Below are 144,179 nucleotides of genomic sequence, written 5' to 3'. Positions count from 1 at the left end.
AAGCCAGCCAAGCGTCCCAAGATTCATACTTTTGAGAGTAACTATGATATTCTGCCTTGCCAAAATAATCAGGAAATCATCAAAGATATCCAAACTGAACTCTGACAATCCAATTAAGAATTTTTCATTTCGTATGGTTGCATGAATAGAAGGGGTAGGGAGCAGCTTATCAAGGTGCTTCTGCTTTTCAAAAAGAGCTTTCTTAAATCATATTATTTATGCCAGCTACATCTAGAGAGTTATGAGAGAATTTAAAGAAATGGTCATAAAGATACTCAATGGACTTGAAAAGAGTGGAGGATCTCGGTGTGACCCTCAACAGAGAAAGAAAATATAAAAAGAACCAATCAGAGATGAAGAAATCACTAACTGAAATTAAGAATACATTAGAGGGAATAAATAGTAGACCAAAGGAAGCAAAAGAATGAATCAGCAATCTGCAAGACAGAACAACGGAAAACAACCAAGCTGAGTAACAGAAAGAAAAGAAAGAATAATAAAAAATGAGAAGAGGTTAAGGAAACTCAGTGACATCAATAAGCATAATAATGTTCACATTATAGGGATCCCAGAAGGAGAAGAGAAAGAAAAGGGGACAGAAAATTTACTTGAAGAAATAATAGCTGAAAACTTACCTTATCTAAAGAAGGAAACAGAAATCAAGATCCAGGAGGCACAGAGAGCCCCCAACAAAATCAACCCAAGAAGGTTCACACCAAGACACATAATAATTAAACTGGCAAAAAAATAGTGTTAAAGAGAGAACTTTAAAAGCAGAAAGAGAAAAGAAAACAGTTACATACCAGGGAAACCCCATAAAACTATCAGTGGCTTTTCCAGCAGAAACTTTGCAGGCCAGAGGGGAATGGCGTGAAACATTCAGAGTGATGAAAGGAAAAAACAAAACAAAACAAAACAAAACAAAACAAAACTACAACCATGAATACTTGAACCAGCAAGGATAGCATTCAGAAGAGACAGAGAGATAGTTTCCTGACAACAGTTAATGGAATTCATCACTACCAGATCAGCCTTAAGAGAAATGTTAAGGGATTCTTTGAGTGGAAAGAAAAGACCATAAGCAAACGTAAGAAAAGTAGGAACAGAGGGGCGCCTGGGTGGCTCAGTCGGTTAAGCATCCGACTTCGGCCCAGGTCACGATCTCACAGTTTGTGAGTTCGAGCCCTGCATCAGGCTCTGTGCTGATAGCTCGGAGCCTGGAGCCTGCTTCGGAGTCTGTGTCTCCCTCTCTCTCTCTGCCCCTCCCCAGCTCATGCTCGCTCTCTGTCCCTGTTAAAAATAAATAAACTTAAAAAAAATTTTTTTTTAAATAAAAAAAAAAAAAGAAAAGTAGGAATAGAAAAACTTTCACAGGTACATATAAAAATAATAATAGTAGTAAATTAATCACGTGTCAAACCAGTAGAGAGCTTAAAGTACAAAAGCAGTGAAATTGAGTATAAACATAAAAATTAGTCAAAAATCAGTCAAATAATTCAAAAAAGATTAAAGAGTAGAAGGGGTGGGGGCGGGGAGTAAAACGTCAGTGCTTTGAAAATGGGTTCAACCTTAAATAACCATCATTTTAGACTGCTATATGCCTAGGACACTATATATAAACTAAAGGATTACCACAAATCAAAAACCTATAATAGTTATGCAAAACATAAAGAGAAAGGAGTCCAAGTGTATCACTAAAGAAAGCCAACAAGCCACAAGAAAATAGATCGAGAGAACAAAGGAACAGAGAAGACCCACAAAAGCACGCATAAAACATCTAACAAAATGGCAGTAAGTACATACCTATAAATAATTACTTTGAATGTGAATGGACTAAATGCCCTGATGAAAAGACATAGGGGTGACTGAATGCATAAAAAAGCAAGGCTCACCTATGCACTGCCTACAACAGACTCATTTCAGACCTAAAGACACATTCACATTGAAAATGAGGGGGTGCAAAAACATTTATTGTGTAAGTGGAATTGAAAAGAAAGCTGGGGTAACAATACTTATATTGGACAAAGCAGACTTTACTTTTTTAATGTGTATTTATTAATTTTGAGACAGAGAGAGGGGCAGAGAAAGAATCCATACAGTCTCTGTGCAGTCGGCACATAACCCAACACGGGGCCCGGTCCCAAGAACTGCGAGATTGTGACCTGAGCCGAAATCAAGAGCCAGACGCTTAACAGACTGAGCCACCCAGGTGCCCTGATAAAACAGACTATAAAACAAAGACCATAACAAGAGACAAAGAAGGATACCACATAATCATACTGGGGACAATCCAACAAGAAGATATAAAAATTGTAAATGTTTATGCACCCAATATACAACCCCCAAATACAAAAGCAACTATTAACACACATAAAGGAAAAACTGGATAGTGATATATACAGCAATGAGATAAAAAAAAAAGGCATCAAAATAAGTAAAGAAGAAATAAAACAGATGACATGATACCACATAGAGAAAACCCTAAAGATTCCATCAAAAGACTACCGGAATTAAGAAATGAATTCAGTAAAGTTACAGGATACAAAATCAATATACAGAAATCTGCTGCATTTCTCTACATCAATAATGAAGCAGCTGAAAAAGCAATTAAGAAAATATTCCCATTTACGATTGCACCAAAAATAATAGGATACCTAGAAATAAATTTAACTAAAAAGGTAAAATACCAGTACCCTGAAAACAATGAAACACTGATGAAAGAAAATTCAAGACACAGCAAAGAAACGGAAAGACATTCCATGCTCATGGGTTGGAGGAACAAACATTTTTAAAACGTCTATGCTACCCAAAGCAATTCAGAGATTTAATGTAATCCCTATCAAGATACCGATGGCCTTTTGCACAAGGCTAGAAAAAAACAATACTAAAATTTATACGGAAACTCAAAGGACTCTGAATAGCCAACGTAATCTTGACCAAGAAAAACAAAATGAGGTATCACAATTCAAGAGTGAAAGTGGTATTACAAAGCTATGGTAATCAAAACAGCACGTTACTGGCATACAAATAGACACATAGAACAACAGAATAGAATAGGAGATCCAGAAATAAACCCGCTATTCTATGGTCAATTAAGCTTTGAGAAAAGAGGCAAGCATATACAATGGGAAAAGGACAGTCTCTTCAACAAATGGTGCCGGGAAAACCGTGGACAACAGCATGCAAAAGAATGAAACTGGACCACTTTCTACACCATATACAAAAATAAACTCAAAATGGATTAAAGACCTACACGTGAGACCTGAAACCGTAAAAATCCTAGCGGAGAACAAAGGCAGTACCTTCTTTAACATCAGCCGTAGCAGCTTTTTTCTAGATATGTCCCCTGAGGCACGGGAACAAAAGCGAAAATAAACTATTGGGACTTACCAAAATTAAAAGCTTCTGGGGTGCCCCCTCCCTCTCTGCCCTTGCCCTGTTCACACTTTCTCTCTCTCAACATAAATAAACATTAAAAAAAATTAAAAGCTTCTTCACAGTGAAGGAAACAATCAACAAAACTAAAAGACAACCTTTGGAATGCGAGAAGATATTTGCAAATGACATATCCGATAAAGGCTTAATATTCAAAATATGTAAAGAATTGAGGCACCCGGTGGCTCAGTCGGTTGAGCAACTGACTTAGGCTCAGGGCATGATCTCACGGTTCATGGGTTCGAGCCCCGCGTCGGGCTCTGTGCTGACAGCTCGGAGCCTGGAGCCTGCTTCGGATTCTGTGTCTCCCTCTCTCTCTAGTCTTCCCCTGCTCATGCTCTGTCTCTCTCTATCTCTCAAAAATAAATAAACGTTAAAAAAATTTCTCCAAAGAAAACATACAAATGGCCAACAGACACATGAAAAGATATTATTCATCACTTAACATCAGGAAAATGCAAATCAAAACTGCAATGAGATATCACCTGACACATGTCAGAATGACTAAACACAAAAACAAAAGAAACAACAGGTGTTAGAGAGGATGTGGAGAAAAAGGAACCCTGTTGTACCGTTAGTGGAAATGCAAACTGGTACAGCCACTCTGGAAAACAGCATCGAGGTTCCTTAAAAGGTTAAAAATGGAGAGCGCTTGAGTGAAAAATAGAGAGCGCTTGAGTGGCTCAGTTGGTTAAGCGTCCGACTTCAGCTCAGGTCACGATCTCGCGGTTCGTGAGTTCGAGCCCCGCGTCGGGCTCTGTGATGACAGCTTGGAGCCTGGAGCCTGCTTTGGATTCTGTGTCTCCCTCTCTCTCTGCCCCTCCCCCAGTCACGCTCTGTCTCTCTCTCTCTCTCTCTCTCTCTCTCTCTCTCTCTCTCTCTCAAAAATAAACATTAAAAAGAAGTTAAAAATAGAGCTACCCTATGACCCATTAAACACACTACTGGGTTTTACCCCAAATCTACAAAAACACTAATTCAAAGGGATACATGCACCCCTATATTTATCTCAGGATTATTTACAGTAGCCAAACTATGAAATGGTCTATCAACAGATGAATGGATAAGGAACAAGTGGTATATGCGCGTGCCATAAAAAATAATGAAATCTTGCCATTTGCAATGACATGGATGGATCTAGAGAGTACTATGCTAAGTGTAACGTCAGTCAGAGAATGACAAATAGCGTATGATTCGCTAATATATGGAATTTAAGGAACAAAACAAATGAACAACGAACAAAAGACACACACCAAAAAACACTTTTTTTTTTTAATGGGTGAGCAGGACCTGAGTTACTGATGCAAACTTGAACTAGATATTTGAATCATTTGGGGGAATTTATTTCTTTTTAACATTTTATTTACCTTGAGAGAGATAGAGCATGTAACTCAGGAAGGGGTAGAGAGAGAGAGAGAGAGAGGGAGAGAGAATCCCAAACAGCTCCACACTGTCATTGCAGAGCCAGACGCAGGGCTCGATCCTGTGACTGTGAGATCGTGAACTGAGCTGAAATCAAGAGTCAGACGCTCAACTGACTGAGCCATCCAGGTGCCCCAAAACAGACTCTCAACTACAGAGAACATAGTGATAGCTACCACAGGTGACAGCTACCCCACAGGTTGGGGGGAGAAGGGGATGTGTGAAATAGGTTAAAGAGATTAGGTACACTTATGATGAGCACTGAGTAAGGCACAGAATCGTTGAATCACTACATTGTGCACCTGAAATCAGAATACTATGTTAGCTATCCTGAAAATTAATTAATTAGAGAAACAGAGGCAGGAGGCATTTTTAAGAGAAAGGGAGAAAAACAGGTGAATGAAAAGAAAATGGAAGCCTTTTTTCGCATCCGTGTAAATGCTCTAGGCTCTCAAACGACAAGCTTATTGCAAAGTGAATTTTTATTTTTTTTTTTGTTTCATTAAAGTTTATTTATTTACTTTGAGAGAGGGAGAGAGAGAGAGAGAGCAGGGAAGGGGCAAAGAGACACAGAAAGAGAATCCCAAGCAGGCTCCACACTGCCAGCACTGAGCCCCATGCATGGCTCGAACCCACAACCGTGAGATCATGACCTGAACCAAGATGAAGAGTTGGATGCTTAACTGAATGAGCCACCAGACACACCCAAAACAATTTTTAAGGGATGAAATCATTTCCACGTTTTAGGCAAGAAAAAGACTCTCCTTGATTTATACCCAAGAATTTCTGCAATCCCAAATTCTGCCAACTGGGCTGGTACTCAGCTACTACAGAGGGTCCATTCAACCTGTCTCTCTACCTAGCTCAATTTTTAACTATCTAATGTAATTATTGTTTAGCAATGTAACATTATAGAGCAAGTGTGTTAAATTTAGGAAAGTGTGTTTTCCTCAAAAGACTCACCAAAACAGTTTGCTTGTTTAAGCATTTTAGGGAAAGAGCATTTGGCTTCAATGTGGACCCACAAGCAGAGGAAGAGAAGTGACTGGGGGGATGAGGTTTTGTACTGCAGGGTATCCTCTCTGATCTCTAGAGAAGCCTTTCTCACCAAGGGTGTGTGGTCCCTACTAATGTCCCCAAATCGGCCAGCAAAGGCCTCCATAGATGCCAGGGCTTTGGAGGGGGGTGGGGTCTGTGATGTGGGCACACAATGGGACTATGAGGGATCCGCCCCAGGGAGGGGACCTACATACATTCTCACCTACTGAAACCTGCTCTTCAGACACTCTAGTTACAGCGGTGACCCCAGCGGGGGATGGGTCGCTGGGATCTGGAAACGACAGTGGGTTGGCTTGGGGCCACCTGGAGTGTTTCAGGAGAAGCACGAAGGGCCAGGCGCATCTCGCTGGTGTGTCAAAGAGCTATAAGCCTGAAGCCACGAGGCGGCACTGTCCTCCACTGGGAGGGTCACTCCGGACACCGCCAAGAGGCCAGGGAGCGTCCAATGCCTCAGAGGACTAAAGTCCTGCCCACTCCCAGAGATCAGGGTGGAAGGGTGAGGCGCGAGTCCATACTCCCCCCACTCCCACTCCACCCAGAGCCAACCCATGGGGAGGTAAGGCCAGGGGCTGCATTAGAGCCGGAAGAGTCATCTAATCTGCCATCAATGTCTGTCCCTTGTGTGACATTTGAGCAGAATGGCAGATTTGGACTAACTATTCCTTAATCTCAAATTTTATTTATTTAGTGAGTTAGTTTGTTTATTTTGAGAGGGGGGAAGGGGCAGAGAGTGAGGGAGAGTGAGCCAATCTCAAGCAGACTCTGTTGTCAATATGATCTCCCCAACCCTGAGATCGTGACCTGAGCCAAGATCAAAGAGTTGGGTGCTTAACCCACAGAGCCCCCCGGGAGCCCCAATTTTATTTGCCTTTAAAGTTACTTTCTAGTAATTTTTAAAATTTATTTTACCTCTCTGAAATACCCAGTGCACCAGAAATCTGACAAGGAAAATAATCTGATAGAATCTACAGAAACCTTTGGTTCTATGCTGGTTTAAGGCAAGCTGCTAGACAGAACCAGCTTGTCTTTAGGGCCTTCCCATGTACTTTAATTTGCCCGTCTTGTACATTTGAAAGCTACTAAGAGAGTAGATCTTAAAAGTTCTCATCGCAAGAAAAAACACTTCAATTATGTGTGGTGATAGATGTTAACCAGACTGATTGTGGCGATCATTTCCCAGTATATACAAAATATCAAATCACTACGTTGTACAGTGAAATTAATCTAATGTTATAGGTCAATTATATCTCAATAAAAAATAAAACAAAATAATATGTATTTCTTCATAACATTCCTTGAAGATATCAAAAGTCAAAGTTTGATTTAGAAATAAGAAAGCAGATTTGGAGTCATCAAAGCCAGTAAAGTAAAACTTAGATTGAAAAAGTTTAAGAAACTTCATTCAGAAGCACTCAAAAATTTAGGCAATTCCCACAATAAGCCAACCCAAAATCCAATTATTAGATTTGAAATGTTCTCCTGGAGCTACCCATCTAATTAAAAGAAAAAAAAAACATTTTTTGATAATAGGTGTATCAAAAACTCAGTACAATGGCTACAAACTAATTTCACATTATTTTAACGAGTCGGAGCTAAAGAGAGATAGATGAATGTCCATTTGAGTTTTCCTTCTCTGTAAAGGAATATCTTTCCTTGAATGAACAATTTTAGGAAGAAACATTTTATCAGAAAGAAAAAAAGTTGGGGAAGGGAGGAAGATTCTGCTTTCGTGATACTACTTCATCTGTAAATTACCAAATTTATGTTAGGAAAAAGAAAGCCAGTGCAATTCAAACATGAGACTTAACGCTCAGTATAGGTGAACTGCGTGGGCCGGTTAACAAACATGACAGAATTGGTGACTCTAATAACAGACCTTAATTTAAATCAGTACATGTTTTGGTGTTTTTGTCTAATCTCTGCCAAATCCTGCTTTCAGCCTGATTAGCCGCTTTCATCAACAGCTTTTAAACTATTGTACCTGGAATTCAAAGCTTTTTATAATCTGAAACCACTCTAACTACCCGACTTTAATGTTGTCTACTCCAGCATCCATTATTTTCCCTGACTGTCCCACTAACACGCCAGACGATGCCTGGCTCTGTCTTTGATTAGAGTGTTTACTTCATACAAATTCTACTCGTCTTTCAAACTCTAGTTCAAGACCCACCTCCCCCATAAAACTCCTTAATGATGTCAGTCTTCATGGATTACGGTTTTTAAAATTCTTATAGCGCTTCATAGACAGTCTATAAGGCAGTCTTTAATTATATTATATATCAGCTGGTATTGGGTTAATGATTTCATGTGTATTCATGCAATGAATATTACCTGAATATGCCACTCAAATGTCTGGCACTATGGGAGGCACTCAAGATAGGAAAATGCATACGATGTGGCCCCCTTCCCCAAGCTCACAGTTTACCAGGGGAGGAAGCAGACGAACAGAATGCGAGACATAATGTGAAAGGGTTATAAGAAAAGTTCTGTGATAACCCAGGCAATCGATTACATTTGCTTTAGGAAAAAGCATACGGTGTGACAGAAAAGGTTTTATAGGAGATTAAACATGAGCTGGGCTCTGAAGGCTGAGTAAGCTTTCTGGGCTGGTAAGGGGGACAAAAAGGCATTTCAGGGTCTCCGTTTCCAGGAAAGAACTACCAGATGAGTCCCCCTCACCCCACGCAGAAACAAAACCAAAAACAAAACAGCAAAATACGGTCATTTAGGAAACTGCGAATAAACCCTGTGACAGAGCAGCGTTTCCCTCAAACACGTTCCATGAGAGAACTTTATGCAGGGCAGGGTGCTAAGAAGTAGTCTTCAGAAGTTGGTTCCACAGTCAAATAAATTGGGAAGCAATTGATTGATGTTGAATAGACCTCTTGATGACAGTATTTTTTCAGCGTTTTTAACATACTACATTGCATACATTTCTAAGAAGGCAATATAGTATACAGCACTGCCCAAACTTATATGGCCATGAAACCTTCCTTCCCAGAGCTGATGGAATTAAGGTTCTGTGGATAATTCTTTGGGGAAAAAAAATTAGACTGTGACATAATCGGCATTGGGAAAGTTAAGGGTGATGAATGATATAGCTAGAAACAGGTGCGTCAAATTTTGAAGTACCTCAAATAATTCTCGAAGGATATTAGATTTCTTTTTCTATAGGCAATAGAGAAACCTTAAATATTTTATAAAAGTGAGTCATATAATCAGACATATAGAAAGATACATCAGGCAGTGAAATAAAGGATGGATTCAAGGGTCTGGAGCCAGGGATATCAGTTGAGATATTACTGCAATGGGAAGTAATAGGAGGACGTGCCCTAGATTAACAGTAATGACAGACACGGTGGTATTGTCTCAACTGAATGAATGACTTATTTGCAAGCTAACACTATGCTAAATGTTACAGTTCGTATACTCTTCTCCCCCAACCAGAGGATCTAGCACAATGCTGAGTCAGAAGTGTCTATTGTCTATTGTGCACATTCACGAAATGTCTTCTGAGAAAGAACTGAGTGCGACAACTCTGGGCTCCTGGGGAACACTGGGCAGAAAAGAAATTATTCAGCCTCAGCCCCAATGACCCCCCACCCTCCTAGTATTTCGCACTCATGTATAGTCTCAAATTATGTCAGGATTCATCTGGGTGACCAAGATGACAGTAGCAGAAAAAGACTTAAATACAGAGAACAAAATGGTGGTTGCCAGAGGAGAGGTGGGCAGGGGGGGTGGGAGGGGATGGAAGGGCTAAACAGATGAAGGAGATTAAAAGGTACAAACGTCCAGTTATAAGGTAAGTCACAGAGAGGCAAGTGTTGTGTGATGACAGATGGTGACGACACTTATCATGACGAGCACGGAGTAAGGTATAGAATTGTCAAATCACTATATTGTACACCTGAAACAAATAGAACATTGTATGATGACTATACTTCAACGATAAAATCAAATGAAAAACAAAACAAAACATAGCAGAAATGATGGCTATGTCACTCCTGAGATTCGGTTTGAAAATCTATCTTGGTCTTTCATGCTTTCTTTCTTGGATCACTCACTCTGGGGGAAGCCAGCTGGCATGTCATGAACAGCCTTATAGAGAGGACCACGTGGTGAGGAACCAAAGCCTCAGCCAACAGCCCTGTGATTAAGCTTAGAAGGGACATCCATGCACAGAGTGAGCACAAGCCTAGAGTACCTATAAAAATAGTCAACCAAACTCATTTTAAAAGAAAATGTATAACCAGAGATGATAATCAAAAAAACATCCATTGAATAGGACATAACAATCATAAGTGCATTCACCCAATAAAAGGCTTCAAAATTGGTGAAGCAAAAATCATAAAATTAAAGGGGAAAACAGACAATTCTTCAATCATAGTTGGGGATATTAACAGCCCTCTCTTAGAAACTGACAAACAACCAGACCAAAAAAATATCAGCAAAAACTTAGACATGAACAAAAGTATCAGTCACTTCAATTTACTCCATATTTATAAGAACACATATGAAAATGGAAGAATACACATTCTTTTCAAGAATACATAGTACTTTTCTATACTTATATAGTCAATTGATATTTGATAAATGTGTCAAGGTAATTTCATAAAGAAAAGATGGTCTTTTCAACAAAGGATGTTGGAACAACTACACAGCTGTACAGAAAAAACATGAACCTTGACTTGTATTGCACAGCAGACATAAAGATTAACTCAAAATGGATCATATATCTAAATGTAAGAGTTAAAACAGTTAAACTCCTAGAAGAAAACAGAGGAAAATTTTTGTGACATTTAGATACAGTTTCTTTTTAAAAAAATCTTTAAGTTTGTTTGTTTGTTTGTTTAGAAAGAGAGAGCAAGCAGGGGAGGGGCAGAGAGAGAGCTGGGAGAGAGAGAATCCCAAGCAGGCTCTGCACTGCCAGCACAGAACCCAATGTGGGGCTTGAACTCATGAACCACGAGATCATGACCTGAGCCGAAATCAAGAGTCAGATGCTTAACCAACTGAGCCACCCAGGCTCCCTGGTTAGAAAAAGTTTCTTAAACAGAACACTGAAGACACAAAGTGTAAAAAAAAAAATGATGAAATGGACTCACCAAGATTAAGAAAGTTTTCTCCTTGAAAAACATAATTAAGAAAAACAATAAAAAAATAAAAAATAAGCCACAGCCCGGGAGTATTGGCAAAACATTTATCTGACAAAGGGCCCTTGCATCAATAATATATAAAGAACTCTTGCAACTCAACCCGAAATGACAACCCAATTTAAATGTAGGCAAATGTAGGCAAAATAAACATTCCTCCAAAGATATACAGATGACCCATAAGGACATGAAAAATGCTCAGCATTATTAGTCATTAGGGAAATGCAAATCATAACTGCAGCGAGATACCACAATGCACCCATAAGGATGGCTATACTCAAAGTGATGAACAATAACAACTGTTGTTGTAGATGTGGAACATGGTGGGAATGTAAAATGGTGCATCCACTTTCTTTTTTTTTTTAATGTTTATCTGTTTTTGAAGGAGGAAGAGACAGAGTGTGAGCAGGAGAGGGGCAGAGTCAGAGGGAGACACAGAATCCTAAGCGGGCTCCAGGCTCCGAGCTGTCAGCACAGTGGCCGACGTGGGCCTCGAACTGAAGAACCGTGAGACCACGGCCTGAGCCAAAGTCAGACACTTAACTAAGTGAGCCACCCAGGCACCCCAAGGTGCATCCACTTTAGAAAACAGTCTGGCATTTCCTTGAAAGGCTAGGTACAGAGTTACCATATGATCTAGCAATTCCTCTCATAGGTATTTACCCAAGAAAAAGGGAAACATATATCCACACAAAAATAGATATGTGGAAGTTCATAGTAGCTTTATTTGTAATATTCCCGAACTGGAAATAACCCAATGTCCGTCCGCATATGACTAAAGAAATAAACTGTTATATCCATAGATTGGAATACTAGTCATCAATAAAAGAGTGAATGATTCATAGACACAACATGGATACATCTCAAAAACATGATGGCAAATCTGTAGTTCTCAACCAGGAATGATTTTGCCCCCCCCTCCCCCCCCCCCCCCCCCAGGGAATAGCTCGCAATACCCGGAGACGTTTTTGATGGCCACAGCTGGGGAGTGATACTGGCACCTCATAGGTTGAGGTCAGAAATTCTGCTCAACGTCCTAAAAATGTACAGGACAGATGCCCACAACAGAGAACGATGCAGCCCAACAATAGTGTTGAAGCTGAGACACCTTGCACTAAGCGAAAAAGATCAAACACAAAATAGTACGTTGTGTATGATTCCATTTATATGAAATTCTAGAAACTATAGTGACATAAAACTATAGCGACATAAAATAGATACATGATTGACTGGGGTCAGGGATGGGGAGAGGGAATCAAGTTAATGGGACATGAGGGAACTTTTTGCGGTGGTGGAACGTTATATACCTTGATTGTGGTGGTGTTTGCACAGTTGTATGCAATTACCAAAATTCATTAAAACGTGCACTTGAAATTGGTTGTAAAATACTGCACGCATATCAGTCACACTTTAACCATAAAAGTATCACAATGGGTGTGGGACCCATGGAATGTAACAAAAATCCCCTACCCCTGGGCAAGCAGAGCAAGACTAACTCCATTTTGTGCTACACCCACCATCTCATGTATAACCCCCACATGACCTACTTATTGCTTAAGACACTCCCCCACCCTAGTCAAGCCGCTGAGCACACCCTTACTGGAAACCGGCTCATACAGGAATGCGGAACCCCTAACCGCCAAAGAATGTAAACCCCGCCTTTTGCCCGCCAAACTCGCGCGCCAATTCTCACCAGAGTGATAGGCTAGTTCAAACAGTTACTATAGGGTAAATTGTAATTCAATTGGCCACCTGCGTGTGGACTGACATGACTATGCAACTTGTTGTGTGTGTGTTACAATCTCATTGGCCACTGGCCCCTATAAAACTGCTACACCTTTTAACCTAGGGGTCCAAGTCCCTGCTCCGCTGTGTCGGGTATACTTGGGCCGAAGCTCGAGCTTGCAAATAAACCCTTATGCGTTTGCATCGGTATCAGCTCCTTGGTGGTCTCTCAGATTCGAAATCGGGGGCATTACACGGGGACAAAAGCACCGGAAGAGAAGGTAAGGGGATTCGAAAGATGAGCTTTACCAACCTCACCTTTGTGCTTGCAGAGAACTGACCTTAAGTTCTATGGACACTTCCTGGTCACCAAACTGTCCCTCAGTAGAATATCATACCAGGGTACCCTGGTATCTTGAAAAGAAAGAATTAGATCAGTTTCCTACTGGGTTCTGGGAGGGACAGTGAATAATAAAGAGGTTTTATACTCTTCTAGCTTTTTTGAATTCTTCAAAGAATATTCCCATTAATAGCAACTCTGGGTCAAGATTATTCCACTAAGTGAGCATTTGTAAGAGATTATTCACTATAGTAGGTAGAGTGCTACACGCAGTACTTTGATAAATTTTTATAACCTTTCCTGGAGAGTTTCCTTGATAAATGAATGAAACCTTTCCTGGAGCTCCTGAGATGAACTTAGTCCTTTGAAATTATGGGAACACTGTTGCTCTCTTTATACCAGAGGCTTCCATTTGCTCAATGGCCACAAAAGAAACACCTATTACACTTCCTTAACAAATGCTTCTTTGTCCAAAGAAAAGAAGGTAAAATTACAGTGGATGAAATCTGATCAACAAGAGATGAGAGTTATTTCTCCTACCGGTGTTAAAATCAGAACTCCCATTTTGAGTCTTATTGAGACATTTATATAGGTGTAGCCTGTTCCTCTGAAAAAAAGTTATTTCTCCCACATGTGTCATTAAATCCTTGGAAAAAAATCATCTTAGAAGTAATAAAAAAAAATCGTTACATCCAGCTCTGTGTGGAAGATTTCTTACGAAAGCAGAGAAATACATAGCTAGCTTGCCTCCAGAGTTCCTGGAGACTCCAGAGTTCTGTGTGAATCCTGGCAATCCTACTACAATTATTAAGAAAAAAAAAAAAAAACAAGAAGATGCAGAAAGCTCTTTCCAGTGTTTAAAGTGAGAAGCAAACAGGGGCACCTGGGTGGCACAGTCGGTTAAGCGTCCGACTTCAGCCAGGTCACGATCTCGCGGTCTGTGGGTTCGAGCCCCGCGTCGGGCTCTGGGCTGATGGCTCGGAGCCTGGAGCCTGTTTCCGATTCTGTGTCTCCCTCTCTCTCTGCCCCTCCCCCGTGCATGCTCTGTCTCTCTCTGTCCCCCAAAAAATAAAATAAACGTTGAAAAAAAATTAAAAAAAAAATTAAGTGAGAAACAAACATTTTTACTGCTGGCTTAGAATATTACTTACATCTACCACATTCATCCAAGTAAAAGCCTTTCAATGCTAACAGACTACCCTGGCACATCCTTCAAATGCCTTGCATGATCTTTTAGGTCGCATTTCTGTCGACGTGATTCTAAGGATTTTTAATTTGGGAATTCCAAATAACCACCCTGGGATGATGCTACAGCTAGAAATGCCGTCAGGTAGGGCAAGATGCCCAGTCTAATGGTAGGGAGGCAGCTTTTAAAAATTGACTTATAGTCATAGGTTAGCACCAGTTTGGGTCAACTCAATAGTAAAATAATTAGTTGTTTATACCAAATAGGGAAATACTAGTATATCTTGGCTTTTGCGTCGAGTTTCTAGAAATCCATACAAATTAACCAGGACCTTTCCAGTAAGGCTTTCCCCGGGTGCCAAGACTGCCTCCTGCCTCTCCATGTCTGCTTGGTAAACAAAGCTTGGTTGGAGGAAGCAGAAAAAGAGCTTATTAGGGGCCCTGCTTTGGAACAGTAGAAAATGAGAGTTTGGAGGAAGAGGATTCAGGATTATTTGAAAATAGAATACTTTCAGGGGTACCTGGCTGGCTCACTCGGTTGAGCGTCCGACTTCAGCTCAGGTCATGATCTCACAGTGTGTGAGTTCGAGCCCCACATCAGGCTCACAGCTGTCAGCCTGTCAGTGCAGAGCCCGCTTCAGATCCTCTGTCCCCACCTCCCGGCCCTCCCTCACTTGCGCTCTTCCCCAAAAACATAAAAGAGAAAAAAAATTAGAATACTTCCAAAATATTACTGAGTAATGACTCAGTAGCTAGGTTATATATAAATGTGTATTTATACACATGATACATAGTTGCCTAATTACCTTTAAAAGTCTCTTGCTATAGCAAAAGTATAGGGATTGCCTACACCATCATATATAATATGCCTACATCACCATATATAATACAGTTACTGAGCAATACATTTTCAAAAACACTCAATTGCTTTTGAATTACACTGTTTTAATACTTTAAGTAGCTGCAAACACCTCAGCTGCAAAGACCAAGAGTAAACCTAGCCCTGGAACATCCTCCCTTCATGTGATTTCTTTTTGTTTATTTGTTTGTTTTAGGTTTATTTATGTATTTTGAGAGAGAGAGAAAGGGAAAAAGAGAGAGAGAGAGAGGGAGAGAAAGAGAAGGCAAGGGGCAGCAAGACAGGGAGAGAAAAAAATCTCCCAGCGCAGAACCCATCGTGGGGCTTGAACTCACCAACTGTGAGACATGACCTGAGCCGAACCCAACACTCTGGTGCTTCACAGACTGAGCCACCAGGCACCCCTCCCTTCATGTGATTTCAATGCGCTCTACATGCTAGACATGGAAAAGGAGTAAAGGTCTTTGAAAAATCAAGCAAGCACTATTTTAGATGTCCAGATGAGTCATTTTTTGTCATCTACGTCCTCTCCTCATACTCTTGTTTTTTTTTTTTTTTATCTTTTAGTGTTTATTGATTTTTTTGAGAGAGAGAGAGAAACAGAGTGTGAGCAGGGGAGGGGAAGAAAGAGAGAGGGAGATACAGAATCCGAAGTAGGCTCCAGGCTCTGAGCTGTCAGCACAGAGCCTGACACAGGGCTCGAACTCACCAACTGCAAGATTATGACCTGAGCCATAGTCAGATGCTTAACCGACTGAGCCACCCCCTACTCTCTGCCTTTTGAACAATCATTCTCCTGATATACCATGAATATGTTGCTCTATTGCCTTGTCAATGGTCTAAGCCCAAGTATGTGCAACTCTCTCCCATTCAATTTCTCATTTATTAATATTGCCCTTCCCACCTTCCTCCCTTCTCCTCTGCATCCCTCCTGCTCTCTTTTCCTCTCTCTTTCCCCCATCTCTCTCTCTCCCTCCCTCTCTCCTTTTCTCTTCTTTGCTTTCCCATCATCCTCTAGATCTGCTTCCCTCAGGCCCTTGCTCTCAATCAGGCAGCACACACAAAATACACAGACCGATCTTAAGCAGTACTTATGGGTTGATTGGCCAAGTAACCCAATGCTCCTCCTTGTATCCCTTCCTTGTTAGAATGATTCCAGAGCATAGTTTCCCTTTAGAGAGCTACTCCAATTAATCCCACCCCTTCTCAAACCTGCCAACAAAAACTCAGCATCCTCAAAATATTTCTACGAGCAGAGGCACGTTCTTATTGGCACAAAAAGCAAACTTCATCTCCAAATGTGACTGCAGCACCGTGAGATATTCCAATTCTTCCTCATCAATCTACAGATGGAGTAAACATAGTAACTTCATGCATCACCCTACAGCCCACTCTTGAAACCAAAGTAAGATCTTTGCATATACACACTCAGATAAATTTTTTTTTCCAGTGAGAAACGGATCCCCTTAGTTGTAAGAGAGAAAATGGTACTCAATGAAAGGATAACTCAGCTACTTGGAAAGGATGCCGTAAAGGCAAAACCCCAAACCAAGAAGAAAACGTCCATCTGGAAATGATGTTCTGATATTGGGTCAATTAGCTGTCAGTTCTCATCTCTGCCCATACCAGATCTGAGAAACGTATAGCGGACATACATAAAATTGATTCAATGTCTGTAGCATGCATCCGATGCAGGGCTTCAAGTTTTCTTTTTTAATGTCAAGTAATTGTTGCAGTCAGTTCATACGGTTGTCTGTGCCACTTATTTTAACACCTAATCATATGCATCTCATGCTGCTATTTAACTGTTCAAAGTGGTTTGTTTCTTTTTTGTGCTTATATGTCTACGTTATATGGAGAAGACTTTGTTCCTATATAGCCCATAAATCCCTGATGAGTGTGCTCAATACATAATCGTTGAGCTGACCTGAATTGAATTGGATGGGGGGGGGGGGCAATAACATCGATGATCTCCAGCTCCTCCCTATTTGGCATTTTGATGTGTGTTTGTATTTCCATTTCAATGGGGATCCGTCTGGGTTATTAGGACTTTGTATAATTTCAAATAATGAAGTCACACTGGGAAGAGGTGATTTTGAAGAAAATGGAAAGTCCTCAGCATGGGTATAAACAAAGCTGTTTTAAAAGAACTCCCCCGACCATCGAGCATGGATGGTAGGGGGGAGATGGTAGGGGAAACATTCACATACCCTGAACATTCCCTCCTTTCCAACTCCCCGGAGCAGCATGCTAAATTAGAAAAGGAGAATTAGAGTAAATATAATAATGTCAACAATTTAATTGGAAAGGGGAAAAAACAGCATGGCTTTGTTCCCTATTCCAATCACTTAGAGAAGAATTTAAAGATTTGCTTCTGATAAGCCTTAATGCAATAACTGAGAGTTAACTCTGTCACTGATCCCACACCTAGCAATCACTTGCCACACGCAGACAAGCAAATCCTTCCTGAAAACCACTGCTAGATTAATCTTAAGGAACCACTTTCGGCATGTCCCTCCCCTACCAGGGCATTCATCTGCCCGTAGGATAAGGTCACAACTAATCAAGCTGGCATTCCGGGTCTTCCATCAACTGACTCCACCCTACCTATTCATCCTAACCTCCCACTAATCCCCGACATGATCCCTGGCCCCAATTCTGTCAGACTGGCCCCCTTAAAATCACATACCACATTCTTGCCCCCATACCTTCACTCACTCCACTTCCTTATATCTAAAATGCTCTCATTCCTCTCTCTCCACCATTCAAAACACCACATTTCCTTCTTTCAAAGCTCTGAGTTCAAGACTCGTCTTTTCCATAAGAGCTATCCAGTTTAACTCGGTCCTTCAGTGACCATTCCCTTGCTTGAAATGCCTACCCCATAAATTTGTATGTCTGTACCAAACACTCACATACCTTAATGTCCTCAAGTATAGGAGCTGCTTCCATAATTAGATTCTAAGCAATTGACAAAAGATCTTCTTGTCATCATCACAGTACTTAAGACAGTACTCAAGATACATCTGTATCTTCACATCCATAACAAATAGAAGCCTGTTTTTAAGTGAATTTAGGGTTAATGTGACATGCAGCAGTAGGCTTGCTAGAACGTTTCTTTCCTCTGTATAATTATATAGCATTTTTAAATGCCCAGATGCCTTTACTTGCTTCACTTTTCTAAATTGAACTCATTTCCATTTTACTTTCTTTTTAAAAAGAACACGTTCCTTAAGTTCGGTTTTTAGAGCTCTGGTTTCTTAGCACAGCACCGAGGGCATGAACAACCATCAGGCCTTAAATGTTCCGACTGAGGTGTTGCAATTTAACCTTTGCACGTATCTGTCGTTCAGTAACCTAGGACTGATGAAAGAGGACGATCTATCCCACCAGGAGGCCTCAAGGAAGAGATGCCGTTCTTTAGAATTGAGTTTCGCAGAGAGAATCACTTTCTCTTCCACTTGACTATAAGCTCTCCTTGGAGCCTGAAGGATGATTTCATGACTCAAAACAGATGGCTTTTTTTCCCCCTTTATGTACTATTCTTAACTTAGGTAAAGAACAGCTGCTTCAATTCCTTTTTTTTTTTTTTTCCTAACCAAGTATTTTCTAAATCACTATTTCTTTTTATCTCTTCTGGGTATTTGAACTCCAATCAGGGGGAATAATTATTTTACATTCTCAAAAACTAAATTCATTCATTTTCTTGTCCATTTTAGACAGAGTACTGCAGGAAAATTGAAAATCTGCTCAGGCACTGAGTTGACGTGGCAGACAGAAATTTTAAAGGGCAGGAGAACTTACTGGAAACTCCTCGGCTTAAGTCTGATCTACTTGTCCATGCCAGAATTCTACTAGGTAATGTGTTGTCCTCTCTGGGCATCCTCCTGTAAAATTTAAGTGTCACTGAGAGAAATAACAAATGAGTCATTATACTACAGTTTAGACTCGTTTATCAAATTTCCTTCTTAACTGATAACTAGCCGTGCACAGTGGTTATGGAGTTTGTAATGGTGTATTCTGCTAATTAGCCACTCTGGAAATCTCAGAATCACCTTGGATTGGCTTCATTATCTTATCTTCCATATCCCCCAATACCCTTACGTTATTTGCAATCGTTCAAACAACGAATTTTTTTTTTAAATCATGAGACTTGGTGCCTTTGCCCATGCCATTTACTCCTCCATAGATTCCCTTATGTACCATACCTTTTTCATGGCCAAGTTCATGCACCACATCCTTCAAAGAAACAGTCTCTGCATGTTTTGCCCGGTAACATGCCTCATCCAGGCAGCCATAGGTACTCTTTTCTTCTAGGTTCCTACACTGTGTCTTGAATTTCACCCTGGGAAGTCATTAATGAAAGTACCATATGTGTGCCTATCCCCAGAGGACTGAGTTCTTCAATGGCATGGACTAGACTTCATTCATCTTTATTTCCCAGCCTATTTCCACACCGCCCCCCCCACAATATTCAATATTTGCTGAATAAAAAAAAAAATATCAAAGGATTAGCCTGAAGAGAAAATTTAACAGGATCTGAATTCACTTCCAGAGATATCAGAGCTGCTTTATCGTAAACCATGAAGACTACCTAACCACAAACATGTATTTTCTTGGGGTAAACGAACAGAACAGTTAGCTGTGTGAGGAAACATCAAAATAAAAAAGTTGTTATTCGGCTATACTGAAAATGAGTTCCTAACTACATTTCTCATGACTGAATTTGAAAGGCACTCCAGGCCATCCTTTCCTCACCTCAACTTTCAGAGTTAAACAGAAGAGCCAGATGGACAGCAGTGATTGTGAGATCAAACTCATTCATTTTGTCACTGCAGATTCATCAAATACCTACCATGTACAAATCTACAACAGTGAGTGAGACAGACATAATTCTTCCCTGCCCTCAAGAAACTTACCATCTGGTGGGAGAGAAGATGATAAATTAGAGATAGATAATATCATCTAGTGATAAATTTATAAACAGAAATTTATCAGGCAGGAGGATAAAAAGTAATGGATAAAGACAAGGCTATTTTAGCGAGGCATCTTTGAGATGATATTTGAAAAAAAAATCTAAAGGTAGAAAGTGAGCAATGCCCATATCGGGAGAAACAGGGGCAGGATAAGCAAGTGCAAAAGCCCAGGCTTGAGGAAAAACTTGTGATAACCTAGCAACAGTTAAGAAGGTAGAGTGGCTGGACTATCACGAGGCAGGAGGATCCTGGTTAAGAGATGAGATCAAACAAGTAGCAGGTGTCTAGATCATATAGAATCTTGTAGGTCATAGGAAGGTCCTTGGACTTGACTCCAGGAATGATAGAAAGTCATCTGAAAGTTTGGAGCAGGAAAATTACATGGCATAATTTACATATTTTTAGGAAGTGTCTTAGCTCAGGCTGCTGTAACAAAATACCAAAGATTGGGTGGCTTAAACAACACAAATTTATTTCTCACGGTTCTGTGGACTGGAAATCCAAAATCAAGGAGCCAGTAGGGTAGATGTCTACTCAGAGCTCTCTTCTTAGATTTCAGACAGCTGCCTTCTTGCTGTGTCCTTGCATAGTCTTTCCTCGATACATGTGGATAGAGACAGCCAGAGGAAGCAAGGTCTCTGGTGTCTCTCCTTATCAGGGCACTAATCCCATCATATGGGCTCCATGATTGTGATTTCTTCTAAGCCAAATTACCTCCAAAATTCCTCATCTCCAAATACCATCACATTGGGGATTATGACCTCAACGTGAATTTTAGAGGGACACAATTCAGTTAACAGCTGAAAGATTAGTCTGAATGTTGTATGGAAAACAGACTATCAGGAGACAAGAGTAGAAACAAGAGAACTAGCCAGAAATCTGTTGTAACAATGTTAAGTGAGAGATGACGGCGGCTAAGGACATGGGTAGAAGTGTTGTCAGTGGTAAAAGGTGGTGACATTTTAGACACATCATGGAGAAGAGCTCACAGGACTTGATAATAAACTGTATGTGGGTTACGGAGAGAAAATAGTCAAGAATGACTCCAAAGCTTCTGGCCTAGACAACCAGGAGAATGTTAGTTCCATATATTATAACGAGAAATACTGGGAAAAGACAGTTTGAGTGGAAGAGGGTAAAATGAGGAGCTCAATTTTGAGAATGCTAAATTTAAGCTGCCGAGTAATCAGTGGAATATATCATTCAGGAGCTCATGGAATGGGTCTGTGATGAAGCTATAAATTCGGGAGCCTTAAGTGTGGAGATTATATTTAAGGCCAAGAAATGACATCACTGATAGAACAAATGTAGTTAGAGAAGAAAAGAGGACTAAGGATTGAGTCCAGCAGTGCTCCAACATTTTAGAAGGTGCGAATAAAGGAGAATCTAGAAAATAATACAGTTGAAACAGCTAGTGATGCAACAGAAACATAAAAAAAAAAAACAGAATAATGTAGTTTTCTGGAAGCCAAGTGAATAAATAATATCAGCTTGGAAGGAGTGATTCATCTCTGCCAACGCTGCTGAGAGGTCAGGTAAATGACAGCTGAAAATTGACATCGGAGTTGAAAACATAAGCCTCATGCCCTTTATTAATAACAGTTGTCAGAATGTAAATGAACTTGATGAACAGTAGCCACTTTCAGAGAGAATTTAAATGGAAATAAGAAAAAAACCGCAGGTTAGAAAAGAGGATTTTATCCTGACAATAGTTTATGGAACATTAAACATTAGCACTGCAAGATTGTCTCAAAAGCCTTCTCTAGGGGCGCCTGGTGGCGCAGTCGGTTAAGCATCCGACTTCGGCCAGGTCACGATCTTGCGGTCTGTGAGTTCGAGCCCCGCGTCAGGCTCTGGGCTGATGGCTCGGAGCCTGGAGCCTGTTTCCGATTCTGTGTCTCCCTCTCTCTCTGCCCCTCCCCCGTTCATGCTCTGTCTCTCTCTGTCCCAAAAATAAATAAACGTTGAAAAAAAAATAAAAAAAAAAAAAGCCTTCTCTGGAAATCTATAAAACATGATGGATAATGAGTTAGGGCTGCTGGTGGGAGAATTATTCAAAGGTAATCCTGCAGGGAGGTGTAGGCTCGATTGTCTACAGATCATTTTCAGCTTTCGGGAACTTTTACTATCTTTAATGCAAACCAATGGTTTTTACAGAGGTGCTAATTAAGACTGTAGTTCACTTTTCTAGATCTCTTTGTGCATGGAAATGTTCATGAGGCTTACCTCACATTTAACAAAAAGAGGAGGTTCAGTGTTAGAAGCAAATGAAAGATTAGGGAGTGGTGTGCAGAGAAAGAAATTTATGTAAATACTGAGGAGTATATTCCTGATAATTGTTCATAATGAGAAGATGCCAGGTGTGGAGTGACTATTTTGACTCCTACCTATAGTAAATGCATTGTAATTTTTTTGGTCCAGGGATGATAACGAAGTTAATAAAATTTTGTAGTGAAAACCAAACATCTCTGTTATACTTGACTGAATGTTAGTCAAATCTATTGTTTGGGGTCAATACAACACAGTTGGGGTTAGACATAGACCAGAATCCTTTGTTCATATACAAAGGATGAAAGAAACGTGAGGTCTTAGAGTCATAGAATGTGTTTATAGTTGTATGTCGTCTTACTAAAAGACAAAATACCAGAGGAATTACTCACTAAAACTTGTTTATATAAATGCCCATCATTTTCTGAAAATTCGGTACTTTTGCTGGTGAAATGTGTTTCCCTCCATAGCAAATTTTCTGTGCAGATCATGGGTTTCACCCAAGCGTGAATTCTGTCCAGAAAAAAAAATACCCTGTCATATTCACCTGTTTTTGTTAACAAAATGAAACCTTATTAAGGAGTTTTACTTAATGTAAAGCATCTAGGTCTTATGTGTGTCTCTTACAAAATCTTAAGTTCTGGCTAGACAATTCATCTAACAACAAATGTAAATGACTAACAAAGATATGTAAAAAAAAAAAAATTAAACATTACTACAGACCTATTGTAATGGCTAAGATCCAAAAATCTGACAATACCAAATGCTGGTAAGGATGCAGAGCAACAGGGACTCTCATTTATTACCAGTGGGAATGCAAAAATGATACAGCCACTTTGGAAGACAGTTTGGTAGTTTCTCACAAATCTAAACACAGGCTTGTCAAATGATCCAGCCATTCTGTTCCTTGATATTTACTCAAATGAATTGAAAACATGTCCACATAAAACTTGCACATAAATGTTTACCACAGCTCCAGTCATAATTGCCCAAACTTGGAAACAACCGAGACGTCCTTCAGTAGGTGAATGGATAAACTGTTGTACATCCATACAAAGGAATAATATACAGGGATGAAAAGAAATTGGCTATCAAGCCACAAAAAGATATGGAGGAATTTTAAATGCATATCCCTAAGGTAATGATTCCAACTTCAGGGCATTCTGAAAAAGGCAAAACTATGGAGAGAATAAAAAGATCAGTGGTATTGCGGAGGGGGATAGCGGAAGGGGAGATTAAAAAGATCAGGGAGAGCGGAGGGGGAGATTAAATAGATCAGGGATAGCAGAGGGGAGATTAAATAGGGGAGCCCATAGGATGCTTAGGGCAGCACAAATATTCTATATAATACTGTAATCATAGATACACATAATTATACATTTGTCAAAGCTCAGAAAATGTACAACACCAACAGTGAACCATAACATAAAATATGGTATTTAGTTAATAATAATTTATCAATACTGGTAACATATATGCCACATGAATGCAAGATGTTGATAATAGGAAAAACTATGAAGGAGGAGAGCATGGGGGTTTATGGAAAATCTGTACGAGTCAATGTTTCTATAAACCTAACACTGTTCTAAAACATAAAACATATTAATATTTTAAATATCCCACAAACTTCTGAAACTGACTCAGTAAGGCATAGACAATCCGAATAGACCTATAATAAAGGCATGAAATTATTAAATAAAAAACCTTCAGACCAAGAAAAGTCCAGGTTCAATGGCTGTACTAAATTCCACCAAATATTTAAAAACTTAACACCAATCCTTCACAAAATCTTCCAAAAATAGAAGGCTTCCCATACCATTCTATAAGACTCTGATACCAAAACTGACAAAATAATGCCAAGAAAATTAACTACTGATCAATATTACATAAATGTAGACACAAAAGTCCTCAACAAAATATATGCAAAGCAAACCAGGTAATACATAAGTTGTGTTGAGTTTTTAACTGCTGCAATATAGGAAAGCAATTTGTTATACTACAGTCTTGCTATAACTGCATATAAGTTCCAGGAGTTTTGTTAATTCTTTGGGATATCCTACATAGACAAGCATTTCATCTGCAAACAAAAGCAGTTTTTTTTCTTTCCCAATCTATAAACCTTTTACTTGCTTTTCTTGTCTTATTCCATTAGCTAGGATTTCCAGGGCAATGTTGACTGAGAGTGGTGAGAATTGACAACATTGCCTTGCTTCTAATATTAGCAGGAAAGAATCTAGTTTCTCATAGTTAAATGTGATATTAGCTGAAAGCTTTTTGTAAATGTTCTTTATCAAGTTAAGGAAGATTCCCTCTATTTCTAGCTGGTTTCATCATGAATAGCTGTGAAGTTTGCCAGTGCTTTCTCTGTATCTATTGATATCATATGATTTTTCTTCTTTACTCTGCTGATGTAATCGACTGCATTAATTGATTTTCAAATGCTGAACCAGCCTGCATATTTGGAATAAATTTCACTTATTCACAGTGTGCAATTTTTTATATGTTGTTGGGTTTCGTTTCCTAATATTTTTGCATCTGTGTTCACGAAAGACAATGGTGCCGGCTTTCCTTTCTTGTAACGACTTTGTCTGATTTTTGTATTACTGGTCTCATAGAATGGGTTAGGAGGTATTCTCTCTCTTGCCCTCTAGTAGATATTTCTTCTCTAATATTTGTTATTTCTTTTCTTCTGCTTAGATTTAATTTGCTCTTCTTTTTACAGTTTCCTAAGGTAGAAGCTTATTGATTTTAGATATTTCCTTTACTATATGCATTCAATGCTACAAATTACCCTCTAAGCATTGCTTGTCCTGCATCCCACAAATTTGATAAGTTGTATTTTCATTTATCTCAAAACTATTTTTAAATTTCTCTTGAGACTTCCTTGACCCGCATGTTATTTTGAAGTGTTTTGTTTATCTCCTAGACTTGGTGTTTTCCAACTATCTTTCTGCTATTGATTTTTTGTTTAATTTCTTTGTGGTCAGAGAACATATTTTGTGTGATTCATAATCTTTAAATGTGCTGTGTTTTGTGCCCGAGACCGTGGTTTATCTTTGTGAATGCTCTGTGAGCTTGAAAAGAACATTTATTCTGATGCAGTTGGATGAAGCATTCCATAAATGTCAATTACATCCAGTTGACTGATGGTGTTGTTCAGTTCAACCATGTCCTTACTGATTTTCTGCTGGCTGAGTCTGTCAAGTACTAGTAGACAGGTGTTGAGGTCTCCAACTACAACAGTGGATTCATTTATTTGTCCTTTCAGTTCTATTAGGTTTTGCCTCCACAACATAATAGAACATAATTTGGCCAAGTGGCCAAGTTCTTTGTCACTGTATAACATGGTTTGCCTTTCTTCTAGCTTTCAACAACATGTACCTCATTTCCCTTTGAGATTTCACCAGAATCACCATTAATGTCCATATGTCTACCAGCAGTCTCTTCAAGGCAACCCAGCCTTTTCCTAGCATGCACCTCAAAACTCTTCCAGCCTCTACCCGTTACCCTCTTCCAAAGCCATGTCGACATTTTTAGGGACTTGTTACAGCAGCACCTCACTTCACAGTACCCAAACTTGTTTTAGTCGGGTAGGGCTACAACAAAATAATACCACTGACTGGGTGGCTGAAACAATAGAAATTCATTATTTCACAGTTCTAGAGGCTGCAAGTTCAAGATGTGAGAGGCTACAAGGAGGGCTCTCTCATTGGCTTACGGCTGGCCACTTTCTTCCTGTGTGTTCAATGGCCTTTTGTCTGTTTTTCAACGTCTCTGAGATCTCTTCCACTTCCAGCCACATTGGATTGGAGTCACATTGGATTAGGGCTTCATCCTTATGACTCAGTGAAATTATTTCTTTAAAGGCCAGATCTCCAAAGCCAGTCAGGGTTACGTCATTAACATATGAATCTTGAGGGGGAACACAATTCAGAACCTAACACTGTGTTTAAAATTACTGTTTATTCCTAACCTATTGTCTTTTGTCATGATAAAAGGTCTCTATTTCTAGTAACATATTTTGTTTTAAGCTCTTTTTTTGTTTATTAGTATAGCCACTCCAACTGTTTTATGGTTGCAGGATAGATCTTTTTCATGGTTTTGCTATTGACGTGTTTGTATTCAGTATGTTAAGTTAGTCATCAACAACAAAAGTAAAATGTTTAGGGGCGCCTGGGTGGCGCAGTCGGTTAAGCGTCCGACTTCAGCCAGGTCATGATCTCGCGGTCCGTGAGTTCGAGCCCCGCATCAGGCTCTGGGCTGATGGCTCAGAGCATGGAGCCTGTTTCCGATTCTGTGTCTCCCTCTCTCTCTGCCCCTCCCCCGTTCATGCTCTGTCTCTCTCTGTCCCAAAATAAATAAATAAAACGTTGAAAAAAAAATAAAAACCATGCTCTCTTTAAAAAAAAAATATTTATCTGGGAATTAAGGACTACACTTCTAAATAATGCATGGGTTAATATAATATTGCATTGGAAATTAGGAAACATTTTGGAACAAGAGATAAGTGACATTTCAAAGTTACTGGATTGTTATGGGTGTGCTCATGAGGAATTTATAGGCATACACACATATTAGAATTGAGAAAAAAACAAAAACGTATGATGTAAATATCGATCTCAATGTGTTAGACAGGAAGAGAAAAACCTAAAGAAAGTAGAAGACTTGAAAGAATAACTAAGAATAAAAATACTAACAATTAACAGGAAAAAAAAATCTAAAGTGTACCTCCTGTGGACTGCATATAGTTGGTGGTGTTGTTCTTTTAAATTTAGGATACTAATCCCTACCTTGTGACTGGATTTTTTAAATTCCAGGGCAGTTAACAGACAGTGTTATGTGTTGGTGGGAATGCAAATTGGTGCAGCCACTCTGGAAAACAGTGTGGAGGTTCCTCAAAAAATTAAAAATAGACCTACCCTATGACGCAGCAATAGCACTGCTAGGAATTTACCCAAGGGATACAGGAGTGCTGATGCATGGGGGCACTTGTACCCTAATGTTTATAGCAGCACTTTCAGCAATAGCCAAATTATGGAAAGAGCCTAAATGTCCATCAACTGATGAATGGATAAAGAAATTGTGGTTTATATACACAACGGAGTACTACGTGGCAATGAGAAAGAATGAAATATGGCCTTTTGTAGCAACGTGGATGGAACTGGAGAGTGTGATGCTAAGTGAAATTAGCCATACAGAGAAAGACAGATACCATATGGTTTCACTCTTATGTGGATCCTGAGAAACTTAACAGAAACCCATGGGGGAGAGGAAGGAAAAAAAAAAGAGGTTAGGGTGGGAGAGAGCCAAAGCATAAGAGACTCTTAAAAACTGAGAACAAACTGAGGGTTGATGGGGAGTGGGAGGGAGGGGAGGGTGGGTGATGGGTACTGAGGAGGGCACCTTTTGGGATGAGCACTGGGTGTTGTATGGAAACCAATTTGACAATAAACTTCATATATTGAAAAAAACCAGACAATGTTATATTAATTTCAGGTATAAAATATAATGATTCAACAGCGCTCATTAAGGTACTTCATCGCTTCATCTATTTCACCCATCCCCCTATCAATCTCCTCTCTGGTAACCATCTATTTGTTCTCTATAGTTAAGAATGTAATTTTTGGTTGGTCTCTTTTTTTGCCTTTTTTTCATTGGTTTCTTAAATTCCACATGTGAGTGAAATCCGATGGTGTTTGTCTTTCTCTGACTGGCTTATTTTGCTTAGCATGATACTCTCTAGCTCCATCCACGTCGTTGCAAATGGCAAGATTTCATTCTTTTTTATGGCTGAGTAATATTCCATTTTATATAGATATAGATATCACATTATCTTTATCCACTCATCTATTGATGGATTGTTTAATCTATTCACATTTAATGTTATTATTGATACGTTCAATTTACAACTGCCATTTTACTCTTTTGTTTTCTATATGTCGACTGGCTTTTTTGTTCCTCTGTTCCTCCTTTATTGCTTTTTTTGCTTTTCATGGACTATTATTTCCTAGTGTGACATATTCATTCCCTTAAATACTTCATAAAAATATTTTTTATTTTTCTTTTCGTGGTTGTTCTATGGCTTAAAATACACATTGTAACTTACCAGAATCCGTTTCATATTTGTACTATGTTATTTTCTGTGGGATGTAAAAACATTACACCTATTCCCTCTTACTTCTTTTTATGTGTTCTTGTTGCACATATTTCATCTATATAACAAATCCAAAAGTGCATTTTTATAATTAGTACTTTATAGGACGTATCATTTAAAAAACTAAAAGGAGAAAGAAGGCAAAGTATAGATTTATAAAATTTGTTATACTAACCTTATTGACCATTTCTGGTTCTCTTATTTTTTTTAGAGAGAGAGTGAGCACAAGCTGGGGAGAGGGTCAGAGGGAGAATGAGAAAGAATCTTAAGAAGGCTCCATGCTCAGCATGGAACCCAGTGCAGGGATCAATCCCATGACCCTGGGATTATGACATGAGTGGAAATCAAAAGTCAAACGCTCAACCAACTCAGTCATCCAGGTGCCCCTGGTTCTCTTAATTTCTTAATATGAATTTAAGTTACCATTTGATGGCATTTAAAGTCTTAATACATTTTTACATTTTTTTCTATAAAGGTTACATGATTTTGTTAAAATTATTCTTCAGCACTATATTTTTAAATAGCATCAGAAGGTCTATTTCCCTCTTCCTTTCATTTTCTGTGTTTTTAGTGGAGTATATGAATGCGTTTCAGTATCTTACTTTGAATTCAGAAACATTGCACCCTCTATAATTCTTAACATATGTATCTAAATTATTTGAATTTTCTACAGAGACAATAATGTTTATAGAAGAATGACCATTCTCTGTAATTATAAGAACAGTTGTCTTATTCTAAAGAATAAAATGAAATAATGTATACCATAAGTTTTTTTTTTAATATATGAAATTTATTGTCAAATTGGTTTCCATACAACACCCAGTGCTCATCCCAAAAGGTGCCCTCCTCAGTACCCATCACCCACCCTCTCCTCCCTCCCACCCCCCATCAACCCTCAGTTTGTTCTCAGTTTTTAACAGTCTCTTATGCTTTGGCTCTCTCCCACTCTAACCTCTTTTTTTTTTTTCCTTCCCCTCCCCCATGGGTTCCTGTTAAGTTTCTCAGGATCCACGTAAGAGTGAAACCATATGTATACCATAAGTTTTAATTTGGTATTCATTATTAGAGGAATTCACTTCTACTGTTAGTTTGCTAAAAATTTCCACCATCAAAGGATAAAGAATTTTATCAACATTTCTATTTGCAATGATTTGCATTGAAATTAATGTTGTGAATTATATTAATTCCTTATGTTAATGCAGAATTCATTAATTCTAATGTTAATCCAGTCATGAATTTCTGGAATAAACTCAGTGTGATACAGATACTGTATTTCCCTTTATAACCATTGCTGGATCCTGCTTATTAATATTTTGTTTGGGAATTTCGTCAATATTCAGAGTGACATCGTTCTAGAATTTTCCTCAGGTATTCTTGTGAGGACTTGGTATCAAAGTTATGATAGCTCCAGGAAATGAAATAGGAAGTATCCCTTCTTTTTATATACTTTGGTAGAGTATGTAGAAGATGGAAATAATTTGTTCCTTAGATATTTGGTAGAACTCGTTATAAAAAATGTGCAAGCATAGAATTTTATTTGTAGGAAGATTTAAATTAATCAATATATCTACTAATTATAGTAGTACTCAAATTTTATATTTCTCTTTTTAAACTTTTTAATGTTTATTTTTGAAAGAGAGAGAGACAGAGCACAAGCAGGGGAGGAGCAGAGAGAGAGAGGGAGACACAGAATCTGAAGCAGGGTCCAGGCTCTGAGCTGTCAGTACAGAGCCTGATGGGGGGCTCGAACTCAGGAACCGGGATATCATGGCCTGAGTCAAAGTTGGACGCTTAACCAACTGAGCCACCCAGGCACCCCAGCCAAATATATGGGGTTTTCATAGTTATTTATTGATTTTTAACATAAACACATTGTGATCAAACTGCTGTCTACACAATATCATTTGAAATTCCAAAATTATTCAATACTTACCCTCCAAACTGAATAACACAAGAGCCCTATAATACTCTAAGGCTGATCTAATTTTTTCCATTTTTTAAAAATGTTTATTTTGAGAGAGAGAGACAGCAAGCATGAGTAGGGCAGGGACAGAGAGAGAGAGAATCCCAAGCAGGCTCCACGCTGTCAGCACAAAACCCGATGTGGGGCTCGATCTCACAAACCGTGAAATCATGACCCGAGCCCAAATCAGGAGCATGACACTTACCCATCTAAGCCACCCAGGCACCCCATAAGCCTGATCTAATTTGATCAAACTTCTTTTGATTTATATGCTATTATTATCTACTATTTAGTTTTATCTTTTCTTGTTCCACAAAGCGTCATTATTAGTATTGTTTAAATACTCTGTGAATGTTTATTTTTACCTATAGACTTACCATGTTGCTTTTTCATTATTCCTTCTTGCTTTTCCAACCTTCCATCTTGGGTCATATTTGTTCTGCCTGAAAGATGTTTTTGTTGGGAAGAGAGTTTCAGTTTGTCAGTTTCAGATTTCTTCAAAATTCTATAAATTCAACATAATATTCTAGGTGATTTCTTTTTTAAATCTTGCTTGAGATTAGTTAAGCTTCTTGAATCCATGTGTTGATGTCTTTTTTAATTTTAATTACTATTTTTTTAGAGAGAGAGTGTGAATCAGTGGGGGAGGGGGGGCAGAGGGAGTGTAAGAGAGAGAGCAAGAAAATCCCAAGCAGGCTCCATGCTTAATGCAGAGCCCAACACAGGGACTCCATCCCACAACCTGGGATCATGACCTGAGCTGAAATCAAGAGATGCTCAACTGATTGAGCCACCCAGGTGCCCCATGTATTGATGCCTTTTAATAGTTTTACAAAAGCTCAACCATTGTATCTTCATGCATTTCCTCTGTGTTACTCTTTTTCTTCTCCTTTTGGATCTGTTTAAATGTATAGTAGATCTTCTCAGTCTGTCCTACAAGTCCATTAACCACTCTTTTATTTCTCATCTCTTTATCTTTTGGGGCTGTATATTTTCTTCAGTTATTTGTTAGAGTTCACTAAATATTTAATTTTGTGTAACGCATTTTTTTTAATTTTATGTTTATTTATTTTTGAGAGAGAGAGACAGAGACAGAATGTGAGCAGGGGAGGGGCAGTGAGAGCAGGAGACACAGAATCCGAAGCAGGCTCCAGACTCTGATTTGTCAGCACAGAGCCCGATATGGGGCTCGAACTCATAGATGGTGAGATCATGACCTGAGCCGAAGTCGAACACTTAACCACCTAAGCCACCCAGGCACCCCTTGTGTAACCCATTGTTAAAGCCATTCACTATGTTTTCAGTTTCAGTTATAACATATTCCATTTCTATGGGTTCTGTATGGTTTATTTTCCCACCCACTTGTTCTTTACTCACATTTTTAATTCTTTGTTTATTGAAATAGAGAAGACTTCTGAATTTGATAGTTACACAGATTAAGTTTTGTGGATCTTATTCTGTTGTCTATTGTTTCTACTGGCTCTTACTCATGGTGACTTTTTCCTCTTGAATTCAATGATTTTTTTCCCCTTATTTTCCTTCAACCTCTATCTGTGGAAATTATCATGTGCTTGGGATACAAGGTGGGTTCCATCAAGAAAGGATAGGAGTTTGGATCTGTCAGGCCCTTGGAGGAACCATCGGTCTGGATTGGCTTTAAAGTAAATACTCAGCTTTAGGTTTTCCAGGCACTCATGTGTTGTCAATTTGGGCTGTAAAACTATGTGAGGGTTAGCTTGCTGTTACAAAATCTCAAGGAAGGATTACCTCAAATTCCCACCAATGTTCAGAGCAGATAGTATAGTTTTCTTTGAAGTCTCATGGATAAGGAACAGATTTATTTCTAGTTAAACCTTTAACTGTGAGTATGGCCCTTTGGGGTCCAAGCTTTGTGGAAATATCTCCTGTTAGATTCTCTGTCTTAGGTGGACCAGGGGCTTTGTCTCCTATTCCCTGACCTCCAGAGGGCTGTGTGTAACACATTTGTTAGGTTCGGTAAATGCTCTTAAGGTAAACGTTGGCTTTGGAGAGCTGTTTAGCTCCTTTAGGTCTCTACCTTCATTTGGTCACTGGATGATAATTTCTTATTTTCTTTTCACCTTATGGATGTATTCAAGATTTATAAAGTGTTTTTATTTGTCTTCTGTGAGGGAGTCAGTCTGGGCACCTAGTTTGCCCATTTACAGAAACAAAAATGATAGCCTTTTTCCGTGTTGTAATACTCAATTCTGGTAAGAATACAGTGAGACAGATTCTCACTATATTATTTTGGTGGCCATATAGACAGGTGTACTCTTCCTGGATAATAAAATGTATAAGAAGCCTTATAAATATTTATTGGGGTAAAATAAATGCAAATTTTTTTTATAAATTAGTGAGTTTTGTTTATGGCAGTATGGTTTACAACATGCCATATATAAGAACAATCTAAATATCCTATAGTACAGAAATCGTCAAAGAATGGTATACCTATTATACCTATATTTTAGAATAATATTTCGGGGCATACAAAAATGCTTTAGGCATAATTTTAACTAAAATATTGAGAGAGAAAATTATAGACAAAGTGTTCGATGCTAGAAAAAAGTGTTGAGATGAAATAATTACTTGACATTTTGTTGTCTTCTTGTACATATAAGAGTGCTCTTACAGAAAATTTTTAAATTACCCATCTTCAAAGTACTTTTTAAAATGAATCCTTATTTTTATAAGATAAAAAATAGAGGTTATTTTTCTTTGTTTTTAAAACAGAAGTCTTACACAATAAAATGGTCTTAAATGTTGGTACTCTGAAAAATTGACCTTCCCTAGTGTTTCAACAACACACTTCATTTTGCCAGCATTTAATGATTAAGAATGTCCTTTGTGTAACAGATCACACTTTTAATGAATGATTTGAAAAATTATACCTGATTAAAGGTGATTAAGAAACAGTCTGAAAAATGGTCAGTCTGGTGTTTTCAGACATTTTAACAAGCAGAAAGGATTTACTACAAAGGTGATCCCATTGATTATGCAAACGTGCAATCATTAGGTCTGAAAAAAACTTGACCTAAAAAAAAAAAAAAAACCTCTCTTCTGTAGCAAACAGTAAACTTGTACCAACTCGGTGTGCCTCTTCTCTCGCTCTCCCCTTCAATCTCAAAATCTTGTTATAATGATTGCCATGACATGGCCTCAAATATGACTAAATCCTGGTGGCCCTGTCATGTGTGGCACAACTTAGATTTGGGAAGTGTTTGCAACTAGAGTGTGATTAGTCTGTTATGAGCTTTCAAGTACTAAATAGGTCCAATCTATGCAAAGAATGGAATTTCAAATGCCACAGGAGCCATAGAGGACATACCAAAAGTGGTAGTTTACTGCAAAATGAAAAAGAGAGATAAACTCAATATAATCAAAGAGTGATCCAACTACAACTGACCCTTGGAAAACCTGGGTTAGAAATGTGTGGGCCCACTTATGTATACATCTTTCTTGATAAATAAGGTACAGTGCTATAAATATATTTTATCCTCCTTACGACTTTGTTAATAATACCTTCTTTTCTAATAATACTTTCTTCTCTCTAATAAATTCTTTCTTTTCTCTAATACTTTTGCTTACTTTAAGAATACAACATGATACATAGAAACATTCAAAATATGTGTTAACTAACTATGTTATTGGTAAGGCTTCTGGTCAGCAGTAGGCTATTAGTAAAATTTGGGGGGAGTCAAACATTGTATGTGGATTTTCAATTACATGGGGGGTTTGTACCCCTAAAACCCTGGTTATTCAGGGGTCAACTCTAATTCTATGTATTGATTGCCCAGAGGACCATTTTTAGCATCACAACTTTAGGTGGGCTACCTTTTCCCCACTGAGAAATACTCTGGTACCAAACATTCTTTTTTACATACGTAAGTTCCATGAAGGCACAGACTGTTTTATTCATTGCTTAGTCTAGAACTGATATTCAGTCAGTAAACACTGGTACAACCTACAGGACTTCATGAGCTCAGATTGGTGGAAGCCAAGGATGTCTATGTTGTAACCACTGTTTAAAAATCTGGGGCGCCTGGGTGGCTCAGTTGGTTAAGCGTTGGACTTCATTTCAGGTCATGACCTCATAGGTCATGAGTTCAAGCCCTACACTGGGCTCTCTACTGTCAGCACAGAGCCCACTTTACAGCCTCTGTTTCCCTCTCTCTCTGTCCCTCCCCTGCTTATGCTCTCTCTCTCTCTCCTTCTCTCGCTCTCAAAAATAAACTATAAAAATAAAAATAATGTACATCACTCCTGTATGTATTCTCAATGCCTATTGCATTGCCTAGCACATATTAGGCATTCAATATACATATTCCTAATATATATATGTATATGTGTATATACATACATATATACACACATACATATATATACATATATACATATATATGCTATGTGCTATGCAATACACATTATATATTGCATATATATATGTTGCATATATATTGCATGTATATATAATATATATATTGCTATTGCAGTTATTCACAAATTCTCCATCTGTCCTTTCCTGTCTGTTCCCACTATCATGACATAATTCCATGCATGATTTTCAATGAAGTACCTCTAACACCATCATATAACTTGCCTCAGACATCATCAATGCCAAACTCTGTCTACCTGTTAGTTATTCTATCACTAGAATAATAGTCTAAGATGCTATTTTTGTCAGGTCTCTCTCCTGTTAAAATGAAAACCAATAAAACACACTGATGCCTTTCTTTCATCTATAGGACAAAATCCAAAATTTCCAATATGTCAATTTGCATCCAAGACTCTCTAAAATCTAGCCCAAACCTATCTTTTCAATTTTAGCTCTGAAAATTCTCCTGCATCTTTGCTCATAATGTTCTTCGTTACTGGATTATTATACTTACTTTACCCATCAGCTCAAGTTCCGTTTTCTCTATGAAGTTCATCCTGATTGCTGCAACCCATTATAAACTCTTCCTCTTACAAAATCCAATCTCACTTAAGTTTTATATTTTTGATGCAAAGTATAACCTACCTCGTATTTTTTTAATATAGATTTATCTTATTTCAAAATTGTAAACTGAGTACAGGAACATATTTGTTATTTCTTTGCTTCTTTACTCACAATCCTTGACCAAATATGTGAAAATGGTAGATAAGAACACAATCCTAGAATAGTATTTGAAGACAGTAGATAAGAACACAGATACATGCTGGTTAATTGGCTCACTCCTCCCTTACCTCCCTTCTATTTATCCAACAAATACTTTGTGTCTATTCTGTGCCTAGCAGTGAGGACATAAAAGTGACAAGAGGGGCACCTGGGTGGCTCAGTTGGTTGAGCGTCCGACTTCAGCTCAGGTCATGATCTCAGGGTTCATGAGTTCTAGCCCCACGTCGGGCTCTGTGCTGACAGCTCAGAGCCTGGAGCCTGCTTCAGATTCTGTGACTCCCTCTCTCTCTGAGCGCCCCCCCCCCCCAGCCGCTTGCACTCTGTCTCTCTCAAAAATGAATAATGTTTAAAAAAAATTTTTTTTAAGTGACAAGACATAGTCCTTGATTTCAAGGACTCTACTGTCCAGATCCCTACCACCAAAGAATATGAAATCATCTGCTGATTGTCCAATGGAAGAGGTCTGAATTATAATTTCTTAACCTAATAACCACTGCTGCTTTTGTAGAATTCTTTTTCTGTGGACACTTTTAATGTCACATTGTTTAAGGATACCTCTCCTTTGAAATAGAGGTTAGAGGTTGAAGCAAAATAAGAGCCACGTAGAAAACTCTAGGCCAGTGGTTCTCAAACTTGGCTGCACATAACGATCCTCTGAGGAGCTCTTAAAAGATACCTAATGCTGGTACCCTAATGTACACCAATTAAATCAGAATGAGAAGAAAGGGCATATCTAGGTATCTACGTTTAAAAGCTTCCCAGGTGGGTCTAATGTGTATCAAAGGGTAAAAACCACTGCTCTCAGCTAAAGTAAAACTGCATTTCCACAGATTAATTACAATTATGCTGAGAAAATAGTAACAAACGTGTAATTTGCATATTCACAGGAAAATAAAATCATGCCATCATATCCATTGGTTTAAACAGCTAAATGAGGTAATATCTCCTAAGGAAACAATTTCCAAAATCTTTACTATTTTTACCAGTGTGAATAAAGACATGATCAGCTCTATAACCTATCAGCTCTATATTTTTATTTTGCTAAATTCAATTATGAAGTGAATCTCTTTCCACTTATTTTTAAAACACTGGTTTCAACCGAGAGGATCGAACAGTGAATGTACAGGTCAGCTACGTTACACAAAGCTTTCTGATTCACTAGGTCTGAGTTGAAGCCCCATAATGTTCATTTCTGACAAATTCTCAGGTGATGCCGATACTGCTGGTCCAAAGATCACTTTGAGAGCCGCTATTCTATATAGAGTAACAGCTCGTACGAGATGTTTGGTAAATAGTCGATCAATTGAATTAAGTCAAATGATACGTTTTGGGGTATAGGAACCTATAGTATATCCCAATATGTGTAAGAATAGACCATATTGGGGCACCTGGGTGGCTCAGTCGGTTGAGTATCCAACTTCGGCTTAGGTCATGATCTCACAGCTCGAGGCCAGGGAGAGAGGGAGACACGGAATCCAAAGCAGGCTCCAGGCTCTGAGCTGTCAGCACAGAGCCCAATGCGGGGCTCGAAGTCACAAACAGTGAGATCAGACCCGAGCCGAAGTCAGACGCTTAACTGACTGAGCCACCCAGGTACCCCTAAATCCCTATGTTTTTCTAATGCACACTAAAATCTGAGAACCAATGGTCTGCTCTCTTATGCATTTGCTTACACTATTGCCTTTTGCTAGATGCCCTTTCTCTCCATCTCTGCAGATATCCTGCCCCTTTCTGCAAACCCTAGCTAGAGACAGCTTCCTCTGAGCAGTCCCCCTGCTCATGACTACCACACACAACAGGTGGAATACAGGAAAATATTGGGTGTTCTGGGACAGTTGGAAGGGAACTATAGGATTGGCTCTGAGTTTTGCACACAGAGGTTATACATCTGACCTTGTTTTCAGGAGTGGGAATCTACAAGAGTTGTGAAGAGAGTAAATTCGAAAAGTACTTAACCCTGAATCTCTTGGCCAGAGTAACTATATTTGGGGCAGAGGTATGGTAGACATGCGTGGACAGGAAAGGGGACAGGAGGAGAAAAGAAGACCAAATGGCTACACATTGGAGAACTCCACCAGCGCAGTAGGGGAATGAGATGATAACATTCACTGTGGGGCCTTGCTTTAGCCGAGGGGAGAGCAAAATAGGCAGCCACCTTACTCAGTGGGTCCTGAGCCTATGATGGGGGCATGGAGAAGTTAAGATCAAAGAGGTGTCAATGACATCTGAGAGGGCTGGGGGCTATGTGTGGAGCTAATACGTGACAGAGGTCTAACTCTGGATTCAGCAACTTCAAAATCTATGGATTGCCCACACTTGAACAAACCCTCATAGCCACCTTGCACTCAGCAGCCAATAGAAATTACACGAACTAATGCCACACATAGGATCGGATGACACGTATTTGGAGAAACGAAAGGGACTCTCACGGCTGCATTAAGCACTTTCTTCTACTTTTCATCCTCAACAGTTTACACAAGATAGGCAGCCCATCAACAAATACTTACAGAATGCTTCTGATAGATTTGCTATCACAGGAAAATGGCATCAATCGTTTGTTGTCTTAGAGATCTCATACGATTGTTTAAAATTGCTAAAACACCGGGTTGTTTGTTTGTTTGTTTTTTCCTGTAATGAGATTGAACCACAGAAGGGACTTAGAGATCATTTAATTCCATCATTTCATTCTGGACACATGGAATTGACTGAAGGCCAGAGAGATCAACGATTCATTCGTTTCCAGTTTACTATTGGGTGACACAGGCAGCGACTGGATTTCTCGTCTCCGGTCAGTCCTGTGCTTTCTTACATGTGTCAAGAATTAGTGAATATTCTGGCAGCCCATGTCTGTGTAAGTACCAGGCTTGCTGACTTCAGGACCATATACATAGTGGTGCTGAGATGGGGGTATAGTGTCAGGAATTCACATCAACGTGCATTCTGCAGAGCCTTCACATAAAAGATAGAAGTAGGAAACTCTTTGCCATATACATTTATATTAATCGGTGCTCGCTGGGTGTAAACTTTATCACCACACCAACAAAAATCGATGGCTAGATTATCTTGCAAGCTAAGAAATACAAACAAGTTTAGTACATCAGTGCACTCTCCAAGTGAGATTTATTCTCTTCATTTGACAACTGACTGATCACACCTGCTTTCTTCTCCATACTATGCACATGGAATTGTCTTATATAGAAAAGGGCCCACCAGATGTTCAATTAACCCAGCTGTCACACATCTGTTGCTAACTCTATAAATGTGGCAATTTTCTGGTAATTACTCTTCTGATAACAATCAAAAACTTCACACCTCCTTTTTATTTGTGATAGTCTCTTACTTCCTCCATCTAAACTGCTCAATGACTTTGTGATTCAAAGATTTCAGAACATATCCAACTATTTCAGGTTCAACAAATGGACTTGTAAACAAGTCTGGCATCTACATTTAGTCATTTGGAAGCTGATTCTACAAAATTTCATGGTAAGAACCCAGATTAGCCAATAGAGGTCTAAAGTTGTTATTCTACTCCAAACGGGACTATAAACTTGCTGTGAAAGCATAAGTAAATTGCATTACTGCTTTGTACCTAAATTTTCTGATTTGTAATATGTGCAGGAAGACTGGGCTCTACTTTACAAAACTTCTGGAACATAGTGTATAATTTCTGTGCTCTGAATGTTTGTGTCCCCATCCCTCAAAATTCTTATTTTGTAAACCTAATGCCCAAGGTAATGGTATTAGGATGAGAAGTCTTTGGGTGAATAAATCATGAAGGCCAAGCCTTCATGGATGGCATTAATTCCCTTATAAAAAGAGGCCCCAGGGGGTGCCTGGGTGGTTCAGTCAATTGAGCATCGGACTTCGACTCAGGTCACGATCTCACAGTTTGTGAGTTCCAGCCCTACATCAGGCTCTGTGCTGACAGCTCAGAGCCTGGAGCCTGCTTGCTTCAGATTCTGTGTCTACCTCTCTCTCTCCGCCCCTTCCCTGCTCATGCTCTGCCTCCCTCTCTCTCAAAAATAAATAAGCATTAAAAAAAATAAAAAAAAAAAAGAGGCCCAGAAAGCTAGGTCACCCCTTCCACCATATGAAGATATAAGAAGTCTGCAACCTAGAAGAAGTCACTCACTCAACCATGCTGGCTTTCTGATCTCAGACTTCCAGCTTCCAGAATTGTGAGAAAAAAAAAATTATGTTGTGTAAAAGCTGCTTGGTCTGTGGTATTTTGTTATAATAGCCCTAAATGGTTAAGACAATAGTTATATAAATTTCCTGGGACATTAACTAGGTCATGGTAATAGCTTCTCCTGGAAATCTGAAATCTACAAATGTGATAGCACAGCTGTTTTTCTTAAGAATAAATATTACCATTTATTTGCATAGCAGGTTATATGATTCAAAAGGATTCAACCATAAGGCATTAAATACATGCTGTGCCAGACACTGTGCTAAGTGCTAGAAACTATAAACATGATTTAAAAAGGACTACAACCTGGGAATGCAAGCTGGTGCAGCCACTCTGGAAGACAGTATGAAGGTTCCTCGAAAAACTAAAAATAGAACTACCCTATGACCCAGCAATTGCACTACTAGGCATTTATCCACGGGATACAGGTGTGCTGTTTAGAAGGGACACACGCACCCCCATGTTTATAGCGCACTATCAACAATAGCCAAAGTATGGAAAGAGCCCAAATGTCCATCAATGGATGAATGGATAAAGAAGATGTGGATATATCTTTATATATATATATATATATACACACATATATATTGTATATTGTGTATATATATATACAATGTAGTATTACTCGGCAATCAAAAAGAATGAAATCTTGCCATTTGCAACTACATGGATGGAACCAGAGGGTATTATGCTAACTGCAATTAGTCAGTCAGAGAAAGACAACAATCATATGACTTCATTCATATGAGGACTTTAAGAGACAAAACAGATGAACATAAGGCAAGGGAAACAAAAGTAATATAAAACCAGGGAGGGGGACAAAACAGAAGAGACTCATAAATATGGAGAACAAACTGAGGGTTACTGGAGGGGGTGTGGGAGGGGAGATGGGCTAAATGGATAAGGGGCACTAAGGAATCTACTCCTGAAATCATTGTTGCACTATATGCTAATTTGGATGTAAATTTTAAAAAATAAATAAATAACTAAAACAAGTTAAAAATTAAAAAAAAAAAAAGGACTACACCCTTGCTTTTGGAGTCTTTGAGGCAGCCGCATAAATAAAATACCTATTTCCTGATCAAATTCTGAGCCAGTTGTATTGTCCTATGTAGGATCTAGTAGAAAGTTAGATACCAAAATATTAACTTCATTTCTCATAAGACACATGTTCAAGAATATGATGTTTCTAAAGCCAAGGAGATGTCACAATCTGAATCAAAGAATTAATTATACACTTAACCACTTATCAGGGTTAGACCTAGAAAAACAGTCAGTCACTGAAGAACAGAGCAGGCTCCATACTCCCTGTAAGCAGCTGCTCCCAAGGAGGCAGGGCAGAGGAAAGGGCTTCGAGATGCATGCTTAATTTCTACATCCAAAAATCACCAAACGATTTATTCCTAACCCATCCCCAGCGAAGAATGAGTAAGGAATAGAGGCCACGTGTGTTACACTAATGGAGGTCCTTTTACCGGGAAGGAAATATTGGGAGTGGAGAGGAAGCGTTCCCCTACCCTAATACCTGCCCTTCAAGGACCTCATCTCACGGATATTCACAGAAACCCTGACGGGAGGATACCTGGGTGGCTCAGTGGGTTAAGCATCCAACTTTGCCTCAGGTCATGATCTCTCAGTTCATAAGAGTTCACCCCCCCCCCCCGCATTGGGCTCTGTGCTGACAGCTCAAAGCCTGGAGCCTGCTTCAGATTCTGCGTTTCCCTCTCTCTCTCTCTCTCTGCCCACCCCCCACTCATGCGCGCGCTCGCTCTTGCTCTCTCTCAAAAATAAATTTAAAAAAATTAAAACCAGAAACCCCGAGAGGTAAACAGGAAATTTTTTTTACCAGTTTTAAGTAAGAGGAAGCCAAGTTCTGGATGAGTCACACAGTGAGGTTGAAATCAAGAGAATAATATCTCAATTCTTTATGGTATGAATTTGGACTTTATGACCAATGAAATGAGATCATGGACTTGTCTATACAGTACTACAATTTTTTTCTCTTGCACGTGAAACACAGGCTTTGATTCCAAATGGTTTTGTGACTAAGGTTTTGACGAAAGCATCTACCATCTTGTGTATAGATGGGGTTATTTACAAATTTGAATTGTCTGCCATCAAAGCAGGTAAGGTTTAAAAAATTGAATGCCACTATTATGAAGTTTTATAGGGAAAGCGGCCAAGCAAAAGTGAGCCAAACAGATAAGGAAGACGAAACAAAACATAGAAGGTAGTTATCTAATGCTCAATATGAAAAAGAATGCTTAATTTGGTCAAGCACGGCATTGCTATAATAGTTACGAGTCGTTAATAGTTACTAAGCATCTGATATTTAAGGTTCTGGTTAAGCACTACTTATGTGCACAATGTCACTTAATTTTTTTTTCTTTTGTTAATATTTATTTTTGAGAGAGAGAGAGAGAGAGAGCCCATGTGCAAGTGATGGAGGGACAGAGAAAGGAGGAGACAGAGGAGAGCCCCGAAGTGAAGCTCAAACTCACAAACCATGAGATCATGACCTGAGCCAAGGTCAAATGCTTAACCTACTGAGCCACCCAGTCACCCCCTTTGTTTATATTTATTCATTTCGAGAAACAGCATGTGAGCACACGCATGAGTAGGGGAGGGGGAGAGAGAGGGGAGAGAGAGGGGAGAGAGAGGGGAGAGAGAGGGGAGAGAGAGGGGAGAGAGAGGGGAGAGAGAGGGGAGAGAGAGGGGAGAGAGAGGGGAGAGAGAGAGGAGAGAGAGGGGAGAGAGAGAACCCCAAACGGGCTCCATGCTGACAGCCTGCCTTGCACTCTATCAGGATGGGGGGATGCTGAGAGTGTGGAGTCCCACACGGGGTTCCATCTCACGAACCGTGAGATCCTGACCTGAGCCAAAATCAAGAGTTGCACGCTTAACCGACTGAGCCACCCAGGTGCCCTCACATCACTTAATGTTCACAACACACGTACAAGGAAGTTATTTTTCAGATAAGAAACCAGTAACTTAGATCAAATGAGTTGTCTGTTTTCACATAATCGCTAACATGTGATAGTGTCAGAAGGTGAGCCCGAGACTTCTGACTCCAGAGCCCAAACTCTTAACCAGTACATTTTACTGGTCCTTCAGCTAAGAGCCTAAATTAAATTGCCTCTGGACGCAACACATCCAGTGGGCGACAATAAAAATCCATCTAAGACAACAATTTTCAAGTGTATTAAACAGTTATAGGCATACAGGACACAAATATTAAAAAGGCTAGCAAAAAAAAGTTTACAGTGCACAGGTGAGCACACACGAACATGGCTCCTGAGAGGAGCTGAAATGAAAACGTGATCAAAAGCAAGAGTGAAACTGACAAGCACCTGCTAACAATCTGATCTGTTTCAAGACCGGTGAATCTGCTTCAGGATGTAGTAAATTCTCATCAAGTGAGGGGGCTTTCCACACAGGCTGGATGAACAAATACTTTGTAGATCAAACTGGATTGTGGGGGCGGGGGGTGCCTGGGTGGCTCAGTCGTTGAGCATGCGACTTCGGCCCAGGTCATGATCTCTCAGTTCCTGAGTTCAAGCCCCACGTCGGGCTCTGTGCTGACAGCTCACAGCCTGGAGCCCGCTTCGGATTCTGTCTCTGTCGCTCCCTGCCCCTCCCCCACTCGTACTCTGTGTCTCCCTCTCTCAAAAACAAATAAGACATTTTTAAAAATTAAAAAAAAGTGTTGTTAGATAGCATCTACAGTTCCCCCCGATCCTGCAATTCTGTGACTTAGTCAATTTATTTTGAATAGCCACTGTGTGCCTACTACCGAGATAAGCTCCTCTCACAAAAGACACTAACACATACCTTCGAGGAGACCGTAGTCTAGGAGACAAATAGCACAAACCCAGAAATGCAGAATGAAGTGTAATATGGCATGGGGGCCAAGATGATCTGCACCTAACTTACACTGGAAAAGGGAATTAAAAAGGGAAATCCGATGTTTCTTAGAGGCAATGCCTAAACTACCCCTGGAAGGAAGAGTACAAATTAGCCAGGTGTTCCACTATCTGTTGCAAGGTAACAAACCATCTCTAAAGCTTAACACAACAAAGACCGTATTGTATCTCATGATTTGGGTACTTACTTAGCAGCTGGGTTGGTTGGTAGGCTGCAAGACAGTTGCACTCACATGCCTGGTACCTTAAAGGAGATGGCTTTAAAGACTAGTCTCTGCTAGAACCTTCCTTCTCTCCATGAAGTCCCGGGGGTTCTCCATAAAATCCCTCCAGCAGGGTAAGTGGACTTTTATAAGGTGGCTCACGGCTTCAGGAACTACTGCCCGGAGAGATCAAGGTAGGGGCTGCAAGGCTTCTTATAACAGCCTAAGAAGTCAGGCAGCATTGCGGCCAATACAATTTATTGCTTACACATGAGTCCATGTGGGAGGGAGCACATAAGTGTAAAAACCAAGGAGGCGTGGTTTACTCGAGACCAACGTGGAGACTGGTCACCAGACCAGGCTAAGAGGTTCGGAGATTCTGAGGATGCAATTTTCCGCTTAAAGGAATAGCATGCACAAAGTAATGCTGCATATAAGAATACATTCTGAGAAACATGAGCAGAGCAGTGCAAAAGGAAACAGGGGAGACCCAGGCTGCAGCCGGCTGCCAGCTCCCGAGTCCCGGGCCCCACATAGATGACCTTAAAACTATAAAAGAGGACTCCTTCCAACAGCCTCCTAAAACATGATGAACTAAACAAAAACAAAACAAACAAAAAAACCCATGTTGAGCTACTCTGCACTTCTAGACTGCAAAGACAGTGGGATAAGCGGCTTCAAATCTATATCAACTTTTACTAAATTTGCTAGCGGCAGAAAAATTACTACCAAGAGAATTGTTAAGAACGGTCAAGAAAGAGTAGAAGTTGAAGACAGCCAGTTAAAATCCTTAACAATATATGGTAAGGAGCAGCTGCTATGCTTGGATAACAAGTAATTCAATGCAACCAATGAACACAAATGTTAACTGTAATAGGTACCATGTGAGGATTAGCAAGAAATTTTTTTTAAGATTTCAAATGAACTTCACTCTTAGTGTAAGTGTATCTAATCTTAACTATTTATAACCACAACTCCTAGGCGCCCCTATTTGTCACACATTTTGAGTATGTCGTTCGGACCTCATAGGGCTATTTTTTTTTTTTTTTTTGCTTTAAAACTGTTGTCAATCTTTGCCTTTTTCTTTTTTTGTGTTAAATGTAATCCAAGATGGCCATGATTCTTTCATGCATTAATACCAACATGGACCTGTTTTCTCGCTGTGTTTGCAATGTGAGGCAAGCAGTCTCAATTTGCTATGTAGTTAGCATTGCCAGGATGAATTTGCTACAAAAACAATTTCATTTTTTTCAGTATTTAGTAGTGAAACGTATTAACGCATTAATGGTAATACATTAATATATCAATACAAATAAATTAATTGCAAATAAATAATACAAATAAATAAATTTAATAATAATAAAATAATTATAGTTTTAATATAAATATATTTAATAAAAATAATTATAAAATGTATAATTATTATAAATTATTAAGTAATATAAATTGAGGATGTTTTAAAATCATGCATGAATGCCAGCGACTTAGCTTTGACAATTGTTTAAATATATAATGTTAAACTCAGGCTGAAAAAAGTAAAGCTGGTAAACTGGGTCTTTGTTATTTGCCTAAAAAAAATGTGAATGTGTATTTGGTGTATTAAAAAAAAAAATCCTGAGAAACACCATGCCAAGAAGCTGTATAGCATTGTGCTTAAGAGTCAGACTTTAGAGTCAGTTCGTCTCCAGTGCAGATTTTGTATCTTAGAACTAAATTGTCCAAGGTTATTAAATTTAAGTTAATTTTTTTTTTAATGTTTTTTTTCAACATTTATGTTTGGGACAGAGAGAGACAGAGCATGAACGGGGGAGGGGCAGAGAAAGAGGGAGACACAGAACCGGAAACAGGCTCCAGGCTCTGAGCCATCAGCCCAGAGCCCGACGCGGGGCTCAAACCCACAGACCGCGAGATTGTGACCTGGCTGCAGTCGGACGCTTAACCGACTGCGCCACCCAGGCGCCCCAAGTTAATTATTTAAATTGGTTAAATTAAGCATTCAGGTCTGTAGTTTCACCTCAATCATAGTGGCCACATTTCAAATGCTTAATAACCACATGTGGCTAGTGGCTACCATATTGGACAACACAGATATAGAACATCCTCATCACAGAAAGTTCTATTGGACAGCAGTGTGCTAGAAACTCTTTTAATAGACTACTATTTAACTAACTTGCCTCATTAACTCTGTATTCCCATTGCAAAACATATCAATTGATCCCCAGTGCATACTGAAACTCATGGGTAACCACACATTTTTTCACCCCCCAGTTTAATTGCTTATAAAAAGCTAGTTGTATTTGTTCTCAAACCTGTGTATTCCAGTATACTTATAAAGTGATTACATGACTTAGTTTAATTTGTCAACAGATAAAATATGGATGGAAAAAAATCTTCTATGCAAATTAAATAAAATGCCTTATCAATAAAGAGAGGCACCTGGGTGGCTCGTTCGGTTAAGTGTTTGACTTCGGTTCAGGTCATGATCTCACAGTTTGTGAGTTTGACCCCTGCGTTGGACTCTGTGCTGAGCGTGGAGCCTACTTGCGATGCGCTCTCGCTCTCTCTCTCTCTCTCTCTGCCCCTCCCATGCTCTTGCTCGTTCTCTCTCAAAGTAAATGTAAAAATATACGTAGATATATAGAGAGACGATCAGACATTGTATGCTTCCTAATGGAAGAAGATAATACCAAATATAAAGTCCTGAAAAAAATCAAATCTAGATCCAATCAAGTCTCTAGATCCAATTACCATATTTATTTTTTTAATGTTTATTTACTTTTGAGAGAGAGAGAGAGATGGAGAGGGACAGGGAGAGGAAGACAGGGGATCCGAAGCAGGGTCTGTGCTGACAGCACAGATGCAGGGCTTGAACCCATGAACGGCAAGATCATGACCTGAGTGGAGGTTGGATGCTTAACCAGCCTAGCCACCCAGGCCCCCCACCCCCCATTACCATGTTATAGAAAATACAGAGGACAAAGAAACTTGTTAAACTACCCCCATGGGAATGCAATCAGCAAAATCCACACTGTGGGAAGTCTACAAGACAAACGACCTGGTTTCTTCAACATATTGCAAAGATAGACAAGCTTATAAGATAGAGCAACGAATCACAATGTGTAGACCTTATTTGGAGCCTAATTCATATAGAATCTGTAAAGTATTAACATGAAACAATTGGAAATCTGGGCAATGGCTGACTTTTTGATGTTATTAGGATAATTATTATTAATATTATAGGTGAAGTAATTGTCATGGTAAAAAAAAAGAGTCTTATTCTTTTAGAGATACATACAGCAATATTTACAGATATGATGACTGAGACTTGCTTAAGTATACTCTGGGAGGGGATAGTGGATGGAGGTATGGATGAAGCATGATGAATCAATTATTATTGGGGCTGTATTATTATTAATATTATTATTATTAGGTATATAGGGATTCATTATACTATTCTATCTACCTTTTATATATATTCCAAATTGTCCATAACACAACGTTTTAAAAAGATAATGTGTCATTTTTCTCACCAATTTTTTTCTAAGAGGCCAACTAAGTTCCAATAGCATCAGATGAGGAAAGTGAGCGATGCTTGGGTGGCTCAGTTGGTTAAGCGTCCGACTTTGGATCGGGTCATAATCTCACGGTTTGTGGGTTCGAGCCCCGTATAGGGATCTGGGCTGACACCTAGGAGCCCAGAGTCTGCTTCATATTCTGTGTCTCCCTCTCTCTCTCTCTGCCACTCCCCCACTTATGCTCTCTGTCTCTCAAAAGTAAACATTTTTTTAAACTTTAAAAAAATGAGGAAAGTGAAAACAAAGTAATATAATAAAGATTAAGAAAGTTCCAGTTGTTTTCCAAAATGTCCCCCTCTTAACATCAAACCAAATTTTAAAAAAAATATATGTGTGCCTGTTTCAAAAACTGGTTGAAGGCATGAAAGTCTGACTACTGGGAATTCAGCACTGATTCTGGAATCAGCACTGATTGTAATCCCAGTTTTGTCACAAACTAATTGCATTACCCATGGCCCAAGTACTCAATTTTTTTAAACCTCAGTTTCCTCATCCGTAAAGTAGGAGTAAGAAGAAAAGTACCTGCATTACAAGCTCATTATGAAAATTCAATACTAGAAGCCAATGTAACATGTTGAGCTTGTTTGCCGCAGAGCTCACACTGGGACCTAAGAGAACACGCAATGGAAACTGTGAGTGAGAACGATACGGAGAACAGATTTGAAGGTCATACCGATAAATTTGGATTTGCTCTATTACATGAATTGGAAGCATTCTAAGCACTTGGGTGAGAGAAAATAAGGTTTGAGGAAATTGATTTTGATGGGACAGTAATAGAAGGTAGAAAAACCCCTTCGTTGTTGCACTTTTCGCAACAAGATGTACACTTATGTGGTGGCTGTAGAAACAGAAAATAAAGGGCATCCAGACATCTGGTGAAGAGGTGCTAAGTTACAAATAGCAAGCTGTCCGTTTGACCCCTGACTCCTAATTATCAGGGAGCACCATCTTCAAAGTATTCACCTCAGGTGGGTAGAAACACAGAGGAAAAGAGATGGAAAGAAAGGTGAGGACAAAAGTAGACATCAGTCTCGTGTTTTAAAGGCTGTTGCCTATTTTTCACATTGCTCAGTGCTTACACTAAAGATGTCAGATGTAGAACTGGATAAAAGAGCAAAGTATCTATTGAGGTTTAATAAGACCTGATTGCTCGAGATGGAGTGAAGGTTCAGGAAGATGCCCAGTGCGCTTTCCTGCAGATGACTGAACTTCTTTTTCTCTTGCCACTCTCAGCTTCCTCCCTTGCCTGGAACTCCCAGCTGTGAACCGAAGAAGTAAGGCAGCTAATTGCTCACAAAGGGAACTACAAGAAAATCTAAAAGTCATTTACAACTTCCACTGTTAGTCAACAAAATAGACTGTTTTCCTGGGGGAAGCAGCATTCTTTATAAAGTCATAATTTCCTAAGCAAACTGTCTCAGACCACAGCAGTAAGGAATGCGTTCAAGATGCTCATTCCTTCCTAACTCCAGTCATCCCCAGTGTTATTTCTCCCTTTAACACTGAGCAATACTCCAGCTTTTCTTAGATGATAGAGCTGGTCTTGTGATGTTCAGTTGGGTAGCTTCGAGGTTTCCCTCGGGCTACTTCATCGCTGTTCCCCCTGATCAGCTAATTAAAAGGAAGCTAAAAAAAAAAAAAAAAAAAGACAAGCTTTCCACATCTAGACTCCTAAGAGAAGACAGCAGGGAATAGGGTGTTCTGTCCCTGCCAACCGTCCTGATGATAGGTGTCTGCAGGGGACCCCCCACAATTGTGCTCCCGGGGTGTCCACTTTCAACAGAAGGTCTATTAACCCTGAAAGAATCATGGGGCTTGATTAATCAAACTGATTTCTTTGGGTAAAATGACTTCCGGGAGCATTAAGCACTGTCACGTGATGCAGAAAAAAGCCTGAACTACACCCAGCAGAAAAACAATGCTGGATTTTTTTTTTTTTTGAAGGGACTGTGAACCTATAAAATGAGCGATTTAGAGCTCACGGCGCAGCTCCTCCCAAATGCACTTCTTTTTTATTTGATCACTTTCTCAGCTGTGTACCTTTACAGCATATTCAAGTGTAAATCAAATCAGCAAGACAATGAGTTCATTCACAATTCATAGACTGTCCACATCCACGTAAAAAAAAAAACCCTGCTGCTAATAATAAATAGGAATAATTTCTGCATCCCTCTCAATTCTTTAAGAAAGTATGGTCAAAAGTTGTTTCCTAAACTCTTTTTCTTGTCAAACAATGACACCTTATCAATTTAGATTTCTGAGGAATTTACCATCACTTCATCACTTTAGTTTTGCCAAATCTGTCCCCAAGTAGTTTTTTTTTTTAATGTACTAGACACATAACCCTGCTATGAGAACATACCAACACCAGATGGCAGTTGTATGCCACAGCCCCCAAGACTTGAGCTGTAAGATATAAACTGAGACTTATTTGAGATAAAAGACAAACATTCTTTTGCACCTTGTTCATATCAAAAGCATTTTGTAAACTTAAATAACAGCTAGATCCTGGGGCGCCTGGGTGGCTCAGTCAGTAAAGCGTCGGACTTCAGCTCAGGTCATGATCTCGCGGTACGTGAGTTCGAGCCCCACCTCAGGCTCTGTGCTGAAGCTTGGAGCCTGGAGCCTGCTTCGGATTCTGTGCCTCCCTCTCTCTCTGCCCCCTGCCCCTGTTCATGTTCTGTCTCTGTCTCTCTCTCAAACATTAAAAAGAATTAAAAAAAATAACAATTAGATCCTAAAATAATACTTTAGGGCGAATGTCAAACAACTGAATTCCAGAATGCAACTTTATTTACCATTTCTCAAAAGTTACCACACAACCTTCAACCATGTAAGTGTTTGATTAGAATGCTAATCTTCACATCCATTATCACTTGCACTTAACTGCTCTTCCTGATTTTTTTTTTTTTATCTTCAGTATCAGGTTGTTTTGCACCCTCCCCTTGACCTCGTCAAGCATGATAGAGCCTCCCTGCCTAGTTATCCCAGCTAATGAAAGGAACAGTCTTTCTTGTGGTCTCTCCATCATCCTGCAGCTTTCTGATTCTCCTGTCTGCTCCCCCTCTCTTCCTCTTTGCTTAGGGAACATGATTATCGGCAAAAGATTTGAATAGATACGTCTCTGAAGAGAGTACACAAGTGGCCAATAATCAAATGAAAAGATGCTCAATATCATCAGTCATTAGGAAAATGCAAATTAAAACTACAATGAGGTCCTACTTCACATGCATTAGGATGGCTATAATAAAAAAATATGTGGGAAATAAGCCTTGGCAATGATGTAGACAAATTGGAACTCTCATGCATCGCTGGTAGGAATGTAAAGGAGCGCAATCACGGCAGAAAATAGTTTGGTTGTTCTCACAAAGTTAAACACAGAATTACCATATGATCTGGCAATTCCATTCGTAGGAACACACCCAAGAAATATGAAAGCAGGGACTCAAGGAGATATTTGTACCCACATGTGCAGAGGATCTGAATCGACATTTTCCCAAACACATCCAGATGGCCAACAGACATATGAAAAGATGCTCAATGTCACTCATCATCAAGGAAATACAAATCAAACTACAACGGGATACTGCCTCACACCTGTCAGAATGTCTAAGATCAACAACACAAGGAACAGCAGGTGTTGGAGAGGATGTGGAGAGAGGGGAACCCTCCCGCACTGTTGGTGGGAGTGCAAACTGGTGCAGCCACTCTGGAAAACAGTATGGAGGTTCCTCAAACAGTAAAAAATAGAACTACCCCATGATCCAGTAATCACACTACTGGGTATTTACCCCCAAAATACAAAACCACTAATTCAAAGGGATACACGCACCCTTATGTTTATTGCAGCATTATTTACAATAGCCAAACTATGAAAGTAGCCCAAGTGTCCATCAACAGACAAATGGATAGAGGAGAAGTAGTAAACACACACACACACACACACACACACACACACACACACACACACAAAATGGAGTAATGGAGTATTATTGAGCCATAAAAAAGAATGATATCTTGCCATTTGCAATGACATGGATGGAGCTAGAGATAAGTCAGAGAACAACAAATACCATATGATTTCACTCATATATGGAACTTAAGAAACAAAACAAACAAACAAAGGAAAATAGAGGCAAACAAACAGACTCTTCACTATAGAAAACAAACTGGTGGTTACCAGAGGGGAGGACAGGTGGGGGATGGGGGAAATAGGTGATGGGGATTAAGAATACGCTTACCATGGGGAGCACTCAGTAATGTACAGGATTGTTGAATCACTATATTGTACGCCTAAAACCAATATAACACTGTATGTTAACGATACTGGACCGAATTTTTTTTTTTTTTAAATTAGCAACAAATAAGGAAAAACATTTTAAAGCTTTCTCCCAAACTACTAAATCAGCCTGATGAAGTTACAATTTGATTTAGCATTCACAAAATTATATTACATACTAAACATATGCCCATTAATCAAAGACTAAAATAATTCCCGGGCAAATGGCACAATGTTAGCATATGCCAAAGCTGACCTTGAAAAATCTTTCAGATATGGCTCAATGCGATTCGAAGTTACATGGGAATATGTTTTCCTAAGGATTTATCAGTGATACCTCAGTGTATGTTTTTGAAATACAATGTATCTGAGTAGCAACAACAACCACAAAAAGTACCCACAGGCCACTTGCTGATAATGAAAGACTAAATAGAAATTATCTCAATTTAATGAACAATATGCCACCAAGCAGGAAATTTTGAATAAAGGAAGAACAAACAGAATTTTACCTGGCGGTATGTATCACAACCAGATTAGTTCAGAATTTGTGCTAATTCAACCCCGGGCTAGGCCAATGTTGATATTTAAGTGTCTACCAAAATGTCTTACCAATGTAAACAAGAGACAGAATTAATCAATTTAAGGGAACAGCAATTTACAAGTTCTTTAGCATATTTACAGTCTACACAGAAATGGATATTACTAATTACAAGTAATTGCCCCAAAGTTGAATTTCCCATAAATAGGAGTATTTAGGGTCTCTCATTATGTAATATAACTTTGTTTATTCTGTGTGTTCCTCTCACTTATCTGAAACATTTTTGTTTTACTGTTTCTCTGGCATGATGCAGTATGTCTTACCTCTCTGAAAACTGACCGGTGTGGAGCTGGGGGACCCTCTTCCTCAGTCCTAAATCTACTAGCCTGCCTCCCCGGCAGAGAAAAGAACCTGGGTTATTTCCACATCACTCATAATGTATCAATATTGCCTACGATGAACTGGGCACCCAGTTTGCCAAACCACTGCGCTAGTATTTTTCCTATGTTATTTCTAATTCTTCAAACCCTGGGAGACAGACACTGGTATCTATTCGAGAGATTCAAAAACTGAGGCAATAGCAGTTATGTGTCTTTGATCAAGGCTACACAGCACCAAAGCCTGGGCATGGCCGTTCCGATACTGTGCCACCTACAAAACACTGGCTTGTTACAATCAGACAAGGTATATGAGGGTTCGTGCTAGTCCCAAAGGCACAAAGACGCATTTCCTTCTGTAAGAATGTATAATTTGAGCTTTTTCCCTTCAAGTGGCCTTGCTCTTTAAATTTTTCTGATTGAGTGCAGTTTGACTGTGAAAGCCTTATAGCTCAAAGGTCCCTCTGCATCCGCAATCTGTAGTTCTCAGGTTAATGTTAGCATGTCTCAGGGGACAGCTTTCTTCCTGATGACCTTGGCAGGAAAAGAAGTTAACCCCCCTCATCAACTCGGTCTGCACACAACACCAAAACATGTGAGCGCCTCAGTTTTTGCTTCAAATATCTCTTTATGTAAATCCCCAGGGCCCAGCCAAGCAGCGTACGGGGTAAAGCAAATGGCTTTGGTGACTGCAGAGAAGAAAAGTTTCCAGGAAGCCACGCATCTCACAAGCTGCCCTCGGCCCTTCTGTCAATGAACAAGCAAAGGAATCAAGAACAGATAAGGAACAAGCAGATAAGGGAATTTCCAGTATAGCCTAAAACAAACTAACAAAGACAGAGATAAGATGTTTGCTGAAAAAATAACCTTTGGAGGTCCAAAGGGCTAGCCTTTGACAAAATTGTGAAGGAGGTTGTCTGTTTTCTCTTTTTCTCCCTCTGCATTCACCTCTCCTCGCCTGATTCTACTCCTCCACCCGAGCTAGTCCCGGAACGAATGACAATCCTTGAGTCTGCATGCCCAAGCCTCAGCGCATGGGGCTGTCTCCTCTCTGCTACCCCCTTCCAGTATTTTATGTTCCATGGCATCCTCCCTGCCCAAGCTAAAACTTGTTCTTCTTGTGACTTGTCCTCAGTTAGGAGCTCTAATTAAACTCACTTGGTCAATTTATATAGCAAAGGTGTTGATGGCTAGTCATGATGTAAAGCATTACCCCTATACACCATAGGCTGCCTGGCTGGCTCAGTTGGAAGAACATGCAACTCTGGATCTCGGGGTCGTGAGTTCGAGCCCCACGCTGGGTATAGAGATCACTTTAAAAAGTAGGGGCACCTGGGTGGCTCGGTCAGTTAAGATTCCAACTCTTGATTTCGGCTCCGGTCATGATCTCATGGATGGTGGGTTCAAGCCCCGAGTCAGGATCTGAGCCGACCCCCCAAAGCCTGAGCCTACTTTGCATTCTGTGTCTCCTTCTCTCTCTGCCCCTGCCCCGCTCACATTCTGTCTCCCTCTCTCTCTCAAAAATAAATAAATGTCAAGCATTTTTTTAGTAAATTAAAAACTTAAAAAAAAAAAAGCATTACCCCTACCAGATTGCACATTTGCATTGCGATGGTGCTTTCGAAAACTTAGACCCGTCTTTCCTCCTAAAGCCACTTGCTTCTTCCCCTTCTTCCATTTGTGAACCCATAAATTCCACTATGGTATTTTTACAACCCCTCCAACAGCCGCGAGAACGTTTTGACTCTAGGAGATAAAGGACTAATGGGCATAAGGGAAGGGGCATCTGTTCGTAAATATTAATGGAGCGATGCTCAAAAGCCCGGTCCTCCCTAACTTGCAGAAGCTTAGAATTTAGCCGGGGGGACAAAATTAACACCTATGAAAAATCAAACAACATAACCAAATATGACCGCCTTCCTGGATTTGATTATTTGAAACACCAGCTGACTCCAGTGGGCTGATGCTATCTAGCAGAGGTACGAGGGCAGAGGGAAAGACCCAAAAGCAGGATCCTCAGAGCATATGGTGACAGTAACTAAATGGTGGAGGGTAAATGAAGCAGTTCAGGGATCACAAGTACAGTGTGAAAACAAGCCCATAACCACAGCAAGTACTTCCATCAATGCCTGTGTGTGCTAGATTATTCCGGCAGTGAGGGTGCAGGTTCCAGGGAACACACGGGTGAATCACTGTGTGATAAATACCTCCTGAAAGCTGCCTTCCATCATTTTCCTGTGAACACATTGGAGATAGAATTGATGGCTTTTTAATTAATTCTGTGTCTGATATCCAGATGGTAAGTTTAGCAATTACACAAAACGATTTCTTTAGGTTGAAGCTCTGAAACCATGATTTAGTAACTGAATTTGCAAAGAAGATTCTTAAAAGCACAACTTAACAGCAATGGTTCTCAACCGTGGCCAAAAGGGGCTGGAGGGTGTTGAGGAAAGGGACACTTGGAAAGAATTATCTATTATGTTTTTCTTTATCCCTCCAAATACAGGCATAGAAGAAACATCTGCATACATCCTCCTAAATATGGAAATGGTGGTAAAATCATTCCAATGGTCCATTTTCAATTATTTGAATTTCTGTCAAATTTAGGTTAAATATTTATTTCCAAAGTACTCTTCTCTGCCAAGTATAATGTCGTCCACATAGAAGAAATTCAACAAATATTTTCCCATCGATTGGTGTGTTCTGGGAGAGATCCCAAACTTTTTTGTTTTTTACGTTTTGTGTCAATTTATTTTTGCGAGAGCACAAAACTGGGAGGGGCAGAGGGGGACAGAGGATCTGAAGCAGGCTCCGTGCTAACAGCAGTGAGACCAACGGAGGGCTCGAACGCGCGAACCGTGAGATCAGGACCTGAGCCAAAGTCAGACGCTCAACCCACTGAGCCACCCAGGTGCCCCAAGAGCCCAACCTTTTTAAAACTGTTCTGGCATAAACTGCGATTTTCCTCGCTTCAAGCTCGGTTTCAGAAAGCTGTCTCAGAACTGACTGTGCCCTTTCCTACTAAGGTTCATTGAGTGTTAACCACCAGTTTCCATTAGATGAAGATAAGATACTGTCTAGAAAGAGAGGAAGAGGATGGAGTAGGTTTCCCTGCAAGATAAAGGGAAGAGGAAAACAAAAAGATGGGTGGGGCAATAAACCCTTCCTCCTCTCCTTGAAGAGACGTATCATGTGACCAGGAAAACTTACAGGATTGCAACTGTGGTATATACAGGCACATAACTTTGTGTGCCCCTGATATAGCCCAAAGTCAAGGATTTGTTTTTAAGTTAGCCTTAAAAGGACTTTCTCCGGAAGGCCTTTCTTGGGTCCTCTTATTTAATTGCAATCCTACGTCATCACACTCACCCCCACACCCTGTACCATTTCCCTGCTACACGTTCCTCCCTAGCATTTGTCAATACACGCTGTACTTATGTCCTTATTTCTTTGGTTTCTTATCTGTTTGCCCCCCTAAGATTGAAGATCCCTGAGGACAAAGGTACGCTTGTCACGTTTGCTACGGTTAAAATGTTCTGAAAAGTGGCAAAATCGTGACACTCACCCCCAAACAGAAATAAATATGTGTCAAAGATTTTATTTAGCTCAGGAATGGGGCAACTGGTAAAGTGTCAAGTGTCACCACCAGTTAAAAGCAGAACTCAAAGAACAGACGCCTCTAGAGATCAGGAATGCTGAAATGAACGTATGGATGGGAGGCAACACTACTTTTTCCACAGAGGGAGAGATGTCCCTCCAGCTGACATAGAAATAGATTTGCTTGTTTCTAGACAAGCATTATTGTCTACAAACAAGAATTATTTTGCATTAAGATCACTTATCCCCAATCTACAGAGTTGCAAAATAGCTACCACTCAAGCAGGATTAGGTAACCCTGAAGGTCTGCTATGAACAAGGCCTAATTTTCCACCGAAACACAGAATCTCCCTAGAACACAGCGGTGCCTAACAGAATGCCTGGCACACAATGGACACTTGAGTGGTCAGCCTGAGGGCCAATATTATCAACATGAACCTCATTCTCCAAGCCAGAAACTTGGACATCATCCCTGATTGTCCTCTCTTTCACTCTGTCCTCCCTCCAATCATTCACTGCATGTTACCATTTCTGTCATCTGGAAGTATTTATTTTACTGCATAAGAAAAATCTGTTCTAGGGGCGCCTGGGTGGCTCAGTCGGTTGAACGTCCGACATAGGCTCAGGCCATGATCTCATGGTTTATGATGTCGAGCCCCATGTCAGCCTCTCTGCCGACACTGTGGACCCCTCCTCGGATCCTCTGTCCCCCCCCCCCGCCCCTCCCCTGCTCACGTGCACGTGCTCTCTCTCCCGTTCTCTTTAACAAATGATGCTGGGAGAACTGGACAGCAACACGCAAAAGGATGAAACTAGACCACTTTCTTACACCATTCATAAAAAACAAACTCAAAATGGATAAAGGACCTGAATGTGAGACAGGAAACCATCAAAACCCTAGAGGAGAAAGCAGGAAAAAAACCTCTCTGACCTCAGCCGCAGCAATTTCTTACTTGACACATCCCCAAAGGCAAGGGAATTAAAAGCAAAAATGAACTGTTGGGACCTCATGAAGATAAAAAGCTTCTGCGCAGCAAAGGAAACAATCAACAAAACTAGAAGGCAACCGACAGAATGGGAAAAGATATTTGAAAATGACATATCGGACAAAGGGCTAGTATCCAAAATCTATAAAGAGCTCACCAAACTCTACACCCAAAAAACAAATAATCCAGTGAAGAAATGGGCAGAAGACATGAATAGACACTTCTCTAAAGAAGACATCCAGATGGCCAACAGGCACATGAAAAGATGTTCAACGTCGCTCCTCATCAGGGAAATACAAATCAAAACCACACTCAGATATCACCTCACACCAGAGTGGCCAAAATGAACAAATCAGGAGACTATGGATGCTGGAGAGGATGTGGAGAAACGGGAACCTTCTTGCACTGTTGGTGGGAATGCAAACTGGTGCAGCCACTCTGGAAAAGTGTGGAGGTTCCTCAAAAAATTAAAAGTAGACCTACCCTAGGACCCAGCAATAGCACTGCTGGGAATTTTCCCAAGGGATACAGGAGTGCTGATGCATAGGGGCACTTGTACCCTGATGTTTATAGCAGCACTCTCAACAATAGCCAAATTGTGGAAAGAGCCTAAATGTCCATCAACTGATGAATGGATAAAGAAATTGTGGTTTGTATACACAATGGAATACTACCTGGCAATGAGAAAGAATGAAATCTGGCCTTCTGTAGCAATGTGGATGGAACTGGAGCATGTTATGCTAAGTGAAATAAGTCAGGCAGAGAAAGACAGATACCATATGTTTTCACTCTTAAGTGGATCCTGAGAAACTTAACGGAAGACCATGAGGGAGGGGAAGGGAAAGAAAAGTTAGAGAGGGAGGGAGGCGAACCATAAGAGACTCTTAAAAACTGAGAATAAACTGAGGGTTGATGGGGGTGGGAGGGAGGGGAGGGTGGGTGATGGGTATTGAGGAGGGCATCTTTTGGGATGAGCCCTGGGTGTTGTATGGAAACCAATTTGACAATAAATTTCATATTTAAAAAAATACACAATAAAAATTTTTTAAAAAGAAAGAAAGAAAAATCTCTTCTAATGTGTGAATCTCATGATGCCATTCCCATGCCTAAAACCCATTGTTCTCAGACTAAACTTTAAATACTTTAGAACCAAAGGCCTTTCGCTCTGGGAATATCTAACAAAGAAGAAGCACAGGAAAAGATATAGACACATCACCAATTTAGCATAGTTGCTGGTACATCATGGATGCTCAATAGCTCTTTGATTAATTAATTAATTAATTGAGTTATTCAAAGCGGGTCCTGTATAGCTCATCTTCCCCCTGAATGTTTTTTCTGATTATAATTACAGTTTGTTCTACAAATACATCTTCTTTTACTTTTTCCACTTGAGATCGTATCTCATTAAAAAAAGAAAAAGAAAAAAAGGATACTTGGATTCTATGACAACTTTTACCTTGAATCTAAGGTACTAGTGTGTTAAAAGTATACTTAGCATCTCCAGTCTGACAAAGTTTTACAGACTTATACACCCCACCCCACGCCCAAGGGAGTCTCTACATGGTATTGCCACAGCTCAGATTGTTGTAGTGAAAATTAAAGGCCACTATAATATTTCGTAAATAGATAACTTATTTCTAAATTAACTGGAGCTGGCTGGAATAAATGACCTCTCTGACTTTCCTATGACTGATGTTATTTGGTATTTTGTTCTTTTTGAAGGGAGGCTGATGTCTAAGGAAACCTTCAGAATCAAAGACCAAGAGGCAGCTTGGCTCTCTGGCTATGTTCTCTCCAAGAGCTCGTGTTTTTTCTTGGGGGAAGTTCCCTATAGTTACCATGCACAAAAGCTCACTGGAAAAGAAGATATCAATTTATTTATCTATTTATTTTGAGAGAGAGAGAGAGAGAGGAAGGCAGAGAGAGAGGGACAGAGGATTCAAAGCAGGCTCTTCGCTGACAGCAGCAAGCCTGATGTGAGGCTCGAACTCACGAATCATGAGATCGTGACCTGAGTGGAAGTCAGACACTTAACTGACTGAGCCACCCAGGAACCCCAGAAAATGTCAATTTAAAATTTACTTCCAAGATGCCCTTCACTATGGATTATTATAGTGAAATGCAGTAATTTATACTTAGCAAAATCAATTTGGTGTCTTCCTGCCTTCCCTTGATTGCCTGTCCCCAAGAATACGTTCCATATTTCCCTGCTAGATAACCAGGGTCCCTCATGTGGTAGCCATATGAGGTGTGCCCTTCTTGGACACTGTCCTGTCCTTGGTCTTTGACCTACCCTTACCTCACCGAAACTGATCTGTTACGGGCCTCTCAGTGAACTTTCATGTTGGAAAATATCTAATAAACTCTACTGAAGAGGTGTAATTCACTTATTAGGTTATGAAATTCTCTTATCAAGTACAGCTGTATTTCACCATTTTTTTCAATCGAAGATGAATAACCAAGGTAGATGTTGAGGCATTATCAACAGGATGCTATCTGTGGGACTAGAATTCTTCCCGATGGTCCTCAAAATACACGGAATAGGCCTACTCATTAGAAACAGCCTATGATTATCAGCTATATCGACACTATACTTGATATGAAATTGTCTTGTCGTTTACCTTGTTCTTTTAAAATACAAGTGAATGTTTCCAAAAAATCCTGTTAATTGAAGGTTCAGGTTAGTTAGATTCAGGTCGATCAAGGTTGTACTCTGACAGAATTTACATAATGTGGTGACTTTCAGGCATGAAAAAAATTTTTGATTCATCAGTTCAGTTAGCCTGTAATATTGATTTAATGACCTGTTTGAATGAGTCACGCTAATTGAACTAAACTGTGTTGTTTACAAGAGCAGCTGGTAATGAAAATAACGTATCCTACATCCTTCTACCAAAGTAGACAATGCAGCTCATTTGCATGTACATTAATTTTTCATTTTCCTTCATTTCATACTTTGTGTGTCCTTTCATATATCACAAGGTGAGCTGATTTCAAGTGGAAAACTAGCATCATGAACAAAAAGGTGACTAGGTAGTCTTTTTAAATCTTGTCCAAAAGTTTAATTTCTGTGATAGTCCTACGAAAAAGGGGTCCTTTGTGCTGAGATCGCAAATGTGTTATTTTTGTCTGGAAATATAATTAGTCAATAAATTAAAACATTCAAATATTAAGGTCATGTCACTACAGCTTAATAGATTGTAACCATCTATCGTTCTGCATAAAATGGTGTTTTTCTTCCCAGCCCATACCCCAGCCCCATTTATAAGATACTATGAAAATACAGAAAGGAGCGAGGGGTCATTCTAAAGCAAGAGGATAGCCTAAGCCAAAGGGCTTGAGAACAAAATTGGCATGGAATATATCAGAACGGGGAGGAGAAGAACCATGATCCTGACACGGCTCTAACGGTTATATTGTCCATGGTGAGAAAGAAGGCTGCATGAGTGATATATTTTGTGTCACACGTGGGATAATTTGCTCAAGAACAAGAAACATGTTTATTACGTTTTTTGCCTACTTTTTAAGACCCATTTCAGCAAAATATATGCAATACATGCTAAATAAAACCTGGCTGAAGAAATGAATCAGAAAGGATGTGATCACAGATTCCTGAGAAGCTGGGCTAAGAAATACCCTCTGGGAGGCATTTGGGGCAGGGGGAGGTGGGAATCAGTCGGTTAAGTGTCCGACTCTTGATTTCGGCTGTCTCCCTCTCTCTCTGCCCTTTTCTCTCCTCTCTCTCTCTCTCTCTCTCTCTCACACACACACACACAAAAAAAGATAAATAAATAAACATTTTAAAAAAACATCTGGAGTTGGGATACAATGAAAAAGCAACAGGGTTGCCAACTTCAGAAATTTTTCTACCAACTAGAAGGAACTAAGAGAGGGTTTGTAAATATTTTGCTGATGACAAGGTACAGGATCTGCCTACCCAGCTGCTACTTGCTTTTACCCACATGATTAACCCCTCTGCCCGATTAACTTTCCTAGTCTGGTCCCTACCCTTACACATCAGATCTTGAAAATTGGGTATATACTGCATCCATGGACTTCTAAACATTTGGACATTTCCCAAAGCTTCTTACAGATTAGTAGTCCTGAGAGATGTTAGCAGGTGTACCTTAATGCCACATAATCCACTAAGTTTGGGAAACTCTGCTGACTCTATCACCAGTTCAAAGATTTCAAATGAGTAGTTATTCGCATATCAATATGTTCTAAAATGTCTTACAGTAATATGTTTTAAATCGTTTACAATGTCTAAGGCACTATTTCTCAACCACACTCTACCACAGAAGTCTTTTTGCTTGTTTTAATGGACCACCCATCACATATCTGTCAGAAGTCTAGGATCCCAGCTTGTGAAAACCTGCTTCCACAGATAATGACTAGATGTACAAGATACATCCCTTTAATCTCTGTTTTTAAAATCATAATTATGAGGGGCACCTGGGGCAGTTAGGTGACTTTTGATCTCAGCTCAGGTCATGATCTCAAGGTTCATGAGATCAAGCCACAAGTTGGGCTCTTGTGCTGACAGCACAGAGACTGCTTGGGATTCTCTCTCTCTCCCTCTCTCTTTTCCCCTTCCCCAATCGTGCTTGCTCTCTCTCTCGAGCAAAATATATAAACTCTTTAAAAAATCGTAATTATGTTGGGACACCTGGGTGGCTCCATCGGTTAAGCATCTGACTTCGGCTCAGGTCATGATCTCGCAGTTTGTGAGTTCGAGCCCCACGCCGGGCTCTGTGCTGACAGCTCAGAGCCCGGAGCCTGCTTCGGATTCTGTGTCTCCCATCTCTCGGCCCCTCCCCTGCTCATGTTCTGTCTCTCTCTGTCTCTCAATAATAAATAAATGTTAAAAAAAAGTTTAATCATAATTATGTCTAAAATTTTAAAATAATATAAAGCAAGCTATTTTTTCTAACACTGAGATAGTTATTAAAAGCACATTTTTATATATCAAAATGATTTTATTTTTAATGTGCAAATGGCAGCTAAGAAGGTATTTATGTTAAAAATGAAAAAAATCACATACTACTTTCAAAGGGTGCATCTCTAAGGTTGATAAGGGATAGGATTCTCTCTTATTTTAGAGAAGAAAAAGCCATTCCCTTTTTTGCATGTATTCACAATTTCTCAGACGTATTTGAAATATATAGGTCATTTCCTTTTTGAATTTATTTGTAATCTACATACAGTAAAATTCACTTTTTTGATGTACTTATCTTTAACTTCTAACAAATGGAGATGGTTGTATAACCACCACCACGATCAAGATAGTGATGGTTTCATCACTCCAAAATGCGTAGAGTATTCTGGGTTTCTTTCAGCACTTTAAACGTACCATTCCACTGTATTCTGTCTTCCGTGGCTTGTGATGACAAGTATACAATCATTCAAATCACTGTTTTCCCCATACGTGATATATTGTTTTTCTTGTTTTTAAGAGTTTTTCTTTTCTTTAATTTTAAGTATTTTGATGGTGATGTATATGACCACGATTCATGTTCACTCTGTTTGGAGTTTCCTGAGCTTCATGAATCTATAAATTTGTATCTTTCACCAAATTTGGCAAGATTTCAGCCCATTTCTTTCTCCTTATTCTGTCATCTCTATTCTGCTATTAAGCCCCTCCAGTGAATTTTTTCCTTTAATTAATATACTTTTCTATAGTAAATTTTAAGTAATTTCTGTTTTATAGCTTGTATGTCTTGGCTGAAAACTTCTATCTTCCCATCCACTTCAAGAGTGTCTAGCCTTACCACATGAAGGATGGATAAAATAGCTGTTTTAAAGTCTTTGTCTGATAATTCCAATATCTGGATTATCTCAGGTTTAGCATCTCTTAGCATCTCGTAAACATTATCTCATGTTTATTGTCTCTTAACCAACAATTGATTCTAGACGCTCTGAATATCATATTTTTACTTCAGATCCTGTTAAGGTTCTCTGGAGAATGACTGGTTGGTCAATTCATTTAGGTTCAAATTGTAAGTTCTTCCTTGCCTGCTGTGAGCAGTGGTTCTTCTTCTTTTTTTATTTTCTTTTTTCTTTTTTAAAATTTGCATCCAAATTAGTTAGCATCTAGTGCGACAATGATTTCAGGAGTAGATTCCTTAGTGCCCCTTCCCCATTTAGCCCATCCCCCCTCCCACACCCCCTCCAGTAACCCTCAGTTTGTTCTCCATATTTATGAGTCTCTTCTGTTTTGTCCCCCTCCCTGTTTTTATATGATTTTTGTTTCCCTTCCCTTATGTTCATCTGTTTTGTCTCTTAAAGTCCTCATACGGTCCTCATATGAGTTCAGTTTTCCAAATCGTTGCTGTGCTATTTGGGTCTACGCACATACGCACCATTCAGGCTTACTCTGCGTCATGGCCAGCAGTTTCCATCGCATTGCAGTTTTCAAAGCCTTTTCGATGCTTCTTTGTGTTTGTTCCCTGCATGTGCAGCTTAGGTGTAAGCTCAGTTTAAACCCCGAATTGGAGAACCCCCTTCTTCCATACTTTACTATCTGGGACTTGCCCCACAGTCTCCAACTCCAAAACACCTGTTTTCCCAGTTCCTCTGTCTGGAATACAGGGGTTTCTCTTGGGACGCTCAGTTGGTTAAGCGTCTGACTCTTGATTTGGGCTCAGGACACGATCTTGGCTCAAGTCATGATCTCGCGGTTCGTGAGACAGATCTCCGCGTTGTGCTCTGCACTGAAGCATGGAGCCTGCTTGGGATTCCGTCTCTCATCTCTCTCTCTCTCTCTCTGCCCCTCCCCTGCTCACTCTCTCTCTCTCTCTCTTTCTCTCTCAAAATAAATAAACATTAAAAAAAAAAAAACAGAATACAGGGGTTTCTCTGATAGTTTTACGCCTGTTGTGGAGAGAGAAAAAATAGTCAGGATCCCCACGCATGCTTTGGTCCACCAAGGCCCCTTTCCTTGATACGTCTAGAGTCATGGGAATTATTTTTGTCTCGGGGTTTGAAGTGAGTGCCATATCATTATGGCACTGCAACTTTGTGACTTAGTAATAATCTCAAGCAAGGCCTGGAGAGAAAAAAAAGAAAGAAGAGAAGATAAGGATTTTCCTTACATTCTCCAGACCATTTTCTCAGTCCTCTGCCTAGAAAGGGGGTTACTCAATTTTCTGTTGTCCATACTCACTGCCCAGTTCTGGGACACTCATCACCCTTGAGTTAAAGGCAAACAAAACAACAAAACAAAATAGTAAACTCATCATTTTACTGATCATTCTTCAAGCGTTTACCTCCCTCCCCACTGAGAGAAGGAGTATTGTTAACTTTTCAGAGACTTCAATTAGTCACATCTTGTGTTTTGTCCACAATTTTTAGTTGTCATTAATGGGGGGAAACAGGCCATAGAGGGCTTACGCTGTCTCGTCCAGCACTGCAAGTCCCGGGCAATCTCTTTTGGTTGGAAGAAAAGACAAATATAGGGGAATCACACATATTGGATATACTGGTCGTATGTCTCCTTCCCAAGCATATAAAATCATCAGATAAAAGAACAAAAAATTATGTAGATAGAAATAAAACAAATCAGGAGAATTGATACTAATACCAAAGTAGAATTCAAGGAAAAGGAGCATTATTTGACACAGAAGATAATTTGTCTTGATTAAAATGTATAATTTACAAAGAAGACGTAACACTAATGAACCATAACAAAATAGCATAGTATCTCTACCACTACATATACATAGAAGCAAAATCGGTTATAAATTCAAAAAGAAGGACTCCTGGGTGGCTCAGCTGGTTAAGCATCCAACTTCGGCTCAGGTCATGATCTCACAGTTCTTGGGTTCGAGCCCCACATCGGACTCTGTGCTGACAGCTCAGAGCCTGAAGCCTGCTTTGGATTCTTTGTCTCTCTCTGCCCCTCCTCCACTCACACTCTCTCTCTCTCTCTCTCTCACTCTCTCTCTCAAAAATAAATAAACATTTTTAAAAATTCAAAAAGAAATTGAGAAAACATAATTTCAGGAAGAGATTGGTGTATCATATCACTCAATCTTTTATACAATAAAGTAGAAAAAACCTAATACTGGAGAAAATTTGAAAATATATTTTATACATTTGAATTATTAGATATATATCCAATAAAATATCCCTAAAAAGGAAGACACATTCTTTTCTAAAGCTCATGATCACTTCCAAAATTTGATCATAATCTAGACCAGGGAAATCTACAAACTTTTTCTCCAAAGGGCCGGAGAGTAAATATTTTAGGTTTTGTGGGTCTTACGGTCTCTGTCACAAGTATACAACTCTGCCATTGCAATGTGAAAGCAACCACGAACAATTCACAAACGAGTGGGCATGGCTTTGTTCCAATGAGACTTTATGTACAAAAATAAGTGGTGAGCCAGATTTGACCCACAGGCTGTAGTTTCCTGACCCCCTGATCCAAATTAGTCAAAGGAACTGGGAACTCTAAAGATTGCTTTAGTAGGAGGCTGCCAGATAGGTTCAATAACAGAAATGGGTCTTAAATCAGATACAAACTCAATCATTCTCAGTTGCCTTGATGGGTGAAGAATAAAGTAGCCTGATATAAGAAAAGGCAGAGATACAGTGAGTTAATGTCATACATTTTGTGTATGCATGTGTATGTGTATTCTAGAAGAACTCAAAATGATGAGGAAACTGAATCCTGTAGTATTCTAAAGGACACAGTGTTTACGGCCAGAAAACCTGAGTTAGGATCTCCCATTTACTATTATCTGTATGACCTTAAGCAACATCACTTCCCTAGGAACAGAGTGTGACAGAGGATCTCCAAGTTCACTTCATGAGTCGTACTTTGTTGGCATCTAAATCAAAGTAACAGATTAAAGAAGGCAAGTAGAAACAGAGACTGGAGACATAAAAAACGGAAAGAATAAAATAAAAATGAGTTTGTGGGGGAAAAAATACCATACCTCATATTTTCAATAAAGCTAATGCCATCTCAAAAAAAAAAGAGAGAGAAAGAGAGAGGCAGGGATATTTTGATACAGATCAATGAAAGTTTAGAGGAGAGGAATCATGGCATTAGGGTAATTATATAATTACATTACATCTGACTCTTACTCTATGAGAGTCAGTGTGAGTTGATAAAGGTATTCTATTAATTCCTAGGCAAAATACAAGCTAAGTTCAATAAAATTTTCTAGTGGCTAAGATTTACTAAAGTAACTAATCATGTTCATACAGATGCCCACTGGTTTTAATAGGAAGCCACCGGCTTAAGAATAGTTAAGAATGGAGCTAATTGGGGGTGCCTGGGTGGCTCAGTTGGTTAGGCAACCGATTTGGCTCCAGTCATGATCTCACGGTTCGTGGGTTCGAGCCCCACGTGGGGCTCTGTGCTGACCGCTCAGAGCCTGGAGCCTGCTTCTGATTCTGCATCTCCCCCTCTCTCTGCCCCTCCCCTGCTCATGCTCTGTGTCTCTCTGTCTCTCAATAATACATAAACGTTAAAAAAACTTTTTCGAAAGAACGGATTTAGTTGGGATTTCTGTCACCAATTAGCTGTATGTCCTTAGGCAAAACATTTAGTCTCTTTTGGCCTCAGTTTCCTCAGCAAGTAATGAGGGACATGCAGTGAATAACTACTTATATGCCTTATAGCTAGAAAATTGTATGATTTGGGATGCCTGGGTGGCTCAGTCAGTGGATCAAGCGTCTAAGTCTTGATTTGGGCTCAGGTCATGATCTCCTAGCTCGAGTTTGAGCCCCGCTTTGGGTTCTCCGCTCCCAGCACAGAGCCTGCTTCAGATTCTCTGTCTCCATCTCTGTCTGCCCCTCCCCCACTCATGCATGTTCTCTCAAAAATAAAAATATGTATATATATATTTTTTAAAAAAGAAACAAAAGAAAATTCGATAATTTATTTAAATTTTAGTCTGTTATCACTCTAAAATTTATTAATAATACTTGTCAGTGTTTAATGGTCTACTTAGCTATTTTTATAAATTACTTATATTTATTTTTATTTTCACTTAACTTTTATTTATTTATTTATTTATTTATCTATTTTAAGAAAGAGAAGGAGACAGAGCGTGAGCAGGGGAGGGGCAGAGAGAGGCGGGGAGAGAGAATCCTAGGCTGGATCCCAGGAATTGAACCCTGAGATCATGACCTGAGCTGAAGTCAAGAGTCTGATGCTCAATGGACTGAGCCACCCAGGCATCCCTACTTATCATATTTAAACCACAATTACCTGGCAATCGATTTATCCATTAAACAAGTCATTAACCAATGCACTTCCACGGCAAACAAAGCGATAGAAATTAAATGAATGGCTTCTGGAGGACTTGTCTTAAAATGCCATATCTAAAAAGTAATGATAAATGTCACAGAGAATAACTGCAAAGGAGTAAAGGTGGCAAAGGAAGAAAACTAGGTAATATGGGAGGATATGATGGAGAGAAAATGTATCACCAATTGTTTCCAGCATCAAAGGCTGTCTACAGAAATATGGAGTCCCGGTGGGGGATGGTGATTATATTTTTATTAAGGAACAAACCCGCTATACATGCAAAATTTACATGGTGAATAACTTCTCTTAAAGCGATGAAATAAATTGTATTCTCTCTAGTGCTTTTTGCATTTTTTGTGCTCTCTATGCCAATTACTTGCAAGCATTACCACTTTTAATTCTTCCAATAAACTTATGACATAATTACTAGTCTTTTCCCTTTCTTACAGCAGAAAAAAAGAGAAGCAGACACAGAAAAAGAATTTTGCCCAAACCCGCACAGCTATGCTGCGAAGCCATGATTTAACCTTGTTTCTCTAATATTGTTTTAAATACTACACTATGTTGCTTCCTAAGTCTGAAATTCTCCTTTAAAAAAACTGCATCAACAAACCAACTTCTTACAGAGTACATTCTATGTAACTAACTGGAATTAACAATATTGGATTCAGTGGTAGATCCCCCAAATAAGTCTATAATCTATTGAGGCAAATAATGAAATATTTTCAAAAAGAGAATGATCACTTAAAAAAACCAATTGATTTCTTTGGGGAATCTAGTTCTGGATTTTCATATTTTACCGTTTTGTCAGCTTTCTTGAGGTATAATGTATATACAATACAATTCTAAAATGTCAAAAACAAATGTATCCAGTTGTATACCGCCACAATCATTGTATAGAACATTTCCATCACTCCAGAACATTCCCTTTCAGACCTTGACACTCAGTATCCTCCACTAACCTCAGACCGAGCTGGCAACCACTAATCTGCTTTCTGTCACTGTAGTTTTTGCCTTTTCTTGAACGTCATATAAATTGACCTTTACTGTATGGAGTCTTTAGTGTCTGGCTTCTTTCCCTTAGCATAATACTTTTGAGAATTATGCATGTTTTGTGTCTCGGTAGTTTGTTTATTTTTATTCCCGAGCAGTTTTCCATTTTATGAATGTACCGCAATTTGTTTATCCATCCATCTCTTGGGTTGAATCTTGGTTTTTGACAATGTTGAACAAATCCCCATAAACACTTAGGTGCAGGTCTTTGTATGAATAAATGCTTTCGATTTTCCACGCAAAAGTTTGCAATATATAACAGAAGTTGATGTGGAGGACACCTACAGGTAAGAGGAGATCCATGATAGAGAAGTTCCTCCATAGAAACAGAAACGAATTCGATACTTTGATACTTTAAGTACATATGCTTTAGAGAGTCATGTGTCTCAGAGTAAGACCAAGAGGCTGACGAGTGGGAAAGTCATTATGTGAAAGATGTCAGCAGAGTGTGGGAAGGATGAGAACAAGAGGTACTTACCTACCTTGACCAAGTGTCTCTTCCAAGACAAAGACAGGATGTTAAATGATAAGATACTGGTGAAGAGGAGAGTTTGGCAATAAAAACCTACTTAGGAGGAAATGAAGAAAGGACAGGGAGCCATATCAAATGGCCTCAATCCTAGCCAAGGAATTAAGTAGTGAGCATATTTAGAGCTGAGATAGCAGGGCCCGCATAAAGTTTGGGCATCTACTATAGGGAATGTTCAGAAAACGCCAAGAAAGGATAAGAGAACTAGCAACCAAAGTACAAAATCCAGCTGAATTTTAGGAGCGCACATTTATTCTAACTTGGTGGTCATGATTTTGTGATTTTCGTCAGATGTTAAGGTCTAGGAGTAAAATCAGAGGAAAAGAATAACAAGATGTTTCTTTCCTGGGTTAAGAATGTGTTTCATAGGGGCGCCTGAGTGGCTCAGCCAGTTCAGCCCTTGACTCTTGGTTTCCGCTCAGATCATGATCTCATGGTTCGTGAGTTCAAGCCCCACATCTGGCTCTGTGCTGACAGTGCAGAGCCTGCTTGGGATTCTCTCTCTCCCCCTCTCTCTCTTCCCGTCCCTGCACATTCTCTCTCCCCGACCCTCAAAATAAATAAACAAAAAGAATGGGTTTTATAGATGTAAGAAATGATCGAGAAAATAAGGGATTATTTGCGTTAATGAGGAGATCCGTTAAAAAAGCTGGTCAAGGGTTGCAGGATGGGTAGGCGAGCAAATAATGATAATAATAACTAAATGAAAAATTCATCTGAAGACCTAAAGAGACTGGAGATTATTGGTGGGATGGTGGTGAAACGAAAAAATCGGTAGGCGTAAAGGAGTAAGGATAAGGAAGGAAATATTATTGCGGTCAGAGAGTAATGGCAGCTGATTCTTAGAAACGACTTACCGAAGAAACAGTGAGAAGGGCCAAACAAAGAACGTGCTGAGGAACAATCTGCTGGAAATCGAATTGCTAAAGATCCCTTACTAAAGATAAACTACTGCAAGACACAATGAAAGACGAAATGTGATGATCAACTAAAGATCTATTAAGATAGTTTTAGCTTTCTCTGCAACAACGCACACTGCCTCCGGAAAGACCGAGGCTCTGTCGCCAGCAGCACATCAAATCCGAGAGCAGCGACAAGCAGTTACCAGTTCTTTGTGCACCGCTTTTCTGTACAATCCATTTATCAGTTTTAGTGCATGCTGCTGCCATGCTTACTCTTTCCATTGCTGCCACAGTCATAAAACAGTTGCCGTATAGTACATTTTGACGGTCCGTCACAGCCCCCAAGTGTATAGAGTAATACCTTTATTATAAACAATGCCAACATGGTCTTGCTGACCGTGGCAGAAACAAAAGCATGACGATACGATACTAAAAACATTCCGTTGCAAAATGCGGGGTACGAGACGAGAGCTTGCAACCAGAGATCAAGACAAAGCCCCGTTAGGGGCGCCGGGCTGGCTCAGCGGGTTAAGCGTCCGACTTTGGTTCGGGTCATGATCCCATGGTCCGTGAGTTCGAGTCCCTCCACGGACTGTGTGCTGACAGCTCGGAGCCTGCTTCGGATTCTGTGTCTCCCTCTCTCTCTGCCCCTCCCCCACTTAGGCTCTGTCCCTCCCTGTCTCTCTCAAAACTAAATGAACATTAAAAAAAAGTTGACCACAAAGCCCAGTTACATGAATCTACGAGTTATAAGGTCCAACTCAGAATCATGGCAGCAATGGTGAGATTTGCTTCCAGGGAGTATCTCTGGAGAGCAAAGCAGGGAGGGAAGAGGTGGAGAAAGAGACTTTCGCTTTCACTCTTTATACTTTTATAATATTTAGGATTTTAATGCCAAAGCATGCATAACTGTCAGAAAAAAATTTAAACTGAACAAAGAAGAAGAGGAAGAAAAAGAGGAAAGGAAGAGGAAATTTACCACCTGTGTAAACTTGGGCTGTATATTTAACCTGAATATCAATTTCTTCAACTATAAACTGGGAATATAAAGATCTATGATGCCTGTTTGTTCAGTCAACAAATATGTCTTGACTGTATGTATTGTCTTCGCTGCTGTGAGTTGGCAATAATTAGTGTCACTGTGAAAAATTGAATGAAATGATTCAGATAATGTGTCTGGCACCAAGAAAGTGCTCGACAGATGTCATTATGTTCCTTCCATTTCTCTAGTAGAAAAGCAGAATTAGTCTCGGAATTTTTTCTTTTTAAGTAGGCTCAACGCCCAGCATGCAGCTTGAACTCATGACCCTGAGATCAAGAGTCACATGCCCTACTAACTGGGCCAGTCAGGTGCCTCTGGTCTCAGAATTCGAGGCAAGTTTAAAGCAGTCTCAGGTGTGGGGATTGGTGAACAAGGAAGAACCCTGGGCAGGTCCCATGTGAAATCTGTCTAACTCCATGTTGCCCAGGGAAGCAGACTCCTGAGAAGCCAGAAAAGTCTCACTCTTGCGCCAGTGAGATTCAGCTTCAAGCCTGACATCTTCTTTTCATCCCCAAGAACTTGCTTTCTGGAGTAGGTGAATCTTTAGTTCACCCCGTCAAAAACTGTACCCTACAGGTAAATGTATCATTTCTTGAAGTAGTTTACTTGTTGGATGAAGGTTCTCAAAATCTTAGCTGTTCAAGTCTAATTTTAAAGGATGAATAATGGCAAAAAAAGCTAAATGATAGTCAAAACCTAAAGTGTAATATTAAAGAATGCAAAGGCCTCTAAATATTGAATGCCAGGTACAAGAAACAAAAACGAAACAAAACAAAAACATGATCCCCTGTGGAATGTCTTTAGGGAAGAAGGGGATGGCGGTATTGAGAGGAATCAACTCATCATCCATCAATCACATCATTAAATAAGGTTGTAAGGAATCAAATGAAATGACTTGGGTAATGTGTCTGACACCGAGTAATTATGTCTGGGACACCAATTATTGCTAAGCTGCCAAATTCAGTCAGCTAAATCTAGTCTCGTCATCAGTTACCCTATGATTCTGGAATAAAAGACCATTAAAAGCCACCTTCTCCTTCTCCTTTTCCTTCTCCTCCTCCTCCTCCTCCTACTCCCCCTCCCCCTCCCCATCCCCCTTCTCCTTCTTTTGCAATCTCATAGTAGCATCTACTAATGACTACATTTTGGGGGAAAAAAAATCAACCCGGGCACCTGGGTGGCTCAGTTGATTAAGCATCCAACTCTTGATTTCAGTTCAGGTCATGATCTCACTGTTTGTGGGATTGAGCCCTGCGCTGGGCCCTGCGCTGACAGCATGGAGCCTGCTTGGGATTCTCTCCCTGTCTCTCTGCCCCTTCCCTGCTCTCTCTCTCTCAAAATAAAATAAACATTTTTAAAAAATCAACCCAGTCACATATATTACAAAGAGACTCCAGTATTCTTGTCTCAGGGCATTAGAGAGGACAAAACTGAGCTAGAAATCCTATATGTAGAAACAATGTAATATGACGATTATATCTCAACGTCAGGTAAATATGGTTAGGAGGAAAACTTTTAAATAAAAATGTTATAAAAGAATCCAAGTCTTAGAGAGAAATTAGGCTTTCTTACTCATGAAAGAGTCTACATTTTACTAATGCTATTCTCTTGGAATCAGAATACCTTGATTTCTGATTTGTGAATTCTGGCTCTACTGTAGATTAGGTTAACTGCCATATAATCTTGAACAACTCACAGACTCACGTTTTCCCCTTATGAAATGAGGATAGTGTTAGCTGACTTGCCTAACTCATGGCGATGTGATAAAGCTTAAATGAGATAATATATACAAATGCATTTGGAAGGCTGTAAAAGACTATCAAAATAAAAAGAAATATTCTTTAATTTCCCTCTATTCAATTCAAGCCTTCTTCTACAATTCTTGCACATACCCTTTTGGCCCTTCTTTAAACATTTAAAACAACAGATTTCAAATATTTGTGTTTATTTCTAATCAATGGCACTCTTCACTCAAGAGAAATAATGGGAAGACCAAGGAAATCCAAAATGTAATATAGCTAAAACAAGAGCTATTCCATTGAACCTAGAATATGAGTTCAGTTGGCTCTCCATTCCTTACCCACTGCCTTAAGACCCCTGGGGTAGACCCACTGAACAGAACCAGAAAACCACTAACCAAACTAATGATTGTAAAAGGATTACTACCTGATTTACTCCCGAAGTATTCAAAATCTTTATGCACATTTTGCTTATCACTTAGTTTGTCAGCATTTCAAAGACAGGAACCATGTTCCCGAATTATTCTGTATTTGCCTTGCAAAGCTCTATTCTGACCATCATGTCATAGTTTCTTACCTTGATATATTATTTTGTAAGCCACAGATTCGCAAAGATGAAAAGCATCCACAATATTCATTATTGGCAAGAGTATGGGAAAACAGACTCTCTCAGATACTAGGTTCAAATTGTAAGTTCTTCCTTGCCTGCTGTGAGCAGTGGTTCCTCTTCTTTTTTTATTTTTTCTTTTTTAAAATTTACATCCAAATTAGTATACATGTATTCAGTGAATGTCTGCTATGCATAACAAGAAAATAAAACCCAAAAAGGCTCCATCCCCAGGAGAGCTTACATACTTACGAGACAAAATAAACAAATTAACCAATGAATGTACATTGTGTCAGGTACTGAAAAATATCATGACAAAAAGATTAAGCAGGATAGTGGGGAAACAGTAGCAGGAGGTGCTATCTTAGACTGGGTGGTAAGAGAGGTCCTCCCGGAATAGGTAACACTGAAACGGAAAAAATGAAATAACGAAGAAAACAAAGAATGAAATAACGAAGAAAACAAAGGTTAACCGTAAGAGCAGAGGGGGCATTCAAGGGATGGCAAGGAGCCCAGGGCATGTGGAACAGAAAACTATGAATTTAATAGATGCACTGGGAAGCCACTGGAGGATTTGGAAACGGCACTCGCATAGCTTTATTTGCATTTTTTTAAATTTAAGACAACTTTTTTAAGTGTATTTATTTATTTTGAGAGAGACGGAGACAGAGACAGCATGAGCAGGGACGGTGTAGAGAGAGGGAGAGGGAGAAAGGATCCCAACCAGTCCCTGCACCATCAGCACAGAGCCCGATGTGGGGCTCGAACCCATGAACTGTGAGATCATGACCTGAGCTGAAACCGAGAGTCGGACGCCTAACCAACTGAGCCACCCAGGCACCCCCTTGTTTGCAGTTTTAAAGGGTCACTCATTCTATGGTGCATAGAGTAGAGGGGCAAGGGGGACAGCACTGAGGAGCCAGATGCAGTAATTCAGCTGACATATGATGGTGTCTTGGATTCTGATGGTTGAGGCAGAGATGGTGAGAGGTTGTCAGATTTGGGATATATTTTGAACGTAGACCTAAATGAATTGGCTGCTGGATTAGATTTAGATTAAGGGGGAGAGAAGAATCAAGGATATTTCTCAGTTTTTGGCTTAAGCAACTGAGGGTGGGGGAGATAATAAATGAAGAGCACTTTGAAGAGTGGAGTAGGAATCAAAATATTGATTTGAGGCAATATTTAAGTTTCAAATGCCTATTAGCTATCCAAGCAGAGAGTCTGGAATACAGGGAAAGGTCAGGGCTGGAGACAGAAATTTGGAAGTCATGGGACGAGGTGAGATCATATAGAAAGCCACTGTAGATGAAGAAGAACTCCAAGGTCTGAGCATTTAGGTATTAGGAAGAGGGAAAGGATCCAGCAAAGGAAACGGGAGGGTTAATGGATTAACCAATGATTAAAAGGAAACGGGTTAAAAAGAAAAGCCAATGTGTTAAAAGGAAAAGCAAGAGAATAACAGCACCCCTAAAGCCAAGGAAACAGTGTTGCAAGAAGGATTTACCAAACTGCCAACTGTATATCCAAAGTCTCAAGAATGTTTTACCCACTGACCATCTCCTAACAATTTATCCTGTCTAAATATTCATGTATGTGTACAAGGATGTAGCTACAAGAATATTCATTAGACTCTTCCAAGTAGTGCAACTGAAACTGCCAAACTGTTAACAACACAGATTTTTAAAGAAATAATTACAATTCCTCCACTTGATGACAAAACAATGTGAAAGCTAAAAATCGAAATTATGTTCTTTTATATATTTCCTTGAAAGGATGTCAAGAAAAACAAAATAAAAATACATGTGTTGCATTTATATCAAATGGGTATCTATAGTACGATACCACTTTAAAAATAAGCTATAATCTATGTGACTTTACATATGTATAGAAACAAATCCTAAAGAATTCGCACCACATTGACAGTGATTTTCCTTGGGTGATTTTTACTTCTTTAAATTTTCTGCCTTGTTTGACGCTATTTCCATTTTAAGAAAAAACTTCAAATGCTCTATTGAGACTTCAGGCCTTATACTGAAAGTGAGAAGCCAATATCCTTCCTCGAATCGACTCACAGATGTCACATTTCACCACTCTATGAATTTGCATCTAAGTCTAAAGGCAACGCATATATTATGCTCTTTCCTTGTACACACGCGCGCTGGAAAAATACAAACGCCTGTAGATGGAACCATATGAAATCCTGATATTCAACCACTTTTGGCTTATAAAACAAGCCATTTCATGTAGTTCCGTCTACTGTTTGAAATCTGACCGAATACTATGTTTCAAGATCTGGGAGACTCTAACTCTAACAGATCACTTCATAAATACTGATTCTTTATCTCTGTGCATCATCCTCGGAGATTCCATCCCCAACCCAGAGATGCAACTGTGCTGTAACGAGAGGAGCTCTCGGCGCCGGGGTGGCTCAGTCTCTAGGTAGAGCACCTGACTCTTAATTTCAGCTCAGGTCATGATCTCATGGTTCAAGTCCCAGGTCAGGCTCTGTGCTGTGCGTGGGGCCTGCTTGGGATTCTCTCTCTCTCTGGCCCTCCCCTGCTCATTCCCTCTCTCTCTCTCCCTCCCTCACTCTCTCCCTTTCTATCTCCTCTCTCTCGCTCCCCCTCTCAAAATAAATAAATAAACATTTGAAAAGAAAAGAGCTCTAGACTGAAGGTCAAACAGGTAATTTTTAAAACTCTGTTGAGGCCTAATTGAAATAAAATAAGATGCACATAGCTGAAGTATAAAATCTGATTAGTTTTGACCTATGTGCACAGCTATGAAAACACAACCCCATTAAGATAAGAAACATTTCGATCATCCTAAAAAGATAACTCGTGCAGCATTTCATCCTTCTTTCCACCTCCATTCCCAGGCAACTACTGACCTACTTTCTGTCACTATAGATTGGTTTGCATTTTTTTTAATTTTATATAAATGGAATCATAAAGTATGTACTCTTTGATCTGGCTTATTTTACTGATCACAATTAATTTGTATCCACCGATGTTCTTTTGAGGATCAGTACTGAAAAAGTTAAAAAATCATTAGGCCATTAGTTTCTTTATTGTTGATCATTCATGACAATATGGACTCATGGATATTTATTTTATACTGTGGGTTATAATCTGACCCTATTTCATTTATCTTGTTGCTTAAATTATTCCAGCTTTGGCCACTGGGACCTCTTTGAATTAGCTCCTGTGTCTCTTTGACATATCCCTATTACCAGGGTTTTTGTTTGTTTGTTTGTTTGTTTAGTTGCTTGCTTGTTTCCTCGCTTTGTGGAAGTACAGAATGTTCTAGGCTCATATCGTATATTTCTTCCCTGGTCCTGCAGTCATTTTTGCAAAAGCCTAGTTTCCTTTCATTGGAGAGTGTATTAGTAACCAAGATGTGGGCACTGGATATACTCATTTTTTTTTCCTTTTGGCATACTGTTCAATTTTTCAGCCACGATTTTTGAAAATACTATTTTTGCCCATTTAATTGACTTTGGAACTTTGTCAAAATTCAATTTGCCAAAAGGAAGGAGATCCTGACACGTGCAACAACGTGGATGAATCTTGAGGACATTATGTTACGTAAAATAAGGCTGTCACAAAAAGACATATACTGTATCATTCCACTCATAGGCGGCATCTAGAGGAGTCAAATTCATAGAAACAGAAAGAAGAGTGGTTTCCAGGGGTTTGAGTGAGAAGAAAACCGGTTGTTCAATGGGTATAGAGTTTCAGTTTTGCAAGATGAAAACGTACTGGAGATTAGCTGCACAACAATGGTTAGGTTAGACATGGTTAAGATGGTAAATTTTATGTTATGCATTTTGACCACAATACAAATATTTGGGGGGCACCTGGGTGGCTCAGTCGGTCAAGTGCCTGACTCTTGATTTTGGCTCAGGTCATGATCTCACAGGGCTGACAGCACGAGGAGTCCGCTTAAGATTCTCCCTCTCCCTCTCCCCCTCCGCCAGTCGTGCGCATGCACAGGCACTCTCTCTTAAAAAACATTTAATGGGGGCGCCTGGGTGGCACAGTCGGTTAAGCGTCCGACTTCAGCCAGGTCACGATCTCGCGGTCCGCGAGTTGGAGCCCCGCGTCGGGCTCTGGGCTGATGGCTCAGAGCCTGGAGCCTGTTTCCGATTCTGTCTCCCTCTCTCTCTGCCCCTCCCCCGTTCATGCTCTGTCTCTCTCTGTCCCAAAAATAAATAAACGTTGAAAAAAAAAAAGTTTAAAAAAAAAACAAAAACATTTAATGCATGAAATGAAAAAGAATTAAAGTAGATGTAACAAAAAATCAATTGCCCATATCTCTGTGGGCCTGTTTATATACTTTAGATTCTGTACCAATAATCTGTGTGTTTATCCTCTTATCCATACCGCCACGTCTTGATTACTGTAGCTTTACAATAAGTCTTGAAATCAGCTCATGTGAGTCCTCCAACTTTTTCTCCTTTTCAAAGTTGTTTTGTCTATTTGGGTTCCTTTTCATTTCTACATGCATTTCTGAGCCAGCTTTTCTACATCTACAAATATCCCGCCATGATGTTATTGTGATTGAATTGAATCTATAGATCAATTTGGAGAGAACTGAAATGGAACATTATTGAATCTTCTATCACTGTTTACTGTTTTTCAGCAAACGGATAAGTATATTTTGTTAAATTTATACATAAGTATTTCATGCTGTATGTACCATTATAAATGGCATGGACTTTAAAACTTTGCCTTCCAACTGTTCATTGTCAGCATTGGGAAATACAATTATTTTTTGTATACTGACCTTGTATCATACATCACTAATCTCCTTTATGGAGTTTTAGGAGCTATTTTTGTAGATTGCTTGGTATTTTCTTCCTTTTCTTTCTTTTTCTTTTTTGAGTAGGCTTCACACCCGTCATGGAGTCCAACACAGGGCTTGAACTCACAACCCTGAGATCAAGACCTGCATTGAGATCAAGAGTTGGACACTTAACCCACTGAGCCACCCAGGCACCACCTTGGTATGTTCTATTTAGAAAATCATGACATCTACAAATAAAGACAGATTTATTTCTTCTTTCCCGATTTGTATACATTTTATTTCTTTTTTTCTGCCTCATTTCACTCAAGAGGACATCAAGTATGAAGTTAAATATGAGGTTAAAGTGGACATCATTCCTGATTCCCGATCTTAGGTAAAAAGTATTCAGTCTCTCACCATTGAGTACATTATTACCTGAAGAATTTTTTCTTGTTTTGTTTTTAGGTGTTTTTTTTTTTAATAAATTCTCCTCATCAGGTTCAGTTCCCTTCTGATCCCTTGTTTGTGGATAATTCTTAATATCATGAAGGCATGTTGAATTTTGTCAAATTCTTCCTCATGTGTTTTTTGATATAATAGTATAGCTTTTCTTCTTTAATCTGTTGTTATGGTGAATTAAATTGATTGATTTTCAGTAATGAATCATCCTTATATTCCTGAGATAAACTTAATTTGGTTCTGATATATTATCATTTTCATTCATTATTGATCTTTGATAATATTTTATTCAGGGCTTTGCATCTATATTTATTATGGATATGGGGCTCTTAATTTTCTTTAATGTTTTGTCTGATTTTTTAATGTTTATTTATTTTGAGAGAGAGAGATAAAGAGCACGAGCAGGGAAGGGGCAAAGAGAGAGGGAGAGAGAGAATCCCAAGCAGGCTCTGCACTGTCAGCACAGAGCCCAATGCAGGGCTCAATCCCACAAATGGTGAGATCATGACCTGAGCTCAATTCAAGATTTGGACACTCAACCAATTGAGCCACCCAGGCACCCCTGTCTGACTTTTATATTAGGGTGACATTGGCCTTTTCTTTCTGTAAGAGATTGTATAGATTTAGTACCAGTCCTTTCTGAAATGATTGACAGGATCCTCCAGTGGAGCCATCTGGACCTGGAATCTTCTTTTTGGAAGTTATTTAACTATGAATTCAAATTCTTTAATAAATATAGGACTACCTAGTTACTTATTTCCTCTTGAGTGAGCTTCAGTAGTTTGTGTCTTTTAATAACTGGTTCAATTTAAGTTTTCAGAATTACAAGAATACAATTATCTTTACTATTCCCTTAATATCCTTTTATGCCTGTATGCTCTGTAGTGATATCCCCTCTTTCATTCCTGATATTAGCAATCTGTGTCTTCATTCATTTTTTTTTGTTAGTGTTGCTACAAATTAATCAATTTTACTGAAAATGTCAAAGATATAGCTTTTAGTTTCATTGATTTTCTCAATTGTTTTTGTTTTCACTTTCAGTGATTCTGCTCTTATCTTTACCATTTCCTTCCTTCTGTTTTCTTTGAACTTAATTTACTCACCTTTACTAGTTTCTTAAGGTAGATGCTTAGATCCTCACTTTGAAACCCTTTTCTAAAAGATGATTTAGTGCCACACACTTCCCTTGAACAAGTACATTAGATGTATCTCACAAATGTTGCAACTTAAATTTAATTTAATTCAAAATATGTTCTAATTTTCCCTTGAGTCTTTCTCTTTAATTCACTGGTTATTTAGTAATGTTTTCCAAATATCTGAGGGTTTTCCAGGTATTTTACATCCCTTTTATTTCTATTTGGTTTAACAACATTACGTCAGCCAACATACTTAGTATGACTTCGATATTCGTACAATTTTAAGGTATATTTGTGGCCCAGAGTATGTCTCATGTGCACTTGATAAGAAGATGAATTCAAGTTGGTGATAATGTTGTTTAGGTTTTCTATATTCACCTTCATCTGGGATACCTGTACTGAAGTCACCATATACATCTATGGATTTGCCTGTTCCCTCTTTCAGTTCTATTACTTTCTATCAGCTGTACTTTGAGGACCTATTGTTAGCTGCATATACATTTATAATTGTTATGTCTTCTTGGTGAACTGATTCTTTCATAATTATCTAGTTCCTTCTTTATTCCTGGTAATATTTACTGCTCTGAAGTTTACCTTGTCTGATATCAATATAGCCGCATCACAGCATTCTTTCAATTATTACTGGCATCATATATCTTTTCCATCGTTTTAGTTTTTCAAAAACAGGTTTATGTTTTAACAAAACAAACTAGTCTGGTAGTTCCAAGGTGTAAAAGCAACCAGTTTTGAAGTGATTCATGATAACAGCACACACATCGATCCTTCCTCAGGGGAACAGTCTCCTCCCTGATGCCCTCCTTGGTCATGATGCAGATTCTGAGTGGGACCTGCTCCACGTTCTTCGTGTTCTTAAAACCAACCTGGTTGTCAGGCAGGCACTGGTTTGTAGCATGGCACCTGCCGAGTCATGCACAGCTCTGTTCCCTTGTTCATCCGGTCCTCCAACAATGTTGTAAGCACAGTATGGAAAGAAGCACCTTGAATAGATGATTGTAGACAGCATTGCAGCAATCGCTCCCGTAGTCATGGTCTTATTCGTACATCTTTAGTCTTGCTGCAATCATCTTTGTCGGGGAGAGATGGTCTCCATGAAAACCGCCGCATCCGAGGACTGTTTGGGCTGTTAATTTGCAACACTTGGGGCTGTCTCAGGTGTGAACCGAAAACCCTTCCCTTAATCAAGTATCAGAAGCAACAACGGAAAACTCTTCTCAAGCAATTGCCAGTACGGTACCTCCACTGACAGCACAGGGCAAGAAGTGCAGCTGCAAAGGGCCCACGTGCTTTCAGGCTCCGCCACCGGGTCTAGGCCGGGTCGCCAGCATCTCTGCTGGGCTGGGGCTATTTCACGGGGAGAGGGCTTCATCATTTTACTTGTAACCTGTATATATCTTTATATTTTATATTTAAAGTGCATTTCTTTTCTTTATTATTTTTTTAATGCTTATTTATTTTTGAGGGAGAGAGAGACAGTGTGAGAGGGGGAGGGGCAGAGAGAGAGAGAGGGAGACACAGAATCCGAAGCAGGCTCCAGGCTCTGAGCTGTCAGCACAGAGCCCGACGTGGGGCCTGAACTCACAAACCACGAGATCATGACCTGAGTTGAAGTCAGACGCTTAACTGATTTTTTTAAAAAAAAAATTTAACGTTTATTTATCTTTGAGAGACAGAGAAAGACAGAGCACGAGTGGGGGAGGGGTAGAGAGAGAGGGAGACACAGAATCGGAAGCAGGCTCCAGGCTCTGAGTTGTCAGCACGGATCCCCACACGGGGCGCAAACCCATGAACCATGAGATCATGACCGGAGCCAAAGTCAGACGCTCAACCGACTGAGCTACCCAGGCGCACCCCCCTTTAAAAAAAAAAAAAAAAGATAGAGAGAGAAATAGACTTTTTTTATCCATGTATTTGCCATCTTTGATGCTCTTCCTTCATTCTTGAAAATTCCAGTTTTTCCCTAATACACTTTTCCTTCATCCTAGTTTAGCATTTCTTATAGACCATGTCTGCTGTTGACAGTCTCTTAGTTTTCCTTTTTCTGAGAATGTCTTTATTTCACCTTTACTCATGAAGCATATCCACACTAGATGGAGAATATTTGGGGTTAATAGTCCTTTGTTTTCAGCACCTTAAAGATGTCCCACTGGCTTCTGGTCTCCAGTTTTCTGACAAATCCACAGATGTTTGAATCACGGGTCCCATACATGCAAACATATGATGTTTTCCTTGGCTGCTTTAAAGATTTTTAAAAATTTATCTTTGGTTTTCATCAATTTGATTATGATATGGCCAGGCATGGTTTTCTCTGAGCTGTTCTCTTTGGGTTCACTAAGCTTCTTGAAATGATAGATTTTACATTTCACAAAATGTGCGAAGTTTTCAGCTAATATTCTTTAAAATATTTTTTTCTGCACCAATCTCGTCTCTCTTTTTGGCACTCCAATGATATGAATGTTAGGCTTTTTGATATTGTCTCACAAGCCCCTGAAGCTCTGTTCATTTTGTTCAACCTTCGAATCTTCTTTGTTTCGGTGTTCCTTAGATTGGATAAAGTTTATTGACCTATTTTCTTTTCTTTCCAGCTTTATTGAGTTATAATTGGTAAGTAAGTGTGTGTATTTAAGGTGTTTCATGTGATGGTTTGATATACATATACACTGTGTACAAATTTCAAGTACACAATACAGTATTATTAACTATAGCCACCATGCTGTAGAAAAGATCCCCAGAACTTGTTAATCTTCTGACTGAAAGTTTGTAACCTCTGATCAACCTCTCCTCATTTTCTCCACCCTTCAGTGCCTGGTAACTGCTATTCTACTCTCTGGTTCTCAACTCCACGTTTTTTTAGATTCCACACATAAACGAAATCATACAGTTTGTTTCTCTTATTGACCTATTTTCTAAGTTACTGGTTCTACTCTAGTCTACTGCGGAGTCCATGTGGGAAGTTTTTCATTTCAAATGTTGTACTTTTCCGTTCTAAATTTTCCATTTGATTCTTTTTTTTATATACTTTTTTAAAAAGTTTATTTATTTAGTTTGAGAGAGAGAGAGAGAGCATACGAGAGTGCAAGTGGGAGGAGGGCAGAGAGAGAGAGAGAGAGAGAGAGAGAGAGAGATTGAGAGAGAAGCCCAAGCAGGCTCTGCACTGTCAGCCCAGTGCTGGGTGCCAGGCTCGAACCCATGAACCTTGAGATCATGACCTGAGCCAAAATCAAGCGTCCAATGCTTAACCAACTGAGCCACCCAGGCCCCCTATCTGCTTTTTCTTTCTTTATTGAAATATCTATCTACCCATGCATTTCAAGTGTTTTTTCCTCAACTTCATGGACCATAGTTATAATTGATGTTTTAAATATTTTGTCTGATAATTCCAACATCTGGGTTTTCTCAAGGTTTGCATCTGTTGATTGTCTTTTCCCTTGAGGATTGGTCATATTTTCCAGGCTCTTAATATGTCTGCTATGCATAGTCTCTCAGATATTTTGACTATTAGGTTGTTTAGACTCACAGTCCTGAAACCTCTGGGATTTTTTTGAGAATGGTGATCCTTTTGTTTTAGCAGGAAATCATCCTGTTAGGTTTAGACCAGAAATTCTGTCTTGCCTTACATGGGTGGCAGTACATATCTTACTTGAGAATGTGGAATAGCCACACAATGAATACTTTTCATCCTTAAAGAAGAACAAAACACTCATATATGCCATAATATGGATGGACATCAAAAACATTTTGTTAAGTGAAAACAGCCAGATGCAAAAGACTACATATCGTACAATACCATTTATATGAAGTGTCCAGAGAATGCAAATCTACAGAGACAAAAAGTAGATTAGTGGTTTCCAGGGGTTAGAGCTGAGAACAGAGATTAACTATAAACGGAAAGATGAGGTCTCACGGGGATGATGGAAATGGTCCTTAATTTCCTCGAAACAAAAAAATCACTGAAGTATAAACATAAAACAGATGAACTGTATATGTAAAGGACACCTCAATAAAGTTGCTACAATATTAAATCGTATTTTATTTCTCTAGGAATTTGCTCTGCTTATTTGGTTCTGTGCCATATAGCCCTCGTTCAGGGTTAACCTGAGACTTGTGTGGATGACCCCAATCTCAGCTCCAATTCGCCAAGCCTTAGCTGTGTTCAGTGGGGTCCACCCTACGCACACATAGCTCGGGAGCCCAGCAGAGACTTCTACAGAATTAAGGGGCCCCTTCTCCAGCTTTGTCCCCACTGTGATTCCTCCCACACTATCCAGCCCTGTGGTGTTCCTATCCCTTGTCCTTTGGGTCGGAAAGCTCATGAGCTTTCTATCAGAGTTTTAGTTTCCAACACCAGCCTACCATGGTATGACTGAGACCCACTGTAGGCGCAAAGCAGCACAAGGGGAAAAAAATAGAAACTCACCCCCCCATTCGGGTCACTTCTCCAAGTTTTGACTCCTCTCCTCTGCTTCTGCTAACTTTAGAGTCCTCAAATAGCGGTTTTTACATGTTTCCATATTTTTCTGTTGTCATCAGCCAGAAAGAAGGGCCGTAGTCACCTCACATAAGCTATAGCAGAACTACAACTCTGACAGGTCTGGTTTTTGACTCCTAGCTCTACTACATTCAATGAGTATGACATTGGATAAATCCCCTAATTACATCATCTATAAACTGAAAGCCTTTCGTACTCCTAAAAGGATAGAAAACATGAGCAAGGGAAAGCTTCCCAAAGATAATTCCATTATCATTAGCTACCAGAGAGGATACACTCCCCTTGCCTAAATGTATTCCTTTGGTTTCTGAAAAGGAACACTCCTTATACTTTATTGTAATGACTCATTTAAACTGTGCATCTTCTCTACTAGAATAGAGGTTCTCTGAGGTCAAGAATGGTGTTTTCCTCATTTATGGCTATATCTCCAGAACACGTTGCACAGAGTAGGTATTCACTATTCATCCGGTCGGTAAAGATCCTTGTGGACAGTCAGGCCGCTCGGCGCCCTACATTTATAGGTCTTAACCTCCACACCTGGGCCATTTACCTCCACTTTACTTCACTAACTCACAGCCATGGAAGCCCGTCTAGACCTTGCCATTACCGGAACTGGTCTACATCAGAAATCCTTAACTCCAATATCCTACCTTCTGACCTCCATCCCTTAGGTTCCAGCAACCCTTTACCCTTCCGGCTTCACTCCCACTATACATACTCTAGACCTCAGAGTGACTCGTTCTTTTTTCCCCAGTCTTTTTGGTAGAAGGCTTGGAGCCCCTTTGACACTATAAAACACGCTTGGAGACATGTCTCGGGTTGCTTGTCTGTTTCCTTTAGGCTCCGTCCATCAGGTGGGTACAACAACATGTCTCTGTAGCTATTTTATGCATTAGGGGTACATAAATCGAATCCATTTTAGAAAATTCATATCTTAGCCTGAAGAACTATATGTTTCGTGTGCTACACAAAGTGCCAAGCTCTGAAAAGCCATGTTAGGTTATTGGTACCTGACAGAACTCCATTTCCTCAAAAACGGGTTCTCGTGGAAGATTGTCTCTTGTACCATGTATATTCTCCATATACTCATTTATTCATCGAAATTTCTATTTTCATGAAAAGCATTCTCTTGTAACTACATAGACTTCTTCCTTTTTTAAAAAAGGCATGGTGGGAAGATGATGTTTTTGAATAAGTAATTTTCACTCAGTCATTGGAAACAAATGTTTCTGTGAAACCAGACCAATCAATACAGTCTATCTTTTGATTCTGGGTTGGTGTTTGGGAATCAATTCCTCATAAGTCTCTTTTGGTTCTTGAATCTCATTAACCTGGGACACTGGCAGGTTTGCAAGTGATTTACATGAGTTGGGATAAATGTATGTCTTTCTACTTTCATGTGTTAATGAAATTTTTACATGCTTTTTATTTTTTCATGTTTATTTATTTATTTCAAGGGTGGGAAGAGAGAGAGAGAGGGAGAGAGAGAATCCCAAGCAGGCTCTTCACTGATAGCGTGGAGCCTAAAGTGGGGCTCAATCTCACAAACCGTGAGATCGTGACCTGAGCCAAAATCAAGAGTCAGACACTTAACTGACAGAGCCACCCAGGTGCCAACACCTCTGTGCCTGAAAATACCAATTTTTATGATGATTTTGAATCATGAATTCTAGTTAATAATAAATTCTTCTTTGGGGAGGGTGGTTCTCTGGTGTGTAGGGAATGAAGGAGAGAGAGAAGGGGGAAAGATACTTCTGCTTATTGGTAAAGCAAATGCCGGCCCTGGTTTGTTTCTTTTTTTAATATATGAAATTTATTGCCAAATTGGTTTCCATACAACACCCAGTGCTCATCCCAAAAGATGCCCTCTTCAATGCCCATCACCTCCCCTCCCCTCCCTCCCACCCCCCATCAACCCTCAGTTTGTTGTCAGTTTTTAAGAGTCTCTTATGCTTTGGCTCTCTCCCACTCTACCCTCTTTTCTTTTTTCTTTTTTTTTCTTTCTTTTTCCTTCCCCTCCCCCTGGCCCTGTTTTATTTAAGCCTTAGTCTATTCTTGAACTAAAACCTCTCCTGGTTCTCTTTCCCCCAATTCTTATCCAGCTAGAAACACTGAATCTTGTTTATCCTAGCTCTAGAAGGACCATTTAGTTTCTCAAGAAATAGATCACAAACGTCATCTACCCAACACAAAAGCTACCGACTTGGGCTGAAGTATGTGATCTAAAAACCATAAAATGAGGGGCGCCTGGATGTCTCAGTCGGGTGAGCGTCTGACTCTTGATTTCGGCTCAGGTCATGATCGTCACGGTTGTGGGATTGAGCCCAAATGATGGGCTCTGCGCTCCCAGTGTGGAACCTGCTTGGGATTCTCTCTCTGCCTCTTCTTCTGCTCCCCCCCTGCTCGTGCAGTCTCTCTCTCTCTCCTCTCTCTCTCTCTCTCTCTCAAAAAAAAAAAATAAAAAGTATATAAAATAAAATGAGATAAAAACCATAAAATGATAGAACTGAGAGCAGACAAATAATATAATCCAACCCCTCATATATTTTACAAATGATGAAACTGAACACCTGAGAGTTTGACTGACAAGCCCAAGGTCACACAGCTATATAATTGTTTTAAATTGTACACTGATTCCGTGACAAATATCTGTTCATTGTCAGCACAGCCAGTTGGCTGCTTTAGATCATAAGCAACTCTGTTCTTGAGGCTAGAGACCAAGGGTAACATAGGAAAAGGGGGTTACAAACAAACTAGGAGATGCGTTCCTCAACGCCTCTGAAGAGCTTGGAAACTAGCTGGATGGGGCGAGGGTCCTAAATCTACAGAAAATGACTTAAGAACAATGCAAAGCTATATGCCTGCAGGCGCAGAGCATCATGTAAACAGACCACATGAGTGCTGAGAAGATGAACCAGAATAATGGTGAGACCTAAGTCATAATGGGGCTAATTAGGCAGTTTCCTAAAAAAAGGTGAGTTTTGTGCGAGATCAGGAAGGTAAATGAAATATCATGGCATGTAAGAGTGAAAAGCACTCTTTGTGGGATAATGGAAATAGTGTAAGCATGGGACTGAGAGGCTGAGTAGTGTATAAGGGCAGAAAGGAAATCAGTGTGGCCACAACAAAGGGACCTATCCTAACTAGGCCATGGCACACTAAGAGTGCTGGTGGGTGGGATAAATACAGGAGTCAGTTCTTGAATGGTACGTTGAAGGCTCTGCATGTTACCTTCTAAGCAGATCTCTATCCATTAATTCAATCAGTGGTTATTGAATACCTACTATGTACCAGGGCTTAGCTCCGGCTGGGTGCAGTGGGAAGAGCTTTAAAAATGGCCTCATTTAGGGTCGCCGGGGTGGCTCAGTCAATTAAGCATCCGACGTCAGCTCAGGTTTTGATCCCATGGTTTGTGGGTTTAAGCCGCATGTCAGGCTCTGTGCTGACAGCTCGGAGCCTGGAGCCTGCTTCTGATTCTGTGCCTCCCTCTCTCTCTTCCCCTTCCCTGCTCATTCTCTCTCTCTCTCTCTCTCTCTCTCTCAAAATAAACATTAAAATTTTTTTAATTGTCTCATTTATCCCTCACAACAGTATTGTCAGTTTTTATAAAGTTCATTTATTTATTTTGAGACAGAGATAGAGACCACAGGCAGGGCAGGTGCAGAGAGAGAGAAAGAGAGAGAATCCTAACAGGGCTCTGCACGAGGCAGGGCTCAGTCTCACAAACTGTGAGATCATGACCTGAGCCGATATCAAGAGTCAGATGGTTAACCGACTGAGCCACCCTGGTGCCCCAACAATATTATCAGGTTTAATATATTTCCCCACTTTGTTTATAAAGACACCGAGCCTCAGAGGAAACAAAGGACATTCCCAAAGACACACAGCTAGCAAAGAGTAGAGGCTCAGACCCAGAACTTCTGTCTCTACAGCTCTCACTTACAACACCAAAGCTATAGGCATTCTTGTCAGGATTTTGAGCGAGAGAAGAATATAAAGAAAATACAATTATTGGTAATGGATTATCCCAACAGTTATGTGAAGGATGAACACAAAAGGAAGGTTCATAATTTTTAAATGGCTCATATGGAGTACTATTAAATTAGTCACAATTAATATTCAAGTACCTACAATTACCCCAATTTTTTAAAATCATATATATGAGTGTTCTGATGTGAAAAGGGAAAGATTAAAACTCTTGCCTGACGTTCCAACATTCAATGAGGTTTTATTTATGTATTGCATGCATTTATTTAATTTTAATAAGACATAAAATCCCAGGCAAATACTTTTTCTCTATATATATCTAGCAAAATTATATGGCAGTCAAATGTCCCTTTGCAGCAGTTTCAGGATTAAAAAAACAAAAACAAAAACATCAAAATGAATGGTTCAATTAGTTTCTGCCTCAAATAAGAGTTATAGGCTCAGGTCAAAGAAAATTTACTCAATCTCATAAAGTTACTTCCACTGCCAGTAGTGAAGCATCTCGATCAGAAACATAAAAACCTAAATAGAAATCTCTGCTGACCATCACTGCCTATGGCCGCTGAACACATATATGTTGAATGCTTGCAATGAACCAAGCACGGAGCAAGGTGCTTTTGGTTAATCGGTTCGTTTCTTTCCACAAAGATACCCAAGACATGTTAGAATTTGTTGAAGATTATAGAAAGACGTATGCTAGAACCTCAAGTACTAGACCAATTCTGCTCCATTTATTTGAAATGCCATATAAATTGTTGCAAATTTTTCATGCGCTCAGATAAACTCGTTTTGGTATTTTAATAGTCGACTCCCTTTCCCCTCAAAGATTGATTCACAGTAAATATAAACTTTGACCCTAGGCCTCAGCTGCCCCATTTGACAAATGAGCTATGAAGGTCTTGGAGATAACGAGTCTAACTCCCTAAGAGGGTTAGGATAACTGCTCAGGAACTGCTAAAGTCTCTTCCAGCTCCAACATTCTCGAATCTACAAAATGGCAATGGGATTGTATGATATTCTCTTCCTGTAGTCATTCTTCCGGGTAACATACAGCCATCTCTATTTACTTTTGTGCTAAAAATGCAACCTGCAACCTAGAAGAAACTCCAAAAGAAGGAAGCTCCAAGTCATCTGCTTTTAAGACAATACTCTTAGTCCCTCCCCGCCCCCCCGCCAAAAACATTGTAACATAAAGTATCAACAAGGTAGAAAGAAAATGAGCATCTCTAAGATTAATGTCTGGCCTATTCTTAAAGCCAATCCAGGAAGGAAATTCCTACAGTCTTCTTGAGAAGCTAACAGAATAGTGCCAAATATTTACATTCTTGCTCAAGATTGACTAAACTTTGGCTCCTTGAAAATGTTACCTGTCTTCAATATCCTACGGTACTTCACGCTGTGCCACATTCCTGATGGGCTCTTTATACCTATTTTTAGACGTTGATCAAGACCGTTTTTTCAGTTTAAGGCTCTGGTGACCTGAGAAACTCAGCTTTTGCAATCGAGTTTAACTTGAAAAGAGTTTATAGTTTTGCATATACTGGAGGGGATAGACCTAGTGCATTTCATTCACGTCCTCATGTAGCTTTTCACAAATATTCTTAGCATACAAGACATGACCCAAGCAGATTAAACAGTCATTTCAAATGCTACTACAGGCCAAAACATGTTGAAGCTGCTCATTTTCCAAGGTCTGGCTGGTTTAGGGAATTGGATTATCAAAGCAATAAGATCATTGTCCAGTTTTCAACCCTTTTCAGCTAAAATTGAATCTGAGCCTTTGTTACTTTTTCAAAAATCTCTGACACGAATCGACATATTTGGTAAATTCAAATATAATTTTGCATAAACGTAAAATGTAATGTAAATCTGTAGATTCTGCATATAAAATAAATACATGCATATTCAATTATCTGTGTGCAAATTACATATACATCTATGCTTATAAATATACACAGTTATAGCACAGGGTTCTCAGATTACTGTTTTGTTGGTTTTTTTTTTAATATAGTTTGGTTTTTCCAAAATGTTTGTAACACCTTGGGGTTTGATATTTCTTCTCCCTCTTTTTTCCCACTCTCAAACATTATAGGAGATACTACTCATAATAGCAGTGATTTCTAGAACAAATTTGATAGTATTGGAATATCCATTTGCATAGAATCATTATTCTATAAAATAAGAGCTTGAAGGAAGGGCAGAAACAGTATCCACCAGTCATTGGCCCGTATCTAGCCTATGTTTTAATTGTTGCAATGTTTAAAAAAAAAAGAGAGATAACACGTTTTATAAAAATCCAGATTTCTGGGGTGCTTGGCTGGCTCAGTCATAGAGCATGCATGATCTTGGGGTTCTGAGCTTGAGCCCCACGTTGGGTGTAGAGATTACTTAAAAATAAAATCTTGGGGCACTGGGGTGGCTCAGTTGGTTAAGCATCCGACTCTTTGTTTTGGCTCAGGTCATGTTCTGGCGGTTCATGAGTTCGAGCCCCACGTCGGGCTCTGGGCTGTCAGCCCAGAGCCTGCTTGGAATTCTCCCTCTCCCTCTCTCTCTGCCCCTGTCCTGCTCTCTCTTTCTCAAAATAAATAAGTAAACATCTAAAAAGCAAATAAACAAAATCTTTAAAAAGGATGAAAAATAACAACACAAAACTCCAGATTCTTGACTTCTCTTGAAACATCAAAACATCTGGCAACACAAGGCATACATTCCAACGTGATCACAAGCAACAGGAACCAAATAGCTGCTGCTCCTTTCAGATAGGGCCGTGCTCTTCAGTATATCACAGCCCAATGGGCATCTCAAGCATGTGCTACATGCTTGACTCTGTACTCATTTGAAGTCGCAACTACTGATTGGTCCAACCTTCCTACCTCGTAGAGATGGACCAACTTGGAAGTTAAGTAACTATCTATCCTAAAGTCATCCAAGGCGAGAACACGGTGAGTAGATAAAGTCTTTGCCCTCAACGACCTCATAATCTGCTCCAAGGGAATACTTGAATTCACTATAAAGCATAGAATGTGATCAGCGCCATAACAGAAAAATACACAAAATGCAGAGAAACGTGCAAGAGATGACCTCTTGCTGAGCACGTCAAAAAAGGCTCCATGGAGGGAAGTATCTTTCCACAGAGTAGAATATCTCATCAGAAGCCAGATTTGTCAAGTTTCTCAGCACAAACTCCAGCTCTAACAGGTAAGGCTTTGTGACCGATGCTGTTACTTAACTTCTCAGAGCCTCACTTTCTGCATCTGTAAAATGGACGTCATGATAGAAGGTACTGGACAGGATTGTTCTGAGAATTAAATGGCAAAATAGATAGAGGTAACCTTGCACATGGTAAACACCAGCAAAACATTCTGCTTATTAACGTTTATATAGAGAAAGTAGAGTATTTCCAGATGAAAAAGGAAGCGGTGGGTCTCCCCTTCAGAGGGAACAACTATTTAGAAAAGTATAGAATATGGTCAAAGAAAAGCAAGTACAAAATAAGGCTGAATTCTAAGTAAAGGTCATAGCCAGGTGCTTTCCCAAAGTTGGGGGGGACTCACTCCCAGAGACAACTCGTGAGGACACGAAGGAAAAGCAAAAGCCTGTCGGCCCATCCGGATGGCAACACCTTCCACCTTGCCGCCTCTCTGGCCCACTGGGAGCTCCCACCCTCCCAGCTACACACCCATGTGATAAGCATAATAAAGAGATGCAACAATGGAACAGGAGAATGTACTCCGGGGGGAGCTGATCAAGTGGAGGAAGTCATAAATGTATTTCTTAAAGAAAAAACAAGTTCAGACTTGAATGATGACTGTGACCTGGCCAGAGAAAGTGAAGCAAGTGCATTCCTAGCCAAGACATTAAAGCATGTTCAAAGGTCCTGTGACAGGAAGTAGCATAGAGAGAATAGGCATTAAAGGAAGGCCAACTGGGCAACAAAGAGCTAAATCAAGTCCAGGGTGACAGGACACTGAAGAAGGTGAGAATGGTTCAGGTCATGTGAAAACTGTTACACTTCCCTCAAGATCAGTGACAAGGACAATCACATGTTCATATGTATATTTTAAAATGGCTGCACCTCAGAAAACGGATTCGAATGGCACAAAGGTGGATGCAGGAAGATGACTTAGAAGAAATGGAGAGAGTTCGCGATGGATTGGAGGTGGCAAGGAAAGGAGAAGAGCGAAGTATGAGAGGTGACCTTGGCTTGCATACTAGAACAGAAGAAGGTGGTCTATTTGCTGGAGACCATTAATCGGACAGGTAAATTATCATTTTATTTCTGAACGTGGTGAGTTTGACTGCCTTGAGGGTAAGAAGATACATCATGTAAGTAGTTCTAAGAGCCTGGACCGAGAGAAATAATTTCTGCCAGAGATAAAATTTAAAGTCATCCGAATAAGGTGATAATTCAAGTGTCAGGCCTGGATGAGCTCTCCGAAAGAAAAAGCACAGATTGAGAAGCGAAGAGGTTCTAAAACCGGCCAGGTAATATAAGATGAACCTGTAGGCAAGAGAGAAAAAAAAAAAAAAAGCCAAAGATGTAGGTGGAAAACCACGAGTCTTGCATCAGGAAAATTAAAACAATCAATCCTTTCCAGGAGGCAACAGTTTAAACTATAGAATGCTGGCTCTCAGTGTCAAAATAGCCAGCGTAGCTTTTTCTTTTTGCTGTTAATCATACAAGCTCCTCAAGTCCCCACCTTGTCGGCTTTACGACAGTGAAAGCTTCAGTATGGAAACTCCTCCACTGCTCTGTTGTTATCTAAAGAGAATTCCAAGGTATCGGAGAAAACGGTGAGAGCCAAGAGATAACCGAAAAGAATTGCAACTTCCTCCATGTACGCTTGAAGGGTTTCTATATCCAATTTTGCTATGAAGGAAAAAAGAAAACCTTAAGAAGCTGGACTCTTATGCAACTTGTGGGAAACTTTGTCCCTTCTCCTTTTGCTGCAATTGTGATCGCCTCTCCTCAAAATGGGGCTAACTCATCAGATGGCTGCATCCTAGGAAAAGTAAGCGCTGCTGTGCCCATTACAATAATCCCCAATTAATGTTCGCACAGGCTTCGGTGACTGGATAGTGTTCTCCTTTCTCCCCTCTCCACACAGCAGATGCCGAAATGAGTTTAAAGTCACTATTTGCACCGCCGTTATGATTTCTAGTTATGCTATCCCATCGCAAAAGAAGAAAAGAAAACGCAGAAACAACTGCTAACAGATGCCTCCAGATTCTGTGCTTGTTGTTCAATAAAAGGAACAATGAAAAAACAAACATCAACAAACTGTCCACGATCTACACAATCCACAACCCACAATCCAAGATAGCCTCTTGTGTTGTAGGCTGTCAAATTTCCCCTTCAGTTTTCATTCCGCTTTCAGCCATTGTTAACTGAGCACCTACTCTGTCCCAGGCGTTCTTCTCCATGGTAACAATGAAGTTGTGAAACAGACATAAATCCTTGCCCTAATGGAACTTCTCTTTCGCTTTTGCTTTGGTTTTGTGAGGCTAACTTCAACAAACACTTCATGCTCACTAGTTTAACTCCTTGCTTTTGGGACATTTGGGTAACTGGAAGAGAAACTCTCAAGGACCGTTCCCTCTCCTTTCTCCTTTTTTTGTTCCCACCGCCAAGAAATACATCCTGAGTCCCTTAGAAACTGTGGCAGAAAATTATTTGTGTGGCCTGGCTCTCTGCATCACTTTTATCCTTCTTCCTCTATTCTTATTCTGTAGCTTTTTTTCATTTTTTCATTAAATAGGCTGCACGTCCAACGTGGGGCTTGAACTCATGACCCTGAGATCAAGAGTCGCATGCTCTTCTGAGCCAGCCAGGTGCCCCTCTTACTCTGTATTTTAAAAAGTCTGTGGTGGCATGTCCTCCAGCAGATCCGACTCCTGATAATCTGCACTCCCCAAATAAACCATTTACTCCATTATGAAGAGTCAAAATAACAGCAGTAGCAACAACAGAAATGCAGAACAAGAAACCTTTCCCCCTCCGATAGTCTTGCTATTCTCAACTCTGAACAGCTATTACGCGGTGACAGTCGAGAATATAAGAATCCAAAGGCATGACGAAGAACGTGTTTTCCTCCCTCTGCCAAGGAGGAAACAGAATTGTGACCTGAAAGATTAGCTTGACTGGCTAAACATAGGTAGTTTTTATTTTACTTCATATTTTATTTTATTTTGTTTTGTGTTTTTATTTTAGTTTGTATTTTTTTTATCACTAATGACATAAAACTTCTTTATGTTCCCTGACCTTTTCTATTTCTTGTTTTGTGGATGACGTGTCAATGTTGTTGTGTCGGATTCCTGTTACTTTACTTCCCACCCACTGGCGGACACGTTAGGTGCCTCCCGCAATGCCCCTCTGAAACTGTTCTCTACAAGATTATCGTCAACCTCCTTGTTACTAAATCTAATGGACGTTCTTCAGTGCTATCTTATACAACCTTTCAGCAACATTTGGAACAGTTCACCATTTCCTTTTTATTGAACACTAACTGCCCTTAGTTTCCATGGCATGATGCTACCTTGGCTTTCCTCTTGCCTACCTCTCTTTCAACCATTCCTTCTCATCTCGAAGATTTTTCTTCCTTTGCACGTGGCAGAGCTCTATCGCAGTGTTCTGTCCTAACCCTCTTCTCTTCTCTTCTTACAGTACTCAACTGTCCCTGGATAACCTCATGACACATTACCATCTATATACTAATGATTCCCAAACCTCTATCTCCATGAGTCCTCCCACCTGGGTTCCAGACGCATATAACTGTCTTCCAGAAATTTCCATTTCCTTTAGACAGCTACAAATCAACATGTCCAAAACATTATTCACCATCTTACCTTACGAAGCCGTCCCCACTTCTTTTTTACCACCACTCCTGCTACGTCATATCAGTCACCAAGTTCTGCCAATTATACCTTCTAAAAAATTTCAAGTCCATCCTCTTTTCTCCATTACCACTGATGCCCTCCTTATGTAGGCCACCATCTTCTTTCTTCTAGGTTACAGAAAAATCCTCTTGAATGGACATCTTGCCCACTCCCAATCCAATCCACTACAGTCAGTCAGATTGGCTAACGCCCAAATCTAACTGTAGTATTGCGTCCCTACTGAGAACATCTCAATGGCTTCCTTAAGAAAATCCAAACTTCTTTTTTTTTTTTAATTTTTTAACATTTATTTATTTTTCAGAGACACAGAGTGTGAGCAGGGGAGGGGCAGGGAGAGAGGGAGACGCAGAATCTGAAGCAGGCTCCAGGCTCTGAGCTGTCAGTCAACACAATGCCCGACATTGAACTCATGGACCACAAGGTTATGACCTGAGCCGAAGTCGGACGCTCAACCAACTGAGCCACCCAGGCGCTGCAAGAAAATCCAAACTTCTTAACACGGTTTTCAAAACTTGCATCATCTGACTTCTCTCCTTGTACTCTGTGCTTCGGCCATACTTAAGTGTCTTCATTTTCCCCAAATACGCCATGCTCTCTCTCAGTTCCAAGCCTTCGCGTATGTTATTCACTATGACTAGACTACTCATCTACCTCTATACCCCAGTCCACCTCTATCTGTGTCTGTCTACATTCTACCCATTTTTCACCTTTCTTAGGTGAAAACTTAGAAGTTACTTTCTGAGGAAGCTATCCCTGGATCCCCAACTATGAGTTAGGTATCTCTCCTATGTGTTCTGATTTTAATTTTATTGCACTAAATTATAATTTATCAACCTATCTGCATTTCCCACTAGACTGCAAGCTCCATGAGGGCAGGGAGTATGTTGTTGTTACTATTTTGTAAATATAGTAAGCACCCAATATTTTGTTTTAATATTTGTCCATTTTTCTGATGAGGTGTTCATCTTTTCTCATTAAGTTGGAAAAGTTCTTTATATATATAGGAATTTCAATCTTCTGTAATTTTTTTGCAAATATTTCCCTGCCGAAGAAATTATTCTTGGGGCACCTTGGTGGCTCAGTCAGTTAAGCATCTGACTCTTGATTTCGGCTCGGGTCATGATCTTACAGTTTGTGGGTTTGAGCCTCGTGTTGGGTTCTGTGCTGACAGTTCAGAGCCTACTTAGGATTCTCTTTCTCTCTCTCTCTCACTCTCTCTCTTGCTCTCTCTGCCCCTTCCCTGCTCTCTCTTCCTGTCTGTCTCAAAATAAATAAATAAGCTTTAAAATATTTTTAAAAAAGAAACTATTCTTCTCATGTTTCCTGAACAAATTATTCCTTTCACTAACTGCATTCCTTTGTACGTGTTGTTCTCTGTTAGGAATATACTCACTCTCTATGCATTATTTAATACCCATTCAAATGGCGTTTTGCACATGAAGGCTTACCTGACTCCCTGGAAAAGAATTATTCAATCCTTCCTCTCTACTCCCATAGCACCTTGTTCATGTGTCAACTTCAAGAACTTAATGTTTTTCTTTCTACTTCTGCATGACTGTATCCTCCACTAGACTGCCAACTCCTTAAAACCAAAGATTTTCTTATTCATTGTGGTATTTCCTATGTCTACCATTAAGTCTGAAATATAGTAGTATCTAAAATATTTTGCTAAACGCATGAATTTGGGCTTACAAATGAACATGCCTAATAACAAAAAAATATAAAGACAAAATATTTTTCTGTGAGTTCAGAACTTCAGGAAAGTCCTGCCTGACTAGTAACATCTTAGCGGAAGTGTCAACACCTATAAACTGGAAAGTCATAGCTAGTCACTAAGGATAAATCAAGGAAAGAACCTAGGTATACCACTCTCTGTGACTGTGTGTGAAGCATTCAGATAAAATAAAAAGGGTCAGATATTAATTAAGGGCCATAATTCAGAACTTGATGAGTCACATACATTAACTGTAAACCTGAGTTGCAGGTTCAGAAGCATCATAGCCAAGAACTTTCCCTGTAATCATAGAGCTTACTGCTTTTAACCTCGGTGGTTTAACCGGTAGGGGGAAGTAATAATTGACAGAGATTTATCCTCATTTAGTAAATTGTGCAGGAGAAAAACTTGAGATTTAAATTGTCTTGCAAATTACATTTAAAAACACTTTCTAATTGCCCCTTTTTTAAGAACTTGTTTTTGCATTTGTTTTGAGTTCCTTTCAGAATCACCTGTAGCTTTCTTACATTTCTAATTAGAGTTTACTCTTCGAAGCTTGGCATTTCTAATTGACTCTAGAAACTCTTTAGTTATATAACTCTTAAAAAAAAAGAGTTTACTTTTTGCTCTAAGGTTTTTTTTTTTCTGCTTAGTTAAAGCAAGGGGCATTTGAACCTTGCATTTTAGCATCATAATCTAGAGCTATATAGGACCAGTCACGGTTAAGCTTGTCCAACGACCTTATATTTTATACAAGAAACATTGAGATTCAAGGGGAATGTTAAGTGTCTCGATCAAGGTCGAATGCCAAGTAGCCCAACCTGGGCTAGAACCAGATTTCCTGCCTCACATTTTCCACCAAATGACAGTGTCGTTTTCAAAGTTTGGTTGGCCATTTGGCCATGAGTCAGGAATTCAGGAAAGGCTGATTCATGATTCAACAAACATATATTGAATGCTTACAATGGGCCAGGTACTGTGCTAAGAGCATGTGCTAATTGCTTTAAAACTCTGCAACTGCTCTTTAATGCACAAGGGGTGCAGTGCGTAAAATAAGACAGACAAGATCCCTGGCGCACAGTCTGAGGGAGATGCAGATACGTTCCTTCCTTCCACTACCCCACCCCTAACTCTCACTTCCACTAACCTCTCTCTCTATTAACACATTCAGCTCTCCCACAGGAAGAGGAATGACTGATCGGGTTGGTTGGATTCAATCACTCACTGAGCCAGGTTATCAGAGTGACTGAGGTCCCTTTGATTCTAAAAGCAGGAAAGAGCCACTGCTTTGTCCTTTCCAGTCTCTGCCTCACCTATGAGTAAGACAGGCAGCACCCTTACCACCTTTGGAATCCGCTTTGTCAACAGACTGTTCTTTTCCTGCTCCTCACGGGAGTGGGTACATTGGTCAGATTAGCCCTAGGGCCTAGCGGGAGAGAGACCAGGAAGGCCCATTTTAGCCTTAGGCCGCCAATCTGTGTCTTCTAACAATTTCCCTGTACCTCTGGGTTATGGACCGCTAGTCTCCATTCTTCATGTGCATATCCGATTGGTTAGAACCCAAGACGGGAAGCGGTGAAGGATAATTAATTATCTTTCGCAAACCAGTCTAGTAGGAAAGATGGAATCAAACTAATACCTAAGAAATAACTACGCTCATACTCAGCGCTCCAAAAGACAAGTTCAGAATGCCACCAGGCCATATGTATCAGGGAAGACTTCTGGAGGCAGTGCCATTTAACTAGCACCTAAAAGCTAATTACAAGTTTAGGTAAGCAAAGGGAAGGGGAAGGAGGCAGGACAGTCCAAGCAGAAGGACCGGCATGTATTGAAGGCCCTGAGGCATATAAGACCCTGATAACATTCAGGGAGCTGAAAAGAGACCAACAGGTCTGACTTAGTGTAGGAGAGTGCTATATCATTCACTATTTGAAAAATAACTCTATGTTACGGAGCGCCTGGATGGCTCAGTCGGTTAAGCCTCGGACTCTTGACTTCAGCTCAGGTCATGATCTCACTGTTTGTGGGTTCAAGCCCCACCCGGGGCTCTGCGCTGACAATGCAGAGCCAGTTTGGGATTCTCTCTCTCCCCCTCTCTGTGCCCCTCCCCCACTCATGCTCCCTCTTTCTTTGTCTCTTAATAAATAAATTAAAACTTTAAAATAAAAATCACACTATATTACTACTATTTCTTAATAATACACAGTCTTGACTTGCACTAATACAACTGCACACACATGAATAAAGCCAGCAAAGTATCACACTCGCAAGGGTGCCCCTAGGTCAGGAAGCTTTGCTGCATAAACGAGTTAATGACAGTCAATTAAAACAATAACAAGTGCAGCTAACCAAAACGCCCTTATCTCCAACCAAACCAGCCAAGTGAGGTATGAGTCGAGGGTATCTGTCGACTTCCCTATCGCAAGGCTGGAATTCATAAAAGCTCTTGCCTAGCTCCCTGTTTATCCAGCCCTATTGTCAAACGTGAGAATCGATGTCGAATTTATTCACTTCTCCAGGTTTGTTTTTGCCAGCCACTAGTTTGCTTTTTTCAGCAAGAAAAACAGAAATATCAAAAATAACATATCCTTTTTCTCACTCATTAACCCTTGGAAACAGGGTCCATATGCATTTTTTTTTTTTTTTTTTTTTTTTGCCTGGCAATATGCTCTTCTCGGGGCGCTTGCTGAATTTCAATTTTTATCAGTCACTTCTGTTTCTGTAGGAGCCCCATCATTACTCAGCTTTTGTTTATCTGAAACAACCTGCTTTATTTTTTTTTTTCTAATTGCTGCAGTAAAAAGCCATTACGGCAGAATTTTAAACTGAGCCATAGCTCAGACAGCCACACGGTTATCTGCGCTGTTTGCCTTACACACCGTTTTCTTTCTTTTTGAAGCCTGAACCTTCACTCAAGGCTCTCTTAATTTATCTTCAGTGTTCTAGGTAGTTGAGAGAGCTGGGGAAAGGGAAAATAGGCTTTTTTGTTTCATTCCCCACAGCAACAAAGCCCAGATTCATACAATTTATTGCTGAATGCTACCTTGGGGACTCGACCCTCTCCTCTCATGCCAACCTCAATCCCCCCTACTACTCCCTGCATTCTTGCTGTCAGGAAATGATCTATTTTTTTAAAGTGAAATCCCCCTAAAATGTTCTCCCTGATCTACGCTTCACATATCATGTTTATTTCTATAGTTCTTCTTTCTCCCTTCCTAGAAATCTCCTAGGAACAGGCACCGCCTCACTTTTTTCTACCGCTAAAACATCCCTGACACTAAATTTTCTTTCTTTCCATCTTCCTTTGGCTGTTAATTTTCATGGCGATGGTGATGATAATAATGAGGATTATGACTAACATTTATTAAGCACTTTCTCTGTGCCCAGCCCTGCCCTATTCCGCCCCCCCCCCACACACCAACCACATGATATAAGACCTATTATTATCCTCATTTGACAAATGCAGAGACCTTGAGCCTCACAAATATCTGGATCTTAGATGACGTATACTTTCTTTGTATTTTCTGTGCCGTGTGGATGGTTGAAAATGAACCGTGCACAACCTTTAATATAACACACAACAGATACAAAAAAGCTTTTTCTCAGAGAGGGGAGTGAATGCAACAGTCGGGACAGTTTACCAGTTTACCTCCAGTCTTTGATTCTTTCTCCACTACAACCATAAATGAGCCATTGTATCATTCAAAAAATATTTGAGTGTCTACCGCGTGCCAAGCCCTGTGAGGAGCAAAGCAACATAAGCAGCAGTCGAGTATTCTGAATCCCATGACTCTCTCTAGCCTCCCTCCCTGCAGAATACTCTGCTCTCCTGATTAAGAAGACAGTAACAGAAACTACCACTGGGGTGTGAACGCAATTAGGAGGATGTCTGAGCCCTGGCTTGATTATTTTTCCTGTCACTGGCTTTCTTGACAATTTTGAAGTCCTGACACTAAGCCTTGTATTATTTCACATTCGGCAAACGTCTAGCTCGCTTTCAGACTTGACTTTCTTCGCTTGCGTTTAGGTTCAACTTGGAGCAGAAAGTTTGGCGACACATAAACCAGCCTATAGAACAGGAGACATAAAGTGGCACCTCCCTCAGTCTCATCTCACCTGAATAAATTGCAAACTGCATTTGACACAATTGGAAGCACGGTGCTGGGCACATAAAAGGCACTTAATCACTTGTGAAGTGATTGATCACTCACTTCTATACCTTTAATTACCTTTCTTCCAACATTTCGCAATAAATTACCCACTCCCAAAGAGTAAGGTTTCACAAAACTAAGGCAATTTGTCTCTGTAAAGATTTAGAGATTTAAATTATATATATATATATATATATATATATATATATATATATATATATATATAACATTCTTTGAATGTAAGCTCTTTTCAGTACCAAAATAAACTTTACACCATAAATAAAGCCCATCAAGAAGCTGGGAACCTCACTATCCTGATCCCTTGATATATGTCTCTACAAAATCTAGATCAATTTAATAGATAAGAACATAAAAGTTTATTCTCCTCTTTCATCAACTATATAAATTCTATGGTGTTAGTTGCCATAGCAAAAGACATCTCAGAAATCCTTAGAGTTGGAAGTTACTTCCATTCCATCATATACTAAGACTGAAAGATGGCTTCACTCTTTCTTCACTATTGATTTTCTGTCTCATTTTTTCCCCCCTCAAAACCGGCATTCTTTTCTATTTCGAATTGTTCATATTGAAACTGAGACTTCCTGGAATGTCAACATCTGACAGTATCTTTCACACTAGGTAAGCTCATTTTCATCACAAAGCCCATAATTACAGCACCGAACAATAACATGTGTTCTTATAAGCAAACCTTTATAAAAATAAAATTGCATATGATTAATCATCACAATGGCCGTAAAAATTTGTTTTTTAAGCCCCCGCTCCCACCCCAGGTGGGTTCAAATCTAAAAGGAAATGGCTCTAGTTTTAACAGATTAATTCATTTATGGAAGAATTTTAAAGGTTAGGTGCATGATGCATGCGGCGAGGATCCTGACATTGTAAAATTATCATTAATTTGGGCAAATTTCCTTCTCCACATTGGCAAGACATTAAAGAGGGTTATATAATGCTTTTCCACATTGCCTAATAGACTTAATAAGTAGAGAAATGTAGAGTGAAATTCCAAAGGCTCAAGGAAGGACCTTACCTAAAGAAGATTCATCCACACAGACTGAAAATATTCTTTTTTCATTCCCTGTGGGTTCACGCATAAGGTCTGATGGGATCATAACAGCACGGACCCAAGGGGAGCATGAAGAACAGACACCGAGGCAGGGTGTGGGCCCCTCATACTTGCTTCCAACTGGCCTCATTAACCAGGAGAGTAAGTCTCCCCTGTGGAGCATAGCAGCAGCTGGAAGTTCCAAGCATGGGATACTTGAAGCCAGGAGGTTGAGATGTCATAGTCTGGGGTGAGTGATTCATTCAGAGCAGACCTCTTGAGCCAGCAAACGATGGGTCTAAGGGACAGGACTTGATGCTTTGTGGGAAGAGACTGGCAAGAATTGGCCACAGCCAGGCAGAGCATCACAGCCTCGTGATAATATAACAGGGATGTGGAACAAAGCCCCAGGACTGGTAGGAATTGAGTGCCTTGAAACAGAGCTCAGCTCTGCTGATCAGGAGAGGTTGCAATTCAGCAGGTAGGCCAAATAACATAGGACGTGCCTCTGAGTTTCAGTTTTCCTCATCTGTAAAGGAGGGATAATACATTTTCCTATTTCAGAGAGTTAAAGGGACTTACCCCACCCCAGGGCAGAGGCAAATAGCTATCTGTCTGAGTACACGCAGGGAGTTATTTAGCGGGGAGGCCAAGGGTTGAGTGGACAGAATATAAGAGTAATAGATTTTTCGATGATAATCAGAGGAAATGGGGATCCCTGCTATCAGCAGCGGCATTGGGAACTGAACCCAGGTCCATGTCGATATGATTCAGACACCCATTATTATGTATTCCTATATATCTACATCTATGTATCTGCCATTTATTGAGCACTTACTGTGAGTTAGGCACTATGTTAAGCACTGTCACTGAATTTTCTTATTTATATTGCACCAAGACCCTGTGAGTTCAGTACAGTAATCATCCTTATTTTACCAACGAGGAAACTGAGGCTAACGTAGGACAAACTAAAGTAAGGGGAAAAAAAATAGGTCAGACTGACGGTATTGGATTCATCACTACTGAATGGCATAGATAGAAAAAGTCTGCACTGCATCTATGTATTTTTTTGGTCTCTTCTTTGTTTTTGTTTTTGTTTTTAAATATATTTTATTGTCAAGTTAGCTATCATAGGGTGTATACAGCGTGCTCTTGGTTTCGGGGGTAGATTCCTGTGATTCACTGCTTACATACAACACCCAGGGGCTCCTCCCATCAAGTGCCCTCCTCAATGCCCATCACCCATTTTCCCCTCTTCCCCACCCCCTCCCATCAATCCTCAGTTTCTTCTCTGTATTTACGAGTCTGTTATGGGTGGTTCAGTTCGTTAAGTGTCCGACTTCGGTTCAGGTCACGATCTCATAGTTCATGAGTTCAAGCCCTGCGTCAGGCTCTGTGCTGACAGCTCAGAGCCTGAAGCCTGCTTTGGATTCTGTCTCCCTCTCTCTCCGCTCCTCCTCTGCTCACGCTCTGTCTCTCTCTCTCTCAAAAATAAACAAATATTGGGGCACCTGGGTGGCTCAGTCGGTTGAGCGGCTGCCTTTGGCTCAGGTCATGATCTCAAGGTTTGTGAGTTTGAGCCCCACATCGGGCCCTGTGCTGGCAACTCAGAGCCTGGAGCCTGCTTCTGATTCTGTGTCTTCCTCTCTCTCTGCCCCTTCCCTGCTGGTTCTCTGTCTCTCTCTCAAAAATAATAAACATTAAAAAAATTTAAAAAATAAATAAATAAACAAATATTAATAAAAAAATTTAAAGTGCACTGCATATATATTTGTTCCCTGAAAACTACATTGATTGTGGTATGAATTACAAATTGAATTCCACTCAAGATTGCACTACAATGAGAAAAAGCCAAGTATCAAGTAATTCAAAATAACTGGTAGTATTCAAGGGCATCAAAGCACCAAGAATTGCCAAGAAATGGGCATAAGGTTGCGAACTTGAGAGGGGCAGCCTTGCTGACCAGAAGGCCCGGCTGGAGAAGAGATCCTGTTTTGAGAATCATAGTCTAAGAACAGTTCTCATTTTCCCTAGAGATAGCACAACAAGGTTGGGGCAGTGTAAAAACACTGAAAAGTGAAGCAGATGTGAAAGTATTGAGCTTTTACCACAGACCATGCTGTTTACTAGCTTTACATATATTCCCCTCCCCAATAATGAGAGAGAATATTATTCCCATTTTACTAAAGAGGAAGCTGAAGATTGGAGAGAGTAATCAGTATTATTCCAACGTTACAGAGCTAGCAAAAGGCAGAGCCTGGACTCAAACTCAGGTCTGCATAACTTCCCCCCAAATGCTGCCTCGGGAGTTGATGCCAAAAAAGTGAACAATAAAAAAAAGAAGTCAAGAAAGGCTGACATTGAATCAAAGAATAGACATTCCAAGGCTGGCATAGTGAAGTGATAGGAAGGAAGTATGGAGCCTGAATCTCATGCCCCAAATATAATAATAATACCAACAACAATAATAGCAGCTAGCATTTATTGAGCATTTTCTATGTGCTGCACATTATTAAAAGCATTTTATATGTTTAACTGATTAAATCCTCATGACAGCTCCAGGAGATAGATATTATTGTCTCCATCATACAGTAGAGTAAACAGACACAGAGAGGTTAAATACTTTGTCCCAGGTAGTAAATGGCAGAGATAGTATGGGATACTGGAATTCAAGATATGGTTCAAGGAAACTCTCAAAAAGACAATTCTAATGATACAATTATAAATTACACTGATGTAGCAGAAAAAAATAAAGTGAATACCTACATAAACCAGAGAGCTGTCCAGGGTGATGGATAACATGAGAAAAGCAGACTCTTTTAAATCCTACTTTGTTTCTGTCTTCCCTGTCAAGAGAATTATTTCAAGCTGAAAAGTGTAAAACACAACCATTGCGAAGAAAAAAGTTAAGCCTAGGAAGGTTGAAAAGATTGTAAACAACATGCATGAATGCCAAAACCTAGGATTCTAGTGTTTTAAATGCTTTTCTTTCTTTCTCTCTCTCTGTTTCTTTCTTTTTCTTTTCTTTCTTTCTTTTTCTTTCTTTCTTTTCTTTCTTTCTTTCTTTCTTTCTTTCTTTCTTTCTTTTCTCTTTTCTTTCTTTCTTTCTTTCTTTCTTTCTTTCTTTCTTTCTTTTCTCCTTTCTTTCTTTCTTTCTTTCTTTCTGAAAAACTGAACAAAGAGAAGTGATTTTATCTGGCACAGTTCCAAGGTAGAAAAAGTGGAGCCAGGAGGGCCTTGTATATCACCCTCCCCCATGGGGGGAGTGGTAGAGACACACACGCAATCACAATAAATTGGGAGAAGAAAAACAACAGATTCCTGGCAAGGGGGGGTGGAGAGAAGGCAACATACATGGGGGAGCCCAGAGGGGAGACATGGGCCCTCTACTCCTCCCATGAGAGTTTCCCCTTTGACCCCAGGTGAAGACTTGGCTGGCACAGCCAGGAGGCACAGCTAGGAGCATTATGTCTTCCCACTCCCTGGCTTCCATGTTCTCTGTGCTCTGAGGTGAAGGAATGTTACGGAAAGAGACAAGTTGTTTCTGCACCATCCCTGCTCTAGGCCACCAGGAAAATAGATTATCCCATTTTCTTTAACTTCTCTTTCCTTTGCACCGTCACTTTGTGAACGTACAACAATATGAATAGACGGCTCAAGATGGCCTCTATTCATGGCCACCAATGCCTGGGTGGGCCATTACTTCTTCAAGTGACTCATGTTCCTTGCGGATAAAAAAAAACCATCCCAGGGACTCTTATTTGCTACTCTTGGCCCTCTTGTGTGGCCTATACTCAGGATACCGGGTCTCCTTCCAGATTGAATTCCTCATCTGGAGACAGGCTGCCAACCTAATTCAGGAGAACACAGCCCTGGGCAACCTGGCTTCCATTACTGTCCTACAACCCTTCTACTCTTTGGTGCAGCAGACCTTCCACTGGTCTTCGTGGATTACTCAATGACTGCCTTCTGCCTCTTTACATGGAACAAATGTTTAAGGTGTATAAATCCACCTTTCAGTCTCCTGGGACATATGAAGTAAATCCAAGAATGTATACAGTTGGTGAATCTATATTAATTGTCTTTGAGCATTCATGGAGAAGAGAAGAAATCATGGAAGACTGCCAAAGATGCATGCCTTTCTTCTCTCTCCCTCTCTCTCTCTCTCTCTCTTAAGATGAGAAAGAATGCAGATTCCACACTTAAAGACAGGCAAAGTGTCTCCATTCTACTCTTGCTCCTGTACAATTAACTGTCCACAAGCAACAATTAGACTCTTTGAATAATGTAAATCAGACCATGAAACCCTGCTGCTTCCTACAAACTTCACTGCACTTAGAACAAAGTATACATTCTTTATCATTGCCATCCTACAACCCTCACTGCAGTTAGAACAAAGTCTACATTTTTCACCATTGCCAAAACTGTGTTGCTTCCCATTTAAATTCAATCACTTATTATTGCCCCATTATTCACTATGCTTCAGTCACATTGATCATCTTTCTCTTCCTTAGATTCTTCAAGATCTTTCCTGTGCCAGGGCCTTTGTATTGTTGTTATCTTTGCCTGGACTATTCTTCCCCTACACATTTGTCAACTAAATCCTTGTCAACTAGTTCGAAGCTAAAATACCATTCTCTTAGAAAGACCTTCCCTGACTCATCTAGTTACTGCCCTGCCCCCATTTCAGTAACTTTTTACCCAATGTCGTTATCTTATTTTCTTCAGAGCAGTGACCACTACCTAAAATTATCTAACTTCTGTGTTTGTTTACTGTCTGACTCCCTCACTAGTACCTAAGCTACATGTAACCAAAGACCTTATCTGTGTTTTAGCCCCAGTGTTTAGAATAGTTCCCGGTACAGAGCAAGAACTGAATAACTATTTGTTAAATGAATGATTGACTACCTGAGTCACGGGAAAGATTCTATGATAGATTATTAAAAGAAGTGTTCGTGAGCAACTAAAAATGTAAATGATATTAACTTAAAGTAACTTCATTTCATTCTCTGACATGGTCAATGGTCTTGAAATTCAGAGGTACGTGATATGCAAAGTATACATATCCAAAAGCATCGAACAAGGTCCTTCATGCTATGCATGTGCTCAAGATGCAGAACCATTGGCTAAAAACTGCTCAAATAGATCTTTTAAGTGATTGAATGAATGTGTAGTCAAAGTATTTCTACGCCATTCTAGAATACAATGTCCTAATTTCTTTGGACTATGCACGCCTTTAAGAATATGATAAAAAGCTAGGGGTGCCTGGGTGGCTCAGTCGGTTAAGTGTCTGACTTCAGCTCAGGTCATAATCTCGCAGTCCGTGAGTTCGAGCCCCGTGTTGGGCTGTGTGCTGACAGCTCAGAGCCTGGAGCCTGCTTTGGATTCTGTCTCTCCCTCTCTCTGCCCCTTCCCCACTCACATTCTGTCTCTCTCTCTCTCTCAAAAATAAATAAACATTTTAAAAAATTTTAAAAAAAGAATATGATAAAAAGCTATGGAATTTTGTCCCAGAAAAAAATAGACATACACACATTTGCATAAAATTCATCAAGCTTCTATTGGTTCATGAGTCCCAGGTTAAGAACTTCTATACTAGAATATTTCCAATAAATAAACTTCCTGGTCCTTCCTTCCTTCCTTTCTTTTTCTTTCTTTCTTTCTTTCTTTCTTTCTTTCTTTCTTTCTTTCTTTCATCTTTCTTTCTTTCTTTCTTTCTTTCAGACATTTATTCCCTCACAGAAATTTATTCCTTCATAGTTCAGGAGCAAAGAAGTCTGAAATCATGATATCAGCAGGGGTGGTTCTTTTTAGAGGCCTTGCTATTTCATGTTCAACAACTGTATCAATTATTTGGATGAAGAAAGAGAAGGTTGATCTGCCATAGTTGGAGATGGCAGAAGGCAGAAGAGATATAAGACACATTAAGAAGCATAACCAAAAATTTTAAAAGATCATGAAGGACTGGTTGTGATAGATCATATATAATAGAAAGTTTAAATCAGAGTTTTAGTCAATAGGAAGTTTGATATGAGAGAACATTGTGATACGGCCAACAAAAGCAGCATTCTGTCTGCTACCCTCTGAGAAGTATATGTACACATATTCGAAAGCACTTGACAGGGATGGTAAAGAAACACGAAATCAGTTCTTATAGGGAACCATTGACTGAAATGGAAACGTTATGCTGAGACGAAAGAGTAGTGGAAGAGAGACGTCGTCAAAATTGAGTTGGTTCCAAAGATTCGAGAGGTCTTAAGGTGAAAAAGAGTGATTCAGCTTATTCCCTCTCGCGCTAAGTCATACATATGGGACCAATGATTATGAAAGGACATTTTAGGGACACCTGTGTGGCTCAGTCACTTAAGCATCCAGCTTCGTCTCAGGTCATGATCTCATGGTTCATGAGTTCGAGCCCTGTGTCAGGCTCTGTGCTGACAGCCTGGAGCCCGGAGCCTGCTTCGGATTCGGTGTCTTCCTTTCTCTCTGCCCCTCCGCCACTCGTACTTTGTCTGACTCTCTCCAAAACAAATAAACATAAAAAAAAATTTAAGAAGACATTTTAGTTTCATATCAGAGAGCACCTTCTAAATAGTAAAAGCAGTCCAAAGATGGAATGTTCTGCCCTTATTAAGCAATAGAGAATGTCTATCATATCACTGAATCTGGTGAAGCAGAGGCTCCCTAATTAATTGGCAGCAATTAGACAGGAGGTTGGATACCAGTTATATTAGGTGACTGAGAAGACAAATGCTCCAAATTCATCTATGCGAACTCCACGCCCAACCCGCCAATATCCGTATCTGATGGTCACTCTAGTTTAGAATATTATGGAAACTCATTCTCTTCAAGCCTGTTAAGCTCCTTAGCTTCTTGAGGTTGTTTTGTTTTTTCAACCAAACACAATATATTGCAAATGATCTTTTCTTATAAACACATAAAAAAATGTTCTCATGGAAATGCATTAGGCAGCACGGAGGCTTCCAGGAAAGTGGATCTTGAAAGCTCTTATCACAAGAATGTTTTTTCTTCTTTTTATGGTGATGGATAGTGACAAAACATTGTGGTGATGATTTCACAGTTTATACGTATGTTGAACCATGACATTCTACATCATTTCACAGTGTATACAAGTGAGGAATCATTATATTGTACACCTGAAACTAACATCATGTTGTATGTCAGTTACACCTCAATAAAAAAGTTCAGACATCTTCCTACAGCACAAGCAGAAGAACTGCGTATGGTAACACTGGGGAAACACTAGAGCCAAACAATGTCGAGTTTTTGTTTTTTCTTTTTTTTCCAAAAGGCAGACTGCTGACAGTTTGATAGGTTTGGGGAGAAGGGGAGTGAAAGAATGAATTCAATCCTACCACAGCTGCAATAATTTTTGTTAGGTAAAGTTCTGATTACAAATTGCAAAAATGTTTCATGTGTCATGTCTGTGACAGGATCATTTAAATACGTCACCCGTCAACAACAAGCAGACCCAATCAATTGTGGACATTGCTGTGCTCTGGGACATTTACGACCATGAGGACAGAACTTGCACAGAATTGTTTTCTAAATGTCATGCACTAAATAAACCAGGACATAAAGCCACACAAGACACCCATAATTTCTGTAAACCCAGTGAATCTCCAGAGGGAGAGAAGGAAAAAAGGATTAGTCAGAATGTACATGGAAGAAAGCAAGAAAGAAATGGAAGAAGAGTATAAGATGAATGCACATCGATTATTTACGAATTCTATGCTCGGTGATTTCACATATTTTATTAACCCTACCCCACAAACATGAAGCAGAAATAATCGTCCGCACGTTAAATGGCAAAGTTGCATACTTAAAGCCGTTAACTAACTTGCCCAATGTCCACCATAAAGAAATGACTGAACATGGATTTGTCTAACTCCAAAGACAACGATCTTTTCACAAAAGCACATTGTCCCCTACAATGTGTTGAGTTTAAGAATATTTCAATGGTAGGGAAACACAAATCAAAACTACAATGAAATACTGCCTCACACCAGTCAGAATGGAAATTAACAAGTCAGGAAACAACAGTTGTTGGTGGGGATGTGGAGAAGGGGAACCCTTTTGCACTGTTGGTGGGAATGCAAACTGGTGCAGCCGCTCTGGAAAACAGCATGGAATTCCCCAAAAAATTAAAAATAGGACTACCCTAAGACCCAGCAAATGCACTACTAGAAATTTATCCCTAGGGTACAAAAATGCTCATTCAAAGGGGCACATGCACCCCAATGTTTATAGCAGTGCTATCAACAATAGCCAAAGTATTGAAAGAGTCCAACTGTCCATCAACTGATGAATGGATAAAGATGTGGTACACACACACACACACACACACACACACAATGGAATACTACTTGGTGATGAAAAAGAATCCAGTGTTGCCACTTGCAACAACGTGGGTGGAACTGGAGGGTATTATGCTAAGCGAAACAAGTCAGAGAAAGACAGATATCATATGATTTCACTTGTATGTGGAATTTGAGAAACTCAGTAGATAAACATAGGGGAAGCGAAGGAAAAATAAGATAAAACAGAGAACAGAGAGCAAACTGAGGGTTGCTGGAGGGGAGTGTGGGTGGGGGGTGGGTGAAGAGATGACGGGCATTAGTGAGGGCACTTCTCAGGATGAGCACTGGGTATCATATGTAAGAGATGAATCCCTGGGTTCTACTCCTGAAGCCAAGACTATACTGTATGTTAACTAACGTGAATATGAAAAAAAAAAGAATATTTCGATTGTATAACACTTAGTGTCCTTCACTGACTTTCAGCCATGTTCAGCGCACCAAGTCCTTGCCCCTGTTTACTTCTCCAGATTCTTCTTTCATTACCCCACTCCTCAATCTGTACAGGCCAGACAGACTGAATACCTGTGGATCCCCGGAATGCGCCAGGCTATCTCAGCCTCCTTGCCTTTGTGCATTCTGTTCTCTCTGATTTCTTCCTTCACCTGCTTCCCAGCTCCTAGCTTTCCTTCAAGATTAACCAAAGCCCAGTGTTCCCAGAAAGCTTTTCTTGTTTATCTCAGGCAAGTGCTTTGCCTCTGCTTTTCCACAGTACCTTGAGGATACCTTATATCGCATCTTTTATCAGACTATGCTCTTTTACTTATCCTTTCTCTCCACTCTAGACTGAAGCCTCTCCAAAGCAAGAGCTTCGACTTGTTTTCACATTCCATCTCGAACATCCAGAATAGTGCACAGAATTTAGTAAGCACTTACAAGTGCTGACAGAATAGATGACTGAACAAATAACAACAAAAACCACAGAACGAACAAATGAGGAAGGCAGGCCCAGGTTAGCAACAGGCAGACAGATTGCATGGGATCCTAAGTAAAACATCTCAGATGAACAACTTCACAGTAAATCAGGGAATGTTCCATTAAACCGGGAGTCTTCATCTTCTCTTTGTTAAAAGAAGAGCTGTATCCTCCAACTGGACTCGAATCTCTTCCGAGTTGTCCTCCTTCCATATCAAAGTTGGAGCACTTAATAGGGAGTAGTCTACTCCCTTTAGTGTCAACATCCACATCTTCTAAGGCTCTGAGCAATTTAGAAGCAGAGTGCCTGAAGCTACAGACTAGTCCATCTCTACTGAAAGAGACAGTTGCAATTGCCTGTTTGCACTCCACCAATGAGCAGCTGTTTGTTTGCTTTCCCTAATGGATGTGTCCTCTGCTCCATGCAGCATTTGCATGGTCTTGCCTCGCTTCCAACGATTCCCCAGCTTCCCTTGCCTCTTGATCCAGAGACAAAAACAGAAAGGAACAAAGAAAGAAGCCACATATATCATTTTTCAATTTTCTTGTGTGAAACCCTGTGACTGCCTCATTTCAATCGGGAGGAAATTAGGTCTTTGCCCTTTGAAGTGAGCTGAGTCACTCATAATTTGAAAACAATGCAACTGTGGAGAGAGACAGAGTCGTGCCTGGAAAGGAATGCATGTAAGATGACAAGCCACTTAACCTCATCAGGCTTTGGTTTCTTCATCTGTAAAATTAGGAGATTGGGCTATATGATCCCTAAAGTCCCTTCTGGCTCTTCAATTACGTCTTGAACACACAAGCACGGAGGCAAAGTGGTTTCACCACAGTACGGAACCCTACATTTTAAAGAATTACTGATTCATTCTAGGTACAAACCTATAAGCCTATTTCCACTGTTTCATTCCTCTGTTTTTGTCTGGTTGAGTGCATGTTTGAAACAAGTGATTCCAATTCAAATATGATATTCTCGGCCTGCCAAAAGGGTATTATTGGAGACTGCAGCCTTGATACTCTGTTCTAAGTGCCCGGACTAGTTTCTGAAGACCCTAAATTTCCTCTGTCCCATAGGACATTGTGTTGATCCTATGGGACAGGCCACATACATCATTCACCTGACCCCATGCCCACCTCCTGATTCACCTGACTGCGTTTTCTGTCAACATTGGGAAATTGCATTATGGAGAGAGGGTGGGAAACTGGAACTAAGGGTTTGTATAACACATGAAAATCACAGTCTAAATGAACTAACAGGTTAAAGGCTGCAGGAGGCAATGAGTCATAGGTGAGGGACATGGAAATAGAAACCTCGAAAGCATATGTACCAACGCTTAAGGAAAGAAAATTGAAAGTCAACGTTTGAACAGGTAGACACGAACCTGGCATGGTCAAATTCCAAATCACAACATAGCTAGTAAAGCTCTGGGCCAGGGGTTCTGGCCTAACAGAGCCTCGTGAATCAAAAGCACAGGACAAAGCAGACAGGAGAACAAACAGGAGTTTCTGACTGCCCAAGAGACCTTGATTTTAGTCTGTGCAAATACTTGGTACTAGGAAAACAGTCATTCCAGAGTATGCACACACAGGCAAATAGATGAGTGAAACCAACTGTCTAGTCTGGGGAGTTAAAAGTAATTAACTACTAAAGGTAGAGCCTGCCTATCCACCTGGCTCATGGAAAGCTGTGGCACCACAGTGTCAGAATCCAGTCTCACAATATAGGGAGCCCCAGATAAAAAACTAAAAAACAAAAAAGAAAGACAGTAAGACCACATTCCAATCCAGGTTTCAAGGGGTGATCTCATCAGTGAGCAGACAAGTAATCACACTGGTCTCAGAGGCCAGATTCCTCTCAAAGCCTCCCTAAAATCGACAGGAAAAATTTACCCTGGTCATAACTTACTAAGGCGAGAGAACCCGGTAGAACATCAGGAAGGACCGGGCCAGCCGAGATCAGACTGAGATGATAAGACTGAGCCTAAGAGACAGCAGCAACTCCCACTCCAGAAATGGCAATTGCTTGGCAAATTTGCACCCACTTCCAGGTTTATGGCACACTGTTATCTAATCTCAACGTTCTGTCCAGATAAACCTGGGGATCTTTCTCAACGCAAAGCTCACTAATGCTTGACCAAACAAATGTTGCCACATGTGATTTAAGTATATGTCCCATCTGTATTGCGATTGTTAGAGAAACTATAGCCCCAGACTTCATGAGGCCTCAGAGAACTTCTTCTGGGTTGACCATATAATCTCAATCCCCAGTGCCAACGCATAGCCCACAGATGCTACCGGGGGCCCTGGGATTAAGGACAAAATCATGTGACTCATGTAAGCTTGTTATATAGATTCACAGTTATTGACAGAGTCTACCCAACCATGCTTCGGTCTTGCATTTTGTGGTTAACCCCTCATGACCCGTAACAATGACCTTAAAGTAATGTAACACTGCCCTGCTGACCCAGCCACAATGGATAGCGTCTTAAGGTTTAAGTCTGCAGGACCATCCCACATGCCATTCATGATATTTTCCATTTTTCTAGAGTGATCCAATTTCCCGAAGAAATCATTCTTGAAAAAGCTATCACCTTCTTAGTAATTCTTCAGGCAAAATCGTTCCAGAAGCTGGATGCAATGGCACCTTTCCAATTGAATGTATAAATCAGAAGATTCGCCTTACTTTAAACAATTTCCACCTATCAAGTTCAACTCTTCCTTTGGAGAAGATTTGCTTCTAGTGCCCTGACCTGATTTACAGGCAATGTAAACAGACTAGTATATACCCCCCTTCTCATTTGAAGATTCACAAACAAATGAAAACAGCTTCTTAAGTAGAGCAGTGACAGGGCCATCCTGCATGATTGTGCTTAAGAAAATCCATTAGGGACAAAGCAGCCCTAATTTTTCTAATAAGTTTAAGGCCCAGGAAACATCTGTTTTTCCTACCTTTAATTTAGATGAACCTTGATGACATTTGTCAGTTTGAAACTAAACCGAAAGTAGACAGGTCCTCAGAAAAATATCATATGTTTTTTTTTTTTTAATCTAGGGGAAAAGATTATAAATTTTAGTGTTTGAAAGCACGTTTTAAAGGGAGGTGATTTTATTAACAAGAATTTGCATCTATAAAGGCAAGCAGTTTTACTTTATGGAAAAGAAACTTCTGTTTCAAAGAATCAGAGTGACTGTTTCATTTTGTTGTTTTGCTATTAAAGTCCCACCTACATCTCAAATACATCCTGAGTGCCAAAGAACTCTCTTCAAAAGTTAATGGTCCTTGCAGATTTAACTCAGTAGTATCTTGAGTATGACTCAAATATTTTCTTTTTTTTAATTTTTTAAATGTTTTTATTTATTTTTGAGACAGAGAGAGACAGAGCATGAGCAGGGGAGGGGCAGAGAGAGAGGAAGACACAGAATCTGAAGCAGGCTCCAGGCTCTGAGCTGTCAGCCCAGAGCCCGATGCAGGGCTCGAACTCACAGACCGTGAGATCATGACCTGAGCTGGAGTCCGAGGCTTAACCGACTGAGCCACCCAGGCGCCCGACTTCAAATATTTTCTAAACAAGAAGAGTGAACTTAACTGAAGCACATTCAATTGTCTCAGAACTGTTGAGATGCACTTTTTAAACATCTGGAGTAACCGTAAGAATTTTAAAAAGTAATATCATCTTATAGTCACGAACTTTCATAACTTTTTATTAAGACTTTACATAGGAGTTGATTTTAGGTCTCTCTACTGTGTTCTTTTGGCCGATATGTATTTTTGTGCTAGTATCATACTGTTTCGATTTCTATAGCTTTGCAATACAGTCTGAAATCAGGAAGTGTGATGCCAGCTTTGTTCTTTCTCAGGAGTGCTTTGGCTCTTCCGGGTCTTTTGCGGTTCCATACACATTTTAGGTTTTTTTTTTCTTTTTGTGGAAAAAAATGCCATTCGAATGTTGATAGGAAACAGTGAACCTATAGATGCAGTCAACTAATATTTGGGGGGGGGCTACAACTACTCAATGCAGAAAGGATAAATCTCTTCAATAATTGTGTTGGGAAAACTGGACAATCACATGTAAAAAATTAAACTGGACCTCTATCTTAAGCCACCTACAAAAATTAACTCCAAATGGATTAAAGATTTTAACGCATGACCGAAAACCATAAAACTCTTAAACACATAAGGAAAAAACTCCTTGACATGGGTCTTGGCAATTGTTTTTCGGATATGACACTAAAAGTATAAGCAACAAAAGTGAAAATAGACAAGTGGTACAACAACAAACTAAAAAGTGCCTGCAGAACGAAAGAAACAATCAACAAAATGCAAAGATAACCTACAGAGTGGGAGAAAAGACTTGCAAACCATATATCTGATAAAGAGTTAATATCCAAAATATGTAAAGAATATAAGTATTGGCAAGGATGTGGAGAAAAGAAATCTGCATACTGTTGATGTCAGTGGAAATCGGTGCAGCTACTATGGAAAATAGTATGGACATCCCTTAAAAAGTTAAAAATAGAACTACCATATGATCCAGCTACCCCACTTCTGGGTATATATCCAAAGGAAACGAAAACATGGTATCCAAAAGATATGTACATGCCCATGTTTATTGCAGCCTTATTCACAATAGCCAAGATATGCAAACAACCTAAGTGTCCATCGATAGATGAATGTATAAATGCAGGTGATATAATTATACAATGGGATATTATTCAGCCATGAGAAAGAAGGAATTCCTGAAATTTGTGACAACATAGATGGACCTTGAGGGCATTATGCTACATGGGATAAGTGAGATAGGGAAAGACAAAGGAAAATGACCTCATATGTAGAATCTAAAAAATCCAAACTCATAGAAACAGAGAGTAGAATGGTAATTATCAACGACTGGGGGTGAGACCACTGGGGAGACGTTGGTCAAAGGGTATGAAGTTGCAGTTAGATGATGGATAAGTTCTGGAGATCTAATGTACAACCTTGTGATTATAGTCAGCAATGCTGTATTATAAACTTCAAACCTGGTAAGAAACTAGATCTTAAAGAGTTTCCCTGAAAAATCAAATAACTCTGTGACATGACACAAGTATTAGCTAACCCTACGATGATAACCATATTGCAATATATACATGTATCAAATCAACACATTTTATACCTTAAATTTACAAAATGCTACATGTCAATTTTTATGTCAATTTTTAAAAAAGATTATTATTTTAGAGCAGTTTTAGGCTCACAGCAAAACGAAAGGGAAGGCACAAAAATTCCTCATATGCTCCCTGCCCCCAAAACATGCATAACCTCCCTCAATATCAACACCCTCCACCACCAGAGTTGGTATACCTGTTGCAAGTGATGAAGCCCCATGGACACATCACAATCACGCAAATTCCAAATTTGACATTAGGGTTCATTCTTGGTGTTATACAATCTGTGGGCTTGGAAAAATGTAAAATGATATGTATCTATCATTATGGTATCATATTGAGTGTTTTCATTGCTCTAAAAATCCCTTGTGCCCCACCTATTCATCCCTCCTCCCAACCCCCAACCCTGGCAATCAGTGATCTTTTGTGTCCATAGTTTTGCCTTTTCCAGAATGTTATATAGTTGGAATCATACACTATGTAGCCTTTTCAGATTGGCTACTTTCACTCACTAATACCCATTTAAAGATCCCTGCTGTCTTTTCATAGCTTTGTAGCTCATTTGTTTCTAGCACTGGATAATATTCCATTGTCTGGACGTACCAGTGCATTTATCCAGTCACCTACTGAAGGACATCTTGGCAATTGACAATTGGCAATTATGAATAAAGCCGCTAAAAGCCATCATGTGCAAGTTTTTGTGTGGACATAAGTTTTCAAAACTTACATATTTTAAAAACAGAAAATGGTTGAAAGATTCAAATATTTAACATACAAATATTTGGCATACATCTGCTACATTGCTATTTATATTTCTATTGAAATAATTAAATTTAAAGGTAACACAACTTAGGTTGTTCGAAGTTAGATGCTTGATTTATACTTTCTACCCTAGAAATTAAATAGAGCTGAAGTTTTCCAGATTCAGATGTCTTCTAGTCTCAGCTATTAAAAGCAAACAAGAATCCTCAAAAAAGAAAGAAAGAAAGAAAGAAAGAAAGAAAGAAAGAAATCATGAAAATTACTAAGAAGCAAAAGTGCAACATTTATAGGCTTTGTTGTTAATGATTATTTCACTGGTCAGAGAAAAGAAGTAAAATATTACACAGCCTCCCCCTACTTCTTACCCAGGGAAAGAAAAGGGCAGGAAGAGAAAGAGAGAGAGAGAGATCAGAGAAAAACAATGGAAAGAGATAAAAAGCAGAAGGAGAAAAGGATCTATGTTACAAAAACCAAAAAGAGTAACAAACAGCAGACCCACGGACATCTGTGATCAGAGGCAACAGATCACATTTAAGGAGAAAAGAGGCGTCTATGAGAGATCTGGGGGCTTACAGCCAAAGGGGAAACTAAGGCCTCACTCACAATTGAGAAAATCGCTGAGCTGGGCAGTCAGGAGAGAGAGAGAAAGAGAGAGGGAGGGAGGAAGGATGGAGGGAGGGAGGGAGGAAAGCAGGGAGGTAGGAAGGAAGGAATGAAGAAAGAAAAAAGAAAGAAAGAAAGAAAGAAAGAAAGAAAGAAAGAAAGAAAGAAAGGAGAGAGAAAAGAAAGAGGCAATGTATCTGAAGACAGTCACTCACTATAAGTTCACACCATACTCCAAACCTTAATAGTTTCTAAAGGTTTAGTTTCCAAAGTAAAAGAATTGATTTTTTTTTTTTTTTTTTTTAGCTTTCTATAGCTTTCAGAGGAGGAGAGGTGACTGAGAGGCTGGGTTAAATGGGTGATGAGTATTAAGGACACTTATTGTGATGAGTACTGGGTTTTATATAAAAGTTATGAATCGCTAAATTCTACTCCTGGAACTAATATTACATTATATGTTAGCTAACTGGAATGTAAATAAAAACTTGGGAGAAAAAAATAACTTAATTTTTAAAAATTAAAAAAAAAATCAGGGCGCCTGGGTGGCTCAGTCGGTTAAGCGTCCGACTTCGGCTCAGGTCATGATCTCGCGGTCCGTGAGTTCGAGCCCCGCGTCGGGCTCTGGGCTGATGGCTCGGAGCCTGGAGCCTGCTTCCGATTCTGTGTCTCCCTCTCTCTGCTCCTCCCCTGTTCATGCTCTGTCTCTCTTTGTCTCAAAAATAAATAAACATTAAAAAAAATTTTTTTAATTAAAATTACAAAAAAATCAAAGAAAACAAACTTGAAGGAAAAAAAGAATTGACATTCCTAAAAACCCTGAATCAATCACATTCGAGAGGAAAAAGAAACTCTTTAGAAAGGCAGTGAAGTTTACGGTATATTTTAGGAAGATGTTCACTATAAACAAAGTTTTTAAAACAAACGCCTGAAGGGAAAAGTTTCAGTTCTCTGAAAAAACAAAAACTCACAAATCCAAGACCCTTAATACCCAGATCGTGTAAGACAACGGAATAATCGTTCTCCGTGGAAGAGCCCCAAACTGTCAAATGTTCTTTGAAGTCATGCTAATGGGTGAGTATAGATGACGCTCGGAGAGCTATTGACCTTCACGTTAGAGACGGTGCACCGCAGTGTTTAAGCGTGAGGGTTCTGGGGCCACAGAGTCTGGGGTCAAATCCTGGCCTTTCTTCGGTTAACCTTACTCAGCTCGTCGATGGTGACCTCATCCTAAGTTAACAGTTTAGGTACATTTCTTAACTGCATTTGATTTCTTGATTGCTCTGTGCCTCAGTTTCTTCATCTGTGAAGAAATCAAAGGAGATAACATGGAAACAAACAAAAAAGACATGAGCACAGTGCCCGGCATATGGTGATGTTAGCAGTTATTATCGTTGCACATAACCTGGGCATGGCAAATAATCTGCCTGCCTTTAGTCTCTCCTAATGCCAATCTCTGCTACCCACTGCCGTCACACCAATCTTCTTAAAACCAACCTAAGAGGGGCGCCTGGGTGGCTCAGCCAGTTTAGCATTCAACTCTTGATTTCCGCTCAGGGCATGATCTCATGGTTAGCGAGATTGAGCCCCACCCTGGGGCCTGTGCTGAAAGCACAGAACCTGCTTGGGATTCTCTCTCTCAAAATAAATAAACATTTTTTTTTAAACTAACCTGCTTAAAAAGAGTTTGATGACTTCTTGTTGTGTAAATCCGCATTTCTTATCTTGAAATTTAAGGCCATTAAGGTCCTCCCACGATTTAGAACCTCTCTCCTATAATTAATAGTCATTTTGTATTAGTATGACCACCCCCCCCCCCAGTTTTACAGACAAAGAAACTGAGGCTCATTCAGTTAAGAAAAAATATGTCGTGCAACAGTTTTACAGCTTTGCTTCTGGCTCACCAGCCTCTAATAAGCCTTGAAGTTAACTGTAGACAGTAACTTTATTTTAATTTTTTTAATGTTTAGTGTTGAGACAGAGAGAAAGAGAGAGAGCATGGGAGAGAGCGCGCACACACATGGGGGAGGGGCAGAGAAAGAGAGAGACACACAATCCGAAGCAGGCTCCAGGCTCTGAGCTGAAAGATGCAGGACTCGAACCCACGAACCGTGAGATCATGACCTGAGCCAAGGTCGGACACTTAACTGACTGAGCCACCCAGGCACCCCACACAGTAACTTTATGTTAATCCCCCAGGTAATACTGCTTCGTCTCAGTTCACAATAACTTCAAGCCATGGAGAAGAATCTGAAAAAGGCCCAAAGACCCAGACGGTTCTGTATTTTCCGATACCTCCGTATTCTTGGTGGCAGCGGGGAAAGACTTTTCAAACGCCTTGTAACCAACTTCATGCTTCTCTCTAGTTAACAACATAAAGGGAGACAGAATACGTGAGGAAGAGTAGAAATGGAAAGGAAGACCGAATAAAAACAAAAAGGGATAGGAGGAAGGATAAAGGGCTGGTCTAAAGAAGTTTCCATCACTGCTTGATACACATTGTTTTCTGAGAATAGGCAACAGAGTTAAAACTACGCACTGGTAACAGTATCTTTCACAGAAAGAAGGTAATCTTCTCACCATTTGGTGCTTGCTATAGAGTTATTCTTTTTCTGCATTTCACATCCTCCCCATTCAGAGTATGCTCTCAGGCACTTGGAAAGTAAAATGCCTTCTCTGTCATCATATTGAGGTGAAGACCAGGCCATTTTAGCTCCAAATAGAAAATGAAACAGAAAACATAAATACCGCATTGCCAGAGAAAGCTGCACACCATAAGCTATTATGGGAAACGGCTGATAATCTGGCACAATTTTACGAAACTCTTTGCTTTCCCTCTATTTTTTTTTTTTTATATTGCAAGAGTTTCTTAGTTACCTATCCAAACTCACAAAAACCATCCTCTTGGCTGGATCTATATAAGGTCCTTTCTAAGCATTTTAGCACAAATCAATTTGATAGTATGTAAAAGAAAAAAAAGAAAATCTTTACTAGTGGCTGTTTTAACTCCTTTCCTTCCTCAGACTGGAAGGCCACTGGACAGGCCATCGTTCAGGTTTGAGCAAGGTTCTAAGTTGGACATCAAGTCGCATGGAAAATGAACACCACACCTAAATTGGGAAAACTCTCAACAATGCAATGTGCCTATGAACTAGAAATGATCCTAATAGAAAGGAGGGTAATAAAAAAAAAATTTTTAAAGCGGGGGGGCGGGGCGCCTGGGTGGCTCAGTCAGCTGAGTGTCCGACTTCAGCTCAGGTCATGATCTTGCTGTTCGTGGGTTCGAGCCCCACATCGGGCTCTGTGCTAACAGCTCAGAGCCTGGAGCCTACTTTGGATTCTGTGTCTCCCTCTCTCTCTGCCCCTGCCCTGCTCGCATTCTGTCTTTCTCTTCCTCTCAAAAATAAAGAAACGTAATAAAAAAATTAAAAAAAAAATAAAAATAAAGGAGGGAAGGTTGTGGTGTCTATCTGGACCAATGACGTCACACAAGTAGCTTTCCAATTATTTTTTAAAAATTTTTAATGTTTATTTTACTTTATTCTTGAGACAGAGGCACAGAGCATGAACAGGGGAGGGGTATAGAGAGACGGAGACACAGAATGCAAAGCAGGCTCCAGGCTGCCAGCTGTCAGCACAGAGCCCAACACGGGGCTTGAACTCACAAACCCCAAGATCACCACCCGAGATAAAGTTGGACTCTTAACGGACTGAGCCACCCAGGCGCCCCATTTGCGATTATTTTTAGAAGGAATTTTTTTTTATGGGAAGAAAAGAGAGGCCACTATAGAATAGTCATGTATCTGAAGAGTAAATACCAGTCTACAAAATGAGTACCGTGTGACCGCAGATTTCTAGTTCGTAACGTGCATCCAGGGATTCACTAAGCAATGCAGAAGGGGCGATTTGTGTCCTCTGAAATAGAAATAATAAAGAACAGTGTATATAGCATTTAGCAATTTGATCCACATGAGAAGCTTTAAGGAAGAAATGATTAATGTCTCCATTTTATAGAAGAGAAAATGAGAGGTCAGAATAATTGACCAGAGCCACACTGCTAACTAGGTGGCGGCCCAGGGACTGGAAGCCATGGCTTCTTTTTTTAATTTTTTGTTTAATGTTTATTTCTTTTTGAGAGAGAGAGAGAGAGAGAGAGAGAGAGAGAGAGAGAAAGCATGAGCATGAGCAGGGGAGGGGCAGAGAGAGGGAGACACAGAATCCGAAGCAGGCTCCAGGCTCTGAGCTGTCAGCACAGAGCCCCACGTGGGGCTCAAACCCACGAACTGTGAGATCATGACCTGAGCCGAAGTCAGATGCTTAATTGACTGAGCTATCCAGGCACCCCTGGAACTCATGACTTCTTGCTGCAAAGCCCATGCTTGTTCTTTGCAGCATCCTTTTAGAATGGATTGCCATGTAATTGAGAAAAGTGAGTCTAATTTTATTTCTGTTTGTATTTCACAGAAATTGATATATTTAAAATACACAACTGTTAGAAATTTGTTTATTCTAAGACATAGCACGTTATGAATATAATTTAATTTTGTATCGTTTCTACTTCAACAACAATGCCAGGGAATGTAGTTTATTTTCTTTTAGCATGAAAAGTATAATTTTTTAAATCACTGACTTATTGGAGGCTTCAGTTGTAAAGTAGGCTTCATTACTTTTAACCTAAATTGGGAAATCTGTATTTAAAAATAGTTTTTTTTAACTTAAATAGTTTTTTTCCATTTATAAAAGTCATATATTATTATTACATGAAATTTGGAAAAGACAGAATTTTAGTGCTTTTAAAAATACATTTTCCTTTTTTTTTTTTAATGTTTATTTATTTTTGAGACAGAGAGAGACAGAGCATGAATGGGGGAGGGGCAGAGAGAGAGGGAGACACAGAATCGGAAGCAGGCTCCAGGCTCTGAGCCATCAGCCCAGAGCCTAACGCGGGGCTCGAACTCACGGACCGTGAGATCGTGACCTGAGCTGAAGTCGGACGCTCAACCGACTGAGCCACCCAGGCGCCCCTAAAAATACATTTTCAATCATGACCCCATAATTATACTCACATTTTGGTTTCACAAAATTGTGATCATGTTTTATTATATAGTATTATAACTTAATTTTTGTTAACAAAATATCATCACTACTCACATCACATAGAATATTTTTTGAAAATATGGTTTTTTATGCTTGTAAATTATTCATCAAATAATGTATCCTAATTTGTTTAACCAAATCCTTCGTTTTGGAGGTAGATCTTTCTAGTGTTTCATATTTTATTTTTTTATTTTATTTTTATAACTTTTTTTAATGTTTATTTATTATTTTTGAGAGACAGAGAAAGACACAGAGAGCGCGAGTGGCAGAGGGGCAGAGAGAGAGGGAGACACAAAACCCGAAGCAGGCTGCAGGCTCTGACCTGTCAGCACAGACAGCGATGCAGGGTTCGAACCCACAAACCGTGATATCATGACCTGAGCCAAAGTCGGACGTTTAACTGACTGAGCCACCCAGGTGCCCTGTCCAGTGTTTCATATTTTAAATTATGGTTACTCTAAACATGCACGTGTATATTTGTGTAGAAAAGGGAGCGTTACTTGGAGCTGTTGGTACTGTTGAATCCCCTCAATGAGAGCAATGTTACTGTTCTTTTGAAGTTGAATAAACAAAAACCCATTAGTTTAGACGGTCTACCTACTACAGACAAAATCTACTTGGGGGGGATTTTTTAATTAAAATTTGATTTTTGAGATAATTTTTAGATTCACATACAGTTGCAAGAAATAGTACAGAGAGATCCCACGTACCCTTTTTCACCAGTTTCTCCCAATGGCAGCATCTTGCAAAACTATAGTGCAATGTCAGGGCGTCTGGATGGCTCAGTCGGTTGAATCTCGCCCTTGTTTTGCTCAGGTTGTGATCCCAGGGTCATGGGATGAAGCCCTGCCTCAGGCTCCGTGCTGAGCATGGAGCCTGCTTAAGATTCTCTCTCTCTCTTAAAACAAAAACAAAAACAAAACCCAACTATAGTGCAATGTCACAACCAGGAAATTGTCATTGATACAGTCACGATACAGAATAGTTCCATCATCGCAAGGATTCTCCATGTTGCCATTTTATAGCCAAACCCACTTCCCTCTCCCCCAGTTCCCTCCTTAAATACTGGCCACCACTACTTCTGTTCTCCATTTTCAGTTTTGTCATTTCAAAAATATATAAATGGAATCACTTGGTACACGACCTTGTGGAATTGGCTTCTTCATGCATAATCTTCTGGAGATTCATGCAGGCTGTTCCATGTACCAATAGTTCACTGTTATTGCTGAGTAGCATTCTGTTGTATGAATGTACCACAGTTTGTTCAACCATTTGCCTATTAAAAGATTGACCCTTCCTGGTTTTGACTGGTACACATAAAGCCACAGTAAACATTCGTGTACATGTTTTTGTACAAACATAAGTTTTCATTTCTCTGGGATAAATGCCAGAAGGGCAATTGTTAAGTCATGTTGTAGTTGTTTGTTTGTTTGTTTGTTTTTTAAACTGCCAAACTATTTTCCAGAATAGCTGTACCATTTTACATTCCCATTATCAATGTACATGTGATCTAGTTTCTCCATGTCCTTATCAGCATTAGGTGTTGTCACCTGTTTTAATACATTCTGATAGATATGTCATGATAGCTCATTGTGGTTTTACTTCTATTTCCCTAATGGCGAATAATGTTGAACATTTTGTTTTTCGCCCATTTTCTAGTTGATTTTTTTTTTTACTGTTGAATTTTGAGGGTTCTTTATATATTGCAGGTACTAAGTCCTTTGCAAATATATGCTTTGCAAATATTTCTTCACAGTCTATAGCTTTGTTTTTCATACTCTTAAACAGGGACATTTATAAAACAAAAGTTTAAATTTTGATGAAGTCTAACTTACCAATATTAATATTTCCTTTTATGAACTGTGCTTTTGGTGACAAATCTAGGAACTCTGTATATCCCTAGATACCAAAGATTTTCTCCTTTACTTTTTAAAAAAGTTTACATTTTACTTGTAAGTCCATGATCAATCTTGAGTTATTTTTTTTTATTTTTTAAAATTTACATCCTAACTAGTTAGCATCTAGTACGACAATGATTTCAGGAGTAGATTCCTTAGTGCCCCTTCCCCATTTAGCGCATCCCCCCTCCCACAACCCCTCCAGTAACCCTTAGATTGAGTTAATTTTTTTTTTAAATTTTTTTAACGTTTTATTTATTTTTGAGACAGAGAGAGACAGAGCATGAACGGGGGAGGGGCAGAGAGAGAGGGAGACACGGAATGGGAAGCAGGCTCCAGGCTCTGAGCCATCAGCCCAGAGCCCAACGCGGGGCTCGAACTCACAGACCGCGAGATCGTGACCTGAGCTGAAGTCGGACGCTTAACCGACTGAGCCACCCAGGTGCCCCAAGTTAATTTTGTAATAAGGTGTTAGGTCAACATTCTTTTTTTCCTTTTTTTTTTTTTTTTTTGGTCTAAGAATGTCCAGTTCCTCCAACACCGTATGTTTAAATGGCTCCCTTTTCTCCATTTAACTGCTTTTGCATCTTTGTCAAAAATCAGTTGGGAATATGTGTATGGATCCATTTCTGGATTCTCTATTCTGTTCCATTGATCTATGTGTTTATACCTCCACTAATACCACACAGCTTTAATCTTAACTATATAATAAATCTTCAAATTGGGTAGAATGATTCCTATTTTATTTTCAAGATACTTTTATTCTAGTATATGTATTATTCTATTAAGCTATTCTTTTCCTTGTAAATTCTTAAATAATCTTGTCTATATCTATAAAAATCTTGTAGGGATTTTGAAAATAATTAAGTTAAACTTGAATATTAATTTGGAAAGAACTGATATCTTCATATATTGAGTCTTTCAATCCATGAAAAAAGTATGTCTGTATTTATTTAGGTTTTTTATTTCTTCCATCAGTGTTTGTAGTTTTCAGCATATAAGTCCTATATATGTTATGTTAGATTTCCCCCTATGTATTTCATTTTTTAAGCAACTGTAAGTTTAATTTTCAATTTGGATTTTAATTTTTAATTTTGGTTTCCATGTGTTTGTTGCTAGTATTTAGGAATAAAATTATTTTTTTATAACTTTATTTTTTATTTTTTAAAATATAGTTTAAATTTAGTTTAAAATTAGCATATCGTGAAACAATGATTTCAGGAGTAGATTCTTTAATGCCCCTCATATGAGGACTTTAAGAGACAAAACAGATGAACATAAGGGAAGGGAAACAAAAATAATATAAAAACAGGGAGGGGGACAAAACAGAAGAGACTCATAAAAATGGAGAACAAACTAAGGGTTATAATTAATTTTTTTATATTTATCTTGTATCCTGAGACTTTGCTAAACTCACTAATTCTAGGAGGTTTTTTGTTGATTCCCTGAGATTTTCAACATAGACAAACATGTTATCTTCAACTTCGGGAGGTTATATTTCTTCCTTTCTGATCTGTATGAATTTTATTTCCTTGCCTCACCTTATTGCACTGGCTAGAATTTCCAGAACAATATTGAATAAGTATGATGATATTAACAATCCTAACTTTGTTTCTTATCTTAGGGCAAACATATTCAGTCTTTCAGCATTAAGTATAAAGTCAGGTGGAGTATTTTTATAGATGCTCTTCAAAAAATTGAGGAAATGCCTCTCTATTCTTATTTTTCTCAGCGTTTTTATCACGAATAGGTATTGAATTTTGTCAAATGCTTTCTCTGTGTCTGTGATGTGTTTTTGCCATTTGTAATCAAATCCAGCACATATAAAAATATACATACCAAGAATGTAAGTGTGTTTAATATACAAATAGCAATCAATGTTAAACATCGTATTCATAGAATAAATGGCATATCATAGGGATGTTGAGGACTTTTACATCTATATTCATAAGGATATGGGCTTCTCATTTTCTTTTTTTGTGGTGTCTTTGTCACGTTTTAGTATCAAGGAAATATTAACTTCATAAATGGGGAAGCGTTCTGTCCTTTGTTTTCTGGAAAGGATAGTATACAATTAGTCTTAATTCTTTAAATATTTGACAGAATTCTCCAGTGAAACCATAACTAAAGTTTTCTTTTTGGAATGTTAGTTTTTTAAGTCATGAATTTAATGTATTTAATAGTTACAGGACAGTTTAGGTTATCTATTTTATCTTAGCTGAGATTTTATAGCTAGTGAGTTTTCAAGAAATGGGTGTATTTTCTAACTTGTCAAATCTATAAACACAAAGTTGCTCATAGTACTCTCTTATTAGGTTCAGAAAGGCTACAGGATCTTTGGTAATATTCCCAGCTTATTTTTGATATTGATGATCTGTGTATATTCTCTTTATTTTTGTCAGTCTTGCCAGAGATTTGTCCATTGTTGTGACTATTTTCAAGGAACCAGATTTTCATTTCATTAATTTTTCTATATTGTTTTTTTGATTTCAGTTTAATTGACTTCTGCTTTTATCTTTACTATTTCCTTCCTTCTTCTTGCTTTAGGTTTATTTTGCTCTTCTAGTCTCTTAAGGTAAGGACCTAGATTATTAATTTGAAATTTTTCCTCTTCATTCAGTTGTATATCTGTTTTAAATTCTAGTTGAGACTTCCTCCATGATCCATGAATTATTTATATTTGTGGTATTTCATTTCCAAGCATTTAATGATTTTCCTTTGCCTTTGTGTTGTTATCTTATTCAAGTTTGTGGTCGTCAGAGATTACAATTCTCTTACATTTCTTGAGATTTGTTTTATGATCCAGGAGATTGCATATCATGGTGAATATTTAATGGGTGCTTTAAAAGAATGCATATTGTGCTGTTTTGGGGTGAAGTGCTCTCTCTATATATAAATTAGATACTCGGAGTTGATTGTTTTGTTTATATCTTCTCTATCTTTGATGATTTTCTTAAACAGAGAATCTGTTAAAAAACTACTCGGGCACTTGGGTAGCTCAGTCGGTTGAGCGTCTGACTTTGGCTCAGGCTATGATCTCACGGTTTGTGAGTTCAAGTCCCACATCAGGCTCTGTGCTGACAGCTCAGAGCCTGGAGCCTGCTTCAGAATTTGTGTCTCCCTCTCTCTCTCAACAGCCCCCCGCTTCTCTCTCTCTCTCTCAAAAATAAATAAACATTACAAAATAATAATGGAAAACTATTAAATGTAATTCTATTCGTTGCTGAGACTTGGGTTTTGAATTTCCCAAATACAACTGTGGATCTATGTCTCTTTTCAGCTCTGTCAGCTATTGTGTCATGTGCTTTGAAGCTCTGTTGTTTGGTTTGTATGCATTTAAGATCATTATATCTTCCTGGCATATTGCTTTTCTTTTTATGATGTGATGCCTCTTTTTTATATATACAATTTCCAGAGCTGGATATATAGTTGTTTTTAGCAGGAGGGATAGGGAAAAGTATGTCTGTTCATTGTCTCTGGAACAGAAGTCTCAAAACTTACTTTTAAACATGAATAGATTGAGTGAAATTATGTTATTTCAAAAAAATGAGGATCTGTTTAATTTCCATTGGTTGTTTTCAAGGTAACTGATGAAGGAAATCTACTACTACAAAAAGCAATGCTACAGGAATATTCCCAAGAGGTATGTTCAAGGCTGTGAATGTCAACAAAACAGATGAGAAATAATCTAAATGCCCATCAGTAAAGGATTGATTAAATAGTTTGGGGCCCATCCATGGTTGATATTTAGCCAGCATTAACAAATGCAAATAAACTTGCCGGTAAACTATTGAAATAATTCCAGAATAGCCTGTTGATAGCTGCTGCTTTGACTCCCATACCAAGTACACCCCTCCGGCACTCTGGCCATTTTGATCCTTTCCCTAGGACACCTTGAAATTCTCCACAATCTAACAATTCAAGACTTAACATTTGCATAGCAAGAGGCTTCAGGGCCATGCTTTACCACTCTGACCGGTGCCCGTTCTGATTGGTCGGAACCCATGTTCTACTAGATGTTAAATACTTTATGTATCACTCCTTGGTCCATATATACCACAGAATACCATAGAATACCATACAGCTATTAAAAAAAAATGAAGGGAGCTCCAGGTAAGCATAACAGATTGAATAAAAACATTTATCTTCACTCATTTCTAAAATCTCACTTAAGTGACAGCAAAGAATTTTAACACTCATAAAACCCAAAGGGACAAAGAGAACAACAAGAGACGACAGCAGAAAAGAAATGTCAACACAAGTTTTAGAAGCTGGAAAGCAGATGGACAGGTGGTAACTGACTTAGCAGAGTAGATAATACTGAAACCTAAGCCTGAAACTGGGTAGAAGCCAAAAAAAAAAAAGAAAAAAAAGAAAAAAAGAAAAAAGAAAAAGAGAAAAAGAAAAAGAAGAAAAAGAAAAAGAAAAGCAAGGCAATTCATGCACCTCTACACGCGGGGGTGTTTGTAGGACTGAAAACAGAGAGATTGGCAGTTACTATGAGGAGTATGTAGCTCCTCTTAAGTTCACTCATGCACTCCATGGAGTAATTTCTCTGTGACAATGCATGTAGAAGACTGGGGTGGGAAGGGGCGGAGGGGGCAATTCTTGCTGGAAAAGTTTAGAAGGACTAGAGTGAGTTGCCACGCTGAAAGCAAAGATGCAAAGATGTGAAGTCCGAATATTACCTAGTGTTATAGCCAAGAATATCACTACTCGGGCTTATTATCGCCTTAGAGGAAACTGGAATATTTGTCTCTGTGGAAACTGAAGTGTCCGTGGAAAAGACCTAAAAATAGTGACATTTTGGAGAACCCCAGTGAAAAAGTGGAGTTGCAACCTTTCAACTCAAAAGGAAATGTACCACATAACAGTGTTTATTCATGTACAAAGAACTTCTAATCAGCGTCTTCATCTCTTACTATGATATATAAACGGGCCATCCAGGAAAGAGAGATGAAAACAATAAAACAGGGGTGTCTGGATGGCTCAGTCTCCAAGTTGTGAGTCCAAGCCCCACACTGAGTGTAGAGGTTACTTTGAAAAAATACAATCTTAAAAAAAAAAGATTCTAAAAACAATAAAACAGAAAAAGTGAGCTTGTAGGAAACAAAATTCAAGGAACCGAAGAAAATTTATAAAAAAGAAACCTTCCCTTTCAGAGAGATGAGAATATACAGCATTCATTAACAATTGGGTACAGGGGCGCCTGGGTGGCTCAGTCACTTAAGCTTCAGACTTTGGCTCAGGTCATGATCTCATGGTTCGTGGGTTCAGGCCCCCATCGGGCTCTGTGCCGACAGCTCGGAGCCTGGGTCCTGCTTCCAATTCTGTGTCTCCCTCTCTCTCTGCCTCTCTCCTGCTCGTGCACTGTCTCTCTCTCTCAAAAAAATAAATAAACATAAAAAAAATTTTTAATTAAAAAAATAAAGGAGAAAGCATTAAGAATGCTAGGCAACAAGTTTTTCAAGGAAAACTTTTCCAAAAATGATGGGAAGACACCTAAGAAAGTTGTGAACAGAGGATGATGATACAGAATTGTATTTTGACCACTACACGGAGAATATCCCACCCAAGGTCGTCTTGAAAGTTACTCTGGTGGACGGATGGCTGAATGGCAACCAGGCTGTCTAACCTTACATCATCATGCTTCCCTTGCCCATCCAAAGCTTACCATTACTGTACCCAGACCTCTCCTCACCTGAACCAATATCAAATCTTGCAGACCTGCTATCCACCTCACCAATATCAAATCTCGTTCTTGCCAGGCCTTTTCAGCTAATTATCTAAATAAATGTCTGCTAAATAAAACCTGTGCTACGATGTTAATGACAGATGACAGATTCATACACCCAGAGTTACTTGCATTTCAACAGACTACTCACAGAGGTCAAAGACCTTCTAATTTCAAATGAGCTAGTGAGGGAAATAGTTTTTTAAAGGTAGAAGGGAAGGAAAAATACGATAAAAACAGAGAGAGAGGCAAACCCTAAGAGACTCTTAAATACAGAGAACAAACTGAGGGCTGCTGGAGAGGAGGGGGGTGGGGGATGGGCTAAATGAGTCATGGACATTAAGGATGACACTTTTTGGGATGAGCACTGGGTGTCATATGTAAGAGATGAATCACTGGGTTCTACTCCTGAAGCCAAGACTATACTGTATGTTAACTAACGTAAAGTTAAATTAAAAGAAAAAAAAGGTAGGAATCCTCAAATCTCACAACATACACAGTCATCTAATTCACCAACGGGCAAAACTAGCTAGAAATATGTGTAATACAATATATAGTCAGGGACTTGGCTATTCACATGGTCATGGTGAGCCATAAATCGCGGCTCCTCACCCTGCTAAATAATAAAGAGATCCAAAAAGGAGAAATGTTTTTCAGATCATCACATGGTTATCCTGGCTTGAAATAATTTTATTTTTTTATTTTTAATTTTTTAATGTTTATTTATCTTTGAGAGAGCGAGAGAACAGGAGAGGAGACACAGAGTATGAAGCAGGCTCCAGGCTCTGAACTGTCAGCACAGAGCCCGACGCGGGGCTCGAACTCACAAACCGCAAGATCATGACCTGAGCCGAAGTCAGAAGCCTGACGGACTGAGCCACCCAGGTGCCCCGAAATAATTTTAAACATGATCCAAGAAATGTTAGTGGTTAATGAGTTTGCCGCTAAAACATACCTCAAATTTAAAATCCAGTATGTTTAGAATGAAAGCACTGAGAGATGATCAAGTCCACTTAAAGCTGCTTTTTATCAAGATGCTATACTGTAATCTGATACAATGGAGCGTCTGAAAAGAAATGAGATGTTTTCACAATAGAAGATACAAAGGGATTGAATGCAATCAACTCATTTATAGTGGTAATCCAATCACATTAAAACATGTAGACCAAGGTAATTGGCAAAAGAACCATGCCCAGAATAACACTTAAGTCATATCAGGTCATTCTGAGCAAACATACTGGACAATTCCATAACTTTGAAATCTAAGGAAAGTGATAGGGGACTGAGGGATTTTAGTAAACGCAGCAAGCACATATCTCAAGTTGAGAGCTATCAAATTCGCATTGTGAACTTTAGCACAAATCTCGCTGCAACTCAGGGGGCATGTTCTAATTCTGGCAATAACATTTACTGAAGTGTTCTGAAGGTCTTCAAGTAAATGGTATCTAAGTCAAAGTGTAAGATCTGAGTTAGGGCATAAGGAGGAATACCAAAATCAATACATTGGGATATATAACGTGAGGATATTATTTAAATGCTTTGCAATATGCGATGGGGCCAGGAACTCACTTTGGTATGCTGGGTACGGTGGCAAGAGCCCAATACTCAATGCCACATTCTCTGAGGGGCAGGCGGCAACGATGCCATAACATTCCACAAATGTCCTTTCACACGGTAAAAATATTTCTGACAGTCACTCTGCCCAAACCTTCCTATTCATAACCCTGTCAGCTGGCGTGTCACTCACAGTGACAGGAAAGGAGAGAAGGAAAGATGATCGTGGTAAAGAAGAGGGTAGGAGTTAAATCACTACATGGTGAACAAGCAAGTTGCACCTGAACTGCCCGTTGTCACACGGATGGCTGACACACTCCTGACTCAAAGGGCTGCGGGGGGCGAGGGGGGGGGGATATTCTGGTTGCCTTAAGGGAAATGAATAGTGCTAATATTCATATGATTGCAATCCAAAAGAATGGCATGAAATCCAGTTGAAATCGAATGTCAAAAGATGGTAAATCCTGAAGGGATCTTGATGGGAGGGACACTTCATCCGGTGATTTTTTTTTTTCCCCGCGGTAGCCAAGCTTCAAATTGAATCCTATACAGTGTTCAGTAAGTAAGTTAAAGAGACCCATTTTGACTGAGGGGGCTAGCTAGTACTCCCTTCTCATCCCCCACAACCGCCAGGCTCATCTCTAAGGCATTCCTGACCTCTCCAAGCACGTGATTCTGCCCAGGGTCTCCTGGAGTCAGTCCAGATTTCTCCTAAACCTATGCATCGAAACATTGCCTGCCTCAGGTCATATGATCCTCCTTAGTTTCCCCAAAGAAGCACTTGACATTGCTATCTCTCATTCACTGAGCGGCTTCAGCAACTCAGAAAAGCTTTACTGTAAAGAAATCTTTAGGAATATAGATTATACGTAAATGTAAGTGATGTTTATTTCAAAGAAGTGGTCACAATGTTAGAAACCAAGTAGGGTCAGTCTTAAGACGCTACTACAGTTTGTTACCATATTTTGTTTCATGTTTGCTTTTTTTCTCATTAACATTCTGTGGCATTCTGTGGCATTTTCAGAAAGGATCTGTAATATGCAAACTGAAACATTGCCTTTTTTAGGTAGCTGCAACATTTTTTTAGAACTTAATTGTCTTGGTAGGAAAAAATGTTACCAAACTATTTGTTGCATATTTGGTCATGCTAAGCTGTGAGCTATGTAATAATATGTGACTAGCCGTCTTGCATTTAACCTTTGTTTCAAGAGAAAAAAAAAAAATCGAATAGGTTTGCCTTAGGGCATCTTAATGACCAAAACAATCGCATCATTTCATTTCAGACTCTTCAGAAAAGGTGGCGATGGATCAAATCCAGATTTTTTTTTTTCCCCCTGGCCATGATTTGTAATAATGGTCTCTTAAGACACAGAATCAATTTGACTGATTTTGCCTTTGCGTCCATTCTAGTGTGTTCCTTCTCAATGACCCTCGGTAGGCCTGTGGTCAGGAGTTTCACAGCCACAGGAATTACTTTTCACATGAAGCTGAACTTTCTTTGTCTGACATTTATTTTTAGGCAGCCTGAGAGAAGATTGTGGCTCTTGTGCACTGGATTTTTGTTTCCTTCATTGTTTGAAGCAGCCGTGATTTTCTGCTTTAGGTCTGTTTGGTTTGGGACAAGGTGACAACATGACCCAGGAGGGTAGGCATTCGTATCCAGAGTTGCCTGAGAATTTTTGTTATCTCCATGACCCCCATACACCCCAGCTCCACTGCTCCATTCTGGATGGTTCTGCTAGTTCTCCAGGCCATGCGAGATGCTTAGTTCTCTTCCCACTATCCTGTTTGATGTCTGGAAAGGCCTTTTACTTTGATCCAGTCAAGATAAGGTGACTCATTGTAACCAGAACATTTATAAAGAAAACTAAAGGAAAATAAAGCAAAAACAGAAATATAGCAAGGGATGATATCTCAGACCAAACTGGTTATTCTAACTTAAAATCCACTTTAGCTCAGTTTGGCTAGTGCAATTTCAAAAAAAAAAAAAAATCTGTTTCTTCCTTTTGCCTCACTCTTTCTGGGAAACAAAGAGCATGCTAGAATAAGCTATTAAGACTTTTATTCTGGAGTAGATTTAAGTTGACACCAGTTTCAGATAAGTGGGATCCTTAGTTTCTCTTAGAACTTAATTTGCGGGGCACCTGGGTGGCTCAGTCAGTAAGGCGTTGATTTTTTTTTTTTAATTTTTTAATGTTTATTTTTGAGAGAGAGAGACAGAGAGAGACAGACAGAGAGAGAAAGACAGAGAGAGACAGAGACAGACTGTGATCAGGGGAGGAGCAGAGAGAGAGGGAGACACAGAATTGAAGCAGGCCCCAGGCTCTGAGCTGTGGGCACTGAGCCAGATGCGGGGCTCAAACTCATAAACCAGGAGATCATGACCTGAGCCGAAGTCGGATGCTTAACCAACTGAGCCACCCAGGCACCCCTCTTGTTCACTTCTTTTAAGACATATTCATCAACCACTTGAATTCTTCTCCTAATGTTCTAGTCATGGTGGCCCCTTCAAAGCATCAGGGACTCTTTACCTCTTTCTTTCAGATGGAACTCTGCACTCTTTGGAAATACCCACTAAGTTCCATTTGTCCTCTATTCATTTTCAGAGTAGAGCTCACCGGCATGCCCTTGGCCCAATGGATGGTCAGGACATTCCAGGTTACCTGGTTTTTCTATGTTCCTGGGGGCAATCATCCTCTCCTTGGATACAGCCTCCAGAATTGAATCCAGAGTGATGTGGCCAAAAAGTAATGGTATTCCTCATTTCTTATTCATGAATATGCATAACCTGAATATAACTAATATGTGTACTTAGCCTTCACAGTAGAAGCTAGTTAAGGGGCGCCTGGGTGGCTCCGTTGGTCAAGCCTCCGACTTGGGCTCAGGTCATGATCTCACGGTTGGTGAGTTTGAGCCCCGCGTCGGGCTCTGGGCTGACAGCTCAGAGCTCAGAGCCTGGAGCCTGCTTCAGATTCTGTGGCTTCCTCTCTCTCTGCCCTTCCCCGTCTTGTGCTTTGTCTCTCTCAAAAATAAACTTTAAAAAATGTTTTAATTTTTTTTTTATTTTTTAATATATTGTCAAATTGGCTTACATACAATATCCCGTGCTCATCCCAACAAGTGCCCTCCTCAATGCCCATCACCCATTTTCCCCTCCCCCACCCCCCAATCCACCTTCAGTTCTCTGTATTTAAGAGTCTCTTGTGGTTTGCCTCCCTCCCTCTCTGTAACTATTTTTCCCCCTCCCTTCCCCCATGGTCTTCTGTTAAGTGTCTCAAGATCCACATATGAGTGAAAACATACGATATCTGTCCTTCTCTGACTGACTTATGCCACTATGTTTTTTAAAAAAAAGAAGCTAGTTAAGGACTGCACCTTTCAGTAGAGTAGTATGTTTAACATACTTCATTAGCAAAGGTAAAGAAGCATGTTGTCACCATTTATTAGCTTAGGTAATCCTATGAAAATAAATACATAATTCCACAAAGAGAACCATGATGGGTGTAGTGTGGGTACAAAAAAAACACAGTAGCGTGATGGCACTTTCAATGTAAAGTAACATGACAGAGTTGGGGCTCACTGTCTCACTTTTGCACCTCTGAAGGCAACGTGGTCGAAAGAACAGTTCGATCTGCCTTTGCTTGCTCAGACAGGTTGGAATTCATTGAGAATGGGGACCAAGTCTTCCTTTCTTCAGATATTCTTTTTCTTAAAAATTTTTTTTTTACATTTATTTATTTTTGAGAGACAGAGACAGAGCACAAGTGAGGGAGGGGCAGAGAGAGGAAAGACAAAATCCAAAGCAGGCTCCAGGCTCTGAACTGTCAGCACAGAACTCGATAGGGGGCTCAAACCCACAAACCTTGAGGTTGTGTCCTGAGCCGAAGCCAGAAGCTTAAACGACTGAGCCACCCAGGCGCCCCTCTCTAGCTATTCTTAGCACAAAATGTTTATGAACTATGGATTTCAGCTCCAACTTTGCTACTTACTGGATTTGTGGCTCTGAGCGGTTTATCTAACTTCTTTGCTCCTCAATTTCCTCATCCGTAAAATGTGAACAATAAAAATAGTAGTACTTGTAGGATTGTTCCAGAGATTAAATTAATTGCATGCAAAGGGCTCAGGACAGTTTCTGGCTCCTAGTATTTTCCTAGTTCAATAAATATAACTAACGTTATACATAAAAAAAAAACAAAACATGGTAGTGTGATATCAAATCGTTTTTCCTTTCAAGGGCTAATTTGTTTTTTTTGGGCACACCTCTCACCAGCCAGAAATTATCAGCCAACTTCTCAGAACATCCATTCTTTTCCACATGCATCGACTGTCCACACTAACGTCAAATTGATAATTTTAAAACTGTAAATCTGACTATATTACTTCTCTGGTTAAGACCCTATCATGGCTTTCGTTTGCATTGAAAATAAATTGCAAATACTTTAAGACAGCCCTACATAATCGGGTCCCTGCCTACCATTCCCATCTCATCTCATGCTACTGTCCAACTATCTTTTCAAGCTCTAGCCACACTGACCTTTTCACAGAACACTAGTCCACTCACCCTCTCCGTGGGTGGCTCCTCATTCTTCAAATCTCAGTTTAAATATGGCCATTACAGAAAGGGTTTCCCTTATGCTTAAACGAAATTAAGTAATCATTACACACAACGTGGGGCTTGAACTCATGACCCTGAGATGAAGCGGTGTATGCTCTACTAAGCCAGCCAGTGCTCCTGACAACATATTATCTAATATAAGACCTGGCACCTGGTAGGTAATCAATAAATATTTCTCCATTAAATAAATGGTAAGTAGATTATTTGTTGCCAAAATTTAGGTTTTCTTTATATACGGAAAATAAGACTAAATTAGCCGGCCTAAAAGAAGGACCTGATTTCAACCATAGTTATAACCTTGAGTACAACTGTGGAATGTTTTAGAAAGAAACAAATATAGTTTTTAGATAGCATCAACATCAAGTATTTCTTGAGACATCTGATTTGTAAAAAAAATATAATGCAAGCCTTTTAAAACTGCTTTCTCTTCAATTTAGTGCGTATTGGTTGAGAATAACTGCCTTTTCTCCTATACAGGCATAATGTTGCATAATGTTGTATATTTTAAACTATTTCTTTTCAAAGGCATATATTTGGTCCTATAGACATTGTAGTTAGAGTAAAGCCAAGAATTTGAAATTGGGATCCATTTGCCTCCTTTGCTCTTAAAATGAAGACGGCAAGGGACATCTGATGGTTGAGCATCCGACTTCAGCTCAGTTCATGATCTCACGGTTCATGAGTTCGAGCCCTGAGTCTGGCTCTCTGCTGACAGCTCAGAGCCTGGAGCCTGTTTAGGATTCTGTGTCTCCCTTTCTCTCTGCCCCTCCCCCACTCGTGCGCTGTCTCTCTCTCCTTAAAAAAAAAAAAAGTAAACATTAAAAATAAATTTAAAAAAATAAAATGAAGCCTGCCAAAAGATGACTATGATGTTGCACTGACATGTGCTAACTGGGTAACTACGGCAAACGAATAAAATCTTGAGTTACATTTTAAAAGATTCTTCAGATCAGAGAGTAGGAATGGTGAAATACCTCTGTTTTAGCCTGAAACCTACAAAAAGAAAATCCAGAGGTGGTGCTAACCTTCAAAATATTGAAGGGTATCTGCCAAAATAAGCAATTCAACTCTCATGGCATATACATTCACTAAAGGAGCAGGAAGCATGAGAAGAAATCCCTCTTCATGAAAACTGTGCCCACTAACTTTCCCTAGGAGTTTCCAGACTGTCAAGGACTCTGATTTTCTGGCAGTGTCCCCTTCAAAAGAATTGGTCCTATATTTATGACTTAGCACCAGCTGCCACAACACAAATCCTTTTATCACTGTGCTAACACAGGTCCAAAATGGCAAATACCTGAAACATGCTAAGCTCTATTTTACTATTTGGGGGCTTTATGGTCTGTTACATTTATTTGTTTGTTTGTTTTTTAAATCCATGTACACGTACCATACTGTTTTAGTTATTGTAATTTTTAAACCAGCTTCCACAATTTGTTAGAATAAGTCTACCTCGTTAGTTTTGATTTGCAGAATATACTTGTTATTCTTGGCTATATATATTCTTTAGTATGGAGTTCATTTCACCAAGGTACAAAAATAATTTCTGCGACTTCTATTGTAAATTTTATTAAAACCATCCATGAATTTGAGAGGACTTAACAACTAAAAACCATTTGTATTCTCATCTGTTTTTCAAGTTTTTTTTTTGTTTGTTTGTTTGTTTTGTAAAGTTTTGTGGTTTTCTCCCTATGGGTCCTGCACATTTATTGTCGAGACTATGCCTAGATATTTTCTGTTTAGGTGTTACAGGAAATGGATTCTATACTGTGTTTTATAACTGATTACTGAAATGTTTAGGAAAACTGGTAAATTCAAACTGTCATTCTAAATGCATTTCATTCAGATTCTCTTGTGTTAGGGAATCATCGCATTTGCAGGTATTGATCATGTCTTCTGACTTCCAGAAGTGATGTCTCTTATTGTTCCCTGTCTCATTGCCCTGGTTAGGAAATTAAATTAACAAATAAACCATAATAGTGATAGCAGCTCTTCTTATATTGTTTCTGATTTTAACAAGAGTACATTAGGGTGTTTTGCCACTGCATACGATGTTAGCTGTTGATTCAGGACAGATAGTTACTATCCCAGTAAGGAAAATATGTGATATTGTTTGTGAATTGACATGCCATTCTTCCTCTTCTAATCTTCTCCCCATTGCTCCAAATTCAGCACATGTGCTGTGGAAGAGAGGGCCACATTAGTCTTTCAATAAAACCGGCCCGTTATATTTAAGTCTTTTTAAACATTTTGAGGGTAGAGGTCAGAGGGTATTTTAAAAGCAGTCTGAATTAAAAGTAGGGCTAGTTAAGGTCTGTGGCAGATTGGAAAATATTAAACCTGAAGCGTTATGATAATGAACCCTATTTCTATGGATATGAGCCATTCATCTAGAAGGAGGGGAAGTCAATTGAATGAGTTGGTAACTTGGTTTCCACAAGGAGCTTTTCTCTGATTAGAGGCAAGGCATTTAGGAGGAAAATAAACACAAAGGGGAGAGAACCAGAAAGCCTCCTTTGCTGTGAATATTAAAGAAAAGAAGGCAAAGGACTGCCACTGCTCTCCAAATCTAATTAGCAGCACTAAGTGAGTTGTTTCCAGAAAGGATAGAAAAGACAGTTAACAGCTTTTGAAACCTGTAGGAGAGAGGAGGCCGAGCTGGGATATTTGACCATTGTTAGTTTGAGAATTGTTAAAGTAGTAGCTTAAGAAAACTGCCAGCCCTTGTCAGGATGCTGTGAAAATACAGAGTGCCAGACCTTTTCAATGCCTCGAAGCATTGTACCTGAGAATGCTCAACGTTTTCTTGAACACGGAGAGAAACACCAAGCTTTATTTAAGCTGATTAATAACAGTTGAACGTAGTGAAAAAGGCCAGCCTTTTCCATGTTATATAGATCTAGGTTTGATATAATGAGTGTTAAATGTTTGCCCTGCTTTTTTATTTCCCTCTTGTGTGCAAGATCTTTATTCATTCTAACTTAAGATATATTTCCACAACACATGTTGGTATTTAGAAGCATCCTCTCACTCTATAAATGAACGATCATTGCTCGTAAAAGAAATGAGCATTTTTAAATATTTACGTTTAAAAGTTTAAGAACATGTATGAACACTGCTTATTCTTTTGCACTATTCGAATGATCATGTGGGTATTACTTATTCAATGTAAAAAACAGGCCTATTTGCAAATATTTTCCTAGTAATATGCATTCATTGTGACAAATTCAGAAACAGGAAAATGCAGACATTTAAAATTTATAAAAAAGTCAAATTTGAGAGTGGCTCCCCACTTCTGCCCCCCCTAAGCCCAGGTAGTCACTTGTACCTGTCTGTTGTGTATTCTTTACGACTCCTTCCTATTCATATGCAAACATATAAACACAGGTTTGGTGGGTTTTTTATTTAATGTGAACATACTATATAGATTTTCTGCAATTTGCTTTATCCCCCCATGTAATTGATATATTTGCATATCTACACAGTAATTTTAGAACAGTAATTTTAAAAAAATTAATGTTCATTTATTTTTGAGAGAGAGAGAGCAAGCCAGCGGGGTTGGGGCAGAGAGAGAGGGAGACACAGAATCCGAAGCAGGCTCCAGGCTCCAAGCTGTCAGCACCGAGCCTGACGCGGGCTCAAACTCACGAACCGTGAGATCATGACCTGAGCTGAAGTCGGACGCTTAACCCACTGAGCCACCCAGGCGCCCCTAGAACAGTAATTTTAGAAACAGGCAGATTTCCATAGAAAAAAGCCTCATCTAGGTAAATGCACTATTGTACCAAACCTGTAAGGCCAGATTGAACGCCATCCACTTGGGGGCAGCTACTGGAATTGTGAGCTAAAGTCTTAAAGTAGTGATTCTCACTCAGTCCCAGGAGAATGACTTATCAATTTCTTGAGAGCAGGGCTGTGAAATCGAGACCATAAACTCTCTTCTGAGAACTGCTTTATCTCCAAATGATGCAACAAATTACCTATTATCAAGTCGCTTGCACGATACAGTTGTCCTCATAAGCAGACAAGGGAGAGAACACATAGGCCCTGGTCTCAAGGATTGCTCAGACCAGTGGTTCTCAAACTCTAATGTGTACCGAAAATCACCAGAGCACTTACTAAAACACAGGCTGCGGGGCTCCACACCCAGAGCTTCTGATTCTCAGGCGGGGGGGCCCAAGAATTTGCATTGCTAGCAAGGTCTCAGAGGACGCTGCTCCTCAAGTCTCAGGATCCCATTTTGAGAACCACTGCCTCAAGAAAAAAAGAAAAAAAAAATCAATCCCTGTAGTAGGCATCCATTTCCCAACGTATTTGACTTAGACAAACAAACTTCACATCACGGAATTCACCGAAAGGCAAACAAAGCAGACCCAAATGAGAATTTCTATATCACGTACTCCTTAACTCTCCAGCGTTTAAAACCTACTGCAGCAAAAGAGGCTGAAGCCTTCATTTCTATTCACTGGGTTGAAAACGCAGCTCTTTTTTTTCTTTTTCACACCTTCTTACCTCCCACCTAGCTAGTTCCCCAATATGCCACCTGAGAGCCACCACTTTTTTGAAACCTATTGTAATCCTAGAATGAACAACCAATGCATATTGTGTTCCAACTAAGGATAAGATCCTGGTGAGAAATGTAGTCTTTCAAAAGAAGCCCTTTTTCATTCTCAACACTTACCGGGGGCTCGTCTTCCACGCTATTGTCCAACATTCTTCTGAGAGAGTGTAAGGAAGGCATAAAGAGCTCGGGGCTCCAGTCTTAGCTTCGCACTTCTTGCCCACGTCATCAAAACTCTCTACCTTCAGTTTTCTCATCTGTAAAACTGATATAACAGTAACATCTACCTGAAAGGTCGTAAGGATTCAACGAGGTGATGTGAGACGATGTGTAAAGTACTTAGCATAGTACCTGGCCCTTAATAAATGTTCACTAAATAGATGTTACTATTCCTACTGCTACTTCATAGTAAATAATTGGAATAGAGAATTGGGTTCCTGGCTGTAGCTCTTTCTTTCAATACAAACATAACTAACAATGTACCATGAAAATTCCCTTCGCTTGGGTGGCTCAGTGGGTTGAATGTGTGACTTTGGCTCAGGTCGTGATCTCACAGTTTGTGGATCCGAGCCCCCCGTCAGGCTCTGCGCTGACAGCTCAGAGCCTGAAGCCTGCTTCGGATTCTGTGTCTCCCTCTCTCTCCCCCCCCTCCGCTCGCGCTCTGTCTCTCTCTGTCTTGAAAGTAAGTAAACATTAAATTTTTTTTTAAAAATTAAAGTGATGGCAATGGGAAGGAGTATGAGATTAATGTGAAAGATTTTAGAGACAACAGACCTGGGAATCGATTAGAGATTAGAAAGATCAAAGAACCTAAGGTAGCTCTTAGTTTTTCTACTATAGGCAACCAAGGGGAGAGTAATATCATTGACAGAAATGAGAAAGAAGCAAAGGTTGGGAGAGGGGGCCGTAGAGGCAAAGTTGAGTCGAGGATGGTCTGCCATGGGCCCGAGCTCTCCTGCAGGTCATTGCTCTGTATGCCAAACTGCAAGTCCTAACCATCCTCTGTCCCTGTCCATGACATTGCTTGCTCCCTGAAGTGAGAGACTGGCTTGTTTACTGCTTGCTACAAAAGGTGCTGAGCCCTTAGTCCTGGCTTCCTCAGGTTGCCGTGCAACTCACTGCATGCCAGCTACCAACCAGGGCCATTGGGACACCACATGGGACACAGGGCAGAGGAACAAGCACTACCACGTGAATGCTCCTTCTGCTTGCCATGCTGTGAGCAACTGTCTTGCTCTGATCCACGTTTCAGAAAAGTTTTCCTGGAAAGGGCCAGGTAGTAACTACGTTAGGCTTTATAAGCCACCTGCAGCAATAACTCAGTTCTATCATTGTTCCCTGAGAGCAGCTACAAACAACATAAAAACAAATGAGTGTGGATGTGTTACATAAGAAACTTATTATGGACATTGAAAGTTGCCTATCATGCAATTTTCATGTGTTATAAACTATTCTTCTTTTGGCTTTTTTAACCATTTAAAAATTTTAAATAGATATATTTTTTTTTTATTTTTTTAAGTTTATTTATTTTGAGAGAGACTGAGAGAGAGAGAGAGAGAGCAGAGGAGGGGCAGAGAGAGAGAGGGGGCGACAGAATCCCAAGCAGGCTCCGCCCTATCACTGCAGAGCCTGATGTGGGGCTTGAATTCACGAACCATGAGATCATGACCTGAGCCAAAACTGAAAGTTGAACGCTTAACCAACTGAGGCGCCCAGGTACCCAAAAAATAATTTTTAACATACAAAAACAGGTAGTGGGCCAGATTTTGCAGGGGGGCATAGTTTGCCCAACCCTTCTCTGAAAAACTGACTCAAGTACTCTTACTGTCACACATGCAGCACTATGGCAAGCCAATAGGTTTGCTTGCTTAGTCACCTCTTTTGCAGCTTTGTTATTCCTTGCTATTCTCTATGAGATTGGGATTCTTTCCTTATCCTGCAATTCACTTTGAACATGTTTTGTTTGACGTACCTACAGAGGATAAGACATCCAAGTGGAGATGCATAACCCTGCCCTTAGGAAAGATAACAGAGATAGCGATAAATATATCAGAAAGAAATTAGTTTATGGGTGGCAGTGAAAACAAAGAGAATAGCTGAGTTTTCTCAAGAATAGCACAAATAATGAGAAAAGAAGAGAGCCAACAATACGAGATCCTGGAAAAACAAGTACATGGAGAGCAGTGGTTCTAAAATGGGGATAATTTGCCTCCCAGAGATATTTGGAAATGTCTCAAGACAGCTGATTGTCACAACTGAGGGAGCACTACTGGCATCTAGTGGGTAGGACTTAGGAATACAATGAAACATCCGACCATGCATAGGACAACCCTCCATAGCAAAAAGATTTGGGGCTCAAAATGTCAATAGTGAAAGGTTAAGAAACCCTTTTTTAAAAAGAAAGGGGGGCACCTGGGTGGCTCAGTTGGTTAAGTGTCCGACTTCGGCTCAGGTCATGATCTCGTGGTTCATGGGTTCGACCCCCAAGTCAGACTCTGTGCTAACAGCACACAGCCTAGAGCCTACTTGGGATTCTGTCTCTCCTTCTCCCTCTGTCCCTCTCTGACTTCTGCTCTGTCTCTCTCTCTCTCTCTCTCTCTTAAAAATAAATAAAACATTAAAAATATTATAAATAAAAAGAATAAAGAGAAGAGAAAATGCGTCATAAAATAAGACCCAGGGAACACACCCAAT

At 39.7% G+C, this 144,179-nt stretch overlaps 1 pseudogene; it reads right to left on the bottom strand.

The window, feature by feature from the left end:
* Positions 1 to 80,589: 80,589 nt before the first annotated feature.
* Positions 80,590 to 141,638, bottom strand: LOC113597840 (proteasome subunit beta type-1-like; annotated as a pseudogene).
* Positions 141,639 to 144,179: the final 2,541 nt, after the last annotated feature.

This window comes from Acinonyx jubatus, chromosome X (genome assembly GCF_027475565.1).
Source record: "Acinonyx jubatus isolate Ajub_Pintada_27869175 chromosome X, VMU_Ajub_asm_v1.0, whole genome shotgun sequence".
NCBI classification, from domain to species: Eukaryota; Metazoa; Chordata; class Mammalia; order Carnivora; family Felidae; genus Acinonyx; species Acinonyx jubatus.
This window is presented reverse-complemented; position numbering and strand designations above follow the sequence as displayed.